This window comes from Mobula birostris, chromosome 5, assembly GCF_030028105.1.
Source record: "Mobula birostris isolate sMobBir1 chromosome 5, sMobBir1.hap1, whole genome shotgun sequence".
NCBI classification, from domain to species: Eukaryota; Metazoa; Chordata; class Chondrichthyes; order Myliobatiformes; family Myliobatidae; genus Mobula; species Mobula birostris.
In genome coordinates this window covers 174,342,215-174,485,736 of record NC_092374.1, presented here as the reverse complement: position 1 = coordinate 174,485,736, position 143,522 = coordinate 174,342,215, and the positions used below count along the sequence as shown (strand labels likewise).

At 51.8% G+C, this 143,522-nt stretch overlaps 3 protein-coding genes across 3 annotated transcripts; all 3 read left to right on the top strand.

Annotated features, from left to right (window-relative positions):
* The first annotated feature begins 13,196 nt into the window (after positions 1-13,196).
* LOC140198058 (proteasome subunit beta type-9-like) lies at positions 13,197-22,598 on the top strand. Its single transcript, XM_072258919.1, has 6 exons — positions 13,197-13,510; positions 16,769-16,836; positions 18,697-18,828; positions 20,766-20,895; positions 21,633-21,774; positions 22,132-22,598. The coding sequence occupies exons 1-6, from the start codon at positions 13,457-13,459 to the stop codon at positions 22,257-22,259; spliced, it is 654 nt and encodes a 217-aa protein (XP_072115020.1). The 5' UTR covers positions 13,197-13,456; the 3' UTR covers positions 22,260-22,598.
* A 25,702-nt stretch (positions 22,599-48,300) lies between these two features.
* LOC140198057 (nitric oxide synthase 1-like) lies at positions 48,301-127,488 on the top strand. Its single transcript, XM_072258917.1, has 26 exons — positions 48,301-48,543; positions 53,657-53,744; positions 55,162-55,304; positions 55,603-55,765; positions 56,306-56,397; positions 64,597-64,738; positions 66,547-66,686; positions 71,035-71,209; positions 73,949-74,050; positions 80,058-80,252; positions 81,035-81,114; positions 83,853-83,997; positions 85,458-85,562; positions 86,691-86,749; positions 90,302-90,412; positions 90,963-91,137; positions 91,445-91,583; positions 92,086-92,164; positions 111,089-111,279; positions 111,785-111,954; positions 113,396-113,606; positions 116,887-116,974; positions 119,893-120,014; positions 120,454-120,602; positions 125,378-125,572; positions 126,409-127,488. Exons 1-26 carry the CDS (start codon positions 48,386-48,388, stop codon positions 126,532-126,534), a joined length of 3,543 nt encoding a protein of 1,180 aa, XP_072115018.1. The 5' UTR covers positions 48,301-48,385; the 3' UTR covers positions 126,535-127,488.
* On the top strand, positions 95,441-109,453 carry LOC140197465 (uncharacterized). Its single transcript, XM_072257424.1, has 4 exons — positions 95,441-96,354; positions 96,636-96,645; positions 98,505-98,916; positions 109,427-109,453. Exons 1-4 carry the CDS (start codon positions 95,484-95,486, stop codon positions 109,451-109,453), a joined length of 1,320 nt encoding a protein of 439 aa, XP_072113525.1. The 5' UTR covers positions 95,441-95,483.
* Positions 127,489-143,522: the final 16,034 nt, after the last annotated feature.

Genomic DNA, 143,522 nt, shown 5'->3' with positions numbered 1-143,522 from the left:
GTGTCTTCTTCCAATCAACTTTGGCCAGCTCCTCTCTCATGCCTTTGCATTTCCCTTTACTCCACTTCATCTGAATTTAGCTTCTCCCTCTCAAACCATTCCCGCACCAGCAGGAACAGGAAGAGCTTCTTCCCGGAGGCTGTGACTCTGCTGAACCTCACATCACAGCGCAAAGCAGTATTGCACCCATATTGTACTGTCTCAGTACTTTTATATTTGTGTGCTGTAGCACTTTTTATTTGCAGTTATTTTGTAAACAACACTATTCTTTGCATTTCTGGCTAGTTGCTAAATGCATTTCATTGGCTTTGTATCTGTACTCAGCACAATGACAATAAAGTTGAATCTAATCTAAAAATTGCAGGGTGAATTCTGTCATATTATGATCACAGCCTTCTGAGAGTTCCTTTATCTTAAGCTTTATAATTGAATTTGGTTCATTACACAGCACCCAATTCAGGATTGTCTTTCCCATGGTGAGGTCAACCACAAGATTGTCACAATAGGGTGCTGGGAACGGACCCAATTGCGAGACACAGACACTGAAGTACAAGGAACAGGACTTCACTGGAGAAGGGACGTGACAGGATACAGGCAAGGACATGACATGGCTTCAGGAAAGAATGTGGCTGGGGTCTAGAGGCCTGAGCATGGAGACAAGACAAGACGAGGCTCAGATTCCGAGCCCGAGACTGGACAAGGACCCAGAACCTGGGTCTTGCTTCAGGCTCGGACACCAGAACCAGGCAAGGACATGACATGGCTTGACACTTGGGGTCTTGGGTCTGGAGCTTGGCCTGCGATCCTCGGGACTTTGGGTCTTGGCTCGGGATCCTCCGGGCTCGGCGTCTTGCGACCGGAGCTTGGCTCGGGATCCTCCGGGCTCGGCGTCTTGCGACCGGAGCTTGGCTCGGGATCCTCCGGGCTCGGCGTCTTGCGACCGGAGCTTGGCTCGGGATCCTCCGGGCTCGGCGTCTTGCGACCGGAGCTTGGCTCGGGATCCTCCGGGCTCGGCGTCTTGCGACCGGAGCTTGGCTCGGGATCCTCCGGGCTCGGCGTCTTGCGACCGGAGCTTGGCTCGGGATCCTCCGGGCTCGGCGTCTTGCGACCGGAGCTTGGCTCGGGATCCTCCGGGCTCGGCGTCTTGGGACCGGAGCTTGGCTCGGGATCCTCCGGGCTCGGCGTCTTGGGACCGGAGCTTGGCTCGGGATCCTCCGGGCTCGGCGTCTTGGGACCGGAGCTTGGCTTGGGATCTTTGTCTTGAAATGCAGAGACTGATAACTCAGAGACTGCAGCTGAGAGACAGACTGGGAACTGAACATTAACATAGAGCCAGGACTTATCCTTCAACAAGCCAGGACTCAACTTCATCTCTACACCAAGGTGGGACAGGTCTCTCCATCAGGTAACAGCAGAATGGCCAGACTTACCCAACAGAGGCAATTACAAGACAAGGCAGTTCCCCCCACAATGTAACTGCAAAATGGCCTGGATTACCCCACAGAGGCAAGGACAAGAAGAGACAAACACCAAAGAACAACAGACAGTTCCATCTCTGCTCCAGGGAAGCTCCAAGTCTCAGTTCAGCCAGCAACCTCAGCTGGCCCAAGAAACAGCCAAATCCATACCACAAAGAACACTCCAACAAGTGGCTACAAGGCTCCATGAAGCAGTGGTCCTCCAACCAGGCCTGGAGATCACAAATGGTTTCACTAGCCTTCCATCAGCAGGTTGCTCCAAGGGAGACTGACAAGACAAACCAGCAGCCCATACTCAATCCCAAGGCTACTTATATTGCAAGCCCAAAGATGGGAATCAGGTGCCTATGATTAACTTAAATGAGGGACAGCTGTAAGACCCGGAGTCTTGGAGTCCACGGACTGGACCGTGAACTGGAATGCAGACTTCACGGACCGGACCATGACAAAGATGCTCTAAAAAGCCATCTTGTAGTCATTCTATAAATTCCCGCTCTTGGGGTCTAGCACCAATTTATTTTCCCAATTTATCTACATATTGAAAACCGCCATTACTATTGTAACATTGCACTTTTTTACATGCCTTTTCTATATCCCATTGTAATTTGTATCCGGCATCCTGGTTACTGTTTGGAAATCTGTGTATAAGTCCCAACAGAGTCTTTTGAGCCTTGCTATTTCTTAACTCTACCCACAAAGTCTTTCTCAGGATTTGATCTCATTTTTTACCAACAGAACCACCCAACCCTCTCTGCCTACCTGCCTGTCCCATGTGTATCCTTGAATGTAAAGCTGCCAACTATGATCTCTCTTCAGCCACAACTCAGTGATGCCCACAACAGTGTGCATTCAAATATAACATATTCAGTCCTGTATTCATTACCCTTTTTGATTTTGCCCACATGTTATGCTTCAACTCATCCCACTGTCTGCAATTTTGCCCTATCATCTGCCTGTCCTGCCTCACAGTCTCACCACACATTGCATCTACTTGTATATCAACTGACCCATCCTCAGTCCTATCACTCCGAATCCCAACCCTTACCAAATTAGTTTAAACCCTCCCCAACAGCTTATCTTGACTCAGCAGCAAATTAGAGTAAATAAATCCCCAGGGCCTGACAAGGTGTTCCCCCAGACCCTGTGGGAGGCTAGTGCAAAAGTTGCTGGGCCCCTAGCAGAGATATTTAAATGATTGTTAGCAACAGGAGAGGTAGCGGAGGATTGGATGATAGCCAATGTTGTTCCACTGTTTAAGAAAGGCTGTTAAAATAAACCAGGAAATTATAGATGAGCTTGCTATCAGTAAGTGTAAAGGTATTCTAAGGGACTGGATATATGAGTATTTGGATAGATTTGCTAGGTATGCCTGCAGATTTGCTGAGTATGTCTGGCGAAAAAAGAATTTCAGGGTTGTACGTGGTGACATATATATACTCTGATAGTAACATTTGCATTGAACTTTGGACTTTGAACATGGACTGATTAGGGGTAGTCAGCATGGCTTCATGTTTGGCAGGTCATGTCTAACCAATCTGATAGAGTTGATGAAGGCAGTGGTGTCTACATCAGCTTTAGCAAGGCATTTGGCAAGGTCCCCCTTGGGTGGTTGGTCAAAAAGGTTCAGTTGCTCGACATTCAAGATGAGGTAGTAAATTAGATTACACATTGGCTTTGTGAGAGAAGCCAAAGAGTGGTAGAAGATGACTGCGAGAGATTTAGAGGAAATTGGATTAGACGTTGATTTTGTGGGAGAAGCCAGACAGTGGTATTAGATGGTAGCCCCTCTGACTGGAGGCCTGTGACTTTTGGAGTGCCGCAGGGATCAGTGCTGGGTCCATTGTTTGTCATCTATATCAATGATCTGGTTGATAATGTGGTTAACTGGATCAACAAATTTGCAGAGTAAAGTAGAACAAAAGGATCTGGAAATACAGGTCCATAATTCATTGAAAATGGTGTCACAGGCACATAGTTAGGGTTGTAAAGAAAGCTTTTGGTACATTGGCCATAAGTTAAGGTATTGAGCACAGGAGATGGGATATTATGTTGAAGTTGTCTAAGACATTGGTGAGGCCTAATTTGGAGTATTGTGTGCAGTTGTGGTCACCTACTACAGGACAGATATCAATAAGGAAGAAAGAGTACAGAGAAAACTTATGTCTTATACAATTTCAACATAACATCCCAAATCCTGTATCAGAATGTTGATCTATGACCCTATCTACCTGTGACGCCACTTTCAAGGAATTATGGATCTGTATTCTGGGATTCCCTCTGTTCTAACACACTCCTCAGTGTCCTACTGCTCACCAAGTAAGACCTACCCTGGTTTGTTCTCCCAAAGTGCAACATCTCACAACTGTCTACATTAAGTTCCACCTGCCACTTTTCAGCTCAGTTTTCCAGCTGGTCCAGATCCCACTGCAAGCCATGATAGTCTTCCTCACTGTCCACACCTAATCTTGGTGTCATCCACAAATTTGCTGATCTAGTTTACAACATTATCATCCAGATCATTGATACAGATGACAAACAACAATGGATGCAGCACCAACAAGTGAAAATCTGCAGCTGCTGGAAATCCGAGCAACACACACAAGATGCTGGAGGAACTCAGCAGGCCCGGCAGCACCTATGGAAAAAAGAGTACCGTCGAAATTTCGGGCTGAGACCTTTCATCTTTTTTCCATAGATGCTGCCTGGCTTGTTGAGTTCTTCCAGCATCTGGTGTGTGTCGCATGGACACAGCACCATTTTCTGTGGCACCCCACTAGGGATCACTGCTCTTCTCACTGCTATCGTCAGGAAGAAGGTACAGGAGCCTCGGGATCCACACCACCAGGTTCAGAAACGGTTACTACCCAACAAACATCAGGCTCTTGTACCAGAGGGGATAACTATACTCAACTTCACTCACCCTATGACTGAACTGTTCCCACAACCTACAACCTGTGGACTTACTTTCAAGGACTCTTCATATCATGTTCTTAATTATTGCTTGCTTGTATACTATTATTTATTATTTCTTTTTTTCTTTCTTCTGTTGTCTTGTACATGGGTTATTTGTCTGACTTTCTGGGTGTGGTCTTTCATCAATTCTATTGTCTTGTATTGATTGTGACTGCCTGCAAGAAAATGAATCTCAGGGTTGTATATGGTGACATATATGCACTTTGATATTAAATCCACTTTGAAATTTGAGGATCTAGAGTTTAGTGATGGGTTTGCTTGGAATTATAGCACAGTGGATTCAGTTTAATCAGGCCATCGGATAATTCAGGGCAGCTACTTCAAAAGTTCAAAGCTCAAAGCAAACTTATTATTAAAGTACGTTTATGTCACCATATACAACCCTGAGATTCATTTTCTTGCAGGCATACTCAATAAGTCCAATAACTGTAAAAGAATCAATGAAAGACTGCACCAACAGGGCCGCCAACCAGTGTGCAAAAGACAACAATCTGTGCAAATACAGAAAGAAAGAAAAATAATAAATAAATAAACAAGCAATAAATGTCAAGAACATGAGATGAAGACCCCTTGAAAGTGAGTCCATAGGTTGTGTGAACAGTTCATTGATGGGGCAAGTGAAGTTGAGTGAAGTTATCCCCTCTGGTTCATGAGCTGAGGGGTAACAACTGTTTCTGAACCTGGTGATGTGGATCCTGAGGCTCCTGTACCACCTTCCTGATGGCAGCCATGAGAAGGGAGAATGGCCTGGAAGGCGGGGGTCCCTGATGATGAATGCTGCTTTCCTGCGACAACACTCTGTGTAGATATGCTCATGACAGACTGGGCCGTAACCACTACCTCTTGTGGGATTTTCCATTCAAGAGCATTGTTGTTTCCACAGTGAGCTGTGATGTAGCCAGTCAATGTACATTCCATCACACACCTATAGAAGTTTTTCAAAGATTTAGATGTCATGCCAAATCTTTGCAAGCTCCTAAACATTTCATTTGGGACAACTCTCAAAGAACAAACTGAAATTGAGAAAATAGCCAGAATTCAATATACAACACACATCAAAGTTGCTGGTGAACGCAGCAGGCCAGGCAGCATCTCTAGGAAGAGGTACAGTTGACGTTTCGGGCCGAGACCCTTCGTCAGGACTAACTGAAAGAAGAGCTAGTAAGAGATTTGAAAGTGGTGGGGGGGGGGATCCGAAGATTCAATGTGTTTATTTAGGACACAATGTCACTTACTTGGGGCAGGAGACTGTTTCCAAACAGTCTCACTAATCTCAGTCGTGTAGTCGTTAGACACTACACTGTGCTTACAGCGATCAGTTTTTAAATAGTTTCAGTTGCATATGTTTGTGTTCAAAAAGCAGTGATTTTTGTCACTGATAGCTGGCAAAAAATAAGCAGTAGGAGAATTTGGAACCGTTTTGCTCACTGCAGCTTCAAGCATTCAGGCTTGGTAATGCCAGAAAAGGCTGGGAGTGAAAATGAAATGATTGCACTACTGCAACAAGTTAGGAATTACAAAAGTATGGACAATCATCTTGAATATTCAATGAAAGTGAAGATTTAGAGAATGCAATGGTCTAAAGCATTGAATGAAGACAATCCATTATCTGCACTAGATAGATAGATAAATAAATAAATAGATACTTTATTGATCCCAAAGGAAATTACAATGTCACAGTAGCATTACAAGTGCACACATATGCAAATATTTGAAGGGAAATAAGAAAGAATTTTAAAAAGTTATTTAAAAAAAAGATGTACAAGATTTACAAGTCAAAGGTTACAAGATTATCCAGATTTCCAAGTTCACACTGATCAGTTGGCACTGCAAGAATTACCATAATATTATACAGTAATGGTGCACATTCACACTGTCCAGATAAGAAGTGATGGTAGTATTGCACATAATTGCGCAGGGTGTCCGCAATAGCGGGGTGTAGTAAACATAGATAAACAGAGCTCTGGTAAAAAGAAGATAACAACTTCCCTGGCTATAGGTTGACTCATTATAGAGCCTAATGGCCGAGGGTAAGAATGACGTCATATCATGCTCTTTGGAGCGGCAGTTGTCTCAGTCTATGACTGAAAGTGCCCCTCTGTTCAGCCAGGCTGGCATACGGAGGGTGAGAAACATTGTCCAGAATTACCGGGATTTTCTGGGGGTCCTTTGTTGTATCTCAGTCTCCGGTGTGTCCAGTCTGACTCCTATAACAGAGCCAGCCTCTCTAATCATTTTACTGAGCCTATTGACATCATCCGTGTTGATGCCATTACCCTAGCACACCATCACATACAAGATACTGGTGACAACAGGCTGCTGGAACGTGTGAAGGAGAGGCCTGCATACTCCAAAGGACCTCAGTCTCCTCAGGAAGTAGAGGCGGCTCTGGCCCTTCCTGTACACAGACTCACTAGGTGCTGTGCTGATTGTGTTCATTTACAGTCTTGCCTTGTCTTGTCTTGTCCATACTGCACAGTCAAGAGACCATGGCCGATAAATTCCTCCACTGATAACTATTAGGAACTAGTACACAGATTGATAGTACTGTAGAGTTATTGGTAGTGTTCTAATTTGTTCTGTTTTGCATTTAAATGTACAAATTGATACTCAGTTAAATGATAGCTTCTCTTTTTTTTTTGCCTTTTGACTAACTCCATGGAATGTCGGCTAATCGGACAGCTGTTTAATAGGGCCAAGATGTACTGGTCCCCACGTGTCCCAATTAAATGGAACCTACCATATTGCAGTCAGTGAACAATAGTCTGATGTTGATGCTTTCTCTGTCCAGGTGTTCCAGGGATGAGTGCAGGGCTGGGGATGTGACATCTGCCAAAGACCCTTTTCGGCATGCAGCAATTACAGTGGGTCTAGTTTGTCTGGGAGGCTGGAGTTAATAAGCGCCATGAATAGCCTCTTGAAGCACTTCAGGATGGTGGAAAGCAGAGCCATGTCATTAATTACATTACTTATTATTTCTTAGATACAGGACTGTTAGTGGTCAGTCAGAGTCTGTTTCCCGGGGTGGAAGGTCAAACATTAGAGGGCACAGGTTTAAAGTGAGAGAGGCAAAGTTTAAAGGAGATGTGTGGGCCAGTTGTTTTTCCACAGAAAGTGATGGATCCCTGAATGTGCTGCCAGAGAGGCAAATACGACAGAGGCATCGGACAGACTCGTAAACGGACAGGGAATGGAGGGACACGGAACGTGCAGGCAGGTGGAATTAGCTGGATCCCATTATGGAGGACACAGACTTGCTGGGCCGAAGTCTCTCCTGGGGCCATTCGGGTAATCAGCCGCTGAAAGTTGTTCCCCGTGCCTGGTTCTTGGTACTGTGCCCCCGTTTCTGGGTGGCACCTATAGGTGCTCTCCGCAGCAAACTGCAAATTCGGGATCTACCCGACAACAAGTGACGCTGAGCGCTGCCCTCGCTGATTGGCTGGAGGCAGCCGCTGTTTTTGGGGAACTATTGTCCAGTTTCAAAGCCTGGGGAACCCCCCCCTCCACCCCTTTCCGAGACTCGGGGTGTCACCCTGCCGTACTTTTTGAGGGATTTTCTGTTCAAGGTCATTGTTGTTTCCACAGCTGGTTGTGACGCCGCCAGTCAATATACCTTCCACCACACGTGTAGAAGTTTTGTCACAGTTTTCCATGTCATACCGAAACTTCGCAAACTCTTAAACCTTTCATTTGGAACAACTCTTAAAGAACAGAATTAAATTGAGAAAATAACCAGAATTCATTATGTTTATTTAGAACAGAATGCCATTTAACTGGGGCACGAGACTGTTTCCGAATCTTTTCCAACTAGTCTCAGTCGTGTGCACTGCGTGGGCGTTAGGACATTACACTATGCTTAGCACTATCAGTTTTTAAATAGCGTCAGTTGTACACAGTACCTATAAAAAGTATTCACTGCCTTGGAAGTTATCATGTTTTATTGTTTTAAAACATTGAATCACAGTGGATTTAATTTGGCTTTTTGACACTGGTTAACAGAAAAAAATATTCTTTCCTGTCAAAGCGAAAACAGATCCCTACAAAGTGATCTAAATTAATTACAAATATAAAACACAAAATAATTGATTACATAAATATTCACCCCTTTCAAGTCAGTATTTTTTAGATGTACCTTTGTCATCAATTACAGCCTTGAGTCTGTGTGGATAGGTCTCTATCAGCTTTGCATATCTGGAGACTGCAATTTTTCCCCATTCTTCTTTACAAAACTGCTCAAACTCTGTCAGATTGCATGGGGATCGTGAGTGACAGCCCTTTTCAAGTCCAACCACAAATGTTCAATTGGATTGAGGTCTGGACTCTGACTTGACTGCTCCAGGACATTAACTTTGTTGCGTTTAAGCCAATCCTGTGTAGCTTTGGCTTTTTGCTTGGGGTCATTGTCTTGCTGGAAAACGGATCGTCTCCCAATCGCAGTTCTCTTGCAGACTGCATCAGGGTTTCCTCCAGGATTTCCCTGTATTTTGCTGCATTCATTTTACCCTCTACCTTCACAAGCCTTCCAGGACCTGCTGCAGTGAAGCATCCCCACAGCATGATACAGCCACCACCAAGTTTCGCGGTAGGGATGGTGTGTTTTTGATGATGTGTGGTGTTTAGCTTACGCCAAATATACCTTTTAGTCTGATGGCCAAAAAGCTCAATTTTGGTTTTCATTGGACAATAGAACCTTCTTCCAGCTGACTTCAGAGTCTCCCACATGCCTTCTGGCCACCTCTAGCCAAGATTTCAAGTAAGTTTTTTCAACAATGGCTTTCTCTTTGCCACTCTCCCATAAAACTGTGACTGGTGAAGTACCCAGGCAACAGTTGTCTGCACATTCTCTCCCATCTCAGTCACTGAAGCTTGTAACTCCTCCAGGGGTGTCATAGGTCTCTTGGTGGCCTCCCTCACTAGTCCCCTTCTTGTACAGTCACTCAGCTTTTAAGGATGGCCTGCTCTAGGCAGATTTACAGCAGTGCCATATTCTTCCCATTTCTTGATGATTGCCTTAGTTGTACTCCGAGGAATATTCAGTGACTTGAACATTTCCTTGTATCCATCTCCTGACTTGTGCTTTACAATAACCTTTTTCACAGAGCTGCTTGGAGTGTTCTTTTGACTTCATGGTGTAGTTTTTGCCAGGATACTGACTCACCAGCAGTTGGACCTTCCAGATATATTTTTACTACAATCAATTGAAACACCTTGACTGCACATAAGTGATCTCCATTTCATTAATTATGTGATTTCTAAAACCGATTGGCTGCACCAGCGATGTGTCATTATATGAATACTTATGCAATCAATTATTTTGTGTTTTATACTTGTAATTAATTTAGATCACTTTGTAGAAACCTGTTTTCATCTTGACACAAAAGAATCTCTCTGTTGATCAGTGTCAAAAAAATTCAAAATTAAATCCTCGTGATTCAATCTTGTAAAACAATAAAACATGAAAACTTCCAGGGAGGGGGGAATGGATACTTCTTATAGGCACCGTATGTTTAAATAGCAGTGATTTTTGTCACTGACAGTTGGCAAGAAATAAGCAGTAGGAGAATTCAGAACTGTTTTGTTCACTGCAGTTTCAAACATTCAGAATGGAGGTGCCAGAAAAGGCCAAGGATGCAAATTAAAAGAAATTAAGAATTACAAAAGTATGGACAATCATATTGAAAGTTCAATAAAAATGAAGATTTAGAGAATGTAATGGTCTAAAGCATTGAATGAACACACTCCATTATCTGCACTAGATAGATAGATAAGATGCTTTATTGATCACAAAGGAAATTACAATGTCATAGTTGCATTACGAGTGCGCATATATGCAAATATTAGAAGAGAAGTAGCAAAGAATAAAAAAGTTATTTTGAGAATAAAGTGTACAAGATTTACAAGTGAAAGATTACAAGATTATCCAGATTTCCAAGTTCACACTGATCAGCTGGTAGTTCAAGAATTACCATAATATTATACAGTAATGGGTGCACATTCACACTGTCCAGATAGGAAGTGATGGTAGTATTCCACAGGGTGTTCGCAATAGCAGGATGTGGTAAACAGAACTTAAACAGAGGTTAATAACAGTCTAACAGGAGGAGTCTTTCTTCACTTCCCCAGCTACAGGTTGACTCATTATAGATCCTCATGGTCGAGGGTAAGAATGACCTCATGTAACACTCTTTGGAGCAGCGCAGTTGTCTTTGTCTATTACTGAAAGTGCTCCTCTGTTCAGCCAAGGTGGCATGCAGAGGGTGAGAAACATTGTCCAGCATTGTCAGGATTTTCCATAGGGTCCTTTGTGCTACCACAGCCTTAAGTGTGTCCAGTTTGACTCCTATAACAAAGCCAGCCTGTCTAATCCATTTATTCAGCCTGTTGGCCTCACCAGTGTTGATGCCATTAACCCAGCACACCACCGCATACAAGATTGTACTGGTGACAACAGGCTGCTGGAACATTTGAAGGAGAGGCCTTCATACTCCAAAGGACCTCTGTCTCCTCAGGAATTAGAGGAAGCTCTGGCCCTTCTTGTACACAGACTCACTTGGTGCTGCACTAATTTTGTTCATTTACAGCAATGGAATATAGAACATAGAAATCTACAGCACATTACGGGCTCTTTGGCCCACAATGTTGTGCTGACCATGTAACCTACTCTAGAGACTGCCTAGAATTTCCCTACCACATAGCCCTCTAGTTTTCTAAGCTCCATATATCTATCTAAGAGGCTCTTAAAAGACCCTATTGTATCCGCTTCCACCACTGCCACCGGCAGAACATTTCACGCACTCATCACTCTCTGAGTGAAAAACTCACCCCTGATATCCCTTCTGTACCTGCTTCCAAGTACCTTAAAACTATACCCCCTCATGTTAGCTATTTCAGCCCTGGGAGAAAGCCTCTGGCTATCCACACGTTCAATGCCTTTCATCATCTTACACACCTCTGTCAGGTCACCTCTCATCCTCCATCGCTCCAAGGAGAAAAGGACAGGTACACTTAACCTATTCTCATAAGGTACACCCTCCAATCCAGGCAACATCCTTGTAAATCTCCTCTGCACCCTTTCTATAATCTCCACATCCTTCGTGTAGTGAGGTGACCAGAACTGAGCACAGTACTCCAAGTGGGGTCTAACTAAGGTCTTGTATAGCTGTAACATTACCTCACAGCTCTTGAACTCAGTCCCCAGGTTGATAAAGGCCAACACACCATACACCTTCTTAACAACACTGTCAACCTGCGCAGCAGCTTTGAGTGTCCTATGGACATGGACCTCAAGATCTCTCAGATCCTCCACACTGCCAGGAGTCTTACCATTTGTATTATATTCTGTCTTCAAATTGGACCTACCAAAATAAACCACTTCACTTATCTGGGTTGAAGTCCATCTGCCACTTCTCAGCCCAATTTTGCATCCTGTCGATGTCCCACTGTAACCTCTGACAGCCACAACACTATCCACAACACCTCCAACCTTTGCGTCATCAGTAAACTTACTAACCCACCCTTCTACTTCTTCATCCAGGTCATTTATAAAAATCACAAAGGAGAGAGGTCCCAGAACAGATTCCTGCAGAACACCACTGGTTACCGACCTCCAAGCAGAATACGAACCAATACTAGTCAAAAGACCATGGCCGATAAATTCCTCCATTGATAACTATTAGGCACTAGTACACAGATTGATAGTACTGTAGAGTTATTGGTAGTGTCCTAATTTGTTCTGTTTTGCATTTAAATTCACAAATTGATATTCAGTTAAATGGTAGTTTGTCTTTTAACTATTTCCATGAAATGTTGGCTAATCGGACAGCTGTTTGATTGGGCCAAGATGTACTGGTCCCCACGTGTCCCAATTAACTGGAACCTACTGTATTGCAGGCAGAGTAGCAGTGAGTGAACAATAGTCTGACGTTGATGCTTTCTCTGTCCAGGTGCTCCAGGGATGAGTGCAGGGCTGGGGATGTGACATCTGCCGAAGACCCTTTTCGGCATGCAGCAATTACAGTGGGTCGAGTTTCTCTGGGAGGCTGGAGTTAATGAATGCTTTGACATGGCTCTTGAAGCACTTCAAGATGGTGAATGGCAGAGGCACTAGCTGTAGTCTTCATTACATTACTTGTTATTTCTCAGATACAGGGATGCTAGTGGTCTTCTTAAAACAGTCCGGGGGCCTCAGATTGAAGTAGGGAGAGGTTAGAAATATCTGCAAATGTGCAGGTAAGGGGGTGGTGAGGTGAAGGAAATGAATCAGTAAGGAGGTGGCGAGTGGAGCGACAGAGAGGTGAGGGAAGGAGAGGGGTCAGACAATCAGAGTCTGTTTCCCGGGGTGAAAGGTCAAACAGGACACAGGTTTAAAGTGCGAGAGACAAAGTTTAAAGGAGATATGTGGGCCGGTTGTTTTTCCACAGAAAGTGATGGGTCCCAGCAAGGCAAGTAGGACAGAGGCACCGGACAGACTCGTGAACAGGCAGGGAATGGAGGGATACGGAACGTGCAGGCAGGTGGAATTAGATGGATCCCATTATGGAGAACACAGACATGCTGGGCCGAAGTCTCTCCAGGGGTCAATCGGGTAATCGGCCGCTGATAATTGTACCCCGTGCCCGGTCCCTGGCGCCACCTACAGGTGCTCCTCGTTTTGGGTGGCACCTGTAGGTGCTCTCCGCAGCAAAGTGCAGATTCGGGATCTACCCGACAACAAGTGACGCTGGGCGCTGCCCTCGCTGATTGGCTGGAAGCAGCCGCAGTTTTGGGGGACTCTTGTCCAGTTTCAAAGCCTGGGAACCCCCCAACCCCTTTCCGAGACTCGGGGTGTCATCCTGCTATCCTGCTGTGGATCGGGATCAGGGTGGGGGTGTGAGGGGCGGTGTTCTGCACCCTCCTGTCCCGTTCCGACTGTACTTTCTGTTTCACTTCTGTGCCGGACACTGCCCCAGACGGCGGACGGGAAGAAGTAGACGGCGGACGGGAGAGAGTAGACGGCGGACAGCGAGATGCAGACGACATCGGGACTCACCGGCGGTTCTACCGTGCCAGTTACCACCGGGGTAGGTGTTAGGGAGCCCCAGTGCCGCGCAGAGATCGGCGATACTGGGCGGGACCCGGTGGAGTGGGGCTGTGCTGGGGACCGGGGGGTGTATGTGAGACCTAGAGGGGTTGAAACCACGGGGGAAGCGATGTTGGGGTCGCTACCAGCGGCAGGGTCCGGCACCGAGCCGGCGGGGCGAGGTCTGCCTCCTGTTCTCGGGAGGAAAACGGGCGGTGGAAGTTCACTGTGCAATTCCCTGCTGCTGAGGGAAGGATTCCCATATGCTGGCGGCGGTGACCTGCGGCACTGCTGCCGTCCCCCAGCGCCGGGGTCCCGATTCCATCCTGAGTTCGGACGCTGTCCGTCTGAAGTTTGCGCGCTCTCCCGGTGATGCGTGGATCTCACCCGGAGCTCCGGTTTCCTCCCACGTCCCAAAGACGTGCGGAATCAATCGCTGAAAATCGCCCCGTGTTGGGTTGAGGGGTGATATCTCGGGACTTGATGGGAGGAGAAGAAAGAAAAATCGCGCGGATTTGGAAGGCCAAGTTGCCTGCCCGAGGCGGTGTGGCGGGAATGCAGTCTGCTCACATCTAGACCCAACATCTTCCCCGATTCGCTCCCCACGATCCCTAGCCCACATCAGCTCGATTCCCCCAAGTCTACCCGAATGCCGCATTTACCCCCACATCTCGGTGAGACCACAGTGTGGACAGGTCACTCTGTAGTAAGTGTCCATGGTCTGGGTGAGACCACAGTGAGGACAGGTCACTCTGTAGTAAGTCCAGGGTCTGGGTGAGACCACAGTGAGGACAGGTCACTCTGTAGTAAGTCCAGGGTCAGGGTGACACCACAGTGTGGACAGGTCACTCTGTAGTAAGTCCAGGGTCTGGGTGAGACCACAGTGATGACAGGTTACTCTGTAGTAAGTAGGGTCTCTGTGAGACCACAGTGTGGACAGTTTGTGATGGTTATCTGGGACTGATGTCCTAGACACCGGGGTAGTGCAGTGAAGATTCACCACATGGGTTCACTGAATGGCTTTGCTTTTTGAGGAGTGACTGTGCCCAGATATTGGGAAAAGGAGTGGTGACCTAAATGAAAACTTCCAAAATTCCAGTGTGGACAGGTATACCTGGGAGTAAGTTCCCCTTTCCCCAGTTAGAGGAGTCTGGGTTGTCTCAGAATGAGCCAAACATAACACTGAGTTAAATCGTAAACACAAATGATTCTGCAAAATGCTGGAAATCCAGAGCAATATCCACAAAAGCTGGAAGAACTCAGCAGGTCAGACAGCATGTGTGCAAGTGAATAAATTGTTGACATCTCGAGCTGAGACCTTTCATCAGGACTGAATGAAGGGTTTCAGCCCGAAACGTCGACTGTTTTTTCCTCCCCATAGATGCTGCCTGACCTGCTGAGTTCCTCCGGCATTTTGTGTGTGTTATATTCCTCACCTCACCCTCCACATCCTTCAACACCCTCCTCCCCATCCCAGCTCACACTCTCTATTGTTCATCACCTCTGCTTCCCTCCACCTGCCCCTCCCCTCGCCCACCTCCGCTTCCCTCCCACCCTCATCTCACCCTCACCCTCTCCTCGCCTTCCCCCTCACCTTTCCACATGCATTCCTCCCACACCACTCCTTCCCCCTTGGCTTTCACCTCCTCCTCCCAAACTTTCCTGCCCCCATCCCTCACTTCTCCCCACTCCTCACCACACCCTCCCCATCCATTACCATCACTTACATTTCTCACCCCCAACCGATTTCTCCAATCTTCACCATCACCTTTGCCTCTTCTCTATCCCCCTCATCCCCATTCCCATGTCCCCTTTTTCCCTTCCACTTCTCCCTCTCCCCTAAACCATACCCTCCACTATTCCCTCTCAAACTCCTCTGTCTCTCCCTACACCCTCCCCATTTACTACCGCACCCACCATTGACTCTCTCCACCCCTCAGCTCACTCACTGCCACCCATCAGCTCTCCCCCAACCTTCATCTCCCCCCTACTCCACTACTCTCCCCCATCCCTCGGCTCTACCTCATCCCTCACCTCTCTTTCCCCAACCCACCTCTTCCTATCCACTCCGCCACTCTGTAATCTCCCCGCTAGCTTCACCTACCCCACACCCCTCCCTCAATCCCTCAGTCTCGTCTCTCCCTCCCTTGCCCCTCCCTCTCCATCTCCTCCCCCATCACCTCTCCCTGACCCATCGACTCTCCCTCTCCCTTGGTGCTCCCTTCTCCCTCATCTCTCCTTTCTACCCCATTGTCTCTCCTTCCCCTCACCTCTGTTTTACCCCCTGACCCTCCTTCCACCCCCTCACCCTTGCCTCTCCCCACCTCCGGGTGAGGGGTCCTGGGGTATGCATTGAGGGTGTGGTGGTGTGGGTTCTTGGGGGCTGCACTCAGAGGAGCAGGTGAGGGGCTTTGGGGTGAGGGGTGAAGAGGCTCCAGTCATCACCCCATGGCAATGGGTCTGGGGAGGTCTAGACACTGGGGTCGATGGGAAGCTTGGGGTAGTGTGGGTGTGGGAATTGGGTTGGCACGGGGGCAGGGGGAGTGTGGTGTTTGATCACAGTGAGGGAGGGAGATGGGGTGTGTGATCAGGTTCAGTTTACTAATTGGAGATCCGGGTGACCGTCTGCTGCGGAGTGACCATTGGGTGTGGAGCAGGGGCAGGGTGTTCGGGTGATGGGATGGGGCTTGGGTCCAGTCTGTAATTAAAGTCTAACACCAGTCTCCCCAGACCTTCACCCCCCCCACCCTAGTCCACACATTTCCCGGGTCGGGTGGGGGGGGGGTAACCCCTGGAGGAGTGAGCAGTGGGATCAGCCTGTGCCCATCTCCGAGCCCTGGACATTGGGTTTGGACTATTGGGAATACCAATCCCACTTCTTGCCCAGTATCCCACGTCATGGATCCTCCCCCCATGTGAAACAACCACCTCCCCTTGCCTCACAGGCCTGTTCCCCCCCCCCTCAACCAACAACTCCCTTGTTAACCACCCCCCACACCCCTCCCGGTCTGAGGAGGATGTGTCATCTGAAATCCCACACCCCCCAGTACAAGAAGGAGTGGGGATTACCCTGGGATGGGGGTGGGGAACTGGGCCGTGGGCAGGGAGCTCTGTGTGGGTGGGGGTCTGGGTGGCGAGGGAGGTGAGGGTTTGTGGTGAAGGTGGAGGGGATGGGCAGGCCAGTGGTGGGAGGTGGGCCGTGGATGGAGAGATGAGCGTGTGTGTCTGATGTGTGTGTCTCTCTCTCTCTCTGCTGTAGACCACAATAATGGCGGTGGAGTTCAGTGGAGGAATTGTGATCGCCTCGGACTCCCGGGTCTCGGCGGGGTAGGTTGGTCCTGACCGTCAACCTGTGACCACACTGTCTCGTGTCTGACACCGTGCCAGAGGCACTGCCCCCTCCCCGCATGACACCGTGCCCTCACCGTCGGGCTGGTCACTCGCTCAGGAACTTGGACACCACAGCACTGATCGCCCCCAGGGTGTGGTAATCACCCACATTGTCTGGTCTGGAGACCTCCCTCCCCCCTCATACTGGGGGGCAGTGTGCAGTTGCTGCCCTGATTTTGGAGCTACAACCCGATGTGTTGTTCCACGGTTGCACCGCTGACACCAGCTCCTAATGACGAGGTTGGACAGTACAGAAACATGTCGGCCCACCATGTTGCTGCTAACCATTGCTCCCGATTGTATCAGTCCGGTTTTCCAGCAGGTGGCCCCCAGCTCTCTCTGCCTTGGCGGTCTGAGTGCTGGTCCAGATATGGCGAATCCTGCCTCTCCCTAGATTTTACAATTCTGGGCCGGCTGGGTGGGATCTGAACCCCTGTCCCTGAGTGGCTGCTGAACCAGTAACTCCTGTGTGACGTGGGGAACAGCAAGACCCCAGGGACACCAGCGAGATGAACAGGCAGTCACCCGTGCCAGGTGCTGGAGGAGCCCCCAAGGGGGTGGGGGGTGTTCAAGCCTGAGTCCTGAGTCAGTAGCCCTCTGTGTGCCGCTGCCTGGGGTCCAGGCCTGCTGACTTGGAGGGGTCCCCACCAGCAGCAACGAGCACCAATCAGAGCTGCAGCTCTGAGGGAGTGCAAGGAGAGGGTCCTTGGCCAACTCAGGGAGAGGGTGTGTGTCAGTGAGGCGGGGAGGAAGTGAGGTGGGTCAACAGGGTATAGTACAGAGTGTGGGGAGAGGGTTCTGGGCAGTGTATTGTTGAAGGGATAGTGTATGCAGGGTGGAGTGTGGGAGTGGGAGGGGTCAGTTGGATGGGGTGTGGGAAGGGTCAGTAGGATGGGGTGAGGGAGGGGGAGGGGTCAGTTGGATGGGGTGAGGGAGTGGGAGGGGTCAGTTGGTTGGGGTGTCAGAGTGGGAGGGGTCAGTTGGTTGGGGTGTCAGAGTGGGAGGGGTCAGTTGGATGGGGTGTCGGAGTAGGAGGGGATCAGTAGGATGGGGTGAGGGAGTGGGAGGGGTCAGTTGGATGGGGTGTGGGAAGGGTCAGTAGGATGGGGTGAGGGAGGGGGAGGGGTCAGTAGGATGGGGTGAGGGAGTGGGAGGGGTCAGTTGGTTGGGGTGTCAGAGTGGGAGGGGTCAGTAGGATGGGGTGAGAGAGTGGGAGGGGTCAGTAGGATGGGGTGTGGGAGTGGAAGGGGTCAGTAGGATGGGGTGTGGGAGTAGGAGGGGTCAGTAGGATGGGGTGAGGGAGTGGGAGGGGTCAGTAGGATGGGATGTGGGAGTGGGAGGGGTCAGTAGGATGGGGTGAGGGAGTGGAAGGGGTCAGTAGGATGGGGTGTGGGAGTGGGAGGGGTCAGTAGGATGGGGTGAGGGAGTGGGAGGGGTCAGTACGATGGGGTGAGGGAGTGGAAGGGGTCAGTAGGGTGGGAGTGGGAGGGGTCAGTAGGATGGGGTGTGGGAGTGGGAGGGGTCAGTAGGATGGGATGAGGGAGTGACCGGGTTCCGGCAGTGTGTTGGTGAGGGGGTCAGCACGATGAAGTGTGAGGTCAGCAGGGTGAGATGCGGAAGTGGGAGTGTGTCGGGGAGGGGATGGTTCGGCAGGGTGGGGTTTGGAAATGGGAGTGTATCAGGGAGGATTATGTCACCGGGTGGGGCTTGGGAATGGGAGTGTATCCGGGAGGATTATGCCACAGGGTGGGGTATGGGATTGGGACTGTGTCACTGATGGTGTTCCCCTGCCCCCAGGGTGGTGGTGGGTAATCGTGTGATGGACAAGTTGTTGCCCTTGCACGAGCGTATCTGCTGCGCTGTGTCCGGCTCCTTAGCCGATGTCCAGGCCATCGCTGACCTCGCTTCCTACCAGCTGGAGCTGCACAGGTACCTGGTCCAACTGCTTAGAATGTGGGGGGGGGGGTGGATGGCTGGGTGGGGGGAGTCCATGTGGAGACAGTGCTGTCCAAGCAGGAACAGCAGGCTGGGAGGGCGTCCAGTCTGGGAGGAAGGTTTTCTCTCTGGGGTTGGAGGCACAGGGATGGCCCAGCCTGGGATGGGGATATGTCTGATATGCGATGGAGGGTGGGTCCTTTGACTATGGTGGGGGTCACTGCCCTGCCTGTTGACATGAGCTGTCCATCTCCTGTATACTGTATCTCCTGTTCACAGCCCACACTGTGCTCACAACGTACAGTGGGAACCGCTCCACCAGCCCGTTAATGCTACCAGAGCTTCCCTTTGATCTCTCCCCACTCCACTGTCCAGTATCTTCTACCCTGCGTTCCCGAACCTGTCACAAACTTCTGTGTTCTGGTCCTGTTGGCCCACCAACTACTAACACCCTGTCCCAAACCGGCAGGTCTCGATCCAAGCTCCCTCAGTCAACACACTCGTGTGCCTGAGCACCTTCTCATACTGAAGGACCTCTTCCCCCAACGCCGGGTCTGGGTGTACCACAGGGTCCCAGCTCCATCGATATCTCTGGGGGGTTTTCCATCTCCTGCCCTAACCACGCACTGCGCCCCTGTCCATCGATAATCACGCTGACGCTGCCTCCTGCTCTTGAAGAGTATTGTCACCATCTGTCCATCCTGGTCGCACACTCACACCCCCCTCCACCTCTGATCCTTCCCCTCCCCACCTCCGACACAGTAGTGTAGTGGTTAGCACAATGGCTTACAGCCCCAGCAACCCGTGTTCAATTCCTGCCCCTGCCTGTTAGGACTTTTCCCTGAGACTACCTGAGTTTCCAGACGTACCAGTTGCTGGGTTAATTGGTCATTGTAAATGGTCTGCGATTAGGCTGGGATTAAATTGGGGTAGTGAGGTTGCTGGGGCGGTATGGCTCGAAGGGCTGGAAGGGTCTATCCACACTGTATCGCTAAATAAATAATACATCATCCCCCACATCACTTCCACCCACATCTACAACCACAACTCTCCTTCACCCACCACTGCCACCTCACTCTCACCCCCTCCCACTCCACCCTGCCCTGCTCCAGTGGAGGTCACCGCCAACTGGGGAAAGTGTCAACTTGAGGCTCCCTACCTCGGCCGGGGCTCCAGCCACTGCGATGTGGCCGCCTGCAGCCTTCAGCCTTGCACCGTGGTCCAGCTGCAGAAACTCTGCGCCATTCCACGGGGCCTGGAGTGCAGCCCGTGAGCTGGTGAGCACTGGTGCTGTGTGCATACAATGTTACTGAGGATCTGCAGATGCCGGCTGGGCTTTGGAGGTCAGTGTCAATCCCCTGACTGCCTCCTTGTTGGGTTTCTATGAGTGTAGATCAATCAGCAGGAAGCCCAATCTCAACCCAGGGCAACAGGTTGAGACGCTCCCTAGGGGCTCCAGAGACGCAAGCTCAACCCCGACCTCCGTCTCATCCTCCATGTGGCTACCTGGGTTTCCCCAGGTGTTCCAAAGCCTCAAAGGGGTGCGGGTGGGTGGGGTAATTGGCCACTGTGCATTGTTCCCAGTGGTGTGGAATTCAGACGACTGTGGAAGTCTAGTCATTGGGTATATTTAAAGTGAAGGTTGAAAGTTCCTGATTAGTATGGGTCTAAATGGTTATGGCAGGAATGCAGGGCATTAGGGTTGAAAGGGATAACAAATCAGCCGTGACCGATGGTGCAGCAGACTAGATGGGCCAAATGGCCTAATTCTGCTCCTATGTCATATTGTCTTATGGGATGTGGGTGGTATTGGGGCTGTGGGGAGGGTAAGGTAGCATTGGTGGAAAGGTCTGGTTGGTGGCTGTCATGGAGTGGGTGGGCCAAAGGGCTTGTTTCCCATCTGACTGATGAGATTGCCCTCCCTACCCCAGTCTGGAGCTGCAGGAGGAGCCCCGGGTCCGAGCCGCTGCCTCCATGGTCAGGAACATCTGCTACAAGTACAAGGAAGAACTGCTGGCACACCTCATCGTGGCAGGGTGGGACCACAGTCACCAGGGCCAGGTAATCCCAGCCGCTGGGTGCAGTCCGTCCCCCATACCCTGCCTGGGGTCCATCCCCAGGACCTCTTGCCTGGGTAAACATGGTTTATCCCCACATAACCCCACCCACATAAATGCACTCTGACATCAGTACCCTCCCACGTAAATGCATTCTGTTCCCAGCTACACCCACCTGTGTAAAGCAGTCTGTTGTGGGGTAACGCAAACCCTGTTAACGCCATCCATCCCTGGCTAAGCCTGCCTGTGTAAACGCGACCTGTCTGTGGATATCCCCACCTACCTAATGCAGTCCATGACGATGCAGTGCCCACCCATGTAAGTGGTCTGTACAGGGTACACTGCCTGCATAAACATAAGCTTGCCCGTGTAAATGCAACTTGTCTATGGATATCTCCACCCATTTAAACACAGTCCATGACGATGCAGTCCCCACCCAAGTAATGGTCTGTCCGTTCCTCGGTACCTCGCTCATGAAAGTGCAGAATTCCACATGGTCTGTCTCTGGGTGTAGCCTTGTCCTGTGTATCCCCAATCCCTCCTGCTGATGCCTCCCCCCCAATCCTGTTGTGGGGATGCAGTTTTCGGTGTCTCCTTCCCCCGGGACGTGAGACGTAGTTGATCGTGTTGGTGCCGGACTCCAGGTGCTGGAGTTGCAGGGAGCAGTGCCGTGTCACCTTGGTTTGCGGGGAAGGGGGTCTGTTGTGGTCTGGTGTGCTGATCCTGCTCTCTGGCCCCCAGGTGTACGTCACACTGGGCGGGATGCTGGTCAGGCAGCCCTGCGCAATCGGGGGCTCTGGGAGCACCTACATCTATGGATACGTGGACGCCAATTACAGAGCTGGCATGAGCAGGGACGAGTGCAAACAGTTCGTAACTAATGGTGGGTGTACATTGGTGTGGTGGGTGTCTCCCATCCACTCCCCCATTATCTCCTCCTCCCTCCCCCATTCTCTCCTCCTCCCTCTCTCCTTCCCTCTTTCTCTCCCTATCTCCTCTCACTCCTCCTGTCCTTGTCTGCAAGGTCTGACCTCACTGGTGATTGTACTTTCTCCCTCCGTCTCTCTCGGTCTCTCTATCTCACACTACTCCCTCCCTCTCCATCGTCTGACCTCACTAACGGTGGTCTTTCTACCTCTCCCTCCCCCTGGGTTATGTTGGGGTAGGGTGTTGGTAGGCGTGTGTACTGCCCAGAGATCTCACTAACAGTAGTTTCTCTCTCTCGCTCTCTCTAATACAGCCATTGCTTTGGCCATTAGCCGGGATGGCGTGAGTGGAGGGGTGATTTTCCTCACCACCATTATGGAGAAGGGAACCGAACACCAGGTCATACTGCCCAACGAGATGCCTCGCTTCTACGATGAGTGACGCCCTGTGGTCGCCTGACGCCTGACCTGTAGCCTCCGTGTTCCAGAGCCTTGTTACCGGAAACCTGTGGCTGTTTGGGGCAGAGACGTGGCTGGGAAACGACGGGTGGAGCAGGTCTCAGTGGGTGGGGGGAAGTCACGGTTATAACCCACACCCACCCTCAGTAACATGGTCCCTGCTCACACACGCCGGGGAAACCACGCTGACCCAGTGCCAGCCCGTGTCACCCAGTGACAGCTCCCGAAGCCGCTGCAGAGCCTGGAGGCCGAGGTACAGGGTACGGACAGTGACTGGCTGTATGCTACTTTAATCAATAATAAACGATTCCTCAGTGCTGAACCTGTAACAGCCTGAACCTTGGGGAAAACAATCTGAAATGGGAGGTTGTACGACCCAGCAGTTTCAGTTTTTATTCAATCTGTGCAGATTGAGTCAGAGAGGAACACCAACACAGAACAGAAGAGCATGGGAACTGGCCCTTTGGCCCATCATCTTGTGCCTGACCAATTAGTCCAATGACTGAAACGCTTGAGCATATAGACATTAAGAAAGAGGATGTGCTGGAGCTTTTGAAGAGCATTAAGTTAGATAAGTCACCGGGACCGAATGAGATATACCCCAGGCTGCTGTGGGAAGCAAGGGAGAAGATTGATGAGCCTCTGGCAATGGTCTTTGCATCATGAATAGGGACGGGAGACGTACTGGAGGATTTGAAGGATTGCAAATGTTGTTCCCTTGCTCAAGAAAGGGAGTAGAGATGATCCAGGAAATTATGGACTTGTGAGTCTGACTTCAGTGGTGGGCAAATTGTTGGAGAAGATCCTGAGAGGCAGGATTTATGAGCATTTGGAGAGACATAATCTGATTCGGGATAATCAACATGGCTTTGTCAAGGGCAGGTCATGCCTTATGAGCCTGATTGAATTCCTTGAGGATGTAACAAAACACACTGATGAAGGTAGAATAGTGGATGTAGTTTATATGGATTTCAGTAAGGCACTTGATAAGGTTCCCCATGCAAGGCTCCTTCAGAAAGTAAGGAGGCATGGGATCGAAGGAGACCTTGCTTTGTGGATCCAGAACTGGCTTGCCCACACAAGGTAAAAAGTGGTTGTAGAGGGATCATATTCTGCATGGAGGTCGGTGACCAGTGGTGTGCCTCAGGGATCTGTTCTGGGACCCCTCGTCTTTGTGATTTTTATAAATGACTTGGATGAGGAAGTGGAGGGATGGGTTAATAAATTTGCTGATGATACAAAGGTTGGGGGTGTTGTGGATAGTGTGGAGGGTTGTCAGAGGTTACAGCAGGACATTGATAGGATGCAGAACTGGGCTGAGAAGTGGCAGATGGAGTTTAACCCAGATAAATGTGAGGTGGTTCATTTTGGTGGGTGAAATCTGAAGACAGAATGTAATATTAATGGTAAGACTCTTGGCAGTGTGGAGGATCAGAGGGATCTTGGAGTCCATGACCGTAGGACACTCAAAGCTGCTCCGCAGGTTGACTCTGTGGTTAAGAAGGCAAACGGTGCATTGGCCTTCATCAACCGTGGGATTGAGTTTAAGAGCTGAGAGGGTAATGTTACAGCTGTATAGGACCCTGGTCAGACCCCACTTGGAGTACTGTGCTCAGTTCTGGTCATCTCACTACAGAAAGGATGTGGAAGCCATAAAAATGGTGCAGAGGAGATTTACAAGGATGTTGCCTGGATTGGGGAGCATGCCTAATGAGAATAGGTTGAGTGAACTTGACTTTTTCTCTTTGGAGCGACGGAGGATGAGAGGTGACCTGATAGATGTGTACAAGATCGTGCGGATAGCCAGAGGCTTTTTTCCCAAGGCAGAAATGGCTAGCATGAGGGGGCATAGTTTTAAGGAGCTTGGCAGTAGGTACCGAGGGGATGTGAGGGGTAAGTTTTTCACATAGAGAGATGGGTGCATGGAATGCACTGCCAGCGATGGTGGTGGAAGCGGATACAATAGGGTCTTTTAAGAGCCTCTTAGATCCGTATGTGGATCTCAGAAAACAGAGGGCTCTGCGGCTGGGAAATTGTCGGTAGTCTCTGGAGTAGGTTACATGGTCGGGACAATATTGTGGGCCGAAGGGCCTGTAATGTGCTGTAGATTTCTATGTTCCACATTTCCAAATGCCTGTCTAACAGCCTCTTGACCAGTTCTGTCACATCTGGTTCCCGACAGACCCGCAGCATTCCACCCACCCACCCACCGCTCTCTGTCTGCCTGCCCGCCCCTTTAAACATTTTCCTACACACGGTAAACCCATGTCGACTAGTGTTAACACGTCCATTCTGGGGAACAGACTCTGACTTTCTAGCTCTCTGTTTATGGTCACATCCACAGATGAAATTTAAAACTTGGTTGCAGGAACATCACCGGACGGAGTATCAGATAAACAGCGTTCACATGTAAATACAATCACTGGTGCGTGAAGGGAGCGTGCTGACAATGATAGAGACCGAACACAGAATGATATGGTCCTAACATAAACATAAGAAATATCTGCAGATGCTGGGAATATTGAGCAAACGCATGCAAAATCCTAGAGGAACTTGGCAGGTCAGGAGCTGAATAAACTGTCGACGTTTCGGGACGAGACCCCTCGTCAGATTATTTTTGCTGAACTGTCTTGGTGATCAGGGTTTGGCCCCAATGTTTGATGGAAAGTAGATGCTCCTGAAGAGACGTGATAGCAGTGTCAATCCGTATCGACAATTATAAAGAGAGCCCCCGGGTCTGGTGGGTCTCCAGGAGTAAAGCCCACGTACAGTGGTAGGTGGTGTGTCTGGTAGAGTGCCCCCAGGCCCGTCGCCCCCTCACCCAGCTCACAGACATCGGTCCCGGTAACACACCGCCACAGGAAACTTTCTCTTTTTTTTGTATCAAAACTATCAAAGTTTAGTTACAATACACATACACAAGACAATCAATATTTTCAAGACAGTAGCCATACTCCCGTCACTATATGGTTACTGCAGTCTACAAAACAGTCTAGACCGCGGGGGGACCGCCGCTCACGGAAATCCCCCAACGTGCCCGCCGCAACCGCGTGTTCACTCTCCAAGGACAGCCCGGCACGGACGTATCCTCGGAAAACGGACAGGCTGTCGGCCCGGGCAGCGCCTTCCACCTTCCGCCACCTAGACCCGTGTATGGCCATCTCGGCCAGGCCCAGGACCAAGCCCACCAGGAGAACCCCCTCACGCCCGGCCGCCTAAACGCGGGACTAAAGTTCAGCCAGAAGCTCAGCAGCAGCTCCCCCCACCCGCGAGAAACTGAAAGAGCGGCTGCGACTCTCGCACTCCGTGTCAGCATGGTACACTGAGTCCGCCCGCCCGCAGAACGGACGGCTCAGGACTCTGTTTTACGGGATTGCCCGATGCAACACCTCCCGCCAGGCCCCCAGTGTACAGGGGAAACACCCTGCGTAAAGAGAAATCCACCGGGGACCTCCCCCGCTGCCGGATGGTAAAGGCGAGTCCGGTCGGCAGACGAAGGCAAGGAAGTGAAAGGTGTGCAGGAGCAGCCCGGACAGGAAGCGCCTCGGAGCGTCACGGAACAGCGGGAAACCCCCCGAGACGGCCCACGTTGTGCGGGACCCTCTCCCTGTGGTCTCCCGAGGCCTGAGTCCGACGTGCACATCGGGTGATGGTGCAGCCGGAAGCCCTCCAGCACCCCGCTCCCTCCCGACACCCACCACACTGGGAACGGGACCAGTTCCCCCTCTCCACCCCGCAGGCAGAGCACCGATTCCCCAGCGGCGCGGGGGCGCCTTTCCCGGATTCGGCCAGTCCCCATACCCTCCACAGTTGCTGGCAGAAGCGGGGTGGATCCCTCAGAGCGGCGCGGCTGACGCCCCCTCGTCAGTCAGACCATTGCCTTTAGCAAGCAGCAGATGGAGCCAGCAGGCCGCTGTACCCGTACACCTCAGCCCGGGGGGGAACAGAGTTCAGTTCTGTGACAACCAGACAAAGCGAGTGAACGGGCCGCACTTGGGCGTGTTTGTGCATGGATCACAGAAGGCTGGTTTGTAGCTGCAGCAGGCTATGAGGAAGGCAGATGGAAATATCGCAATCACAGTCTCTCCCCACCAGCCCTTTCTCTCTCCGTCCCCCTCTCACCCCCTTCACTTTCTCTCTCCCCCCACACCCCTGTCCCCACTACACTCTTCCCTCCCATGCCTCTATCCCTCTCCCCTACCCCTCTTCCCATCCTCTCTCCCCTCACTTTCTTCTCCTCCCCTCCCCCTCTCTCATCCCCTCTCCCACACCCTATCTCTCCCCTCCTCATCCCCTCTCCTGCTACCACGCTCCCTCCCCATACCCATCTCTCATACACTCCTCTCTCTCCCCATCTCCAAATCCCTTCCCCCAGTCCTCTCCCCCTTCTCAATCACAATCTCTCCCCTCTCCCTACCTTCTCCCCTCTCTCTCCCCCCTCCCCATTCCCCCTCCTTCCCCACTCCCTCTCTCCTCCTCTATCCCTCTCCCCTTCCCCTCCCTTTCTCTCTCCACAGTCACCCTCTCTCCTCCTCTATCCCTCTCCCCCACTTTCTCCGTCTCCTCTCTCTCCCCCTCTCACCCCTCCCCCACACCTTCTCTTTCTCTCCTTTCCCCTCTCCCTCCGCACGCCCCTTCTCTCCCCTCCCCTCTCATCCCCTCCCCCTCTGTCTAATGCTACCACACTCTCTCCCCATCCTCATCTCTCACACCTTCTCCTCTAACTCCTCCCTCTCCCCTCCCCTCCCCTTATCTCTCCCCACACCACGCCCTGTACCCCTCCCCTTCTCACCTCCCGCCGTCTCCCTCCTCTCCCTCTCACCTTTCTTCCCCCTTCCCCAGTTTCCCCCTCACCCCCTCCCTCTCATTCCCCCTCCACCCTCCCTCACACTTTCCCCCATCCCTCTCCCACTCTCTTCTCCCCTTCACCCCCTTTCTCTCCTACCGCTCTCTCCCCACTCTTCCCTCCCTCGCTCACCTCCCTCCCCTACCCTTCTGTCTCTACCCTCACTCCCCTCTCCCCTCCCCCACTAGATTCCCCCATCTCTTCCCTTCCCTCTCGCTCTCCTCTCCCCCATCTCTCCCCTAACACTGTCTCTGCCCACCCTTTTCCTCATCCCTCCCCCTCACTTACTCTCTCTCTCCCTCGCCCCCTCTCCCCCTCCCCTTCTCTCCCTCTCCTCCCCCTCTCTTAACTCTCCCCACCACACCCACTACCCACTCCCCTTCTCTCTGCTCACCCTTTCCCTCCTCCCCTCACCTCCCTGTCTCCCCCTCTCGTTCCTCCCCACTCTCCCTCCCACGTTCCCCCATCCCTCTCTCCCTTCACCCATTTTCTCTCCTACCACTGTCTCTCCCCACTCTTTCTCCTCTCTCTGCCCCTCCCCTCTCACCTCCCTTCTCTTCCCTTCCCCACTGGATCCCGCCATCTCTCCCTTCCCTCTCTCACTGTTCTCACCCCCCCTTCTCCTGTATCTCCCCCACCACGGTCTCTGCCCACTCTCTCCCCCCTTTCTTACCCCATCCCCGTCCTCTCTACCCTCCCTCTCCCACAGCTTCCCTTCCCCTCTCCTCTTCCTTCCCCCTCTCACTCTCACTCCCTCTCCCACTCTATCCCTTCCCCAGTCCCCTTCTCTCTCCCCTTCCCCCTCCTCCTCCCCTCCCTTCCCCGCTCACCCCTCCCCTCTCTCTCCACACCCCCTCTCAGTTCTCCCTCCCCATCTCTCCCCTCATGTCACTCTTCCCTTTCCACCTCTCCTCTCATCCTCCCTTCGCCCTCCGGCTCTCCCTCTTCGTCTCTCACTCCTTTCTCCCCCCCACACTCCCCATCTTCCCCTTCTCCCCTATATCTCCCCACACCATCCCACTCCCTCTCCCCTCTCTCCACGCTCCGCTCTTGCACTCTCTTTCTCTGCCTCTCTCCCTCCACCATAGTCTGACCTCCATAACAGGGGTCTCTCCCTCTCCCTCTAACTGGCTTGTGAGGGGGTAAGTGTTATGGATCAGGGTCCCGCTGGGGGCGGGTATTACCCAGTGATCCGTGATATTCTGAGTCTGTTGGTCCCTTTCCCCCTCCCATTCCCCTCTGTCCCCTCCTCCCCCCCTCTACCCCCCCCCATGTCTCTCCCTCGCTCTCTCTCTCTGATACAGCCATTGCTTTGGCCATTAGCCGGGAAGGCTCCAGTGGGGGCTGGGGGGGGGGTGATCTACCTCACCACCATTACGGAGAAGGGCACCGAACACCAGGTCATACTGCCCAACGAGATGCCTCGCTTCTACGACGAGTGACGCCCTGTGGTCGCCTGACGCCTGACCTGTAGCCCCCGTGTTCCAGAGCCTTGTTACCGGAAACCTGTGGCTGTTTGGGGCAGAGACGTGGCTGGGAAACGACGGGTGGAGCAGGTCTCAGTGGGTGGGGGGAGATCACGGTTATAACCCACACCCACCCTCAGTAACACGGTCCCTGCTCACACACGCCAGGGGAACCACGCTGACCCAGTGCCAGCCCGTGTCACCCAGTGACAGCTCCCGGAGCCGCTGCAGAGCCTGGACCGGAAACCCGAGGTACAGGGTACGGACAGTGACTGGCTGTATGCTACTTTAATCAATAATAAACCTGGGATGGCAGGACTTTCATATGATGAAAGACTGGATGAACTGGGCTTGTACTCGTTGGAATTTAGAAGATTGAGGGGGGATCTGATTGAAATGTATAAAATCCTAAAGGGATTGGACAGGCTAGATGCAGGAAGATTGTTCCCGATGTTGGGGAAGTCCAGAACAAGGGGTCACAGTTTGAAGATAAAGGGGATGCCTTTTAGGACCGAGATTAGGAAAAACTTCTTCACACAGAGAGTGGTGAATCTGTGGAATTCTCTGCCACAGGAAACAGTTGAGGCCAGTTCATTGGCTATATTTAAGAGGGAGTTAGATATGGCCCTTGTGGCTACGGGGGTCAGGGGGTACGGAGGGAAGGCTGGTACAGGGTTCTGAGTTGGATGATCAGCCATGATCATACTGAATGGCGGTGCAGGCTCGAAGGGCCGAATGGCCTACTGCTGCACCTATTTTCTATGCTTCTATGTTTAAACGATTCCTCAGTGCTGAACCTGTAACAGCCTGAACCTTGGGGAAAAAGATCGGAAATGGGAGGTTGTACGACCCAGCAGTTTCAGTTTTTATTCAATCTGTGCAGATTGAGTCAGAGAGAGGAACACCAACACAGAACAGTAGAGCGTGGGAACAGGCCCTTCCGCCCATCATGTTGTGCCTGACCAATTAGTCCAATGACTGAAACGCTTGAGCATACAGACATTAAGAAAGAGGATGTGTTGGAGCTTTTCAAAAGCAATAAGTTAGATAAGTCACTGGGACCGAATGAGATATACCCCAGGCTGCTGTGGGAAGCGAGGGAGAAGATTGATGACAAGAGGAATTCTGCAGATGCTGGAAATTCAAGCAACACACTTTATCAAAGTTGCTGGTGAACGCAGCAGGCCAGGCAGCATCTCTAGGAAGAGGTACAGTCATCGTTTCAGGCCTAGACCCTTCGTCAGGACTAACTCCTAGAGATGCTGCCTGGCCTGCTGCGTTCACCAGCAACTTTGATAAAGTGAGAAGATTGATGAGCTTCTTGCAATGGTCTTTGCATCATGAATAGGGACGGGAGACGTACTGGAAGATTTGAAGGATTGCAAATGTTGTTTCCCTTGCTCAAGAAAGGGAGTAGAGATAATCCAGGAAATTATAGACAAGTGAGTCTGACTTCAGTGGTGGGCAATTTGTTGGAGAAGATCCTTAGAGGCAGGATTTATGAGCATTTGGAGAGACATAATCTGATTAGGGATAATCAACATGGCTTTGTTAAGGGCAGGTTGTGCCCCATGAGCCTGATTGAATTCCTTGAGGATGTAACAAAACACATTGATGAAGGTAGAACAGTGGATTATATGGATTTCAGTAAGGCATTTGATAAGGTTTCCCATACAAGGCTTATTGAGAAAGTAAGGAGGCATGGGATCCAAGGGGACATTGCTTTGTGGATCCAGAACTGGCTTGCCCACAGAAGGCAAAGAGTGGCTGCAGATGGTTCATATTCTGCATGGAGGCTGGTGACCAGTGGTGTGCCTCAGGGATCTGTTCTGGGACCCCTTGTCTTTGTGACTTTTATAAATGACCCGGATGAGGAAGTGGAGGGATGGGTTAGTAAATTTGCTGATGACACAAAGGTTGGGGGTATTGTGGATGGTGCGAAGGGCTGTCGGAGTTTATAGCGGGGCATTGATAGGATGCAAAACTGGGCTGAGAAGTGGCAGATGGAGTTCAACCCAGATAAACATAGAAACAGAAAATAGGTGCAGAAGTAGGCCATTCGGCCCTTCGAGCCTCCACTGCTATTCAGTATGATCATGGCTGATCATCCAACATAGAACCCTGTACCTGCCTTCTCTCCATACCCCCTGATCCCTTTAGCCACAAGGGCCAAACCCAAACCCCCCAAACCCACTGACACACCCGGAGTCACCCTGTACATCCCAAACCCACTGACACACCCGGAGTCACCGTGTACACCCCCAAACCCACTGACACACCCGGAGTCACCCTGTACATCCCCACACCCACTGACACACTGGGGTCACTCTGTACACCCCACACCCACTGACACACCCAGAGTCACCTTGTGCACCCCAAACCCACTGACACACCCGGGGTCGCCCTGTACACCCCAAAACTCACTGACACACCTAGGGTCATCCTGTACATCCCCACACCCACTGACACACCCGGAGTCACCCTGTACATCCCAAACCCACTGACACACCCGGGGTCACCCTGTACACCCCGACACCCACTGACACACTGGGGTCACTCTGTACACCCCACACCCACTGACACACCCAGAGTCACCTTGTGCACCCCAAACCCATTCACACAGCTGAGGCAAACCTCACCGGCCCTGGGGAAGAACTCACTCGTGTGAAAGTTGGAACAAAAGCCCACCCACCCCCAGATTGTGAAGATTCAAGATTTTTAGATGTCATTTCCCGCACATTAATATAAAAGGGAAGGAAAGGATTCTTACTCCCGCCATTCACGGTGATTACAGCTGATCTGTGTTCCTGTAACCCAGGGATCTGTGACCTGAGATAACAGTTCCAAAACCGGGGAGATGTTAACCCACATATCCAGTCAAAGTTGAGTTTATGGTCACTTACAGGAGGACATGTATCCACAGATGAAATTTAAAACTTGGCTGCAGCAATATCACCGGACGGAGTATCAGATAAACAGCATTCACATGTAAATACAATCACGGGTGCGTGAAGGGAGCGTGCTGACAATGATAGAGACCGAATACAGAATGATATGGTTCTAACATAAACACAAGAAATATCTGCAGATGCTGGAAATATTGAGCAAACGCACGCAAAATCCTGTTTACCACACCCTGCTATTGCGAACACCCTGTGCAATACTACGCAAACACGAGGAAATCTGCAGATGCTGGAATTTCAAGCAACACATCAAAGTTGCTGGTGAACGCAGCAGGCCAGGCAGCATCTCTAGGAAGAGGTACAGTCGATGTTTCAGACCTAGACCCTTCGTCAGGACTAACTGAAAGAAGAGTTAGTAAGAGATTTGAAAGTGGGAGGGGGAGATCCAAAATGATAGGAGAAGACAGGAGGGGAAGGGATGGAGCCAAGAGCTGGACAGGTGATAGGCAAAAGGAATACGAGAGGATCATGGGACAGGAGGCCTAGGGAGAAAGAAAAGGGGGAGGGGGTAAGCCCGGAGGATGGGCAAGGCGTATAGTCAGAGGGACAGAGGGAGAAAAAGGAGAGCCAGAAAAAGAATGTGTGTATATAAATAAATAACGGATGGGGTACGAGGGGGAGGTGGGGCATTAGCGGAAGTTAGAGAAGTCGATGTTCATGCCATCAGGTTGGAGGCTACCCAGACAGAATATAAGGTGTTGTTCCTCCAACCTGAGTGTGACTTCGTCTTTACAGTAGAGGAGGCCGTGGATAGACATGTCAGAATGGGAATGGGACGTGGAATTAAAATGGGAGATCCTGCTTTCTCTGGCGGCTGCCGGGTCTGGTGGGTCTGCAGGAGTAAAGCCCACATATAGTGGTAGGTGGTGTGTCTGGTAGAGTGCCCCAGGACCGTCGCCCCCTCACCCAGCTCACACTGTTCACCCGATGACATCGGTCCCGGTAACACAGCGGTCCCCAACCACCGGGCCGCGAGGAAACGCTATGATTTGGTGATAGGAGTCAGCTGCACCTTTCCTCATTCCCTGTCACCCCCACTGTTGAGCTTCAACGCACGCGAGGTCATGACCCGCGCGTCATCTCCTCGAGCCTGCAAATAACGGTGGGCTGAAAAGTATGTTTGACATAACATCTCTGCCGGCATTCTGGATCAAAGTCAAGGCTAAATATCCTGAGATAGCCACGAAAACACTGAAAACGTTGCTTCCATTTCCAACATATCTCGGCAATGAATGCAACGAAAACTAAATTGCAGAATAGACCGGACATAAGGAACCCCCTTCGAGTATCGCTGTCTCCCATCACCCCTTGATAGGACCGTCTTGTTGCAGGAAAACAAGCCCAGGGCTCCCACTGATTCAGCGATATTGGTGTGTTGCAATGATTTTATATGTTCATATGGGGAAAATATGTGCTGTGTGTTTAATATCCAAACGTTACTTAAAATGTTATGATGCTATTGACTTATAAGTGACTTACATAACCATGTAACAATTACAGCACGGAAACAGGCGATCTCTGCCCTTCTAGTCCGTGCCGAACGCTACTCTCAGCTAGTCCCACCGCCCTGCACTCAGGCCATAACCCGCCATTCCTTTCCCGTCCATATACCTATCCAAATTTTCTTTTAAATGATAATATCGAACCTGCCTCCACCACTTCTACTGGAGTTCGTTCGATACTTACTTCGAGCTCCCCTGTCCTCACCTGAAAATTGACTTATCACTATATTCATGCGAGGAAAATATGCGCTGTGTGTTTAATATTAAATTCGTTAGATAAATCCTTTTAGACACGAAATTGAGTGTATTAGCCGCTTACCACCTATATTCCGGTCGTGATTAACACCCACCCCCCGAACAGAATCTCCAAAAACGATTTGTAGAAATAAGCAGCACGTATACGCAGGCTTCATGGTCATTGTAGTCCTTCATCGGGGTATACACAACGTATTTGACTGCTACTCTTGTCCGTTGGCAACTTTACCCCCCCCCCCCATCCCCGGAGTCGGCCGGTCCGCAAGAATATTGTCAATATTAAACCGGTCCGCAGTGCAAAAAAGATTGGGGACCCGTGCGGTAACACACGCCACAGGAAACCTTCTCCTCAGTTCTCCGGGCGGCGCCGACACCCTCCACAGCAATCAGACCATTGCCTTCAGCAACCAGCAGATGGCGCCAGCAGGCCGCTGTGCACACCGCCGCCCGGGAGGGGAACGGAGAGCACGGTAATGTCCATGACAACCAGTCAGAGGCAGTGAGAGGGCAGGAGGCTGGGGCATACTATCACAATCTCTCCCCCTCTCTCCCTCTCCCTACCACCCCCCTTCTCCCTCCCCTCCTCCTCCCCCTCTTCCTCCCCTTCTCTCCCTCTCTCTCCCATTCCCCTCCCCCTCTCCCCCTCTCCTTCTCTCTCCCCCCTCTCCCCCCCTCCCCCTCTCCCCCTCTCCCCCTCTCCACTCCCCCTCTCCTCTCCCCCTCTCCTCTCCCCCTCTCCTCACCCCCTCTCCTCTCCCCCTCTCCTCTCCCCCCTCTCCCCTCTCCCCTCTCCCCTCCCCCTCACCCCTCTCCCCCTCTCCTCTCCCCCTCTCCCCTCTCCCCTCTCCCCTCCCCCTCTCCCCTCACCCTCTCCCCTCTCCCCTCCCCTCTCCCCCTCTCCTCTCCCCCTCTCCCCTCTCCCCACTCCCCTCTCCCCCTCTCCCCCTCTCCCCCTCTCCCCCACTCCCCCTCTCCCCCTCTCCTCTCCCCTCTCCTCTCCCCCTCTCCTCTCCCCCTCTCCTCTCCCCCTCTCCTCTCCTCCTCTCCTCTCCCCCTCTCCTCTCCCCCTCTTCCCCTCTCCTCACCCCCCTCTTCCCCCTTCTCTCCCCTCTCCTTCTCTCTCCTCCCCCTCCCCCTCTCCTCTCCCCTCTCCTCTCCCCTCTCCTCTCCCCCTCTCCCTCCCCCTCTCCCCTCCCCCTCTCCCCTCCCCCTCTCCCCTCCCCCTCTCCCCTCCCCCTCTCCCCCTCTCCCCCTCTCCCCCTCTCCCCCTCTCCCCCTCTCCCCCTCTCCCCCTCCTCTCCCCCTCTTCCCCCCTTCTCTCCTTCTCTCTCCCCCTCCTCCCCCCTCCCCCTCTCCTTCTCCTTCTCCTTCTCCTTCTCCTTCTCCCCTCTCCCCCTCTCCTTCTCCTTCTCCCCCCTCTCCCCCTCTCCCCTCCTCCCCCTTCTCTCTCCCCTCCTCCCCCCTTCTCTCTCCCCTCCTCCCCCTTCTCTCTCCCCTCCTCCCCCTCCTCCCCCCTTCTCTCTCTCCCCCTCCCCCTCCTCCCCCTTCTCTCTCTCCCCTCTCCCCTCTCCCCTCTCCCCTCCCCCTCTCCCCTCTCCCCCTCTCCTCTCCCCCTCTCCCCTCTCCCCTCTCCCCTCCCCCTCTCCCCTCTCCCTCTCCCCTCCCTCTCCCCTCCCCTCTCCCCCTCTCCTCTCCCCCTCTCCCCTCTCCCCTCTCCCCTCTCCCCCTCTCCCCCTCTCCCCCTCTCCCCCTCTCCCCCTCTCCTCTCCCCCTCTCCTCTCCCCCTCTCCTCTCCCCCTCTCCTCTCCTCCTCTCCTCTCCCCCTCTCCTCTCCCCCTCTTCCCCTCTCCTCTCCCCCTCTTCCCCCTTCTCTCCCCTCTCCTTCTCTCTCCTCCCCCTCCCCCTCTCCTCTCCCCCTCCTCTCCCCTCTCCCCCTCTCCTCTCCCCCCCTCTCCCCTCCCCCTCTCCCCTCCCCCTCTCCCCTCCCCCTCTCCCTCCCCCTCTCCCCTCCCCCTCTCCCCTCCCCCTCTCCCCTCCCCCTCTCCCCCTCTCCCCCTCTCCCCCTCTCCCCCTCTCCCCCTCTCCCCCTCTCCCCCTCTCCCCCCTCCTCTCCCCCTCTTCCCCCCTTCTCTCCTTCTCTCTCCCCCTCCTCCCCCTCCCCCTCCCCCTCTCCTTCTCCTTCTCCTTCTCCTTCTCCTTCTCCCCTCTCCCCCTCTCCTTCTCCTTCTCCCCCCTCTCCCCCTCTCCCCTCCTCCCCCTTCTCTCTCCCCTCCTCCCCCCTTCTCTCTCCCCTCCTCCCCCTTCTCTCTCCCCTCCTCCCCCTCCTCCCCCCTTCTCTCTCTCCCCCTCCCCCTCCTCCCCCCTTCTCTCTCTCCCCCCTCCCCCTCCTCCCCCCTTCTCTCTCCCCCTTCTCTCTCCCCCTCCCCCCTCTCCCATCCTCCTCCCCCTCTCCCCTCCCTCTCCCCCTCCTCCTCTCCCTCTCTCTCCCGTCCCCCCTCCCTCTCTCTCCCGTCCCCCCCTCCCTCTCTCTCCCGTCCCCCCCTCCCTCTCTCTCCCGTCCCCCCCTCCCTCTCTCTCCCGTCCCCCTCTCCCCCTCGCACACTTGAGCCTGTGCGCACACACACACAGACACCAAGACACACTAATGTTGGGATACAAGCATACCAAGATGTACAGATACATAGTAAAGGACTTGCTGCACTTTCCCCCTGTCATTCCTCGGTGACTATAGATAACCCCCTCCCCATCCCCACCTCCCATTATTGAACTCCATCCGCATCCCTGCTGAGCGCAGGCGGTGGGGAGGTCTAATTTGACCAAGGAATGGGTTGTGGAAGATAGGGAGATCAGTGTGGAGTGTGTTAATATGCTAGGGCATATCGAAATAAAGAAAGAGGTAGTTTTGAGTGTCTCAAAGGTGGTTAAGCCCCTAGGTGCTGATGGGACTGCAGGTTACTGAGAGAGGCCTTGACTATATCCTCTCTGGCCACTGGCAGTGTCGAGGGCACTGGTAAGTAGCAAATATTGTTCCATTATTCAAGAAGGAAGAAAGGAATAATTATGGACACAATAGGCCGGTGGGTAGGAAGTCACTGGAGAAGATTTGGAGGGATAGGATTTATGAACAATTGGAAAATCATGGTCTAACTGGGGGTGGTCAGCATGGCTTTGTGCAGGGCAAGTCATGTCTTAGTAACTTGAGTGAGCTTTTGAGGAGCTGATTGATGAAGGTAGAGCAGTGGGTGTTGTCTCCATGGATTTTAGGAAGGTGAGAAGGTCACCCATGGGAGGCTCATTCAGAAGATTGTCGCCTTGGACTCATGGTGACTTGGCCATTTTGACTCTGAGCTGACTTGCCCATAAATACAGAGGATAGTGGTTGATGCAACTTATTCTGGCTGGAAGTCTGTGACTAGTGCCTAAATATATGTATTTAAAATTATAATATAATATAAAATCATGAGAGGCAGATAGAACAAGCAGCAGGAATCCTTTACCCAGTGTCAAAATCTTTAATGCCAAAGATATGCATTTAAGTTGAGAGAGTGTAAATATCTTACACAGATTGGTGGGTGTCTGGGATACGCTGCCAGAGGTGGTGCTGGAGGTAAACATAAAGGTATTTAAGGGGCTTTGAGGTCGGCATTTCAATGGAGGGTACGGACATGGCGTGGCAAGTAGGAATTGCGTGTCATTAATGGTTTTGACATAGAATAGTGACCAAAGGCCCAGTTCCATGTTCTGCGTTCCACATTGTATGTTCTATGTCCCCACCCTGGCCACGGAGCTGATTTCCTGTGTGGTCCCTTACCAATGCCAGGTCTCTGCTCACAGCTCTCTTCATGTGTTGATAAGAGTGCGTTTAGATTCCCATTCTGTTTTCCTGCCAGACTTTTCCCCCCACTTTCTCTGTCCCTCTTTCATTCCCCTTTTTAGTTCCTCTCTGAGCATTTTGCAATTAACGTCATTTTATTAATGATTTGCCCACACGTCTCTCATCTACTTAACCCTTCCCTTTGGTTAGCTAGAGAGTTCTGGCATTAGTTTCCCTTCCTCCTCCATGTAACGTACCCAGGCTGAAGAGCACTCTCATTGTTCAGTACAGATTTCTGTGCCAAACTTTGTTTCCAGTTCACCCAGGCGAGATCTTCCTCATCCACAGGAAGATAAGACATGGGCTCAGAATTAGGTCATCTGGTGCATCGAGTCTGATCCGCTATTCAATCATGGCCGATCCTTTTTTTCTAACTCCTCCTCAACCTCAGTTCCCGGCCTTCTCCCTGCAACCTTTGATGAAATGTCCAATCAAGAAACTATCAATCTCTGCCTTAAATACACCCAACAACCTGGCCTCCACAGCTGCATGTAACAACAAATTCCACAAATTCACCACCCTTTGGCTAAAGAAATTTCTCCGCATCTCTGTTTTGAAAGGACACCCCTCTATCCTGAGGCTGTGCCCTCTTGTCCTGGACTCTCCCACCATGGGAAACATCCTTTCCACATCTACTCTGTCTAGGCCAGGGTTAGGCAACCTACCGGATCTGGCCTGCAAAGATACTTTGACCGGCCTGTGAGCAAATATTGAGATACTATGCTACCCGGCCCGCGAGCGATTTTTCCTTATTCCGAGTGTTTCATGCGACCACACTGATGGACGTGCATGGCATCTTGTTACACTGGCCCCAGGTTCCGTTTTGTTCCAAACCAAGCACTGGTATATACGAATGACGGGAAGGCAGACTACCTTATTAATATGTATTAGATACTCTCCGTGCACGCCCAGGTTTTCAGATGGGATCGTTCAAATCTGTAAACAGAAACAGTGTCATTGTGTTTTAACAAGAAATCCACGCTAAATATCCAGATATTTACATGTGCTACGATACTTGTTGAATAACTCGTGTTTCGAAATAAAATCGAAGAAAAAAATTCCAATGGCAATGAATGCAAAATGCAGGAAGGTAGACACTGAGTGCCAAAATTTCCAAGACACTTGGACACTAGATTACTTCTTCATCGAGCAAGCTGGGAAACCAGTTTGTCTCATTTGCCTAGAAAATGTTGCTTACTTGATTACTAATTGGCATCCTTGGTTAATTCATGCGTTATTCATTAATTTGAGGCAAGACATAACCAGATGTATTTAAATGGATAATTCCCATATTTCAGGTTTTTTATGGCATTTATCTGACCCATCATCCGCTCATTAATACTCGATCCGGCCCACAGAGGTAAAAAGGTTGCCGACCCCTGCTCTAGGCCTTTCAACATTGGAAAGGTTTCAATGAGGCCCCTCTTCATCTTCTGAATTCCAGTGAGTACAGACCCCAGAGCTATGAAGTGTTCCTCATATGATAACCCTTTCATTCCTGGAATCATCCTCGTGAACCTCCTCTGGACTCTTTCCAATGCCAGCACATGTTTTCTAAGATGAGGGGCCCAAAACTGTTCACAATACCCAAGGTGAGGTCTCACCAGAGCCTTATAAAGCCTCAGCATCACATCCTTGTTCTTGTATTCTAGACCTTCTGAAATGAACGCTAACATGGCATTTGCCTTCCTCACCGCTGACTCGACCTGCAAGTTAACCTGTAGGGTGTTCTGCACAAGGACTCTCACGTCCCTTTGCATGTCAGATTTTTGTTTTTTCTCCCCGTTTAGAAAATAGTCTGCAAATTTATTCCTACTACCAAAGTGCATGACCATGCACTTTCCAACATTGTATTTCATTTGCCACTTTCTTGTCCATTCTCCCCATGTGTCTAAGTCCTTCTGAAGCCTACTTATTTCCTCAACACTACTTGCCCCTCCACCAATCTTCATATCATCTGCAAAATTGGCAGCAAGGCCATCTATTCTGTCATCTAAATCATTGAAATACAGCATAAAAAGAAGCGGTCCCAACACCGACCCCTGCAGAACATCACTAGTCACTGGCAGCCAACCTGAAAAGGATCCTTTATCCCCATTCACTGCCTCCTACCAATCAGCCAATGTTCTAACCATGTTAGTAACTTTCCTGTAATACCATTGGGCTCTTAACTTGGTAAGCAGCCTTATGTGTGGTACCTTGTCAAAGTCCAAATATACAACATCCACTGCATCCCCTTTATCTATCCTACGTGCAATCTCCTCAAAGAATTCCAACAGGATCATCAGGCAGGATTCTCCCTGAAGGAAACCATGCTGACTTTGTACTATCTTGTCCTGTGTCACCAATTACTCCATCACCTCATCCTTAACAGTTGGCTCTAACATCTTCCCAACCATTGTCTCAGAATACTCTTGTTCTTCATGGTTCCAGGATGCCCTCTCCACTCTCCTTATTCCATCCACCTTCCCTCCCTCTTCTCATCCCTTTCTCCTCTTTCCTGAACAATTACATCATTCTCCCTCTCTCTTCCCCACTCTATGCCTCTTTTTCTGTCTGCCTGTCCCTCTCTCCCCGCCTCTTTCTCTATGCCTCATTGCCTGTGTCTCTCATCTCTCTCACCCCATCTTGCTCCCTCTCCCTGTCTCTCTTCCTCTACCCCCACTTCTCTCTCTATCTTCCCCCACCCCCCTCTCCCCCTCCCCCCCAGTGCTGGCCTTCTGCTACTCCCTTAACGGCGTACCGATCCAGATGTGATAGTAAGGGCGCTGAGTGTTTTTGGGCATGATGGAAGGCTATCACAGCTTGCAGTGGGATGAACTAAAAGGATGATCTGAAAGATGGCAGGTGGATTTTAACGCAGACAAGTGTGAGGTGTTGCACTTGGGGATGACAGACCGGGGCAGGTCTTACACAGAGAATAGTAGGGCACTGAGGAGTTTAGTAGGGCAGATGGAGAACTCTTTTGAAAGTGGCATCACAGGGAGACAGGTGCCGTAAAGTGCTTTTGGCAAGTTGGACTTCATAAGTCAGAGTGTTGAGTGTAGGAGTTGTGATGTTATGTAGAAGTTGTGTAAGACGTTGGAAGGGCCAAATCTGGAGAACTGGGTGTAGCTCAGGTCACCTACCTACAGGAAGGATAGCAATAAGATTGAAAGGGTGAGAAAATTTGCAGGGATATGGCTGGGGCTTGAGGACCTGAGTTATAGGGAATGGTGGAATATGTTACGACTTTGTATGCTGGAGCATAAGACAATGAGGGGAGGCTTGACAGAATTTTCCAAATTAATCTTATTCCACTGAGGCTGAGTGGGTCTTGAACTTGAGGTCATAGGTTAAGGGTGAAAGGTGAAGTGGTGTATGCGGATTGCAAGATTTAAGAGAAGTTTGTGTAAGTACGTGGATGGGAGCAGTCTAAAGGGTTGTGGTTTAAGTGCAGGTCGATGGAACCAGGCAGAAGATTAGATTGGCATGGACTAGATGGGCTGAAGGGCCAGTTTCTATGTTGTTGGGCTCTATGAATCTGGTGTTGTTGAGTGAGCACACTAGTTAGCTAATAAACACAAGATGGAGTTAATCCTGGTCATCTTCAATCTCAAACACCCACTGTGCTCTCAGTCCCACTCTCTCACTCCGTCCCTCTCTCCCTCCCACTCTCTCACTCCGTCCCTCTCTCCCTCCCACTCTCTCACTCTGTCCCTCTCTCCCTCCCACTCTCACTCCATCTCTCTCTCCGTCCAACCCTCCCTCTCTCCCTCCCACTCTCTCACTCTGTCCCTCTCTCCCTCCCACTCTCTCACTCCATCCCTCTCTCCATCCCACTCTCTCACACTCTCTCTCCCTCCCACACTCTCACTGTCCCTCTCTCCCTCCCACTCTCTCACTCTGTCCCTCTCTCCCTCCCACTCTCTCACTCTGTCTCTCTCTCTCCCTCCCACTCTCTCACTCCGTCTCTCTCCCTCCCACTCTCTCACTCCGTCTCTCTCTCCCTCCCACTCTCTCACTCCGTCTCTCTCCCTCCCACTCTCTCACTCTGTCCCTCTCTCCCTCTCACTCTGTCTCTCACTCCATCTCTCTCTCCATCTGTCCCTCCCTCTCTCCTTCCCACTCTCTCACTCCGTCCCTCACTCCCTCCCCCTCTCTCCCTCCCACTCCGTCCCTCCGTCCGTCCCTCCCTCTCTCCCTCCCACTCTCTCACTCCGTCTCTCTCTCCCTCCCACTCTCTCACACTGTCCCTCTTTCCCTCCCACTCTGTCTCTCACTCCATCTCTCTCTCCATCTGTCCCTCCCTCTCTCCCTCCCACTCTCTCACTCCGTCCCTCACTCCCTCCCCCTCTCTCCCTCCGTCTCTCTCCCTCCCACTCCGTCCCTCCCTCTCTCCCTTCCACTCTCTCACTCCATCTCTCTCTCCTTCCCACTCTCTCACTCCGTCCCTCACTCCCTCCCCCTCTCTCCCTCCCACTCCGTCCCTCCGTCCGTCCCTCCCTCTCTCCCTCCCACTCTCTCACTCCGTCTCTCTCTCCCTCCCACTCTCTCACACTGTCCCTCTTTCCCTCCCACTCTGTCTCTCACTCCATCTCTCTCTCCATCCGTCCCTCCCTCTCTCCCTCCCACTGTCTCACTCCGTCCCTCACTCCCTCCCCCTCTCTCCCTCCGTCTCTCTCCCTCCCACTCCGTCCCTCCGTCCGTCCCTCCCTCTCTCCCTCCCACTCTCTCACTCCATCTCTCTCTCCATCCCACACTCTCACTCCGTCTCTCTCTCCATTCCACTCTCTCACACTGTCTCTCTCCCTCCCCCTCTCTCACTCCATCTCTCTCACTCCATCCCTCTCTCCATCCCACTCTCTCACCCCATCCATCTCTCCCTCCCACTCTCTCACTCCGTCTCTCTCTCCCTCCCACTCTGACACTCCATTCCTCTCTCCATCCCACTCTCTCACTCCATCTCTCTCTCTCCCTCCCACTCTCTCACTCCATCTCTCTCTCCCTCCCACTGTCACTCCATTCCTCTCTCCGTCCCACTCTCTCACTCTGTCTCTCTCTCTCCCTCCCACTCTCTCACTCTGTCTCTCACTCCATTTCTCTCTCCGTCCGTCCCTCCCTCTCTCCCTCCCACTTTCTCACTCCGTCTCTCTCTCCATCCCACACTTTCACTCTGTCTCTCTCTCCATTCCACTCTCTCACTCTCTCTCCCTCCCCTCTCTCCATCCCCCCTCTCACTCCGTCTCTCTCTCTCTCCCACTCTCTCACTCCATCCCTCTCTCCATTCCACTCTCTCACCCCGTCCATCTCTCCCTCCCACTCTCTCACTCTGTCTATCTCTCCCACTCTCTCACTGTCTATTTCTCCCACTCTCTTACTCTGTCTCTCTCTCTCTCCCACTCTCTCACTCTGTCTCTCTCTCACCCTGCCCTCTCCTTTCCTCTCATGCATTCCCTCCTCTTTGCTGTCTTCCCTTCGCTGTTCCCCCTTGGTTTCCCTCTCCCCCTTGCCTTCATTCTCTCCGTCACTCTTTCATTCCTCTGTTCTCTTTAAGGTCGGTCACAGAGTGGCCCTCTTCCTACACTCATTCTCTCACCCCTCCCTTTCCTTACTCTCCTTCCCCCTCACTACTTCTCTTTTGCTTCCTCTTTCCCTCATTCTCTCACCACTTCCCTCAGTCTCTCCCTCCCTAACTCCCTCATTCCTGCATCCTCTCATTGTCCCCATCTATCCCAGCCTCATCTCTCTCACACCCTCCCTCCCACTTTTTCACTCTCCCCGTCTCTTTTGTCTCACTTCACACTCTCCCATTCTCAATCTCCCTCTCTTGCACCCTGTCCTCACCCTTGCTGCCTTCCCGGTTAACTGGTCGTGGTGTCAGTCCCCACCTCGTGTCAGAGGGAGGGCCTGTGGTGTCGGCATTGCCAGAGTTGCTCAACTGTGACCGACCTTAACTCGTCTCCCACTCTGTGACCAACCCTTATCTCGTCTCCCACTCTGTGACCGACCTTAACTGGTCTCCCACTCTGTGACCGAACCTTATCTCGTATCCCACTCTGTGACCGACCTTAACTGGTCTCCCACTCTGTGACCGAACCTTATCTCGTATCCCACTCTGTGACCGACCTTAACTGGTCTCCCACTCTGTGACCGAACCTTCACTCGTCTCCCACTCTGTGACCGACCTTAACTGGTCTCCCACTCTGTGACCGAACCTTCACTCGTCTCCCATTCTGTGACCGACCTTAACTCGTCTCCCACTCTGTGACCGACCTTAACTCGTCTCCCACTCTGTGACTGAACTTTGCTCCTCCCCCTCATTCTGTGCCCTTTCTCCCTCTCCCCCTCTCCCTCCCCTTCTCTCCCACCCCTCACCCCTCTCTCTTCCCCTCCCCCTCTCTCCCTCCCCCTCTCTCCCTCCCCCTCTCTCCCTCCCCCTCTCTCCCTCCCTCTCTCCCCCTTCTCCCTCTCTCTCCTTTCCCCCTTTCTCCCACCCCTCACCCCTCTCTCCCCCCTCCATCCCCTCCCCCCCTCTCTCCCCTGCTTCCTCTGCCTCTCTCCCACCCAGTAACTTTCTCTCACTGCCAGAAATTATCAGAATTGCCACATTCTGGAGAAAGCTGGTAGTTGAGTCCTTCCTTGTTTCTGTGACTGTGAATGCAGCCGTTGTAAGCAGCGCCCTGCCCTGCTCTTTGCACAATGATCCACAGTGTCTGAGAACTTCCTGTCTCACCTTGGCCCTGGAATCTGGAGCAACACACAATCTGCGGGACGTGCTCAGCTCGTCGAACAGCATCTGTGGTTTGGGGGTGGGGGGAGAGCGAGAGGGACAATTTTACTCCTCTATTGTGGGAGACTATTTGCCCGACACCTGCCCCCTAGGCCTGAGTCAACGTAGTAGTAGTAGTGGGAGACCGGAAGGGCAGGGTCTGCTGACCCTGGAGCAGAGCAGGCCGTGGGGGCAGGTTTGCTGGGGGTGTCGCGCCCCTCCCAATCCACAGCCTAGAGCCGATAGACCATCCCCATCCGCACCCTCACGCCCCTCACCTCCACACACCTTTACGACCATGCCCTGGCTCCCAACATCCACCTGTCTCAGTGGATCAGATCACATCTGGGAGCATTGAGGGGGTTGGTGGGGGGATGAATAGCCCTCTAACAAGTCACCACTTGTCCTCCTTTGCTCCAAAGAGAAACGCCCTAATCTGTTCGACGTAGCCTCACGTTCGCTAGTTTGCATTCTGGCAAGTCACCTCCAGACCCTGCCTTCCTTCCAGTCCTGAGGAAGGGACCCAACCCGAAACATTGTCTCTTCATTACTCCCACAGACACTGTCCGAAGCAGAGTTCCTCCAGCACATTATGCAGCCGCACCCTCCCTGGTTAACCCCGCACGTTGATAGAGTTACAGAGCACTTCAGTACAAAACCAGGCCCTTCAGCCCATCACTGATCCTATCCCTGAAACCACCTCTTCCATGTTCTGTCCATGGTAAATCCATTCTGTCAGCACCTCGCCCATCCCTTGTGGATCTACAGACAGAGGATGGCCACACTGATCAGTAACAGGACTGTTCTCCCACTGTGTATCTTATTCTCCCTCCGTATGTACTTGCGAATCTCTTAGGATTCATCCTTACCTTATCTGACAAAGTAACTCTGCTCTCATGATTGGATCTTCATTCCCCCACCCCCCACCCCACCGTGCATCTGTGATTGAGAATGTGTTTTTATGTTTGCGTGAGTGTGCGTGTCTGTGTCTGTATGTGTGGTGTGAATATGCAGTGCCTATAAAAGTATTCACCTTCCCCACCACCCTTGGAAGTTTTCATGTTTTATTATTTTACAGCATTGAATCACAGTGGATTTAAATTGTCTTTTTTGACACTGACCAACAGAAAAAGTCACTCTCGTGTCATGGTGGAAACAGATCTTGACAAAATTATCAAAATTAATTACAAAAATAAAACACAAAATAATTGACAGCATAACTATTCACCCCCTTTAATATGGTACAACAAATCATCACTGGTGCAGCCAGTTTTACAAGTCACATAATTAGTTAAATGGAGATCCCCTGTGTGCATTCAAGGTGTTTCAATTGAATGTAGTAAAATACACCTGTATCTGGAAGGTCAACTCTAGTGAGTGAGCAACCTGGCAAAAACTACACCATGAAGATAAAAGAACACTCTAAGCAACTCTGTGAAAAAGTTATTGAAAAGCACAAGTCAGGAGATGGATACAAGAAAATTTCCAAGTCACTGAATATCCTTTGGAGTACAGTTAAGGCAATCATCAAGAAATGGAAAGAATATGCCCCAGCTGTAAATTTGCCTAGTGCAGGCCATTCTCAACATCTGAATGACTGTGCAAGAATGGGACTAGTGAGGGAGGCCATCAAGAGACCAATGACAACTCTGGAGGAATTACAAGCTTCAGTGGCTGAGGCGGGAGAGACCGTGCATATGACTGTTGCCCGGGTGCTTCACCGGTCACAGCTTTATGGGAGAGTGGCAAAGGGAAAGCCACTGTTGAAAAAAACTCACATGAAATCTCAGCTAGAGTTTGCCAGAAGGCATGTGGGAGACTCTGAAGTCGGCTGGAAGAAGGTTCTCTGGTCTGATTAAACCAAAATTGAGCTTTTGGACCATCAGACTAAACATTCACTTTCTAGATCTTTCTGTCTCTATCTCTGGAGACAGCTTATCTACTGATGTCTACTATAAGCCTACGGACTCTCACAGCTACCTGGACTATTCCTCTTCTCACCCTGTCTCTTGCAAAAATGCTATCCCTTCTCGCAATTCCTCCGTCTCCGCCGCATCTGCTCTCAGGACGAGGCTTTTCATTCCAGGATGAAGATGTCCTCCTTTTTTAAAGAAAGAGGCTTCCTTTCCTCCACTATCAACTCTGCTCTCAAACGCATCTCTCCCATTTCATGCACATCTGCTCTCACCCCATCCTCCCACCACCCGAGTAGGAATAGGGTACCCCTGGTCCTCACTTACCACCCCACCAGCCTCTGGGTCCAACATATTATTCTCCGTAACTTCCACCACCTCCAACGGGATCCCACCACTAAGCACATCTTTCCCTCCCCCCCCCCCCGCTTTCCGCAGGGATCGCTCCCTACGCGACTCCCTTGTCCATTTGTCCCTCCCATCCCTCCCACCGATGTCCCTCCCAGCACTTATCCGTGTAAGCGGAACAAGTGCTACACATGCCCTTGCACTTCCTCCCTCACTACCATTCAGGGCCCCAGACAGTCTTTCCAGGTGAGGCGACACTTCACCTGTGAGTCGGCTGGGGTGATTATACTGCGTCCGGTGCTCCCGATGTGGCCTTTTATATATTGGCGAGACCCGACGCAGACTGGGAGACCATTTCGTTGAACACCTACGCTCTGTCCGCCAGAGAAAGCAGGATCTCCCAGTTGCCACACATTTTAATTCCACATCCCATTCCCATTCTGATATGTCTATCCACGGCCTCCTCCACTGTAAAGATGAAGCCACACTCAGATTGGAGGAACAACACCTTATATTCCGTCTGGGTAGCCTCCAACCTGATGGCATAAACATTGACTTCTCTAACTTCCGTTAATGCCCCACCTCCCCCTCGTACCCCATCCGTCTCTCTCTCTCTCCTTTCTCTCCCTCTGTCCCTCTCACTATACCCCTTGCCCATCCTCTGGGCTTCCCCCCCTCCCCCTTTCTTTCTCCCTGGGCCTCCTGTCCAATGATCCTCTCATATCCCTTTTGCCAATCACCTGTCCAGCTCTTGGCTCCATCCCTCCCCCTCCTGTCTTCTCCTATCATTTCGGATATCCCCCTCCCCCTCCCACTTTCAAATCTCTTACTAGCTCTTCTTTCAGTTAGTCCTGAGGAAAGGTCTCGGCCCAAAACGTCGACTGTATCTCTTCCTAGAGATGCTGCCTGGCCTGCTGCGTTCACCAGCAACTTTTATGTGTGTTGCTTGAAATTCCAGCATCTGCAGATTTCCTCGTGTTTGCAAGACTAAGCACTATGTTTGGTGCAAGCTAAACACTGCACATCATCAAAAACACACCATCCCTACCGTGAAGCATGGTGGTGGCTGCACCATGCTGTGGGATGCTTCACTGCAGCAGGCCCTGGAAGGCTTGTGAAGGTAGAGGGTAAAATGAATGCAGCAAAATACAGAGAAATCCTGGAGGAAAACCTGATGCAGTCTGCAAGAGAACTGTGACTTGGGAGAAGATTTGTTTTCCATCAATATAATGACCCCAAGAACCAAGACAAAGCTACACAGGAATGGCTTAAAAACAACAAAGTTGATGTCCTGGAATGGCCAAGTCAGAGTCCAGACCTCAATCCAATTGAGAATTTGTGGCTGCACTAAAAGGGCTGTTCACTCATGATCACCGTGCAATCTGACAGAGCTTGAGCAGTTTTGTAAAGAAAATAGGGAAAAATCGCCCTGTCCAGATATGCAAAGCTGATAGAGACCTATCCACATAGACTCAAGGCTGTAATTGCTGACAAAGGTACAACTACTAAATACTGACTTGAAAGGGGTGAATATTTATGCAATCAATTATTTCGTGTTTTATATTTGTAATTAATTTAGATCACTTTGTAGAGATCTATTTACACTTTGACAAAAAGAGAGTCTTTTTCCTGTTGGATCAGTGTCAAAAAAAGACAAATTAAGTCCACTGTGATTTTATGCTGTAAAACAATAAAACATAAAATCTTCTGGGGGGCGGGGTGAATACTTTTTATATGCACTGCCTGAGTGTGTCTGTGTGTGTGAGAGAGAGAATGTGAATGTGTGAGTGTGAATATATGTGTGACAGAGGAACTGTGTGAGGGTTTGTGTGAGAGTATGAATTTGTGAGTGTGTATGTGTGTCTGATCATACACCCCTGCAATCGCTCCACCCTCCTCCACCATACCAGCCCTCATTCCCTGAAAGAGGAAACTATTGATGAGCCCTGCTACTCTTTAGCAATCATTTGTTTCCCTGCAGGACCATCTTACCAGGAATTGAGCAACTTGTCTCAGCCATTGGCCGAGCACAGAGCCTATCGGAGGGCTGGCAGCCAACCAGACGGCTGGGAGTGTGGGGCGGGAGCGTGTCAGCCTACAATAGTGCTGGGGCTGGGCAGCTCACTCAGAGTGGCACCAGGACAGGTAGCTGGAGTTGTCCCAGGGCAGAGAACAGGACTGGTCCCAGGACATGGAAGCAGAGCAGAACAAGGACGGTAAACCAGATCTGTCCCAGGACAGCGAAGCAGACCGGGCTTGTGCAGTGGTTGGAGATCAGCAAACCAAGCTGATGGACAACAGTGAGGCACCGACAACAGGATTAGGCGAGAGCGGGACCTCTGGGCACAGGTCAGGGTCAAAGACGCCGAACAAAGTGCAGCAGTCACGGTTTGGCGGGGAGGGAGTATTGGCTGTCGGTCGGAGGGTTGTGGTGTAGAGGAAGAGGGAGGGGTACTAAGGGAGCCTCAAACGGTGGGACGGGAACTACTGAGGGAGCACCACAACGTGGGAGGGGCAGTACTGAAGGAGGGTCACTGTGAGAGGGTGGAAGGTTTTGCATAGGGTGATACTGTGCAACAGGTTTTAAGTTGTCCCACGACATGTCATCGTCCAGTTGTCCATTTTGTGGCCATGCGGAGTCAGTGTGAGGGGTTGCAGCCCCTGTCTGAATATCTGACGAAGCTGCTCCTCAAATTCTGGGTGCATTTCAGCCCCACTCTCCTGATGCAAGGGCAGTCAGTGCAGAGTGGGGTGGGTGACGGGTTACTGGGGATCTACTGGTGGGTGTGCTCTTGGTCCTGGCCAAATGGGTACATGAGTGTGTTTGTGAGAGAGAGAGAGACTGAGTTTGAATATGTGTGAGAGAGGCACTGAAAAAGCATGTGAATGTGAACATGTATGTGAGAGAGGAACCGTGTGCAAATTTGTGTGTGAGAGTGTATATGTGTGAGACAGAGGAAAAATGTGTGCGACTATGAATGTGTGTGAGAGAGAAACTGTGAATGTGTGTGTGAGAGGAACAGAGAATGTGTGAGTATGTATATGTGTGTGAGAGAGGAACGGAGAATGTGTGTGAGTGTGGGAGAGGAACAGAGAACGTGTGAGTGTGTATGTGTGTGAGAGAAACTGAGAATGTGTGTTTATGAATATGTGTGTATGCGTGTGGGTGTGTGTGTGTGTGTGTGTGTGTGTGTGTGTGTGTGTCTGTCTCTGTCTCTGTGTATGTGTCAGTACTGGGACCAGTCCGGTTCTCTGTACTGGAACCACTCTGGGTCTCTTAACTGAGACCACTCCGGTTCTCCGTACTGGGACCAGTCCGGGTCTCCGTTCTGGGACCAGTCCGGGTCTCCGTGCTGGGACCAGTCCGGTTCTCCGTGCTGGGACCAGTCCGGTTCTCCGTGCTGGGACCACCCCTGTTCTCCGTACTGGGACAACTCCAGCTCCCTGTCCTGGTGCCACTCTGAGTGAGCTGCCCATCGCCAGCACTATTGTAGGCTGATACACTCTTGCCCCACACTCCCGGCCATCTGGTTTGCTGCCAGCCCTGAGTGGTTCTGTGCTCAGCCAAAGGCTGATACAAGTTGCTCAATTCCTGATAACATGGTCCTGCAGGGAAACAAATGATTGCTAAAGAGTAGCAGTGTTCATTGACAGTTTCTTCTTTCAGGGAATGAGAGCTGGTATGGTGGAGGAGGGTGGGGGGGGGGTCAGGTACTGATATGGAGGGGGCAGGTGCAGAACAGGTGGAGACTAGAGCAGCTGAGATCAGATTGCTGAGCTGGAGCAGGTCCAAGAATGACAGGATTGAGGTTTCATAAAACTGTCCTAGAAATGACAGGGAGACAGATAGCTTGGAACAGGGAGGGTAGTGAGGGCAGGTTGTGAATGATCAGACATGAATGTACACACACACATACACATTCATACTCACACACATATGCTCACACTCACACATTCTTAGTTTCACATACTCACACAGTTCCTCACTCACACACGTATACGCACTGATACATTCTCTGTTCCTCTCACACACACGTTCACAGTTTCTCTCACACGCATATTCACACTCACACACACAAGTTCACTCAGCACCCCCCCGTCACACATGCTTGCACTCACACACATACAGTATTCACACTTGCACACATTTTCAGTTCCTCTCTCACACGCATATTCACACTCACACAGAGAACCGGAGTGGGTCAAAGTGCAGCAGTCAGGGTTTGGAGGGGAGGGAGTATTGGCTGTCGGTCAGAGGGTTGTGGTGTAGAGGAAGAGGGAGGGGTACTAAGGGAGCCTCTAACGGTGGGACGGGAACTACTGAGGGAGCACCGCAACGTGGGAGGGGCAGTACTGAAGGATGGTCACTGTGGGAGGGTGGAAGGTTTTGCATAGGGTGACACGGGTCCAGGCAGTGGGAAGAGCAAGCTGCCTGTCTGCCCCCTTTTGGGGTCATGTTCAAAGGAGCATGTGGTCACTATGGCTACAAAGTGGGATTTCCTGGAGTGATTGTCTACCCCCCCAGTGAATTGAGTATTATATAGATGGTAGTAACCATGTTTTAGTATGGAATTGTTTACGGTCTTGTAAATCCTTTATGTTTGGATTTTGGGTATTTTTTGTGTGAATATACTTCTGTAGTTTTATAGACAATAGGTGCAGCAGTAGGCCATTCGGCCCTTTGAGCCAGCACCGCCATTCACTGTGATCATGGCTGATCATCCACAATCAGTATCCAGTTCCTGCCTTATCCCCATAACCTTTGATTCCACTATCTTTAAGAGCTCTATCCATCTCTTTCTTGGATATATCCAGAGACTTGGCCTCCACTCCCTTCTTGGCAGAGCATTCCATATATCCACCACTCTCTGGGTGAAAAAGTTTTTTCTCAACTCCGTTCTAAATGGCCTACCCCTTATTCTTAAACTGTGGCCTCTGGTTCTGGACTCACCCATCAGCGGGAACATGCTTCCTGTCTCCAGTGTGTCCAATCCCTTAATAATCTTATACGTTTCAATCAGATCCCCACTCATCCATCTACAAACCCCATTTCCAGAAAAGTAGGGATATTTTCCAAAATGCAAGAAAAACAAAAATCTGTGATATGTTAATTCACGTGAACCTTTATTTAACTGACCAAAGTACAAAGAAAAGATTTTCAATGGTTTTACTGACCAACTTAATTGTATTTTGTAAATATACACAAATTTAGAATTTGATGGCTGCAACACACTCAACAAAAGTTGGAACAGAGTTAAAATAAGATTGAAAAGTGCACAGAATATTCAAGTAACACCGGTTTGGAAGACTCCACATTAAGCAGGCTAATTGGTAGCAGGTGAGGTATCATGACTGGGTATAAAAGTAGCGTCCATCAAAGGCTCAGTCCTTGCAAGCAAGGATGGGTCGTGGCTCACCCCTTTGTGCCAAAATTCGTGAGAGAATTGTTAGTCAGTTCAAAAGGAACATTTCTCAACGCAAGATTGCAGAGAATTTAGGTCTTTCAACATCTACAGTACATAATAATGTGAAAAGATTCAGAGAATTCAGAGACATCTCAGTGCGTAAAGGGCAAGGTCGGAAACCACTGTTGAATGCGCGTGATCTTCGAGCCCTCAGGCGGCACTGCCTAAGAAACCGTCATGCTACTGTGACAATTATAGCCACCTGGGCTCGGGAGTACTTCGGAAAACCATTGTCACTCAACACAGTCCGTCGCTGCATCCAGAAATGCAACTTGAAACTGTATTACGCAAGGAGGAAGCCATACATCAACTCTATGCAGAAACACCGGCGAGTTCTCTGGGCCCGAGCTCATCTCAGATGGACCGAAAGACTGTGGAACCATGTGCTGTGGTCAGATGAGTCCACATTTCAGCTAGTTTTCGGAAAAAACGGGCGTCGAGTTCTCCGTGCCAAAGATGAAAATGACCATCCAGATTGTTATCAGTGAAAGGTGCAAAAGCCAGCATCTGTGATGGTATGGGGGTGCATCAGTGCCCACGGCATGGGTGAGTTGCATGTATGTGAAGGTACCACTGACTCTGAGGCGTATATTAGGATTTTAGAGAGAAATATTTTGCCATCAAGGCGATGTCTCTTCCCAGGACGTCCATGCTTATTTCAGCAGGACAGTGCCAGACCACATTCTGCACGGGCTACAACAGCGTGGCTTTGTAGACAGAGTGCGTGTGCTTGACTGGCCTGCTGTCAGTCCAGATCTATCTCCTATCGAAAATGTATGGTGCATCATGAAGAGGAGAATCAGACAATGGAGACCACGGACTGTTGAGCAGCTGAAGTCTTATATCAAGCAAGAATGGACAAAATTTCCAATTGCAAATCGACTACAATTAGTATCCTCAGTTCCAAAACGATTAAAAAGTGTTATTAAAAGGAAAGGTGATGTAACACAATGGTAAACATGCCTCTGTCCCAACTTTTGTTCAGTGTGTTGCAGCCATCAAATTCTAAATTTGTGTATGTTTACAAAATACAATTAAGTTGGTCAGTAAAACTATTGAAAATCTTTTGTTTGTACTTTTGTCAGTTAAATAAAGGTTCACGTGAATTAACATATCACAGATTTTTGTTTTTATTGCACTTTGGAAAATATCCCAACTTTTCTGGAAATAGGGTTTGTAGGTTCCAGTGTTTTGTAAAAATAGGGGAGCATCAGACTGGGGGAGGCAGGGCAGACTTGTTTCTTTTAAATTCTCTAAATCTATGGGAAGCATCAGTGACTTAGGCCCAGAACAAGAACCCAGACAGATCCCAGATGGAGATCCTAGGCAGAGATGGCGGTCGGACCCAGGCATGACTTCCCGGACCGAGTGCCTAGACTGAGATCGCAGATGGATCCCAGAGGGTGTAGACTGATCCCAGCTGGAGGTCCTAGACTGAGACACCAGGAGATCACTACACTGAAATCCCAGAATGAGACCCGAGACAGAGACGCCAGACCGACGTCCTGTGGTCAGGTCTGTCCTAACCAGACGGAGATGCCAGGCAGAAATGCAGAGGCACTCAGTCAACGACAATGACTTGGCATGTCACCAGCCACATGGCCCCTCACGCCCCCAACCCCCCCCCACACACACAGGTACCCCAACATCCCCACTGTCAGGTGGGTGCTGACCCTTTCACCCCAATCCCCCCTCGGTCCATTCCCCCTACCCCCCCCAGAATGGGACCTGCCCACTCAGCGTGATCGGAAGGCTGTGTGAGGGGAGGCAGGGATCTCCGACCCAGGTGCTTATCCTCGGGGCATTACTGCCGTATCCCTCCACACCTCCTGTCTTATCCTGGGCTTCCTCCCCATGGCGATTCTGGATCCTGGAACCTAAAGGTGGGAGGGTGCCTCTCCATCACTGCCCACCCTGGGAACCACTTTAGCCTCTCCTCCCCCTCAGGCAGCCCCTCCTTGATGGATCAGCCCCTGACGTGTCGTGTCTCCCCGCAGCCAGTCAAAGACCCTCCGCCCGGTGCGACTGAAGAACTGGGACAGTGGCAGCCTGAACTACGACACCCTCCACCTGCAGGCCCTCCAGGTGTGGGGATGGGAACGGGGGCTGGTGGGAATTGGGGAGAGAGGGTCGGAGAATAGGAGGCTGGGATGGGGGAGGTGGAGAGGGAGCTGGAGAGTAGCGGGGTGGGGGGAAGGAATGGATGGGGAGGTGGCAGATGGGTGTGAGGGGTGAGCTTTGAGGGCGGGAATGGGGGGCAGTGGGTTGTTATCATCCTGCTCTGGTCTCATCTTCCCAGTCTCCCCTCCCCGCTTCAACCACCTCCCCTCCCCTTTCTCTCCCATCCCACCCTCTCCCATCCCTCCTTTCTCCCACCCCTCTCTCTCCCAACCCTCCCCTCCTCTCCCCCTCATCTCCCCCTCTCCCTCTCCCTCCCCTCTCCCCCTCCCTCCCTCCCTCTCCCCCTCCCCTCCTCCCTCTCCCCCTCCCCTCCCTCCTCTCCCCTCCCCTCCCTCTCCCTCCCCATCTCTCTCCCCTCCCCTCTCCCTCTCTCCCCTCCCCTCTCCTCCTCTCCCCTCTCCCTCTCTCCCCTCCCCTCTCCTCCTCTCCCCTCTCCTCTCCTCCCCTCCCCTCTCCCTCTCCTCCCCCTCCCTCTCCTCCCCCTCCCCCCCTCCTCCCCCTCCCCCTCCCCCTCCCCCTCCCCCTCTCCCTCCCCCTCCCCCTCCCCCTCCCCTCCCCTTCTCCCTCTCCCTCCCCTCCCCTTCTCCCTCTCCCTCCCCTCCCCTCCCCTCCCCTCTCCCTCTCCTCCCCTCTCCCTCTCCTCCCCTCCCCATCTCCCCCTCTCCCCCCTCCCCTTCCCCCTCTCCTCCCCCTCTCCCCTTCCCCCTCTCCTCCCCCTCTCCCTCTCCCCTCTCCCCCTCTCCCCCTCTCCCCCTCTCCCCCTCCCCCTCTCCCCCTCTCCCCCTCTCCCCCTCCCCTCTCCCTCTCCCCCTCCCCCTCCCCTCTCCCTCTCCCCCTCCCCCTCCCCCCTCCCTCTCCCCCTCCCCCTCCCCCTCCCCCTCCCCCTCTCCCCATCCCCCTCCCCCTCTCCCCCTCCCTCTCCCTCTCTCCCCCTCCCCCTCTCCCCCTCCCTCTCCCCCTCCCCCTCTCCCCCTCCCCCTCCCCTCCCCTCCTCTCTCCCTCTCCCTCTCCCTCCCCTCCTCTCTACCACCCCTCTGAAGCACCTTCATAACTCCAAAAGACTGAGGTTGGGTAAAATACTGAAAAGCTTTTATTTGCTGTACAATACGACCTCCACGGTGAGTGTCTGCCCCCGGACTGAGGGGGAGGGGCAAGGCGAAACACTTTTATACAGGAATCTGTGAGAGGAGCCACAGGGGCAGTCAGCAGAGGGACGTGTCCAGGCAGTTAACCCAGTTACAACATATATATGGTTTACCATACCCTCCTCTCTCCCCCGTTTCCCCCGCTCTGTGGTCTGACCTGCTACTTGTGACTACAGACATGTCCGTGTTCGAACGTCCGGTGCCTGGGCTCCCTTGTCTTTCCAAGCACCGCCACCCCCGTGCTGGGCAACGGGCACCAGCAGCAGCTCCATCGCCGAGCCGCGGACCTCCTGCTCAGCTACTACACCAGCATCAACAGGTGGGCCGGAGAAGCGGGGGGAGAGGGGACATGGCTGGCCATGGGGGGTGTGGGGGTGTGAGGTGCTGAGGATGTTGAGAGGTGTGGGTTGTGGGAAGTGTAGGATGGCGAAGGTGTGCGGGGGAACAGGAGGGGAGGGTGGAGTAGGAGGTGAGGAGGAATGGGGTGTGCGCAGTCGTGTGGGCGGTCAGGGGAGAGGAAGGTGTGTGGTAAGTGAGGAGGGTCAGTGTGGGGGGTCTCATTGACAGGGAGGGCTGCACATACCCGTGGGTGTTCTCCTCTGACCACTGTTGTCCAGGGCTGGGTCCCCTGCCCACCAGCAGCGGTGGGCCGAGGTGGAGAAGGAGATCGAGCAGACGGGCACCTATCAGCTCACCTCCACGGAGCTCACCTTCGGGGCCAAGCAGGCCTGGCGTAATGCCGTCCGCTGCGTGGGGCGCATCCAGTGGACGCGGCTGCAGGTCAGTGTGCCCGCCCTCCTTCACCCTGAACGCCGGCCTCCTCCGTCCCACCACCGAATGGCGCCCTACTCCCAAACACCGAATCCCCATTCCTCCTCACTGACCATAGCACCCCCTCAGTACCATTCCCCAAACAAAACCTCTCCTCCATCTCCTCTCCTTCATCACGCTCCCTTCAGTTCCTCTGTTATCTCCTCCCTCCGCACCCTCCTCCCACACCCCTCACAGCCCACCCACCCTCATCAGTCACACTGGCCCCTTTCCTCATCACTCCCACCTCCTGCTCAACTCCCCTTCCCCCCACACTCTCTCTAGCCCCTCACCCTTCCCTCCTGCCACAGTCTCTGCATCCTCCCCCATCCCAGTTGTTAACCTTCCCTTCTGTGCTCTCACATCTCACACCCTCACACCTCGTTTTCTCCCCCCACCCACCCTCTCTCACACACACACACACACACATGCCCACACACACACACACACACACACACCCGCGCACCCACCCCTCATGCTCTCCCTTCACGGTCTTCCCCCTCCCAACAGCTCTTTGACGCCCGTGACTGCAGTTCGGTGCAGGAAATGTTCAACTCCATTTGTAACCACATCAGATACTCGACCAACAAGGGCAATATCAGGTAAGTTCCTTTCCTCGCTTTGCAAATCCTCGCATCCCCGAGCATTTAAGTTGCCCTACCAGACTCCGGCGCAACCAGTCAGGACGCTTTCCACTGCACTTCCATCGATGTTTATTAGAGTGGTCGGTGACAAACCGAACCTCCTAAGAAAGTCGAGACGCCAGCATGTTTTCCTTGTGTTTGCATCCTTATGCTGGGCCCAGCACAGGTAATCCAATATGTTGCCAACAGGAATTTAAAGTTGCTGACTCTCTCCACGGTTGGTCACCCAGTGTAGACTGATACATGGTCACCCTCCTTCCCCGTTCTGAAATCAACAATCAGCTCTTTGGTGTTGCTGACAATCAGCGAGTGGTTGCCGTCCTGGAACCACTGAACCAGGTATCCTGTATGTTGACTCATCGGTGCCTGTAATTTGTCCAACAACAGTAGAGTCCTTGGCGAATTTGAAGATGGCATTGAAGCTGTGACAAGTGTGTATAGAGCAGGGGTAGGTAACCTACGGCCCACGAGCCAGATCCGGCCCGCGAGCGATTTTTCCTTATTCTGAGTGTTTCACGCGACCACACTGATGGACGTGCATGGCATCTTGTTACACTGGCCCCAGGTTCCATTTTGTTCCAAACCAAGCACTGGTATATACGAATGACGGGAAGGCAGACTACTCTATTAATATGTATTAGATACTCTCCATGCAAGCACAGGTTTTCAGATGGGATCGTTCAAATCTGTAAACAGAAACAGCGTCACTGTGTTTTAACAAGAAATCCACGCTAAATATCCAGATATTTACATGTGCTACGATACTTGTTGAATAACTCGTGTTTCGAAATGAAATCAAAGAAAAAAATTCCAATGGCAATGAATACAAAACGCAGGAGGGTAGACACTGAGTGCTGAAATTTCCAAGACACTTGGACACTAGATTACTTCTTCATCGAGCAAGCTGGGAAACCAGTTTGTCTCATTTGCCTAGAAAATGAGACAAAGGTCCAAGAATTGAGAAAAGGGTTTTCATTTCGTTTTGCTGATTTTCGCTTGCATGCAAATGAGTTCAAGCTGTTTGCTACTCCATTTGACGTGGAAGTGGATCAGAAATTTTTCAAATGGAATTGATTGAGATGTGGTGTGACGACATATTGAGATTGAAATTTCATTCTGAAGATGTGTCAGTGCTTGACTTCCATAGGAAATATATTCATCCAAGTGGGAAGTATCCTAACTTAGTGGACCATGCAAAAAAGATGGCATCATTGTTTGGCAGCACTTAGCTGTGTGAGCAATTATTTTCAAAAATGAAGCACACCAAGAACCATTTGAGAACAAGATTGACTGATGCCCATCTGGATAATGTCTTGCTCTTGGCATCAACAAGTCTGACACCCAATATTGAGAAGCTTTCAAACAACAAACAGCATCAAGTTTCACATTGATTTATTGACTGTTTGCATTAAAATTTTCTTTTTTATTATACTTAATTTACCACCATTCAATGCATCATGTTCATACGTTTTATGTTTAAAGATTATTTGTGACCTTTTAGTAGATTCAAAAGATGCCTTGATTGAAATAAATTGCAACTAAATTGAATTCTTTGATTACTAATTGGCATCCTTGGTTAAGCACAAATGATTTTCTAGCATGTGTTATTCATTAATTTGAGGCAGAACATAACTAGATGTATTTAAATGGATAATTCCCATATTTCAAGTTTTTTATGGCATTTATCTGGCCCACCGTCCGCTCATTACAGAGGTAAAAAGGTTGCTGACCCCTGGTATAGAGAGTAGAGCAGGGGGCTGAGAATGCAGCCTTAAGGTGCGTGTATGTTGATGGTCAGTGAGGAAGGATGTTGTTACCAATCTTCTCTCAGATCTGCTGATATGGAACTCGAGAATCGAGCTGCAGTGTGAGAAACAGACAAGAGAAAATCTGCAGAAGCTGGAAATCCGAGCAACACACACAAAATGTTAGAGGAACTCAGCTGGCCAGGCAGCATGTATGGAAAAGAGTACAGTCGACGTTTTGGGCCAAAACCCTTCGGCAGGACTGGAGAAGAAAGCTGAGGAATAGATTTAAAAGACATGGATAGACATATCAGAATGGGAATGGGAAGTGGAATTGAAATGGGTCCACTGGGAGATTCCACTTCTTATGGTGAACGAAGTGTAGGTGCTCGGTGAAGCAATCTGCAATTTATGTTGGGTCTCACCGATATACAGGAGGCCACACCGGGAGCACCGGATACAGTTTATGACCCCAGCAGACTCACAGGTGAAGTGTCGCTTCAACTGGAAGGACTGCTTAGGGCCCTGCTTAGTGAGGGAGGAGGTGTAGGGACAGGTGTAGCACTTGTTCCGCTTGCAAGGATAAGTGCCAGGAGGGAGATCAGTGGGAAGAGATGGAGGGACAAATGGACAAGGGAGTTGCATAGGGAGCGATCCCTGTGGGAAGCAGAAAGTGCGGGGAGGTAAAGATGTGTTTGGTGGTAGGATACCGTTGGAGGTGGCAGAAGTTTTGGAGAATTATGTGCTGGACGTGGAGGCTGGTGGGGTGGTAGCTGAAGACAAGGGGATCCCTATCCCTGGTAGGGTGGCAGGAGGATGGGGTAAGAGCAGACACGCATGAAATGGAAGAGATGCGGTTGAGGGCAGCGTTGATGGAGGGCCCCTTCCCTTTCATCTATCACCTTGTGTTTCCCTCTACCCTCCCCATACCTTTAAAATCTACACCTCAGCATTTTCTCTCCAGTCCTGCCGAAGGATTTCAGCCTGAAACGTCAACTATTTATTTCCATAGACGCCGCCTGGCCTGCTGAGTTCCTCCAGCATTTTGTGTGTGTTGCAGAGGGAGATACAGAGGTTCATGTCTTGCAGCTTGATGGTGAGTTTGGATGGGGAGACAGAGTTGAACGCTAAGCCGCAGTCAATGAACAGCAGTTCCTGTTGACCAGGAGATCGCGAAGAGCATGAAGAGCCAGAGGAGTTGCATCTGTTGTTGGCCTGTTGTGGTCAGCATATTGGAGTGGGTCCAGGTCATCTCTGAGGCAGCAGGTGTTCATACCATAACCAACACCTCAGTGCACTTCCAGGTCACTGCGCTCTTCGTGGCCACTGGTACAACGTGTGGCTTTGTGAAGCAGGTGGAAACCTCAGACTACTGACGCAATACGTTGAATGTGCCCATAAGAACTCCAGCTGGCTGGTCCACACAAGTCTTCAGTACTTAGCCAGGTACACTGTCTGGGCCAGACGCCTTTTGTGGATTCACCCCCCGGATGGATACTTGGAAGTTGGACTTGTACGGGTGTGCCATAGTTCTTCCTATCGAAGTGTGTATGAAAAACATTGAGCTTATCCAGAAGAAATGGTTGTTTCCACTTATGCTGACCAACCTTGCCCAGTGGGAAGTCACATTGTGCAGCCCTGCCACAATTGTTGAGCATCAGTCTCTGATTCCAGTTTAGTCGCAATTGTCTCTTCATGCTTGCAGTGGCTTTCCGGATGTCATACCTGGGCCTATGAGACCATTAGACCATAAGATATAGGAGCAGAATCAGGCCATTTGGCCCATCAAGTCTGCTCTGCCATTTTATCATGGCTGATCCAAATTTCCTCTCAGCCCCAGTATCCTCACTTCTCCCCGTATCTCTTCATGCCCTGACTGATCAAGAATATATCAACCTCTATCAACAGGACAAGATAGGACAAAGTCAGCATGGTATCCTTCAGGGAAAATCCTGCCTGACAAACCTGTTGGAATTCTTCAAGGAGATTGCATGTAGGATAGATAAAGGGGATGCAGTGGATGTTGTATATTTGTACTTTCAGAAGGCCTTTGACAAGGTGCCACACATGAGGCTGCTTACCAAGTTAAGAGCCCATAGTATTACAGGAAAGTTACTAACGTGGTTAGAGCATTAGCTGATTGAAAGAAGGCAGTGAGTGGGAATAAAAAGAAACTTGTCCGGTTGTCTGCCAGTGACTAGTGGTGTTCCGCAGGGGTTGGTGCTGGGACCACTTCTTGTTATGTTGTATATCAGTGATTTAGATGATGTTTATAAATTCGTGGAGGGGCGGGTAGTGTTGAAAAAACAGGTAGGATGCAGAAGGACTTAGACAGACTCGGAGAATGGGCAAGAAAGTGGCAAATGAAATATAATTTTGGAAAATTCATGGTCATGCACTTTAGTAGTAGAAATAAATGTACAGACTATTATCTTAATGGGGAGAAAATCCAGGAATCTGAGATACAGAGGGTCTTGTGAGTCCTTGTACAGAACACCCTAAAGGTTAACTTGTAGGTTGAGTTGGTGGTGAGGAAGATAATGCAATGTTAGCATTCATTTCAAGAGGTCTAGAATACAAGAGCAAAGATATGATAATGAGGCTTTATAAGGCACTGGTGAGGCCTCATCTTGAGTATTGTGAACTGTTTTGGGCCCCTCACCTTAGAAGAGATGTGTTGGCATTGGAGAGGGTCCAGAGGAAGTTCACAAGGATGATTCTGGGAATGAAAGGGTTATCATATGAGGAACGGTTGATGGCTCCTGGTCTGTACTCGCTGGAATTTAGAAGATTGGGGGGGGGGGTCTCATTGAAACCTTTTGAATGTTGAAAGGCCTAGACAGGGTAGATATAGAAAGGATGTTTCCCATGGTGGGAGAGTCTAGGACAAGAGGGCACAGTCTCAGGACAGAGGGGTGCCCTTTCAAAACAGAGATGCGGAGAAATCTCTTTAGCCAGAGGGTGGTAAATTTTTTGGAATTTATTGCCATATGCAGCTGTGGAGGCCAGGTCATTGGGTGTACTTAAAGCAGAGATTGATAGGTTCTTGACTGGGCACAACAAAGGTTATGGGGAGAAGGCCGGGAACTGGGGTTGGTGGGGAGAGAAAAAAAGGATCACCCATGATTGAATGGTGGAGCAAACTCGATGGGCCAGATGGCCTAATTCTGCTCCTATGTCTTATAGTCTTATGGTCTAACTCATCAGGTCAGGCAGCACCTAAGGAAATGAATAAGCAGTTGATGTTTTGGGCTGAGACCCTTCATCAGGACTGGAAAGGAAGGGGAGAAGTCAGAGTACGAAGGTGGGGGAGGGAGGAAAGAAGTACAAGGTAGCAGGTGATAGGTGAAATCGGAGGAGGGGTGGTTGAAGTAAGGAGCTGGGAAGTTGATTGTTGAATGAGATAAAGGGCTGGAGGAGAGGGAATCTGATGGGAGAGGATTGAAAACCATGGAAGAAAGGGAAGGGGAGGAGCACCAGAGGGAGGTGATGGGTAGGTATGGAGATAGGTGAGAGAGGGGAATGGGGAATGATGATGGGGGGGTGGTGGAGGCAGTTGTAGGAAGTTCGAGAAATTGATGTTCATGCCATCAGGTTGAAGGCTACCCAGATGGAATATAAGGTGTTGCTCCTCCAACCCAAGGGTGGCCTCATTGCAGCAGTAGATGTTGGAATGGGAAGTGGAATTGAGGTTTATTATTACTGACTTATGTTATGAAATTTACAGGCAGGAGTATAGTGCAAGACAAAAATACTGAAAGTATTTTTTACATTACTCTAAGTATTTATTGATAAATTGCGCAGAAGTGGAATAGTGAGACTGAGTTCATGGACCATTCAGAAATCTGATGGCAAAGGTGAAGAAGCTGTTCCTAAAACATTGAGTGTGGGTCTTCAGGCTCCTGGATCTCCTCTCTGGTGGTAGTAATGAGGAGGGCATTTTCTGGATGGCAAGTGTCCTTAATAATGGATGCTGCCTTTTGAAGAAGTTCTCAATAGTGGGGAGGATTGTGCCTGCTGTCTGAGTACACTGAATTCAGTTATGTCTGCTGATGAATTCTTAATTGTGGTCCAGTCCACTGACTTTCTCTTCATGATTTTTATAAATGACCTCGATGAAGAAGTGGAGGGATGGGTTAGTAAGTTTGCTGATGACACAAAGGTTGGGGGTGTTGTGGATAGTGTGAAGGGCTGTCAGAGGTTAAAGCAGGACATCGATAGGATGCAAATACTAGGCTGAGAAGTGGCAGTTGGAGTTCAATCCAGATAAGTGTGAAGTGGTTCATTTTGGCAGGTCAAATATGATGGCAGAATATTGTATTAATGGCAGTGTGGAGGATCAGAGAGATCTTATGGTCCAAGTCCATAGGACACTCAAAGTTGCTGAGTAGGTTGACTGTGTGGTTAAGAAGGCAAACGATGTATTGGCCTTCATCAACCGTGGGACTGAGTTCAAGAGCCGAGAGGTAATGTTGCAGCTATATAGGACTCTGGTCAGACCCCACTTGTACTGTGCTCAGTTCTGGTCACCTCACTACAGGAAGGATGTGGAAACTATAGAAAGGGTGCAGAGGAGATTTACAAGGATGTTGCCTGGATTGGGGAGCATGCCTTATGAGAATAGGTTGAGTGAACTCGGCCTTTTCTCCTTGGAGCGACGGAAGATGAGAGGTGACCTGATAGAGGTGTATAAGATGATGAGAGGCATTGATTGTGTGGATAGTCAGAGGCTTTTTCCCACAGCTGAAATGGCTAGCATGAGAGGGCAGAGTTTTAAGGTGTTTGGAAGTTGGTACAGAGGAGATGTCAGGGGTAAATTGTTTACACAGAGAGTGGTGAGTTCGTGGAATGGGGTGGTGGAGGCGGAAATGATATGATCTTTTAAGGGACTCCTGGATAGGTACATGGAGCTTAGAAAAGTAGAGGGCTATGGGTAAGCCTAGGTAGTTCTAAGGTAAGGACATGTTCGGCAGAGCTTTGTGGGCCGAAGGGCCTGTATTGTTCTGTAGGTTTTCTATGTTTCTGTGACTTGAATTCCCTCCTCTGCTTCTCCTGTCCAGCTCTGTGTCACTATCTACACTAGTGCTGTGCTCCTCAGTCTCGGTGGGCAGAGAGAGGGAGCAAAGCCACGCAGCCGGATTTAATACGATGCGGGTGTTACTGATGCTGTATGGGATGCTCTGGTGTTGCAGGAGATGTGTTGATAGTTGGGCTGAGACTTCTCCAAGTTGCCTGATCAAAGTCTCCTGCCTTGATACGTTAAGCATCAGGGTACGCCTCTTTGTTCCGGTCAATGGCAGCGCACAGGTGCCCCAGTGCCAGCTTGCTGCCTGTCTGGGGTGTGCTGCAGACTGCGGTCATGGTAACAGTGGGGAACTACTCGCAGGAGGCAGAGCAGTCAGCACTTCAGTGCCAGATGGTCTGGGTGAGGTGGAGAGGGCAGGTACAGGACTGGGGCAAGCCCACCGTGTCCATATGCCACAACGAGATATCATAAACTGGAAGCTGCCACTTTTTCCCTATTCAGGAGACCATTGGAAGCAACTTCTCCCCTGGGCTGTGAGATTGCCGAATTCCCTGCCACTACCCTGTTCTCATCATGTTTGAAGCTCCAATAGCGTTATGCTGCTTACTTTTTGACTTGGGTTGTAATTGCATCTTATTACTTGTCAATTCCTTTGTGTTAGTATTATTTTTTGTGTTGTGTTACATGAACTGTTGTGCACCTTGGTCCGGAGGAACATTGTTTCGTTTGGTAGTTGAATGACTATAGACATGAACTTGACTTGACCTGATGGGGTGAATTGTAAACCCCTCAGGCTGGAGCGCTGTGTTAGTTGGTGGTGATGGACGTGGCCTTCTTGAGGAAACACCTTTTGAAGATGTCTTTGCTGGTGGGAAGGATCTTGCCCGTGAAGACGCTGGCTGTCTAAACCCTCTGCAGTTTCTGTCAATCTTGCACGTACCCTGTCTTGAGGAGAATGAGGGAGCTTCGAGTGTTTCCCTGTATAGTCCTGACATGGGGAGGGAGTGAGGAAGCCCCCTCAGTTTTAGCCTGTGTACCCAACCTTGGTGAGGGACTGAGGGACCTCCCTTTTTTGTTACTTTGTCTATCCAGTCCTGCAGAAGGGGAGTGACTGAACTCCCCATGTTATTCTGTGTACCCCAGTCCCAGGGATTGAGGTAGTTTCCCGTGTATTACCCTATATGCCCCAGTCCCACAGAGTGAGGTAGATTCCCGTGTATTACCCTATATACCCCAATCCCAGGGACGGAGGCAGCTCCTGTGAGTTACCCTATATACCCTAGTGGAGGGAGTTCTCCTTGTTACTCAGTGTACCCCAGTCCGAGGGAGCGAGGGAGTTCTGCCACCCACACTCTGTCCCTACCCTTACTGTCTGCTGTGTTCCAGGTCTACCATCACCGTCTTCCCTCAGAGGGCAGAGGGGAGGGGAGATTTCCGAATCTGGAACAGCCAGTTCATCCGGTATGCGGGCTTCCCACAGGAGGACGGCACTGTGCTGGGCGATGGGGCCAACGTGGAGCTCACTGAGGTAGGAGGAGGAGGGGGAGGGGGAGGGGGGAAGGGTGGCTTCCAGAATCTGGGTGGCAGGTTGGGGAGATCCACAAGCTCTCCAGGGATCCAACCTGGGTCTGTGGGTGGCTGAAGGACAGAATCGGGGTGTGAAGCAGTGTAGCGTACGGGTGGGGTATGTGCAGCATACGGCTGGGGTATGTGCAGCGTACAGGTGGGGTATGTGCAGCGTACGAGTGGGGTATGTGCAGCGTACGAGTGGGGTATGTTACAGGGGAGTCTGGGCTGCAGTGAAGGGGTGGGGGTGGTGATGTGGGAGTGCGGAGGGTGTTTGTGGATGTGGGTCAGGGTCTGTAGCATTGTCAATTGGGTAGGGGTGTCTGTGTGGGCTAGGGATTTGTGGGTGGGGATGGGGGTGGGTGTGGGTGCGGTGTGGGGGTGGGTTGGGGGTGTGTAAGTGTAGGAAACGAGTGTGATTGTGTGGGTGGGGTCAGGGATGTGTACCTGAGACTTGGATGGTGTGTGGAGCAGGTGTGGGTATGTGGGGCAGGTGTATGTGTGTGGGGGAGAGGTGTGTGTGTGGGGGAGAGGTGTGTGTGTGGGGAGAGATGTGTGTGTGGGGAGAGGTGTGTGTGCGGGGGGAGAGGTGTGTGTGTGTGGGGAGAGGTGTGTGGGGGAGAGGTGTGTGTGTGTGGGGGAGGAGGTGTGTGTGTGGGGGGGAGAGTTGTGTGTGTGGGGAGAGATGTGTGTGTGGGGAGAGGTGTGTGCGGGGGGAGAGGTGTGTGTGTGGGGAGAGGTGTATGTGTGTGTGGGGAGAGGTGTATGTGTGTGTGTGGGGGGAGAGGTGTATGTGTGTGTGTGGGGGGAGAGCTGTGTGTGTGGGGGAGAGGTGTGTGTGGGGGGAGAGAGGTGTGTGTGTGGGGGAGAGGTGTATTTGTGGGGGGAAGTGCATTTGTGTGTGTGTGTGTGTGTGAAAGAGATAACATGTCCTTGTTACCTCACATTGCCTTTTGTCGCTCCCAGAGAATGTGTTGTAGGGGCTGGAGAGAGACATGAATTTGGGGTATGGAATGGGGTATGACGCTGAGATATGTTAATATGGAGTGTCAGAGTGTGATGAGGGGTAATTTGAGGTGAGGTTTGAAGCACTGGGGCGTAGTAGTGAGGAGTTGATGTTAAGTGATACCGATGTGCGTTGAGAGTGAGGATCGGTGGGTTTATGAAGGGATGAGTTGGGAGTGAAGATCGTTGTGTTAATGAGAGTGTGAGTCGGAGTGAGAATCAGTGGATTAATGAGTGTGTGGTGTTGGGAATGAAGATCGGAGTGTTAATGAAGGGATGAGTTGGGAGTGCCGATCGGTGTGTTAATCAGAATGTGAGTTGGGAGTGAAGATCGGTGAGTTGGGAGTGAAGATTGGTGTGTTAATGAAGGGATGAGTTGGGAGTGAAGATCGGTGTGTTAATGAATGTGAGTTGGGAGTGAGGAGCGGTGAGTTGGGAGTGAAGATCGGTGTGTTAATGAAGGGATGAGTTGAGAATGAGGATCGCTGGGTTGGGAGTGAAGATCGGTGTGTTAATGAAGGGATGAGTTGGGAGTGAAGATCGGTGGGTTAATGAAGTGGTGAGTTGGGAGCCACCATTCCCACTCTCTCCCCTTTCGCCTACCCACAGGACATGCTGTGTGATGAAGGCGGTTGAAGGGAGGGCTTGGAGATAGGGTGAGATGGGAGTTGGGGAGTGTTGGGTAAGGTGGTGTGTGAAGGTATGAGCTGGCAATGTACGCTGATGTGGTGCCTGTCAACATTCCCATTCCCTCCCCACCCACAGCTCTGCCTGCGTCTGGGCTGGAACCCGGTCCGCAGTCGGTTCACGGTGCTGCCCCTGCTGCTCCAGGCCAATGGAGAAGACCCTGAGCTCTTCGAGATCCCCCCGGAGCTGATCCTCGAAGTCCCCATTCAGCACCCACAGTGAGTCACAGAATTCAGCGTGGAAACTGGCCCCTGGCCCAGTCCCTCATACACCCATCCTCGGTGTGAAAAGCTGTCCCCCAGCTCCTTTTAAATCTCACTCCCCATACCCCCATCCTGTGTGTGAAAACCAGTCCCCTAGGTCCCTTTAAATCTCATTCCCCATTCCCCCATCCTGTGTGAAAACCTGTCCCCCAGCCCCCTTTAAATCTCATTCCCCATACCCCCATCCTGTGTATGAAAACCTGACCCCAGGTCCCTTTAAATCTCATTCCCCATTCCCCCATCCTGTGTATGAAAACCTGACCCCAGGTCCCTTTAAATCTCATTCCCCATTCCCCCCATCCTGTGTGTGAAAACCTGTCCCCCAGGTCCCTTTAAATCTCATTCCCCATTCCCCCATCCTGTGTGTGAAAACCCCAGGTTCCTTTAAATCTCATTCCCAATACCCCCATCCTGTGTGTGAAAACCTGTCCCTTTAAATCTCATTCCGCATACCCCCCATCCTGTGTGTGAAAACCTGACCCCAGGTCCCTTTAAATCTCATTCCCCATTCCCCCATCCTGTGTGAAAACCTGTCCCCCAGCCCCCTTTAAATCTCATTCCCCATACCCCTCATCCTGTGTGTGAAAACCTGTCCCCCAGCTCCCTTTAAATCTCATTCCCCATACCCCCCATCCTGTGTATGAAAATCTGTCCCCTAGCTCCCTTTAAATCTCATTCCCCATTCCCCCATCCTGTGTATGAAAACCTGACCCCAGGTCCCTTTAAATCTCATTCCCCATACCCCTCATCCTGTGTGTGAAAACCTGTCCCCCAGCTCCCTTTAAATCTCATTCCCCATACCCCCCATCCTGTGTGTGAAAATCTGTCCCCTAGCTCCCTTTAAATCTCATTCCCCATACCCCTATCCTCTGTGTGAAAATCCCAGGTCCCTTTAAATCTCATTCCCCGTACCCCTCATCCTGTGTGTGAAAACCTGTCCCCCAGGTCCCTTTAAATCTCATTCTCCGTACCCCCATCCTAGGTGTGAAAAGCTGTCCCCCAGGTGCCTTTAAATCTCTGCCCTCCCACCTAAAGTCTCTGCTGTCTTGTTTGGGACTCCCCTATCCTGGGAAGACAACTGTGACCACTCACCCTGTCAAATCAAGTCAAGTCAAGTTAAGTCACTTTTTATTGTCATTTCGACCATCAATGCTGGTACAATACAGAGTAAACACGAGACAACGTTTTTTAGGACCATGGTGCTACATGAAATAATACAAAAACTGCACTGAACTATGTAAAACAACACAAAAACCTACACTAGACTACAGATCTACCCAGGACTGCATAAAGAACACAGAACAGTGCAGGCATTACAATAAATAATGAACAAGACAATGTCTTTGCTCCTGATAATTTCATACACTCTATAAAGTCACCCCTTATACCAGAGTGTCCCATTTCTCCTTGTAACTCAGCCCTCTTGCCCCGCAACTTCCTAATAAATATTTAGTTTAATCCCATCTCCCTTTTGCTGAGTTACCAGAACTGCAACTAGGCGTGGTTTCTGCAAAGCTTTGAACAATTATAGCCTGTTGTGACAACTCCTGTGCTCACTTTCCTGTGTGATGATGGTAACCCTGCCAATCGCCTTCCTCACCAGCCTGCCTACCCAGGTCAACTCTTTGTTCCCCCAGTTTACCTTCCCCAAACGCATCACTTTGAACACACGAGTTAAATTCCATTTGCCAATCTCTGGCCCATCTCACCCAAAGAGCTGATATCAATCCCTTTGTCATTTTACATCAGATACGGTGGAGGGTTTCATCTCAAAATGCCAACTGTATATTTCCGTCTACAGATTTTGCTGAGTTCCTCCAGTGATTAGTTTTGGTAAATTTACACAACCTTCTTCACTGTCCATCCACAAATATCCCCCCCAGAAATATCCCCATCCCCCACAGAAACATACCCCCAGAAATGTCTCCCCGAAATGTCTCTCCCGAAACATCTCTCCACCCCCCCAGGAATGTCCTCCCCACTGAAACATCTCCCCAGAAACATCTCAGTCCCAGTCTGACTGTCCTGTGAGGGATGCTGGTCCTGTTCTGACTGTCCTGTGGGTAGTGTCGGTACCAGCGTCCCGGTCTGACTGCCCCATGAGGGATGTTGGTCCCAGTGTCCGGTCTGACTGTCCCGTGAGGGGTGTTGGTCCCAGTGTCCGGTCTGACTGTCCCATGAGGGGTGTTGGTCCCAGTGTCCGGTCTGACTGTCCCGTGAGGGGTGTTGGCCCCAGTGTCCGGTCTAACTGTCCCGTGAGGGGTGCTGTCCCGGTGTCCCAATCTAACTGTCCCCTGGGTAGTGCTGGTCCCGGTCTGACTGTCCTGTGAGGGGTGCTGGTCACGGTGTCCCAGTCTGACTGTCCCGTGAGGGGTGTTGGTCCCAGTGTCCCGGTCTAACTGTCCCGTGAGGGGTGTTGGTCCCAGTGTCTGGTCTGACTGCCCCATGCGGGGTGTTGGTCCCAGTGTCCGGTCTGACTGCCCCATGAAGGGTGTTGGTCCCAGTGTCCGGTCTGACTGTCCCGTGAGGGGTGTTGGGCCCTGTGTCCGGTCTGACTGCCCCATGAGGGGTGTTGGTCCCAGTGTCCGGTCTGACTGTCCCGTGAGGGGTGTTGGTCCCAGTGTCCGGTCTAACTGTCCCGTGAGGGGTGTTGGTCCCAGTGTCCGGTCTGACTATCCCGTGAGGGGTGCTGTCCCGGTGTCCCAATCTAACTGTCCCCTGGGTAGTGCTGGTCCTGGTCTGACTGTCCTGTGAGGGGTGCTGTCCCAGTGCCCGGTCTGACTGTCCCGTGAGGGATGTTGGTCCCAGTGTCCTGGTCTAACTGTCCCGTGAGGGGTGTTGGTCCCAGTGTCCCGGTCTAACTGTCCCGTGAGGGGTGTTGGTCCCAGTGTTCGGTCTGACTGTCCCGTGAGGGGTGTTGGGCCCTGTGTCCGGTCTGACTGTCCCGTGAGGGGTGTTGGTCCCAGTGTCCCAGTCTGACTGTCCCGTGAGGGATGTTGGTTCCAGTGTCCGGTCTGACTGTCCTGTGAGGGGTGTTGGCCCCAGTGTTCGGTCTGACTGTCCCGTGAGGGGTGTTGGTCCCAGTGTCCCGGTCTAACTGTCCCGTGAGGGGTGTTGGTCCCAGTGTCTGGTCTGACTGCCCCATGAGGGGTGTTGGTCCCAGTGTCCGGTCTGACTGCCCCATGAGGGGTGTTGGTCCCAGTGTCCGGTCTGACTGTCCCGTGAGGGGTGTTGGTCCCAGTGTCCGGTCTGACTGTCCCGTGAGGGGTGTTGGGCCCTGTGTCCGGTCTGACTGCCCCATGAGGGGTGTTGGTCCCAGTGTCCGGTCTGACTGTCCCGTGAGGGGTGTTGGTCCCAGTGTCCGGTCTAACTGGCCCGTGAGGGGTGTTGGTCCCAGTGTCCCGGTCTAACTGTCCCATGAGGGGTGTTGGTCCCAGTGTCCCGGTCTAACTGTCCCGTGAGGGGTGTTGGACCCAGTGTCCGGTCTGACTGTCCCGTGAGGGGTGCTGTCCCGGTGTCCCAATCTAACTATCCCCTGGGTAGTGCTGGTCCCGGTCTGACTGTCCTGTGAGGGGTGCTGTCCCAGTGCCTGGTCTAACTGTCCCGTGAGGAGTGTTGGTCCCAGTGTCCTGGTCTAACTGTCCCGTGAGGGGTGTTGGTCCCAGTGTTCGGTCTGACTGTCCCGTGAGGGGTGTTGGGCCCTGTGTCCGGTCTGACTGTCCCGTGAGGGGTGTTGGTCCCAGTGTCCCAGTCTGACTGTCCCGTGAGGGGTGTTGGTCCCAGTGTCCGGTCTGACGGTCCTGTGAGGGGTGTTGGCCCCAGTGTCCGGTCTGACTGTCCCGTGAGGGGTGTTGGTCCCAGTGTCCGGTCTGACTGTCCCATGAGGGGTGTTGGTCCCAGTGTCCGGTCTGACTGTCCCGTGAGGGGTGTTGGCCCCAGTGTCCGGTCTGACTGACCCGTGAGGGGTGCTGTCCCGGTGTCCCAATCTAACTGTCCCCTGGGTAGTGCTGGTCCCGGTCTGACTGTCCTGTGAGGGGTGCTGTCCCAGTGTCCCAGTCTGACTGTCCCGTGAGGGGTGTTGGTCCCAGTGTCCGGTCTGACTGTCCCGTGAGGGGTGTTGGTCCCAGTGTCCGGTCTGACTGTCCCGTGAGGGGTGTTGGTCCCAGTGTCCCGGTCTGACTGCCCCGTGGGTAGTGCTGGTCCCGGTCTGACTGTCCCGTGAGGGGTGCTGGTCCCGGTCTGACTGTCCCGTGAGTGGTGCTGGTCCTGGTGTCCTGGTCTGACCGTCCCGTGCCGTCCCCAGGTGTGAGCAGTTCTCGTTGCTGGGCCTCCGGTGGTACGGCCTGCCTGCTGTGGCCAACATGATGCTGGAGGTGGGGGGGCTGGAGTTCCCGGCCGCCCCCTTCAATGGCTGGTACACTGCTCCCGAGATCAGCGCCCGCAACTTCTGCGACTCCTCCCGCTACGGTCTGCTGAAGGTAAGGACGGTGGCCCAGGATCTGGGGATATTCTGTCTGTACCGGGAATACGCTACCTGTACCGGGGCTGCAGGAGAACACTGCCTGTATTGAGAATCAGGAGACAAACTACCTACTCTCCTCTCTCTTCCCCTTCTCTCAGTTGTAGTCACCTCATCCCACCAACAGGGTAAAACAAACATCATTGGTCCCAAATCCCAGATTCCCTCCCATCCTTCAAACCTCTCTCCCCTCTTTCCCCAAGTTCCCTCCACCCTCTTTTCCCACCTTCCCTCCACCCTCTTTCCCCACCTTCCCTCCACCCTCTTTCCCCACCTTCCCTCCAACTTCTTTCCCCACCCTCCCTCCACCCTCTTTCCCCACCCTCCCTCCACCCTCTTTCCCCACCCTCCCTCCAACCTCTTTCACCACCTTCCCTCCACCCTCTTTCACCACCCTTCCTCCACCCTCTTTCCCCACCTTCCCTCCACCCTCCCTCCACCCTCTTTCCCCACCTTCCCTCCACCCTCTTTCACCACCTTCCCTCCACTTTCACCACCCTCCCTCCACCCTCTTTCCCCATCTTCCCTCCACCCTCCCTCCACCCTCTTTCCCCACCTTCCCTCCTCCCTCTTTTCCCACCTTCCCACCACCCTCTTTCACCACCTTCCCTCCACCCTCTTTCCCTACCTTCCTTCCACCCTCTTTCACAACCTTCCCTCCACCCTCTTTCCCCACCCTCCCTCCACCCTCTTTCCCCACCTTCCCTCTTCCCTCTTTCCCCACCTTCCCTCCACCGTCTTTCCCCACCTTCCCTCCAACCTCTTTCCCCACCCTCCCTCCACCCTCTTTTCCCACCCTCCCTGCACCCTCTTTTCCCACCTTCCCTCCCTTCTTTCACCACCCTTCCTCCACCCTCTTTCCCCACCTTCCCTCCACCCTCCCTCCACCCTCTTTCCCCACCTTCCCTCCACCCTCTTTCACCACCTTCCCTCTACCCTCTTTCCCTACCTTCCTTCCACCCTCTTTCACCACCTTCTCTCCACCCTCTTTCCCTACCTTCCTTCCACCCTCTTTCACAACCTTCCCTCCACCCTCTTTCCCCACCCTCCCTCCACCCTCTTTCCCCACCTTCCCTCTTCCCTCTTTCCCCACCTTCCCTCCACCCTCTTTCCCCACCCTCCCTCCACCCTCTTTCCCCACCTTCCCTCCTCCCTTTTTTCCCGCCTTCCCTCCACCCTCTTTCACCACCTTCTCTCCACCCTCTTTCCCTACCTTCCTTCCACCCTCTTTCACAACCTTCCCTCCACCCTCTTTCCCCACCCTCCCTCCACCCTCTTTCCCCACCTTCCCTCCACCCTCTTTCCCCACCTTCCCTCCAACCTCTTTCCCCACCCTCCCTCCACCCTCTTTTCCCACCCTCCCTGCACCCTCTTTTCCCACCTTCCCTCCCTTCTTTCCCCACCCTCCCTCCACCCTCTTTCCCCACCTAACCTCCCCTCTTTCACCACCTTCCTTCCACCCTCTTTCACAACCTTCCCTCCACTTTCACCACCCTCCCTCCACCCTCTTTCCCCATCTTCCCTCCACCCTCCCTCCACCCTCTTTCCCCACCTTCCCTCCTCCCTCTTTTCCCACCTTCCCACCTCCCTCTTTTCCCACCTTCCCACCACCCTCTTTCACCACCCTTCCCTCCACCCTCTTTCCCTACCTTCCACCCTCTTTCACAACCTTCCCTCCACCCTCTTTCCCCACCCTCCCTCCACCCTCTTTCCCCACCTTCCCTCTTCCCTCTTTCCCCACCTTCCCTCCACCCTCTTTCCCCACCTTCCCTCCAACCTCTTTCCCCACCCTCCCTCCACCCTCTTTTCCCACCCTCCCTGCACCCTCTTTTCCCACCTTCCCTCCCTTCTTTCACCACTCTTCCTCCACCCTCTTTCCCCACCTTCCCTCCACCCTCCCTCCACCCTCTTTCCCCACCTTCCCTCCACCCTCTTTCACCACCTTCCCTCTACCCTCTTTCCCTACCTTCCTTCCACCCTCTTTCACAACCTTCCCTCCACCCTCTTTCACCACCCTCCCTCCACCCTCTTTCCCCATCTTCCCTCCACCCTCCCTCCACCCTCTTTCCCCACCTTCCCTCCACCCTCTTTCACCACCTTCCCTCTACCCTCTTTCCCTACCTTCCTTCCACCCTCTTTCCCCACCTTCCCTCTTCCCTCTTTCCCCACCTTCCCTCCACCCTCTTTCCCCACCTTCCCTCCAACCTCTTTCCCCACCCTCCCTCCACCCTCTTTTCCCACCCTCCCTGCACCCTCTTTTCCCACCTTCCCTCCCTTCTTTCCCCACCCTCCCTCCACCCTCTTTCCCCACCTAACCTCCCCTCTTTCACCACCTTCCCTCCACCCTCTTTCCCCACCTTCTCTCCACCCTCTTTCTCCACCCTCTGTCCACCCTCTTTCACCTCCCTCCCTCCCCTCTTTCCCCATCCTCCCTCCACCCTCTTTCACCTCCCTCCCTCCCCTCTTTCACCACTCTCCCTCCACCCTCCTTCCCCCACTCCTTTCCCCACTCTCTTCAGTCTCCCTGGCCTCTCCCTCTCCCCTTCTCTTCCCTTCCTCTCTTCTCTCTCCGCTGCCTTTCTTCCCTCTCCCCTCTCCACCCCCTTCCTACCCCTTCTCTCTCGCACACATACCCCACTCTTCCACTCTCCCCACAGCAACAACACCTGATACCAACGTTTCTACCCTCTCTTGACAGGAGATTGCGGCCGTGCTGGGACTGGATACCAGGAGCACTCTCTTCCTTTGGAAGGATAAAGCTGCCATCGAAGCCACAGTGGCCGTTCTCTACAGCTTCCAGGTTGTGGGGAAGGGGCCTGACCTGGGGTGGGAGGGGGGAACTGGCTGCCAAGGGAAGGATGACTCTTGTTGGTGGAGTGGCCCAGTGAGGGGACTGACTCTGGGGATGGGTGTATCTCCCTGGGTTCCCTGACTCTGTGACCGGGTGAATGTGCAGGCAACACCTGTAACTCAGATACTGTCCCCACCCACACCGGGTGATGCCCGGACCCGCGGGAGGGATGGCACTGAGCCTGGGGCTTATCGCTCCACCCACCTCCCACCCCCAGACTATGCTGGGGCAGGGACTCGGTCAGCGGAGTAAGGGTGCTGGGGGGTTGGTGAATGGGACGTCAAATGATGGAGGGGCTGGGATAGGGATGTCAGAGCCTGAGGGAGAGAGAGTGCGGAGGAGTTGAGGAGATGACTGGTGGGGTTGATGGCAGAGCAGAGGTGGCTGAAGTTTCTGGGAATAGTTCACAAGGCGCAGGATAGATATGTCCCACAGAAGAAGGTTCTCAAATGGCAGTGGTCGGCAACTGTGGCTGACAAAGGAAGTTAAGGACTGCATAAAAGCCAAGGAAAGGGCATATAAGGTAGCAAGAGTGAGTGGGAAGTTGGATGATTGGGAAGCTTTTAAAATCCAATAGAAGGCAACTGAAAAATTGATAAAAAAGGGAAAAGATGCAATATCAGGGCAAACTAACCAATAATATAAAGCCTGATACTAAAAGTTTTTTCAGTTATATAAAGGGTAAAAAGGAGGTGAGACCACTGGAAAATTACGCTGCTGAGGGAGTAATGGGGACAAAGAAATGGCAGATGAATTTAATGGGTACTTTACATCAGTCTTCACTGCAGAAGACACCAGCAGTGTGCCAGACGTCTGTGAGTGTCAGGGAGCAGGAAGACATTGCTATTACAAAGGGAAAAGTGCTAGGCAAGTTCAAAGGTCTTAAGGTGGATAAATCACCTGGGCTAGATGGACTACATCCCAGAGTCCTGAGAGAGGTTGCTGAAGAGATAACAGATACATTGGTCATGATCTTCCAAGAATCACTTGATTCTGGCATGGTCCTGGAGGACTGGCAAATTGCAAATGTCACTTCACTCATTAAGAAGGGAGGAAGGCAAAAGAAAGGAAACTATAGGCCAGTTAGCCTAACCTCAGTGATAAGGAAAGTGTTGGAGTCTATTATTAAGGATGAGGAAACTAATGATAAAATAAGTCAAAGTCAGCATTATTTCTGTAAAGCGAAATCTTGCCTAAAAAGATCTGTTAGAATTCTTCGAGGAAGTAACAAGCAGGGTGGACAAAGGAGAGGCAGTGGATGTCATTTATTTGGATTTTCAGAAGGCGTTTGATAAGATGCCACACATGAGGCTGCTTAACAAGATAAAGCCCCATGGCATTACAGGAAAGATACTGGCATGGATAGAGGAATGGCTGAAGGCAGGAGACAGCAAGCAGGAGTAAAAGGGTCGTTCTCTGGTTGGCTGCCAGTGACCAGCGTTCCTCAGGGGTCGGTATTGGGTCCGCTAATTTTCACATTGTGTGTCAGTGATTTCGATAATGGAATTGATAGCCTTGCGGCGAAGTTTGCAGATGATAGGAAGAGAGGTGGAAGGATAGGTAGTGCTGAGGAAGCAAGGTGATTGCAGCAGGACTTAGACAAAGAATGGGCAAAAAAGTGGCAGATGGAATGCAGTGCTGGGAAATGTTTGACAATGCATTTTGGTAAAAGGAACACTAGTGCGGACTATTATCTAAATGGGGAGAAGGTTCAAACATCAGAGGTGCAGAGGGACTTAGGAGTCCTTGTGCAAGACTCCCAGAAGGTTAATTTACAGGTTGAGTCTGTGGTAAAGAAGGCAAATGCAATGTTGGCACTTATTGAACTATTTATGGTTCTATTACTATTTATTATTTATGGAGCAACTGTAATGAAAACCAATTTCCCCCGGGATCAATAAAGGATGACTATGACTATTTCAAGGGGAATAGAATATAAAAGCAAGGAGATAATGCTGAGGCTTTATAAGACACTAGTCAGGCCTCACGTAGAGTATTGTCAACAGTTTTGGGCCCAATATCTCAGAAAGGGTGTGTTGTCATTGGAGAGTCCAGAGGAGGTTCATGAGGATGGTTCCAGGAATGAAGGAGTTAACATATGAGGAGCGTTTGGCAGCTTTGAGCCTGTACTCATTGGAATTTGGAAGAATGCGTGGGGATCTCATTGAAACCTTCCGAATGTTGAAAGGACTAGACAGGGTGGATGTGGGGAGGATATTTCCGATGGTGGGGGTATCCAGAACTAGAGGGCACAGCCTCAAAATTAAGGGGCGGCCCTTTAGAATAGAGGTAAGCAAGAATTTTTTTAGCCAGAGAGTAGTAAATCTGTGGAATGCGCTGCCACGGACTGCAGTGGAGGCCATGTCTGTGCGTATATTGAAGGCGGAAGTTGATTGTTTTCTGATCGGTCAGGGCATCAAAGAATTTGGCGAGAAGGCAGGTGTATGGGGTTGAGTGGGATCCAGGATCAGCCATGATGAAATGGTGGAACAGACTCGATGGGCTGAATGGCCTAATTCTGCTCCTGTATCTTATGTTATTATGGACTGGGAGCCACTGAAATCAACACTGAGTAATGGAGCAGGGGGAGATAATGTGTGGATGATTGCGGGGGGTAGTGAGTTCAGAATGTGGGGGGGGGGATGTGGAGGGGGATAGGAAAGATTTCAACAAGCAAACCTTCCCACAGGAAGTGTGGGGCTGCCCCAGTGCAGGAGGGCAGGTGTGCCTGGACAGGTGTCCTCAGTGAGTGGGTGTCAGGGTAAAAAGGGCTTGGCACTGACTCAGGTGACCACCCAGAGATCCCCCACCTCCACTTTGTCCCTTCTCCCTACCTTAATAGGAAACTTACACTCTTGTCCTCGAGCTGTAATGTGTTCCTTGTACAAACTTGTTCTGCTCTGTAATATGGTCGGCACTTTAACAACCTGCATTGTGATAGAGTGCACTGTAAACAGGTATATGGACAAATTTAAGGTGGGGGGTTATATGGGAGGCAGGATTTAAGGGTCGGCACAACATTGTGGACCGAAGGGCCTGTACTGTGCTGCACTGTTCTATGTTCTATGTATATAGAGGGACCAACTAGAGGGGATGCAATATTGGATCTCCTGTTAGGAAACAAATTAGGGCAAGTGACAGAAGTCTGTGTAGGGGAGCACTTTAGTTCCAGTGACCATAACACCATTAGTTTCAATTTGATCATGGACAAGGATAGATCTGGTCCTAGGGTTGAGGTTCTGATCTGGAAGAAGGCCAAATTTGAAGAAATGAGAAAGGATCTAAAAAGCATGGATTGGGACAGGTTGTTCTCTGGCAAAGATGTGATTGGTAGGTGGGAAGCCTTCAAAGGGGAAATTTTGAGAGTGCAGAGTTTGTATGTTCCTGTCAGGATTAAAGGCAAATTGAATAGGAATAAGGAACCTTGGTTCTCAAGGGATATTGCAACTCTGATAAAGAAGAAGAGGGAGTTGTATGAAATGTATAGGAAACAGGGGGTAAATCAGGTGCTTGAGGAGTATAAGAAGTGCAAGAAAATACTTAAGAAAGAAATCAGGAGGGCTAAAAGAAGACATGAGGTTGCCTTGGCAGTCAAAGTGAAGGATAATCCAAAGAGCTTTTACAAGTATATTAAGAGCAAAAGGATTGTAAGGGATAAAATTGGTCCTCTTGAAGATCAGAGTGGTCGGCTTTGTGCGGAACCAAAGGAAATGGGGGAGATCTTAAATAGGTTTTTTGCGTCTGCATTTACTAAGGAAGCTGGCATGAAATCTATGGAATTGAGGGAATCAGGTAGTGAGACCATGGAAACTGTACAGATTGAAAAGGAGGAGGTGCTTGCTGTCTTGAGGAAAATTAAAGTGGATAAATCCCCGGGACCTGACAGAGTGTTCCCTCGGACCTTGAAGGAGACTAGCGTTGAAATTGCGGGGGCCCTGGCAGAAATATTTAAAATGTCGCTGTCTACGGGTAAAGTGCCGGAGGATTGGAGAGTGGCTCTTGTTGTTCCGTTGTTTAAAAAATGATCGAAAAGTAATCCAGGAAATTATAGGCCGGTGAGTTTAACGTCAGTAGTAGGTAAGTTATTGGAGGGAGTATTAAGAGACAGAATCTACAAGCATTTGGATAGACGGGCTTATTAGGGAGAGTCAACATGGCTTTGTGCGTGGTAGGTCATGTTTGACCAATCTGTTGGAGTTTTTCGAGGAGATTACCAGGAAAGTGGATGAAGGGAAGGCAGTGGATATTGTCTACATGGACTTCAGTAAGGCCTTTGACAAGGTCCCGCATGGGAGGTTAGTTAGGAAAATTCAGTCGCTAGGTATACATGGAGAGGTGGCAAATTGGATTAGACATTGGCTCGATGGAAGAAGCCAGAGAGTGGTGGTAGAGAATTGCTTCTCTGAGTGGAGGCCTGTGACTAGTGGTGTGCCACAGGGATCAGTGCTGGGTCCATTGTTATTTGTCATCTATATCAATGATCTGGATGATAATGTGGTAAATTGGATCAGCAAGTTTGCTGATGGTACAAAGATTGGAGGTGTAGGAGACAGTGAGGAAGGTTTTCAGAGCCTGCAGAGGGACTTGGACCAGCTGGAAAAATGGGCTGAAAAATGGCAGATGGAGTTTAATACAGACAAGTGTGAGGTATTGCACGTTGGAAGGACAAACCAACGTAGAACATACAGGGTTAATGGTAAGGCACTGAGGAGTGCAGTGGAACAGAGGGATCTGGGAATACAGATACAAAATTCCCTAAAAGTGTCGTCACAGGTAGATAGGGTCGTAAAGAGAGCTTTTGGTACATTGGCCTTTATTAATCAAAGTATTGAGTATAAGAGCTGGAATGTTATGATGAGGTTGTATAAGGCATTGGTGAGGCCGAATCTGGAGTATTGTGTTCAGTTTTGGTCACCAATTTACAGGAAGGATATAAATAAGGTTGAAAGAGCGCAGAGAAAGTTTACAAGGATGTTGCCAGGATTTGAGAAACTCAGTTACAGAGAAAGGTTGAATAGGTTAGGACTTTATTCCCTGGAGCATAGAAGGATGAGGGGAGATTTGATAGAGGTATATAAAATTATGATGGGTATAGATAGAGTGAATGCAAGCAGGCTTTTTCCACTGAGGCAAGGGGAGAAAAAAACCAGAGGACACGGTTAAGGGTGGGGGGGGAAAAGTTTAAAGGGAACATTAGGGAGGGCTTCTTCACACAGAGAGTGGTGGGAGTATAGATTGAGCTGCCCGACGAGGTGGTAAATGCAGGTTCTTTTTTAACATTTAAGAATAAATTGGACAGATACATGGATGGGAGGTGTATGGAGGGATATGGTCCATGTGCAGGTCGGTGGGACTGGGCAGAGAGTGGTTCGGCACAGCCAGGAGGGGCCGGGGGGCCTGTTTCTGTGCTATAGTTTCTATGGTTCTATGGTTCTATGGTAACATGGCATACACTGTAGTGGATTGCCCTGTAATGGATTTCAGACTTATAAATCTCACTGTAGTGGTGTGCACGGTAATGGACTGTACTATAATGGGCTGCATTGTAACAGACTGCATTGTAACCGACTGCACTATAATGTACTGTATTGTAACAGACTGCACTGTAATGGACTGCACTATAATGGGCTGCATTGTAACAGACTGCACTGTAATAGACTGCACTATAATGGGCTACATTGTAACAGACTGTACTGTAATGTACTACATTGTAACAGACTGTACTGTAATAGACTGCACTATATTGGGCTACATTGTAACAGACTGTACTGTAATGTACTGCATTGTAACAGACTGCACTGTAATGGACTGCACTATAATGGGCTACATCGTAACAGACTATACTGTAATGTACTACATTGTAACAGACTACTGTAATCGACTGCATTGTAACAGACTGCACTGTATTGTGGTCAGCCATGTAACGGTGATAAGTTTTGTACTCTCCCATACACAGCGGGCGAAAGTGACGATCGTCGATCATCACACCATCACCGAGTCCTTCATGAAGCACCTGGAGAGCGAGCAGCGGCTGCGTGGGGGGTGTCCCACTGACTGGGTCTGGGTTGTCCCGCCCATATCTGGCAGCCTGACCCCCGTATTTCACCAGGAATTCCTCAATTATAACCTGTCACCTTCCTTCTCCTACCAGGTAACCCTTCTCCATTCATCCAAACCTTCCCCCCCCCCGCCCGCTGTTCCCTCCCTCCACCTTTCCCAGAACTCCCTCACCCCAGAAAACCTTCTCCCCATACCTCTCCCAAAACCACCCCGACCCTTCCCTGACCTCCATTGTGCCCCCCCCCACCCCGAACTCCCATACCCTTCTGACCCCTGATCCAGTGCAGTTCAGTGAGCACAGGTTGCAGTCATGTGTCAGAGGTATGCTGGGGATGGGTCTGGGTGCCAGGTGAGTGCAGGACTGGCTGAGAGGACTGTGCGAGTCAGGGACAGAGATGGTCTCTCTTGCCTGGTCACTCTGCTCTGTCAGCCAGAACACCCACCCACCAGTCTGTGAGCACCTCCCCACTGGTCTGTATCCAGTCCACCCACTCCCACCCCCACCCACTCTGTCTTGGACCTGGAGACAACACTGGCAGGTGCCCCGGACACTGGTGACTACTAGTTGCACCTTGGACAATGGTGACCATTGGTGCACACCCTGGACACTGGCAACCACTGGCAGTTGCCCCAGACCCTGGTGACCATCGGCACATGCCCTAAGTCTAGACCCTTGTGGACACAGACACGTCCTCTGGACACCGGTGGCCACTGGCATGCATCCTGGGGTACTGGCTGCCACTGAAACACTGACAACCACTGGCACACACTCTGGACATTGGCAAACACGGGTGCACACTCCGGGCATTGGCCACCACTGGCACGTTCTCCCCGAGCACTGGGTGATGGGCTGGTGTTTCTCTGGTGTTGCAGACGGATGCCTGGCGGACACACAAGTGGAGCAACGGGATTTCTGTCAAACGCAAGACCATCGGATTCAAGGAGCTGGCAAAGTAAGTACATTGGTGAGTGGGGAGGAAGGCGTGGGGTACCTGGGCAGGGGTAGTGAGCAGGTGTTCTGGGGCACTGTAGAGGTCGGCACAAACAGGGTCCGGGACAAACCACCTTGATGCTGGGGACCAACCATCTCCCACTGATGTTGGGAGAATTACCCTACCTCCCAGTGGACCGGAACCCCACTGACCACCATCACACGAGGACGGCAGGGGCTGGAGATCCTGTGGAGAGCGTCTCCACTCCCCACGTTCCAGGGCAGTGCCCGTGTCTGCACCGGTCCAAAGTGTAGTGGGTCGGGGAAGGTGCCTCCAACATCTCTTCAGTAGCTTCCACACCATTTGGAGCAAATCGGCTCCCTGACCACCCGCACCCCCTAAACGCTCCCTCCCTCCACCACTAGCATACATTGAGTACAGTGGGCATTGTCCCCAGACTGCACTGCAGTTACCTGCCCAAGAGACAACGCCAGAACCTCCCAACCCTTCCTGCTGTCCCACCAAGAAGGATGAGAGCAGCAGGGGAACCCAACCTTTGGATTCCCCTCTGCTTCACTCACCACCCTGACTTGGATATGCTTCACTGCCCAACATACTGTGGAATCATTGTATCTGTTCGGTGAGACATCTCGGCCAGGTTATAAGGGAGAAGATGCTGGGAAAGCTGAAAGATCTGAAGATGGATAAGCCACCTGGACCGGGGTTCAAAAGAGGTAGATGAAGAGATCGTTGAGGCATTAGTATTGATCTTCCATGAGTCACTAGATTCTGGAATGGTTCCTGAAAATCACAAATGTAACAGCACTCTTTACGAAGGAAGAGAGTCAAAAGAAAGAAAATTATAGGCCAGTTTGCCTGACTTCAGTGGTGGGCAAGATGTTAGAGTCCCTTATTAAGGATGAAGTTTTAGATACTTGGAGGCACATGGCAATGTAGGTCGAATGGTTTCTTAGGCAGAGATCTTGCCTGAGCAAATGTGTTGGAAGTCTTTGAGGAAATCACTGGCAGGATAGACAAAGGAGAGTCAGTGGCTTTTCAGAAGACCTTTCACAAAACGTTGCAGATGAGACTCTTAAGCAAGATAGGAGCCAATAATATTAGAGGAAATATACCAGAGTGGACAGAAGGTTGGCTGACTGGCAGGAGGCAAGCAGTGGGAATAAAAAGGGCCTTTTCTGAATGGTTGCCGGTGACTAGTGGTGTTCCGCAGGGGTCATGTTTGAGTTGCTACTTTTCACTTTAGATATCAGCAGTCTGGATGATGGAATTGATGGCTTTGCAGATGATAGATTGAGAGGCAGGTAATGTTGTGGAAGCAGAAGGACTTGGTCTGGATTAGGAGAATGATCAAAGTGACAGTTTAAGTTTATTGTGTAAACACACCTATGCTTACGTATACAGATAAACGGAGCACTGGTCCTCTGGAGCGAAGGTGCAGAACGCAGCAGATATAGTCACCCAGCAGATATAGACACACACAGCAGATATAGTCACCCAGCAGATATAGTCACCCAGCAGAGATAGACACACACAGCAGATATAGTCACACACAGCAGACATAGTCAAGATGCAGTATATACAGTCACGATAAAGCAGAGAACAGTCACAACATACCATTAACACCCTCTGAGTGGCATGCTCTGCGGACTGACGGTGTATGGAAGGTTATCCTGGAGCCATGTTTCTGTAAGAATAACCACATAACAGTTCCTCATCTTGCGCTGGGTCACTTGCAGCTGATGGTAATCCAGTTAGTTCTCCAGAGATGTAGCAGAGTGGTGTTGGGAACTGTGTGGTTGTGCACTTTTGGTAGAGGTTATAAAGGTGTAGGTTATTTTCTAAATAGGGAGTTAATTCCAAAATTGGAGGTGCAAATGGACTTGGGAGTCCGAGTGTAGGATACCCTAAATTTTAAATTATTGGTTGAGTCGATAGTGAGGAAGGCAAATGCAATGTTAACATTCCTTTCAAGAGAACTAGAATATAAAAGCAAGGATGCAATGCTGAGGCTCTGGTCAGACCACATTTGGAGTATTGTGAACAGTCCCGAGCTGCATGTATAATCTAGGATGTGTTGGCATCGGACAGTCTGGAGGTTGTTGAGGAGAATGATCCCGGAAATGACAGGGTTAATGTGTGAAGAGCATTTGATGGCTCTGGGACTGTACTCACTGGAGTTCAGAAGAGTGAGTGTGGGGAAGGGTGATCTTATTGAAACCTATTGGATATTGAAAGGCCTAAATAGAGTGGATGTGGAGAGGATGCTTCCAATAGTGGGGAAGGCTAGGACCAGGGGGCAGAGCCTCAGAATTGAAGGACATCTATTTAGAACAGAGATGGGGAGGAATTTATTAAGCCAGAGGCCGGTGAATCTTGGAATTCATTGCCACAGATGGCTCTGGTGGCCAAGTCATTGGATATATTTAAAGCGGAGGTTGATAGTTTCTTGATCAGTAAGGACGTCACAGGTTATGGTGTGAAGGCAGGAGAGTGGTTGAGAGGGAGAATAAATCATCCATGGTCGAATGGCGGAGCAGACGTGATGGCTGAATAGCCTAATGGCTTATGGTCATGGTGGTTCCAGACTGCTGATGGATGGTGGCCCTGGTGCTGCTGGTCCTTCTGGGTCCTGCTGGTGTTGAACACTCCCTGCTGGTGTTGAACGCTCCCTGCTGGTGTTGAACGCTCCCTGCTGGTGTTGAACGCTCTCTGCTCTCTGCTCCTTTCTCCACCTTCAGAGCGGTGGAGTTCTCTACCAAGCTGATGGCCCAGGCCCTAGCTCGGCGAGTGAAGGTGACCATTCTGTACGCCACCGAGACCGGGAAATCTGAGACCCTGGCCAGGAAACTCTGTGACATCTTTTGCAAGGTCTTCAATCCAAAGGTGAGGGTCAGTGGGCAGGGAACAGCCCTGTGTAGGTACAGGTTGGGACCCAGTGCATGTTGCGTGTGAGTACAGGGCAGGACTGTGGATGGGATGTGAGTGGGTATAAAGTGGGACTGTGTACAGGTTGTGTGTTGGTACAGGGTGGGACTGTGTACGGGTTGTGTGTTGGTACAGGGTGGGACTTTGTTCGGGTTCTGTGTGGGTACAGGGTGGGACTGTGTACGTGTTGTGTGTGGGTACAGGGAAATACTGTGTACGGATTGTGCATTGGTATAGGGTGGGATTGTGCACAGGTTGTGTGTGGGTACAGAGTCAGACTGTACGGGTTGTGCATGGGTACAGGATGGGACTGTGTACGGGTTGTGCATGGGTACAGGATGGGACTGTGTACAGGTTGTGCATGGGTACGGGATGGGACTGTGTACGGGTTGTGCATGGGTACGGGATGGGACTGGGTACGGGATGGGACTGTGTACGGGTTGTGCATGGGTACAGGATGGGACTGTGTACGGGTTGTGCATGGGTACGGGATGGGACTGTGTACGGGTTGTGCATGAGTACGGGATGGGACTGTGTACGGGTTGTGCGTGGGTACGGGATGGGACTGTGTACGGGTTGTGCGTGGGTACGGGATGGGACTGTGTACGGGTTGTGTGTTGGTACAGGGTGGGACTTTGTTCGGGTTATGTGTGGGTACAGGGTGGGACTGCGTACGTGTTGTGTGTGGGTACAGGGAAATACTGTGTACGGGTTGTGCATTGGTATAGGGTGGGATTGTGCACAGGTTGTGTGTGGGTACAGAGTCAGACTGTACAGGTTGTGCATGGGTACAGGATGGGACTGTGTACGGGTTGTGTGTGGGTACGGGATGGGACTGTGTACGGGTTGTGCGTGGGTGCAGGATGGGACTGTGTACGGGTTGTGCGTGGGTACGGGATGGGACTGTGTACGGGTTGTGCGTGGGTACGGGATGGGACTGTGTACGGGTTGTGCGTGGGTACGGGATGGGACTGCGTATGGGTTGTGCGTGGGTACGGGATGGGACTGCGTATGGGTTGTGCGTGAGTACAGGATGGGACTGTGTACGCAATGTGTATAAGTGCAGGATTTTGGGCCAAGGGTTATGGTGAGGGCTTCACTTGTTACTCAGGGGTGTGAAGGTGCTGGGATGTCAGGATTGCAACCAGACATCCTTTATATGGCTTCTACTGACTTTGGGGCTAGAGGGATAATTTTTCAGAGGGAGAGGGAAGAGGATGGTGTGATGGAGAGAGACTGATGGAGGTGTGAGAGACAAGGAAGAGGTGTATATTGGGTTGTAAGCTGGTATTTAACTCTCTACCCCTCTCCCCATTCCTCCCTGCCTGTCTCACCCACGTCTGTCTCAACGCCCCCCCCCCGCCTGTCCCAAACTCCCCACCTCTCACACTGTGCCCTGCCTGTCTCACCCCTCACAGTTACTGCGGATGGACGAGTACGATATTGTCAACCTGGAACACGAATCCTTGGTGCTGGTGGTGGCGAGCACATTTGGGAATGGAGACCCACCAGAGAATGGAGAGGTACAGAGAACATCCGAACCCCATAACGGGGTGGGGAATCGATCCCATAACAGATAATCAGCCGTACACACGATCCCTGTACACCAATCCATTGGCTGGGTGGATGGTCACACACTGGGAACGAGGTGATCACACCTCTGCTTAAACTGCCTCATGTAGTGGGACAAACTGAACTGGGAATGGAGAGGCTAACACCCCCAATCCATGGGTGGGACATCAGACTGTTGCATCAGATGGGTACAGACACACACCCTCTGCCTCCCCAATCCATCCGTCTGTGATAAGGTCACCCTCTGCCTCCCTGGTCCACCGGGCTGTGATAGGGTCACCCTCTGCCTCCCTGGTACATCGGGTTGTGATAAGGTCACCCTCTGCCTCCCTGGTACATCGGGCTGTGGTAGGGTCACCCTCTGCCTCCCTGGTCCACCGGGCTGTGGTAGGGTCACCCTCTGCCTCCCTGGTACATCGGGCTGTGATAAGGTCACCCTCTGCCTCCCTGGTACATCGGGCTGTGGTAGGGTCACCCTCTGCCTCCCTGGTACATCGGGCTGTGGTAGGGTCACCCTCTGCCTCCCTGGTACACCGGGCTGTGATAGGGTCACCCTCTGCCTCCCTGGTACATCGGGCTGTGATAGGGTCACCCTCTGCCTCCCTGGTCCACCGGGCTGTGATAGGGTCACCCTCTGCCTCCCTGGTACATCGGGCTGTGGTAGGGTCACCCTCTGCCTCCCTGGTACATCGGGCTGTGGTAGGGTCACCCTCTGCCTCCCTGGTCCACCGGGCTGTGGTAGGGTCACCCTCTGCCTCCCTGGTCCACCGGGCTGTGGTAGGGTCACCCTCTGCCTCCCTGGTACATCGGGCTGTGATAGGGTCACCCTCTGCCTCCCTGGTCCACCGGGCTGTGGTAGGGTCACCCTCTGCCTCCCTGGTCCACCGGGCTGTGGTAGGGTCACCCTCTGCCTCCCTGGTACATCGGGCTGTGATAGGGTCACCCTCTGCCTCCCTGGTCCACCGGGCTGTGGTAGGGTCACACACTGGCCTTACGTGTCCACAGCAGGAGTGTGGTGGGTCTTGCCGTGGGACGGCTGCTGGAGCTGCCCATGAACTAACCCGCTGTTGGTTTTCCAGGCCTTTGCTGACCTTTTGATGAAAATGACTCACCCTGACTCCAGCCCGACAGAGTACAGGTCAGTTACCCCGGTGGTGTGTCTTGCCGACCACATCTTACTTCTTCAATCCAAAAGTCGAGAGGGCAGAGCTTTGGAACGGGTACATGGTTAATGGGGATTGGGTACACAGGGAGTGGGAAACGGGTACATGGTTAATGGGGATTGGGTACACGGGGAGTGGGAAACGGGTACACGGGGAGTGGGGAACGGGTACACGGGGGCTAGGGAATGGGTACACAGGGAGTGGGGAAACGGGTACACGGGGAGTAGGGAATGGGTACACGGGGGGTAGGGAATGGGTACACGGGGAGTGGGGAACGGGTACAGGGGAGTGGGGAAATGGGTACACGGGGGGTAGGGAATGGGTACACAGGGAGTGGGGAAACGGGTACACGGGGGGTAGGGAATGGGTACAGGGGAGTGGGGAAATGGGTACACGGGGAGTGGGGAACGGGTACAGGGGAGTGGGGAAATGGGTACACGGGGAGTGGGGTAACGGGTACACGGGTGATGGGAAATGGGTATATGGTGAATGGGAAATGGGTACACAGGGAATGGGGAACATGGGAGTGTGCTCTGACAGGATTGGGGATCAGAGGAGGTTTGGGTCCTGTACCTGGTGTCTGTGGTCTGACAGGATTGGGGATCAGAGGTGGTTTGGGTCCTGACCCTGGTGTCTGTGGTCTGACAGTGAAGGGGATCGGAGGAGGTTTGGGTCCTGTACCTGGTGTCTGTGGTCTGACAGTGAAGGGGATCAGAGCAGGGTTGGGTCCTGTACCTGGTGTCTGTGGTCTGACAATGATGGGGATCAGAGCAGGGTTGGGTCCTGTACCTGGTGTCTGTGGTCTGACAGTGGTGGGGATCGGAGGAGGTTTGGGTCCTGTACCTGGTGTCTGTGGTCTGACAGTGAAGGGGATCGGAGCAGGGTTGGGTGCTGTACCTGGTGTCTGTGGTCTGACAGTGATGGGGATCAGAGCAGGGTTGGGTCCTGTACCTGGTGTCTGTGGTCTGACAGTGGTGGGGATCGGAGCAGGGATGGGTCCTGTACCTGGTGTCTGTGGTCTGACAGTGGTGGGGATTGGAGGAGGTTTGGGTGCTGTACCTGGTGTCTGTGGTCTGACAGTGAAGGGGATCAGAGCAGGGATGGGTCCTGTACCTGGTGTCTGTGGTCTGACAGTGATGGGGATCAGAGCAGGGTTGGGTCCTGTACCTGGTGTCTGTGGTCTGACAGTGAAGGGGATCGGAGCAGGGTTGGGTCCTGTACCTGGTGTCTGTGGTCTGACAGTGGTGGGGATTGGAGCAGGGATGGGTCCTGTACCTGGTGTCTGTGGTCTGACAGTGGTGGGGATTGGAGGAGGTTTGGGTGCTGTACCTGGTGTCTGTGTTCTGACAGTGATGGGGATCGGAGCAGGGATGGGTCCTGTACCTGGTGTCTGTGGTCTGACAGTGGTGGGGATCGGAGGAGGTTTGGGTGCTGTACCTGGTGTCTGTGGTCTGACAGTGATGGGGATCGGAGCAGGGATGGGTCCTGTACCTGGTGTCTGTGGTCTGACAGTGATGGGGATCGGAGCAGGGATGGGTCCTGTACCTGGTGTCTGTGGTCTGACAGTGATGGGGATCAGAGCAGGGTTGGGTCCTGTACCTGGTGTCTGTGGTCTGACAGTGAAGGGGATCGGAGCAGGGTTGGGTCCTGTACCTGGTGTCTGTGGTCTGACAGTGGTGGGGATTGGAGCAGGGATGGGTCCTGTACCTGGTGTCTGTGGTCTGACAGTGGTGGGGATTGGAGGAGGTTTGGGTGCTGTACCTGGTGTCTGTGGTCTGACAGTGATGGGGATCGGAGCAGGGATGGGTCCTGTACCTGGTGTCTGTGGTCTGACAGTGAAGGGGATCGGAGGAGGTTTGGGTCCTGTACCTGGTGTCTGTGGTCTGACAGTGGTGGGGATCAGAGGAGGTTTGGGTGCTGTACCTGGTGTCTGTGGTCTGACAGTGAAGGGGATCGGAGGAGGTTTGGGTCCTGTACCTGGTGTCTGTGGTCTGACAGTGATGGGGATCGGAGGAGGTTTGGGTCCTGTACCTGGTGTCTGTGGTCTGACAGTGGTGGGGATCGGAGGAGGTTTGGGTGCTGTACCTGGTGTCTGTGGTCTGACAGTGATGGGGATCAGAGCAGGGTTGGGTCCTGTACCTGGTGTCTGTGGTCTGACAGTGAAGGGGATCGGAGCAGGGTTGGGTCCTGTACCTGGTGTCTGTGGTCTGACAGTGGTGGGGATTGGAGCAGGGATGGGTCCTGTACCTGGTGTCTGTGGTCTGACAGTGGTGGGGATCGGAGCAGGGATGGGTCCTGTACCTGGTGTCTGTGGTCTGACAGTGGTGGGGATCGGAGCAGGGATGGGTCCTGTACCTGGTGTCTGTGGTCTGACAGTGATGGGGATCGGAGCAGGGATGGGTCCTGACCCTGGTGTCTGTGGTCTGACAGTGATGGGGATCGGAGCAGGGATGGGTCCTGTACCTGGTGTCTGTGGTCTGACAGTGGTGGGGATCGGAGCAGGGATGGGTCCTGTACCTGGTGTCTGTGGTCTGACAGTGGTGGGGATCGGAGCAGGGATGGGTCCTGTACCTGGTGTCTGTGGTCTGACAGTGGTGGGGATTGGAGGAGGTTTGGGTGCTGTACCTGGTGTCTGTGGTCTGACAGTGAAGGGGATCGGAGCAGGTTTGGGTGCTGTACCTGGTGTCTGTGGTCTGACAGTGATGGGGATCGGAGCAGGGATGGGTCCTGTACCTGGTGTCTGTGGTCTGACAGTGGTGGGGATCGGAGCAGGGATGGGTCCTGTACCTGGTGTCTGTGGTCTGACAGTGATGGGGATCGGAGGAGGGATGGGTGCTGTACCTGGTGTCTGTGGTCTGACAGTGGTGGGGATCGGAGCAGGGTTGGGTCCTGTACCTGGTGTCTGTGGTCTGACAGTGGTGGGGATCGGAGCAGGGATGGGTGCTGTACCTGGTGTCTGTGGTCTGACAGTGGTGGGGATCGGAGCAGGGATGGGTGCTGTACCTGGTGTCTGTGGTCTGACAGTGGTGGGGATCGGAGCAGGGATGGGTGCTGTACCTGGTGTCTGTGGTCTGACAGTGGTGGGGATCGGAGGAGGTTTGGGTCCTGTACCTGGTGTCTGTGGTCTGACAGTGGTGGGGATCGGAGCAGGGATGGGTCCTGTACCTGGTGTCTGTGGTCTGACAGTGGTGGGGATCGGAGCAGGGATGGGTCCTGTACCTGGTGTCTGTGGTCTGACAGTGGTGGGGATCGGAGGAGGTTTGGGTCCTGTACCTGGTGTCTGTGGTCTGACAGTGGTGGGGATCGGAGCAGGGATGGGTGCTGTACCTGGTGTCTGTGGTCTGACAGTGATGGGGATCGGAGCAGGGATGGGTGCTGTACCTGGTGTCTGTGGTCTGACAGTGGTGGGGATCGGAGCAAGGATGGGTCTTGTACCTGGTGTCTGTGGTCTGACAGTGGTGGGGATCGGAGCAGGGATGGGTCCTGTACCTGGTGTCTGCTCTGACTGTGACGGATCTCTGTTTTAGGAGCTACAAAGCCCGGTTCAACAGTCTGTCCGACGATGAGTTTGAAGCGTTCAGTGAGATGAAGTTGGAGGAGACGAGTTTTAGGAGGTTGGGGCCGTTGGCGAGTGTGAGGTAGGTGGGGGAATACGTAGGTCACCATGGTAACACAAGCCAAAGGAGGAAATGTTCCTGGGGTATGGCACCCAGTCACTCACACCATTATTCCTGCCTCCCTCCCCCTCGGACCCTGACCATCTGCCTTTGCCCATCCCCTCTTCCCCTCACTCTGTTATCTGTCAGGCCCGTACCCTGACCCTCCTCCTCAACACACCGACCCCATCCCTGCGCTCTGAGCCCCTTCCATGAACTCCCCCATTCAGTGCACGGTCCCACCAACACCGCAAACCCCGTCTCTTCAAAGTGACCCTCTCTCCCCTCTCCATGACCCCTGCCCTCACTCTGTAACCCCCCCCCCCACCTTGACCTGTGATGTGACCCCTCCAGGACCACAGACCTCACTTCATGATTCCATTTCCGTGACAGCCAACCTGCCACTGTGACCCAAACTCACCCCCTCCTCCTTGACCCTCATCCGCTCTCCATGGTCCGCGGTCACTTTGTGAACCCCTCCTCTGTGACCTCTGCCCTCTGTCCTCACTCTGTGACCCCTCTCTGCCTGCAGATTCGCCGTGTTTGGCCTGGGCTCCCGGGCCTATCCTCACTTCTGTGCCTTTGCCCGTGCGGTGGACACGAGACTGGAGGAGCTGGGAGCAGAGAGGTTGCTGACCCTGGGCGAAGGTGACGAGCTGTGTGGACAGGAGGACCAGTTCCGAGCCTGGTCTCGCAACACCTTCAAGGTGGGACGCTGTCCACGTTCTCACACTCTCACCCGCCGCCCGTACGACCTCCTCACAACTCACCCCCATCCCTTCTCTGCCCACCCCTCTGATCAATCTCCTGTCTCCACCCCTCTTCCCTGTTCCTCCCTCCCTCTGGTTTCTGTCTCACCTTGCCCTCTTCTCTCTGCTTTTCTCCCTCTTTACTCTCTCCCTCCATCTCTCCCTCCGTCTCTCCCTTCTCAGTCTGCTTTCTCCCTCTCCTTACTCTTCCTGCCTCCCTTACTGCTCCTTGTGACAGTGAACCTGTGTGCCGTGCCCTTCCCAGGCTGCCTGCGAGGTGTTCTGTATCGAGGACTCAGCTGAGACAGAGGAGGACGGAGACTCCTCCTTTGAGAGTTCTGCCGTCTGGAGACCAGACCACTGCCGACTCTCGATGGTAGCACAGGGGCCGGACCTGGTGACAGGTGATGTGTCTGCAGCAGAGGGGTTGTGCTCAGCAGTATGTGCATGTGAGAGAGAAAGAGAGAAAGCTTGAGTGCTGTGTGTGTGTGTGTGTGTGTGTGTGTGTGTGTGTGTGTGTGCGTGTGCGCGTGTGTGTGTGTGCGCGCGCGTGTGTACAGTTGTGAGATTTTCAGCGATGTCTGAGAGATTGTATATGATACTGTGTGTGTGTGTGTGTGTGCATGTGTACAGTTGTGAGATTTTGAGCAACGTGTGAGAGATTGTGATACAGTGTGTACGTGTGTGTGTGTGTGTGTGTGTGTGTGTGTATGCACTGTATGTGTGATACAGCAAGTCAGTACCTCAGTCCCCCTCCCCACACCTCCCCGTCAGCCCCCTGACCCTCTCCATGTTTCACCCCCTCCCCACCTTCTCACCCCTGCTTTCGTCACTCCCTTCCTCACTTACCCTTCACTTGCCCCCCCCCACCCCCACCCCCGCTGACCTGTGCTCTGTGTTGTCCAGCCCTCAGTCAGCTGCACAGGAGGAGCACCTTCCAGATGAGCCTGTTGTCACGGCAGAACCTACAGCACGAGAGCTCGGGGTAGGTGGGCCCACAGTCCACAGGGTAGGGCTGGGAGGGACTGAGGGAGGAAGGGAGGGGCTGAGCTGTACTGGGAGGGACTGAGGGAGAAAGGGAGGGGCTGAGCTGGTACTGGGATGGGCATGACAGAGGGGCTGAGTGCTAGTGAATGGGTAACAGGCCAGGGTCCTGACGTCTGACTACAGAAATTCTCCACCCCCTCTCCCTGCCAGTCCTGACCAGATTGCTGGTAAAGTGACCACACAAGTAAATGGGGGGGGGGAGGGATTTGGGGGTCAATGTGCCTGATCTACTTTTGTTTGTTTTTGTGGGGAGGTGGGATTTAGGGGTAGATGATCGTGCTGCTTTTCTCTTCGCTCTTGGTTTCGTTGCTACCTGGAGAAGAATAATTCCGGAGTTGTATACTCTGACAATAAATGAACCTTCGAACCGTGAGAATGATAAGGAAAGATGCATGCTTGATCGGTCGGGGCAGTGGATGTCAGAGTAACAAAGTTGCATGGCGGCCACGTCAGACCACATTTGGAGTATTGTGTGCACCACTGTAGGAGGTTTCGGAGAGGGCGCAGAAGAGGTTTACCAGTATGCTGCCTGGATTAGAAAGTGTGTGCTGTAAGGAGTGGTGGGACAAATTTGGGTGTTCTCTCTGCAGAGACGGATGCTGAGGGGAGACCTGATGGAGATTTGCAACATTATGAGAGGCATAGACAGGGTAAATAGTAAGCCTTTTTTTCCCCAGAGGTGGGAGGGACTCGGTTCAAAGGAGATGTGTGGGGCAAGTGTTTCATACAAGTTCCTGGAATCTGGTGAAGACAAATTGCTGGAGGAGTTTAACGACTTTGAGAGACCGATGGATGTGCAGGGAATGAAGGGATATGGATCATGAACCAGCCAAAAGGGTGTAGTTTAATTTGGCATCATGTTCAATGCAGACAGGAGGAGCTGAAGGACCGTTCTGTGTCCTGTGTTCCTGAGGAGTCTCCAGTTCCAACTGTTCCCCTTTCCCTGGGTTTATCGGCAACACGGTAGCATGGTCACCCCGGCGCCTACCCCCCCCCCCCCCCCATGGACAGAAGCTCCCCTTGCCCAGTCCTCGGGGTCTGCAGACCTCTCCAGCTTGCTGCCGGATCCTGTCTCAGCATGGCCCTGCACCAGGCCCCTCACTCAGGTCTGGAGATCTTTCGCCATGACGTGCACTGGTTCCTTATCGTCATCCGTACCGAGATACAGTGAAAAGTTTGTCTTGCATACTGTTTATACCGATCAATTCATCCCGCCGCGAACCGAACTAGAACAAGGTAAAACAATAAAGATGCCGAATAGAGTGTAAAAGCTACTGAAGCAGTACAGGTAAACAACGAGGCAGATTTTGAGGTCAGATGTCAATCTTTTTGTCGAAGAGGCCCATTCAAGGGTCCAATGACAGCAGCTTTGAAACTGTCCTGGAACCTGGCGGCATGTGCTTTCAGGATTTCGTATCTTCTGCCGAATGGCAGAGGGGTGCAGAGAGAATGGCCGGGGTGGATGGGGCCTGTGATTATGTTGGCAGCGTTACTGAGGCAGCATGAAGTATAGGCAGTCTATAGAGAGGAGGTGACTTCCTGTGACGTGTTGGACTGTGTCCACATGCAGAGCAGTTGTCTCAAGCCGTTCTGCATCCAGACGCAATGCTTTCTATTGGTGCATTTATAAAGATGGGTAAGGGTGGACGGGACCTGCCAAATTTCTTTAGCTTCCTGAAGAAGTCAATGTGTTGGTGAGCTGTCCTGGCCGTGGTGTCAATGTGGCTGGACCTGGGCGGGTTACTGGTGGTGTTGATGCCCAGGAAATGGAAGCCCTCAACTCTCTCAACCTCAACGTTATTGAGGTAACCTGGGGCATGTGTAGCAGAGCTCTTCCCAAAGTCGATCACCAGCTCTTTTGTTTTTGGTGACAGTGGGTGTTGTCGGGTTTTTGTGGATGGCAGAGCCTGGCCACTGCGGGGAACCATGCAGTCACCTGTTTCTGCTGTCCCATCCCATCCACTTCCTCTCCCTGGGTCAGTTTTCCCCCGATGTCATGTGGGGATCCCAGACTCCAGCCTGGGGCCCCTGCCCTGTCACAGACACTCTCCAGAACATCCTGCAAATGGCCCCTTCCCCAGGATCTCTCTCCCTGCCCCCGGCACATAACTCTTCGACAACGTTTTAGCGCTCTGGTTGGCGCAACGCTTTATAGTACCGGTGACCCGGGTTCATTTCCCTCTGCTACCTGCAAGGAGATTTTACGCTCTTCCCGTGATCGCGTGGGTTTTCTCCAGGTGGCAGGTCAATTGGTCATTGTAAATTGTCCCATAATTAGGCTCGGGTTAAATCGGGATTGCTAGGCGCTGGGGCTCGAAGGGCTGTGCTGCATTTCAATCAATAGAAGTATGTGAGGTCACACTGCCGTTCTACAGGACACTGGTGAGGCCCCACTCGGAATTTTGTGTTCAGTATCGGCCACCCTGCCAGGGGAAAGCTGTTATTCAAGTGGAAAGGGTGCCTCAGGAAGCTGGCAGAATTCCAGGGACTGAGTTTGGGGGAGAGGTGGGACAGCCTGGGTTTTCACTCCTTGGAGCACAGGAGACTGAGAGGTGATGTTGTAGAAGTGCATAAAATCATGAGGGCACAGATATGCTGAATCAACTCAGTCTTTTTCCCAGGGTTGGCGAATCAAAAACTATAGGATGTAGGTTTAAGATCAGAGGGGAAACATTTAATAGGACATTGAGGGGCGACTTGCTTGTCCGTAAATAGTGGTCTGTATCCAGAATGAGCTGCCAGAGGAAGGGTGATGGAACAGTACAGGACCTGGTCCTACAGCCCTACAATGCTGTATCAAACAAATTAGTAATCAAGCCCAAACTGCACGCAGGGCTGTCCAGCGTTCATTTAGACCTGCCACTGTGCAATGTTGCAGCATCAGATATCAAACTTTATACTCCATAACGTAACCCATGCAGACAAGCAGGTCGAACACCTCCTTAACCACTCTATCCTCCGGTGTTGTCACCGTCAGACTGAACACCTTCACCACTCTATCCTCCGGTGTTGTCATCGTCAGACTGAACACCTCCTTCACCACATTATCCTCCCGTGTTGTCACTGTCAGACTGAACATCTCCTTCACCACTCTATCATCCAGTGTTGTCACCGTCAGACTGAACATCTCCTTCAACACTCTATCCTCCGGTGTTGTCACTGTCAGACTGAACACCTTCACCACTCTATCCTCCGGTGTTGTCACCGTCAGACCCAACACCTTCACCACTCTATCCTCCGGTGTTGTCAGTGTCAGAATGAACACCTTCACCACTCTATCCTCCGGTATTGTCACTGCCAGACTGAACACCTCCTTCACCACTCTATCCTCCGGTGTTGTCAGTGTCAGACTGAACATCTCCTTCAGCACTCTATCCTCCGGTGTTGTCAGTGTCAGACTGAACACCTCCTACACCACTCTATCCTCCGGTGTTGTCAGTGTCAGACTGAACACCTCCTTCAGCACTCTATCCTCTGGTGTTGTCACCATCAAACTGAACATCTTCACCACTTTATCCTCCGGTGTTGTCACCGTCACACTGAACATCTCCATCACCACTCTGTCCTCCGGTGTTGTCAGTGTCAGACTGAACACCTTCACCACTCTATCCTCCGGTATTGTCACTGCCAGACTGAACACCTCCTTCACCACTCTATCCTCCGGTGTTGTCAGTGTCAGACTGAACATCTCCTTCAGCACTCTATCCTCCGGTGTTGTCAGTGTCAGACTGAACACCTCCTACACCACTCTATCCTCCGGTGTTGTCAGTGTCAGACTGAACACCTCCTTCAGCACTCTATCCTCTGGTGTTGTCACCATCAAACTGAACATCTTCACCACTTTATCCTCCGGTGTTGTCACCGTCAGACTGAACACCTTCACCACTCTATCCTCTGGTGTTGTCTCCATCAAACTGAACACCTCCTTCATCACTCTATCCTCCGGTGCTGTCAGTGTCAGATTGAACACCTTCACCACTCTATCCTCTGGTGTTGTCATCGTCAGACTGAACACCTTCACCACTCTATCCTCCGGCGTTGTCAGTGTCAGACTGAACATCTCCTTCACCACTCTATCCTCCGGTGTTGTCACCGTCAGACTGAACATCTTCACCACTCTATCCTCCGGTGTTGTCACATCAGGCTGAACATCTTCACCACTCTATCCTCCGGTGTTGTCACCGTCAGACTGAACATCTCCTTCACCACTCTATCCTCCGGTGTTGTCACCGTCAGACTGAACACCTTCACCACTCTATCGTCCGGTGTTGTCACGTCAGGCTGAACATCTCCTTCACCACTCTATCCTCTGGTGTTGTCATCATCAGACTGAACATCTCCTTCACCACTCTATCCTCCGGTGTTGTCAGTGTCAGACTGAACATCTCCTTCACCACTCCATCCTCCAGTGTTGTCACTGTCAGACTGAACACCTTCACCACTCTATCCTCCGGTGTTGTCAGAGTCAGACTGAACATCTCCATCACCACTCTGTCCTCCGGTGTTGTCACTGTCAGACTGAACACCTTCACCACTCTATCGTCCGGTGTTGTCACCGTTAGGCTGAACACCTCCTTCACCACTCTATCCTCCGGTGTTGTCACCGTCAGACTGAACACCTTCACCACTCTATCCTCTGGTTTTCTCACCGTCAGATTGAACGCCTTCACCACCCTATACACCGGTGTTGTCAGTGTCAGACTGAACACCTTCACCACTCTATCCTCCGGTGTTGTCACCGTCAGGCTGAACACCTCCTTCACCACTCTATCCTCCGGTGTTGTCGCCGTCAGACTGAAAATCTCCTTCACCACTCTATCCTCTGGTGTTGTCACCGTCAGACTGAACATCTCCTTCACCACTCTATCCTCCGGTGTTGTCACCGTCAGGCTGAACACCTCCTTCACCACTCTATCCTCCGGTGTTGTCGCTGTCAGACTGAACACCTTCACCACTCTATCCTCTGGTGTTCTCACCGTCAGACTGAACACCTCCTTCACCACTCTATCCTCCGGTGTTCGTACCGTCAGTCTTAACACCTTCACCACTCTATCCTCTGGTGTTGTCACCGTCAGACTGAACACCTTCACCACACTATCCTCCGGTGTTGTCACCGTCAGACTGAACACCTTCACCACTCTATTTTCCGGTATTGTCATCGTCAGACTGAACATCTACTTCACCACTCTATCCTCCGGTGTTGTCATCGTCAGACTGAACACCTCCTTCACCACTCTATCCTCCGGTGTTGTCACCGTCAGACTGAACACCTTCACCACTCTATCCTCCGGTGTTGTCACCGTCAGACTGAACACCTTCACCACTCTATCCTCCGGTGTTGTCACCGTCAGAATGAACACCTTCACCACTCTATCCTCTGGTGTTGTCACCGTCAGACTGAACACCTTCACCACTCTACCCTCCGGTGTTGTTACCGTCAGACTGAACATCTCCATCACCACTCTATTCTCCGGTGTTGTCACCGTCAGAATGAACATCTCCATCACCACTCTATCCTCCGATGTTGTCACCGTCAGACTGAGCACTTTCACCACTCTATCCTCCGGTGTTGTCACTGTCAGACTGAACACCTCCTTCACCACTCTATCCTCCGGTGTTGTCACTGTCAGACTGAACATCTCCTTCACCACTCTATCCTCCGGTGTTGTCACTTTCAGACTGAACACCTTCACCACTCTATCGTTCGGTGTTGTCACTGTCAGTCTGAACACTTTCACCACTCTATCCTCCGGTGTTGTCAGTGTGAGACTGAACATCTCCTTCACCACTCTATCCTCCGGTGTTGTCATCGTCAGGCTGAACATCTCCTTCACCACTCTATCGTACGGTGTTGTCACCATCAGACTGAACACCTTCACCACTCTATCCTCCGGTGTTGTCAGAGTCAGACTGAACATCTCCATCACCACTCTATCCTCCGGTGTTGGTACCGTCAGTCTTAACACCTTCAGCACTCTATCCTCTGGTGTTGTCACCGTCAGACTGAACACCTTCACCACTCTATCCTCCGGTGTTGTCACCGTCAGACTGAACACCTTCACCACTCTATCGTCCGGTGTTGTCACCGTCAGGCTGAACACCTCCTTCACCACTCTATCCTCCGGTGTTGTCACCGTCAGACTGAACACCTTCACCACTCTATCGTCCGGTGTTGTCACCGTCAGGCTGAACACCTCCTTCACCACTCTATCCTCCGGTGTTGTCACCGTCAGACTGAACACCTTCACCACTCTATCCTCCGGTTTTCTCACCGTCAGACTGAACGCCTTCACCACCCTATACTCCGGTGTTGTCAGTGTCAGACTGAACACCTCCTTCACCACTCTATCGTCCGGTGTTGTCGCTGTCAGTCTGAACACCTTAACCACTCTATCCTCCGGTGTTGTCAGTGTCAGACTGAACATCTCCATCACCACTCTATCCTCCGGTGTTGGTGCCGTCAGTCTTAACACCTTCAGCACTCTATCCTCCGGTGTTGTCACCGTCAGACTGAACACCTTCACCACTCTATCGTCCGGTGTTGTCACCGTCAGGCTGAACACCTCCTTCACCACTCTATCCTCCGGCGTTGTCATCATCAGACTGAACATCTCCTTCACCACTCTATCCTCCGGTGTTGTCACCGTCAGACTGAACACCTTCACCACTCTATCGTCCGGTGTTGTCGCTGTCAGACTGAACACCTTCACCACTCTATCCTCCGGTGTTGTCAGTGTCAGACTGAACACCTTCACCACTCTATTGTCCGGAGTTGTCATCGTCAGACTGAACACCTTCACCACTGTATCCTCCGGTGTTCACATCATCAGACTGAACACCTTCACCACTCTATCCTCCGGTGTTGTCAGTGTCAGACTGAACACCTTCACCACTCTATCCTCTGGTGTTCACATCGTCAGACTGAACACCTTCACCACTCTATCCTCCAGTGTTGTCACCGTCAGACTGAACATCTCCTTCACCACTCTATCCTCCGGTGTTGTCATCGTCAGACAGAACATCTCCTTCACTACTCTATCCTCCGGTGTTGTCAGTGTCAAACTGAACACCTTCACCACTCTATCCTCCGGTGTTCACATCGTCAGACTGAACACCTTCACCACTCTATCCTCCGGTGTTGTCACCGTCAGGCTGAACACCTCCTTCACCACTCTATCCTCCGGTGTTGTCGCCGTCAGACTGAAAATCTCCTTCACCACTCTATCCTCTGGTGTTGTCACCGTCAGACTGAACATCTCCTTCACCACTCTATCCTCCGGTGTTGTCACCGTCAGTCTTAACACCTTCACCACTCTATCCTCCGGTGTTGTCACCGTCAGGCTGAACACCTCCTTCACCACTCTATCCTCCGGTGTTGTCGCTGTCAGACTGAACACCTTCACCACTCTATCCTCTGGTGTTCTCACCGTCAGACTGAACACCTCCTTCACCACTCTATCCTCCGGTGTTCGTACCGTCAGTCTTAACACCTTCACCACTCTATCCTCTGGTGTTGTCACCGTCAGACTGAACACCTTCACCACACTATCCTCCGGTGTTGTCACCGTCAGACTGAACACCTTCACCACTCTATTTTCCGGTATTGTCATCGTCAGACTGAACATCTACTTCACCACTCTATCCTCCGGTGTTGTCATCGTCAGACTGAACACCTCCTTCACCACTCTATCCTCCGGTGTTGTCACCGTCAGACTGAACACCTTCACCACTCTATCCTCCGGTGTTGTCACCGACAGACTGAACACCTTCACCACTCTATCCTCCGGTGTTGTCACCGTCAGAATGAACACCTTCACCACTCTATCCTCTGGTGTTGTCACCGTCAGACTGAACACCTTCACCACTCTACCCTCCGGTGTTGTTACCGTCAGACTGAACATCTCCATCACCACTCTATTCTCCGGTGTTGTCACCGTCAGAATGAACATCTCCATCACCACTCTATCCTCCGATGTTGTCACCGTCAGACTGAGCACTTTCACCACTCTATCCTCCGGTGTTGTCACTGTCAGACTGAACACCTCCTTCACCACTCTATCCTCCGGTGTTGTCACTGTCAGACTGAACATCTCCTTCACCACTCTATCCTCCGGTGTTGTCACTTTCAGACTGAACACCTTCACCACTCTATCGTTCGGTGTTGTCACTGTCAGTCTGAACACTTTCACCACTCTATCCTCCGGTGTTGTCAGTGTGAGACTGAACATCTCCTTCACCACTCTATCCTCCGGTGTTGTCATCGTCAGGCTGAACATCTCCTTCACCACTCTATCGTACGGTGTTGTCACCATCAGACTGAACACCTTCACCACTCTATCCTCCGGTGTTGTCACCGTCAGGCTGAACACCTCCTTCACCACTCTATCCTCCGGTGTTGTCGCTGTCAGACTGAACACCTTCACCACTCTATCCTCTGGTGTTCTCACCGTCAGACTGAACACCTCCTTCACCACTCTATCCTCCGGTGTTCGTACCGTCAGTCTTAACACCTTCACCACTCTATCCTCTGGTGTTGTCACCGTCAGACTGAACACCTTCACCACACTATCCTCCGGTGTTGTCACCGTCAGACTGAACACCTTCACCACTCTATTTTCCGGTATTGTCATCGTCAGACTGAACATCTACTTCACCACTCTATCCTCCGGTGTTGTCATCGTCAGACTGAACACCTCCTTCACCACTCTATCCTCCGGTGTTGTCACCGTCAGACTGAACACCTTCACCACTCTATCCTCCGGTGTTGTCACCGTCAGAATGAACACCTTCACCACTCTATCCTCTGGTGTTGTCACCGTCAGACTGAACACCTTCACCACTCTACCCTCCGGTGTTGTTACCGTCAGACTGAACATCTCCATCACCACTCTATTCTCCGGTGTTGTCACCGTCAGAATGAACATCTCCATCACCACTCTATCCTCCGATGTTGTCACCGTCAGACTGAGCACTTTCACCACTCTATCCTCCGGTGTTGTCACTGTCAGACTGAACACCTCCTTCACCACTCTATCCTCCGGTGTTGTCACTGTCAGACTGAACATCTCCTTCACCACTCTATCCTCCGGTGTTGTCACTTTCAGACTGAACACCTTCACCACTCTATCGTTCGGTGTTGTCACTGTCAGTCTGAACACTTTCACCACTCTATCCTCCGGTGTTGTCAGTGTGAGACTGAACATCTCCTTCACCACTCTATCCTCCGGTGTTGTCATCGTCAGGCTGAACATCTCCTTCACCACTCTATCGTACGGTGTTGTCACCATCAGACTGAACACCTTCACCACTCTATCCTCCGGTGTTGTCAGAGTCAGACTGAACATCTCCATCACCACTCTATCCTCCGGTGTTGGTACCGTCAGTCTTAACACCTTCAGCACTCTATCCTCTGGTGTTGTCACCGTCAGACTGAACACCTTCACCACTCTATCCTCCGGTGTTGTCACCGTCAGACTGAACACCTTCACCACTCTATCGTCCGGTGTTGTCACCGTCAGGCTGAACACCTCCTTCACCACTCTATCCTCCGGTGTTGTCACCGTCAGACTGAACACCTTCACCACTCTATCCTCCGGTTTTCTCACCGTCAGACTGAACGCCTTCACCACCCTATACTCCGGTGTTGTCAGTGTCAGACTGAACACCTCCTTCACCACTCTATCGTCCGGTGTTGTCGCTGTCAGTCTGAACACCTTAACCACTCTATCCTCCGGTGTTGTCAGTGTCAGACTGAACATCTCCATCACCACTCTATCCTCCGGTGTTGGTGCCGTCAGTCTTAACACCTTCAGCACTCTATCCTCCGGTGTTGTCACCGTCAGACTGAACACCTTCACCACTCTATCGTCCGGTGTTGTCACCGTCAGGCTGAACACCTCCTTCACCACTCTATCCTCCGGCGTTGTCATCATCAGACTGAACATCTCCTTCACCACTCTATCCTCCGGTGTTGTCACCGTCAGACTGAACTTCTCCTTCACCACCCTATCCTCCTGTGTTGTCACCGTCAGGTTGAACACCTTCACCACTCTATCCTCTGGTGTTGTCTCCATCAGACTGACCACCTCCTTCACCACTCTATCCTCCTGTGTTGTCACCGTCAGGTTGAACACCTTCACCACTCTATCCTCTGGTGTTGTCTCCATCAGACTGACCACCTCCTTCACCACTCTATCCTCTGGTGTAGTCACCGTCAGACTGAACAGCTCCTTCACCACTCTATCCTCCGGTGTTGTCACCGTCAGACTGAACACCTTCACCAATCTATCCTCCGGTGTTGTCACCGTCAGACTGAACACCTTCACCACTCTATCCTCCGGTGTTGTCACCGTCAGACTGAACACCTTCACCACTTTATCCTCCGGTGTTGTCAGTGTCAGACTGAACACCTTCACCACTCTATTGTCCGGAGTTGTCATCGTTAGACTGAACACCTTCACCACTGTATCCTCCGGTGTTGTCAGTGTCAGACTGAACACCTTCACCACTCTATCCTCCGGTGTTCACATCATCAGACTGAACACCTTCACCACTCTATCCTCCGGTGTTGTCAGTGTCAGACTGAACACCTTCACCACTCTATCCTCTGGTGTTCACATCGTCAGACTGAACACCTTCACCACTCTATCCTCCAGTGTTGTCACCGTCACACTGAACATCTCCTTCACCACTCTATCCTCCGGTGTTGTCATCGTCAGACAGAACATCTCCTTCACTACTCTATCCTCCGGTGTTGTCAGTGTCAAACTGAACACCTTCACCACTCTATCCTCCGGTGTTCACATCGTCAGACTGAACACCTTCACCACTCTATCCTCTGGTGTTGTCACCGTCAGACTGAACACCTTCACCACTCTATCCTCCGGTGTTCACATCGTCAGACTGAACACCTTCACCACTCTATCCTCTGGTGTTGTCACCGTCAGACTGAACACCTTCACCACTCTATCCTCCGGTGTTCACATCGTCAGACTGAACACCTTCACCACTCTATCCTCCGGTGTTGTCACTGTCAGACTGAACATCTCCTTTACCACTCTATCCTCTGGTGTTGTCAGCGCCAGACTGAACACCTTCACCACTCTATCCTCCGGTGTTGTCACCGTCAGACTGAACATCTCCGTCACCACTCTATCCTCCAGTGTTGTCAGTGTCAGACTGAACACCTTCACCACTCTATCCTCCCGTGTTGTCACCATCATACTGAACACCTTCACCACTGTATCCTCTGGTGTTGTCACCGTCAGACTGAACATCTCCTTCACCACTCTATCCTCTGGTGTTGTCACCATCAGACTGAACACCTTCACCACTCTATCCTCCGGTGTTGTCATCGTCAGCCTGAACGTCTTCACCACTCTATCCTCCGGTGTTGTCACTGTCAGACTGAACACCTTCACCACTCTATCCTCCGGTGTTGTCACCGTCAGACTGAACACCTTCACCACTATATCTTCTGGTGTTGTCATCATCAGACTGAACATCTCCTTCACCACTCTTTCCTCCAGTGTTGTCACTGTCAGACTGAACACCTTCACCACTCTATCGTCCGGTGTTGTCACTGTCAGACTGAACACCTTCACCTCTCTATCCTCCGGTTTTCTCACCATCAGACTGAACATCTCCTTCACCACCCTATACTCCGGTGTTGTCGGTGTCAGACTGAACACCTTCACCACTGTATCCTCTGGTGTTGTCACCGTCAGACTGAACATCTTCACCATTCTATCCTCCGGTGTTCACATCGTCAGACTGAACACCTTCACCACTCTATCCTCCGGTGTTGTCACTGTCAGACTGAACACCTTCACCACTCTATCCTCTGGTGTTCTCATCGTCAGACTGAACATCTCCTTCACCACTCTATCCTCTGGTGTTGTCACCATCAGACTGAACACCTTCACCACTCTATCCTCCGGTGTTGTCATCGTCAGCCTGAACGTCTTCACCACTCTATCCTCCGGTGTTGTCACTGTCAGACTGAACACCTTCACCACTCTATCCTCCGGTGTTGTCACCGTCAGACTGAACACCTTCACCACTATATCCTCTGGTGTTGTCATCATCAGACTGAACATCTCCTTCACCACTGTTTCCTCCAGTGTTGTCACTGTCAGACTGAACACCTTCACCACTCTATCGTCCGGTGTTGTCACTGTCAGACTGAACACCTTCACCTCTCTATCCTCCGGTTTTCTCACCATCAGACTGAACATTTCCTTCACCACCCTATACTCCGGTGTTGTCGGTGTCAGACTGAACACCTTCACCACTGTATCCTCTGGTGTTGTCACCGTCAGACTGAACATCTTCACCATTCTATCCTCCGGTGTTCACATCGTCAGACTGAACACCTTCACCACTCTATCCTCCGGTGTTGTCACTGTCAGACTGAACACTTTCATCACTCTATCCTCTGGTGTTCTCATCGTCAGACTGAACATCTCCTTCACCACTCTATCCTCTGGTGTTGTCACCGTCAGACTGAACACCTTCACCACTCTATCCTCCAGTGTTGTCACTGTCAGACTGAACACCTTCACCACTCTATCCTCCGGTGTAGTCAGTGTCAGACTGAACAACTCCTTCACCACTCTATCCTCCGATGTTGTCACCGTCAGACTGAACACCTCCTTCACCACTCTATCCTCCGGTGTCGTCACCGTCAGACTGAACATCTCCTTCACCACTCTATCCTCCGGTTTTCTCACCGTCAGACTGAACAACTCCTTCACCACTCTATCCTCCGGTGTTGTCACCGTCAGACTGAACACATTCACCACTCTATCCTCCGGTGCTGTCACTGTCAGACTGAACACCTCCTTCACCACTCTATCCTCCGGTGTTGTCACTGTCAGACTGAACACCTTCACCACTCTATCCTCCGGTGTTGTCACCGTCAGACTGAACACCTTCACCACTATATCTTCTGGTGTTGTCATCATCAGACTGAACATCTCCTTCACCACTCTTTCCTCCAGTGTTGTCACTGTCAGACTGAACACCTTCACCACTCTATCGTCCGGTGTTGTCACTGTCAGACTGAACACCTTCACCTCTCTATCCTCCGGTTTTCTCACCATCAGACTGAACATCTCCTTCACCACCCTATACTCCGGTGTTGTCGGTGTCAGACTGAACACCTTCACCACTGTATCCTCTGGTGTTGTCACCGTCAGACTGAACATCTTCACCATTCTATCCTCCGGTGTTCACATCGTCAGACTGAACACCTTCACCACTCTATCCTCCGGTGTTGTCACTGTCAGACTGAACACCTTCACCACTCTATCCTCTGGTGTTCTCATCGTCAGACTGAACATCTCCTTCACCACTCTATCCTCTGGTGTTGTCACCATCAGACTGAACACCTTCACCACTCTATCCTCCGGTGTTGTCATCGTCAGCCTGAACGTCTTCACCACTCTATCCTCCGGTGTTGTCACTGTCAGACTGAACACCTTCACCACTCTATCCTCCGGTGTTGTCACCGTCAGACTGAACACCTTCACCACTATATCCTCTGGTGTTGTCATCATCAGACTGAACATCTCCTTCACCACTGTTTCCTCCAGTGTTGTCACTGTCAGACTGAACACCTTCACCACTCTATCGTCCGGTGTTGTCACTGTCAGACTGAACACCTTCACCTCTCTATCCTCCGGTTTTCTCACCATCAGACTGAACATTTCCTTCACCACCCTATACTCCGGTGTTGTCGGTGTCAGACTGAACACCTTCACCACTGTATCCTCTGGTGTTGTCACCGTCAGACTGAACATCTTCACCATTCTATCCTCCGGTGTTCACATCGTCAGACTGAACACCTTCACCACTCTATCCTCTGGTGTTCTCATCGTCAGACTGAACATCTCCTTCACCACTCTATCCTCTGGTGTTGTCACCGTCAGACTGAACACCTTCACCACTCTATCCTCCAGTGTTGTCACTGTCAGACTGAACACCTTCACCACTCTATCCTCCGGTGTAGTCAGTGTCAGACTGAACAACTCCTTCACCACTCTATCCTCCGATGTTGTCACCGTCAGACTGAACACCTCCTTCACCACTCTATCCTCCGGTTTTCTCACCGTCAGACTGAACAACTCCTTCACCACTCTATCCTCCGGTGTTGTCACCGTCAGACTGAACACATTCACCACTCTATCCTCCGGTGCTGTCACTGTCAGACTGAACACCTCCTTCACCACTCTATCCTCCGGTGTTGTCACCGTCAGACTGAACATCTTCACCACTCTATCCTCCGGTGTTGTCACCGTCAGACTGAACACCTTAAGCACTCTATTCTCCGGTGTTGTCAGTGTGAGACTGAACATCTCCTGCACCACTCTATCTTCTGGTGTTGTCACTGTGAGACTGAACATCTTCACCACTCTATCCTCTGGTGTTGTCACCGTCAGACTGAACACCTTCACCACTCTATCCTCCGATGTTGTCACCGTCAGACTGAGCACATTCACCACTCTATCCTCCAGTGTTGTCACTGTCAGACTGAACACCTTCACCACTCTATCCTCCGGTGTAGTCAGTGTCAGACTGAACAACTCCTTCACCACTCTATCCTCCGATGTTGTCACCGTCAGACTGAACACCTCCTTCACCACTCTATCCTCCGGTGTCGTCACCGTCAGACTGAACATCTCCTTCACCACTCTATCCTCCGGTTTTCTCACCGTCAGACTGAACAACTCCTTCACCACTCTATCCTCCGGTGTTGTCACCGTCAGACTGAACACATTCACCACTCTATCCTCCGGTACTGTCACTGTCAGACTGAACACCTCCTTCACCACTCTATCCTCCGGTGTTGTCACCGTCAGACTGAACATCTTCACCACTCTATCCTCCGGTGTTGTCACCGTCAGACTGAACACCTTAAGCACTCTATTCTCCGGTGTTGTCAGTGTGAGACTGAACATCTCCTGCACCACTCTATCTTCTGGTGTTGTCACTGTGAGACTGAACATCTTCACCACTCTATCCTCTGGTGTTGTCAGTGTCAGACTGAACATCTCAATCACCACTCTATCCTCCGATGTTGTCACAGTCATACTGAAGACCTCCTTCACCACTCTATCCTCCGGTGTTGTCATCATCAGACTGAACATCTCCTTCACCACTCTATCCTCCGGTGTTGTCACTGTCAGACTGAACATATTCACCACTCTATCCTCCGGTGTTGTCACCGTCAGACTGAAGACCTTCACCACTCTATCCTCTGGTATTCTCACCGTCAGACTGAACGCCTTCACCACTCTATCTCCCGTGTTGTCACTGTCAGACTGAACACCTTCAGCACTCTATCCTCCGGTGTTGTCATCGTCAGCCTGAACGTCTTCACCACTCTATCCTCCGGTGTTGTCAGTGTCAGACTGAACACCTCCTTCACCACTCTATCCTCCGGTGTTGTCACAGTCAGACTGAACACCTTCACCTCTCTATCGTCCGGTGTTGTCACTGTCAGACTGAACACCTTCACCACTCTATCCTCCGGTTTTGTCACCGTCAGACTGAACACCTTCACCACTCTATCCTCCGGTGTTGTCATCGTCAGCCTGAGCGTCTTCACCACTCTATCCTCCGGTGTTGTCAGTGTCAGACTGAACACCTCCTTCACCACTCTAACCTCCGGTGCTGTCACTGTCAGACTGAACACCTCCTTCACCACTCTATCCTCCGGTGTTGTCAGCGTCAGACTGAACACCTTCACCACTCTATCCTCTGGTGTTGTCAGCGCCAGACTGATCAGCTCCTTTCACCAGTCTATCCTCCGATATTGTCACAGTCAGACTGAACACCTTCACCACTCTATCCTCTGGTGTTGTCACCGTCAGACTGAACACTTTCACCACTCTATCCTCCGGTGTTGTCACCGTCAGAGTAAACACCTCCTTCACCACTCTATCCTCCGGTGTTGTCACTGTCAGACTGAACACCTTCACCACTCTATCCTCCCGAGTTGTCACCGTCAGACTGAACACATTCACCACTCTATCCTCTGGTGTTGTCAGTGTCAGACTGAACATCTCCATCACCACTCTATCCTCTGGTGTTGTCACCGTCAGATTGAACACCTTCACCACTCTATCCTCCGGTGTTGTCACCGTCAGACTGAACATCTTCACCACTCTATCCTCTGGTGTTGTCAGTGTCAGACTGAACATCTGCATCACCACTCTATCCTCCGATGTTGTCACAGTCATACTGAAGACCTCCTTCACCACTCTATCCTCCGGTGTTGTCATCATCAGACTGAACATCTCCTTCACCACTCTATCCTCCGGTGTTGTCACTGTCAGACTGAACATATTCACCACTCTATCCTCCGGTGTTGTCACCGTCAGACTGAAGACCTTCACCACTCTATCCTCTGGTATTCTCACTGTCAGACTGAACGCCTTCACCACTCTATCTCCCGTGTTGTCACTGTCAGACTGAACACCTTCAGCACTCTATCCTCCGGTGTTGTCATCGTCAGCCTGAACGTCTTCACCACTCTATCCTCCGGTGTTGTCAGTGTCAGACTGAACACCTCCTTCACCACTCTATCCTCCGGTGTTGTCACCGTCAGACTTAACACCTTCAGCACTCTATCCTCCGGTGTTGTCATCGTCAGCCTGAGCGTCTTCACCACTCTATCCTCCGGTGTTGTCAGTGTCAGACTGAACACCTCCTTCACCACTCTAACCTCTGGTGCTGTCACTGTCAGACTGAACACCTCCTTCACCACTCTATCCTCCGGTGTTGTCATCGTCAGCCTGAACGTCTTCACCACTCTATCCTCCGGTGTTGTCAGTGTCAGACTGAACACCTTCACCACTCTATCCTCCGGTGTTGTCAGCGTCAGACTGAACACCTTCACCACTCTATCCTCCGGTGTTGTCACTGTCAGACTGAACATCTCCTTCACCACTACCCTCTGCTTGTCCCTGCTGCTCTGTCAGTCCCAGACCTCTGTGAGCAACGTCCTTCCACACCATGCAAGTGATGCCTAATGTTGTCATGGGCTCCACACCCGAATTGACAATGGTCCCTCTCTCCCCCCCCAACCCTGAGACACCGCAGCAGATGTTGTGATGGTGTGTTACTGCATTCCCCTGTGTCTCCACGCTGGGCATCGATCTGGGACATGCCGGTATGCTGATTCTCTGCACCGCAGACTCTTCACACCCCCGACCCGATATAAAATTCAGAATCAGGGAGTGCTGGAGTGGGGCTGATCCTGCCCTGGGTGTGTCTGGACTGCTGACCACGAGACAGGTGGGGGGGCCGGATCAGGGAGTGCTGGAGTGGGGCCGATCCTGCCCCGGGTGTGTCTGGACCACTGACCACGAGACAGGTGGGTGGCCGGATCAGGGAGTGCTGGAGTGGGGCTGATCCTGCCCCGGGTGTGTCTGGACCGCTGACCACGAGACAGGTGGGGGGCCGGATCAGGGAGTGCTGGAGTGGGGCCAATCCTGCCCCGGGTGTGTCTGGACTGCTGACCACGAGACAGGTGGGGGGCCGGATCAGGGAGTGCTGGAGTGGGGCTGATCCTGCCCTGGGTGTGTCTGGACTGCTGACCACGAGACAGGTGGGTGGCCGGATCAGGGAGTGCTGGAGTGGGGCTGATCCTGCCCTGGGTGTGTCTGGACTGCTGACCACGAGACAGGTGGGTGGCCGGATCAGGGAGTGCTGGAGTGGGGCTGATCCTGCCCCGGGTGTGTCTGGACTGCTGACCACGAGACAGGTGGGTGGCCGGATCAGGGAGTGCTGGAGTGGGGCTGATCCTGCCCTGGGTGTGTCTGGACTGCTGACCACGAGACAGGTGGGGGCCGGTTCAGGGAGTGCTGGACTGGGGCCAATCCTGCCCCGGGTGTGTCTGGACTGCTGACCACGAGACAGGTGGGGGGCCGGATCAGGGAGTGCTGGACTGGGGCCGATCCTGCCCCGGGTGTGTCTGGACCACTGACCACGAGACAGGTGGGGGGGCCGGATCAGAGAGTGCTGGAGTGGGGCTGATCCTGCCCCGGGTGTGTCAGGACCACTGACCACGAGACAGGTGGGGGGGCCGGATCAGGGAGTGCTGGAGTGGGGCCGATCCTGCCCCGGGTGTGCTGGGACCACTGACCACGAGACAGGTGGGGGGCTGGATCAGGGAGTGCTGGAGTGGGGCTGATCCTGCCCCGGGTGTGTCAGGACCACTGACCACGAGACAGGTGGGGGACGGATCAGGAAGTGCTGAAGTGGGGCTGATCCTGCCCCGGGTGTGTCTGGACCACTGACCACGAGACAGGTGGGGGACGGATCAGGGAGTGCTGAAGTGGGGCTGATCCTGCCCCGGGTGTGTCTGGACCACTGACCACGAGACAGGTGGGGGGGCTGGATCAGGGAGTGCTGGAGTGGGGCCGATCCTGCCCCGGGTGTGTCTGGACCACTGACCACGAGTCAGGTGGGGGCCGGATAAGTGAGTGCTGGAGTGGGGCCAATCCTGCCCCGGGTGTGTCTGGACTGCTGACCACGAGACAGGTGGGGGGCCGGATCAGGGAGTGCTGAAGTGGGGCTGATCCTGCCCCGGGTGTGTCTGGACCACTGACCACGAGTCAGGTGGGGGACGGATCAGGAAGTGCTGAAGTGGGGCTGATCCTGCCCCGGGTGTGCTGGGACCACTGACCACGAGACAAGTGGGGGTCGGATCACCAGCATGGCATGGGGTTGGGGGCCAGGCAGGGCAGCCCGTGGGGAATGGACGCATGATGGATGGCTGGGGGTGATGAGCACTGGGGGGGTACTGAGTCGCTGTGTCTGTTGTCTACACCGACCCTCCCCCCCCCCACCCCAGGCGGTCAACCATCCTGGTGCGTCTGAGAGTGAGCGGCGTGGAACTGAGCTACCAGCCCGGGGACCACGTGGGCATCCACCCCGCCAACAGTGAGGCCGAGGTGGAGCGGCTGCTGGAACGACTGCAGGATCTGCCTCCCCACAACGACCTGGTCTGTCTGCAGAGGCTGCAACACAGGGCCCAAGGGCAAGGTGGGTACAGAGCTCGGACCCGTCCTGACCCCGGACTGGGACCCTGGGACCTCTCCTCATGGTTTTCTGAAGTTCCAGCGGGTCCTCTTTCCTGACGTCAGCATCTTCGAGCGTATTAGCCTGTTTGTCTGATCCATCAAGGCATTGCACACTGAAGTGTGGTAGCACTCAAAGTAAACGTGTCCTTGTTAAATCCTTGGCAGGAGAGTTAACTGCTTTTGTAAGAAGGGCTTTAAATACTCAGGAGGAGATTTAAATACCTACTGGGAGGGGCGGGGATAAATACCTATTGTGGAGGAGAGTTATATTGTTAACATGGATGGTGTTAAATACCCAGTGAAGAGAGAGTCAAATACCCAGTGAGGAAAGAGTGAAATACCCAGCGAGGAAAGAGTTAAATACCCAGTGAGGAGGAGGTTAAGTACCTGGTGACCATTGTGAAGTCCTGCAGTGGATGGTGGACTGACATCCCCCACCTCTCTCTCTCCCTCCCCCACCCCCACAGGAAATCAGCAGACCTGGGTACAAGACTCTCGCCTGCCCGCCTGTACCGTGACACAGGCCCTGACACACTTCCTGGACATCAACACCCCTCCCAGCCCGGACTTCCTGCAGCTCCTGGCACAGCTGGCTGAGGATCCCACAGACAGGCAGCAGCTGGAGACCTTGAGTCAGGTCAGAGGCAGGGTCACGGTAGGGTAAGGGTGAGGGGTCACTCTGCGGTACGATGGGCAATGGTTCACTCAGTTCGTGGGACAGTGTCTGACTGTACTCCCTCCGACATCTGACTGTACCCCCACCCGCCCCCATCTAGCTCCAACTGTATCTTGTCTGGCATCTGACTGCTGTTTCCAGTGTCTGACACCCAACCGCATCTTGGCTAGTGGCTAGCTGTTGTCTGACTGTACACCTACTGATGACTGAGACTAGCCCCGGTCGCTGTCTGATTGTACCCTTGGCTGCTGACTGGCTGTATCCCAGCCGGTGTCTGAATCCTTAGTGTGTGGCTGTAACCCCAGCTGGAATCTGACTGTGCTCCCAGTTGGTGTCTGACTGTTTCCCCCGACCGGTGTCTGACTGTAACCCTGGCTGGTGTCTGACTGTTTACCCTGGTGGTGCCTGACTATCAATTTCTGCTCTGTGTACCAAGCCAGTATTTGACTGTTTCTGCCAGAGCTGTCCAACTATTTCCCCCAACCAGTGTCTGTATGTTTCCCCGGCCGGTGTCCGACTGTTTACCCCACTGGTATGTGACTGCCACCCCTGGTCAGTATCTGACCATTTACCACGGCCAGTGTATGATTGTTTCCCCTGGTGGTATCGACTGTTTCTCCTGGCAGATGTCTGACTGTTTCCCACTGTGGTGACTGACTGATTCCACTGGCTGGTATCTGACTGTTTCCCCGGACATTATCTGACTGCTCCCGCCGGCTGGTGTCGGACTGTTTCCCCCGGCCGGTGTCGGGCTGCTTCCCCCGGCCGGTGTCGGACTGCTCCCCCCGGCCGGTGTCGGACCGCTCCCCCCGGCCGGTGTCGGACCGCTCCCCCCGGCCGGTGTCGGACCGCTCCCCCCGGCCGGTGTCGGACCGCTCCCCCCGGCCGGTGTCGGACCGCTCCCCCCGGCCGGTGTCGGACCGCTCCCCCCGGCCGGTGTCGGACCGTTTCCCCTAGGCCGGTGTCTGACCGCTCCCCCCGGCCGGTGTCTGACCGCTCCCCCCGGCCGGTGTCGGACCGCTCCCCCAGGCCGGTGTCTGACCGCTCCCCCCGGCCGGTGTCTGACCGCTCCCCCCGGCCGGTGTCTGACCGCTCCCCCCGGCCGGTGTCGGACCGCTCCCCCCGGCCGGTGTCGGACCGCTCCCCCCGGCCGGTGTCTGACCGCTCCCCCCGGCCGGTGTCTGACCGTTTCCCCCGGCCGGTGTCGGACCGCTCCCCCCGGCCGTTGTCTGACCGTTTCCCCTAGGCCGTTGTCTGACCGCTCCCCCCGGCCGGTGTCGGACCGCTCCCCCCGGCCGGTGTCGGACCGCTCCCCCCGGCCGGTGTCGGACCGCTCCCCCCGGCCGGGTTCTGACCGCTTCCCCCGGTAGTGCCTGACTGTTGCTTTCTGCTCTGCTTGCAGGGGACTCACCGGTACGAGGAGTGGAAGTGGGAGAACAACCCGACAGTGGCGGGTGTGCTGCAGGAGTTCCCCTCGGCCCGTCCACCTGCCAGCTTGCTGCTGAGCCAGCTGCCCCTGCTGCAGCCCCGCTACTACTCCATCAGCAGCTCACCTGACGCACACCCCGGTCAGATCCATGCCACAGTCGCCGTACTGGAGTACCGCACCAAGGGTAGGGTCCTGAGGCTGACCGCGCTCCGGGTGTGGGCCGTCCCGAGCCCATGGCTCCAGTGGGTGCTGTCTCACCCTGGGGCTCAGGATAATGGCTATTCAGGGACATCTCGGAATTGACATCAATCCTCTCCCAATCCAAGACCAGACCCCTCCCATTCCTAACCCCCTCCCCACCAACCCAAACCGACCTCCACCTTCCCCCCAACCTAAACACCAACTCAGTTACCCTCCGAACTTTGCTGACCTCTGGGTATCAATCCCAGGACTCGCAAATCACTGGTTTGACCTTTGGACCCAAGTTCCTATCCTGAGAAAAAGACTATGAACAGCTACATGTATACCTCCTATGAGCTTCTAATCTGCGTAAGGTCACTAAAGTAGAACAGAGGGATCTAGGAATAATGGTGCATAGTTCCCTGAAAGTGGAATCTCATGTGGATAGGGTGGTGAAGAAAGCTTTTGGTATGCTGGCCTTTATAAATCAGAGCATTGAGTATAGGAGTTGGGATGTAATGTTGAAATTGTGCAAGGTATTGGTGAGGCCAAATTTGGAGTATTGTGTACAGTTCTGGTCACCGAATTATAGGAAAGATGTCAACAAAATAGAGAGAGTACAGAGAAGATTTGCTAGAATGTTACCTGGGTTTCATCTCCTAAGTTACAGAGAAAGGTTGAACAAGTTGGGTCTTTATTCTTTGGAGTGTAGAAGGTTAAGGGGGACTTGATAGAGGTATTTAAAATTATGAGAGGGATAGACAGAGTTGACATGGATAGGCTTTTTCCATTGAGAGTGGGAGAGATTCAAACAAGAGGACATGAGTTGAGAGTTAAAGGGCAAAAGTTTAGGGGTAACATGAGGGGAAACGTCTTTACTCAGAGAGTGGTAGCTGTGTGGAACGAGCTTCCAGCAGAAGTGGTTGAGGCAGGTTCGATGTTGTCATTTAAAGTTAAATTGGATAGATATATGGACAGGAAAGGAATGGAGGGCTATGGGCTGAGTGCAGGCTGGTGGGACTAGGTGAGAGTAAGAGTTCAGCACGGACTAGAAGGGCCGAGATGGCCTGTTTCCGTGCTGTAATTGTTATATGGTTATATGGTTATCAGACTAGAATATGAAAGCAATGATGTAATGCTGAGGCTTCACCATGTGAGTCTCATGGCTTCAATCATTCCAGCACTCAATATCTTTCTGCTGCTATTGCTTTTTGGATCATTTTCGCTCCAAGGAAAACAGTCCGAGCAGTCCCAGTCGCTCCTAACTCAAGCTCTTCAGGCCTGGCCACATCCTCGTGAATCGTTTCTGCGCCCTTTCTAGTTTAATCATACCATTTCTATCACAGAGTGACCAGAACTACACACAATATTCCAGCAACTCCAGGTGTTGTCTTAGCAGTGTTTTGTGTTGCCTCATATACTGCGCTCCATGTCCTGAATAATGAAGGCAAGAATGCCAAAATCCTTCACCACAGTGTCTGCCTGTGGAGCCACTTTCAGAGGACAATGTACTGCTACCTCCAGGCCTGCCTATACTAAAGCACTCTGATCTACTACACAAGGCCCTGTCACTTACGTTACAAGTGTCTGCCCTGATTTAACTTCCCCAAATCTATGGTTTTGAGATAAATTCTGTCTTCCTTTCCCTGCTCACTTTCCCGGCTGACCTAGATCCTGGTGTAACTTTAGTCAACCATCATCACTGTCCTCCGCACCCCCAATTGTGGGGTATCATCCACATACATCCGAACCGTGCCACATACCTTCCCATCCAAATCATTAATATCGGTGACAGAAACAACAGGGGACCCTACAGCACACGACTGGTCACAGGTCTCCAATCTGAAAAACAGCCCTCTGATTTAAAAAAGGACCCAGTGCTTTCCTGGTGCATCTGATGAACAAACTCTTCTCGGCCTTCCAGCCAGGTACAGGTATCCATTTTCAACAGCACAAAGCTTTGTGCCGCACCAGTGGCTTTTGGGGACCGTCTGGTGAAGGAAGCCGTTGAAATAAAACTAGAGGAAAAGAATTTTATCAAAGATGAAGGTCTCGCTCTAAGTAAAAACCGGAATTCAATTGTAAATAAGGTGGGACGGCGGAAACCTGATTGGATGAAGATTAACCAATCATGAGGGATGGATGAGGGAGGTACTGTATCTAGGCATCATCCCTGATGAAGGTGGCAGAGTTTGTCATCGAAATATTGGTTAAAATCGATAACCCTCTGATTCCTACCACCAATTCAATTTTGCAACCAAATGGCTGGTTCACCTTGGATCCCATGGATTCTCACCTTCCGGACCACTCTGTCACACAAAGTCTTCTCAAAGACCAGGAGAATGACCTCTATTACCGTGGCCTCTCTAATCCTTCTGGTTATCTCTTTAAAAATTGAATTAAACTCATAAAGGACAATTTCTCACACACACAGCCACGCTACGTCAAATCAATTCTTGCCTTTCCAAATGTAGCTGGATTCTATTTCTAAGTAACTTTTCCATTACTGATGTTCGGCTCGGAGCCTTAGTTAGAACCAGAATCAGGTTTATTATCACTGGCATGTATCGTGAAATTTATTAACTTAGCAGCAGCAGTTCCATGCAATACATAATCTAGAAGGGGGGAAATAATAATAAATATATAAATTACAGTATATGTATATTGAATAGATTAAAAATTGTGCAAAACCAGAAATAATGTATATTTAAAAAGTGAGGTACTGTCCAAGGGTTCAATGTCCATTTCGGAATTGGATGGCCGAGGGGAAGAAGCTGTTCCTGAATCGCTGAGTGTGTGCCTTCAGGCTTCTGTATCTACTACCTGATGGTAACAGTGAGAAAAGGACATGCCCTGGGTACTGGGGGTCCTTAATAATGGACGCTGCCTTTCTGAGACACCGCTCCTTGAAGATGTCAACTTTGTAGGCTAGAAACCAAGATGGAGCTGCCTCCAGTCATCTGGTATCTACCTTATGGCCATCAAAACTCTCTACCTGAATGCCTGCTGTATCTCCCCTAGTTTCTCATAGAGGTTTAGGCCCCACTTTGTCAGCACCCTTGGAAGTTATCCACTTTAATCATTAGTTCCTCTTTTATAATGTCAGTATGTTTCCAGAGATCACCGTTCCCTTCTCAGAATTCCTTACCTTCTCCGCAAGATTTACAGATGAGAACAATTCACTTTGCACCTCAGCAATGTCCCGTCACTCCATGCATGTTTGACTTCACCGTAGAGCAAAGCACCAATTCTCCTGAGTTACCCTGTGGCTGTTTGTTTTCCAGGTGGGACTGGTCCGGTCCGACAGGGAGTTTGCTCCTCTTGGCTCAACCGCCTCAGCCCCGATGACTCCGTCTTCTGCTTCATCAGAAGGTACCCACCCACTGCCCGCACTGGCTGTCAACACCACCCACTGCCGGCACTGGCCATCAACACCACCCTCTGCTACACTAGCCCCCAACACCAACCATTGCCTACACTGGCCGTCAACACCACCCATTGCCCGCACTGGCTGCCAACTCTATCCACAGCCCACACTGGCCCCCAGCACCAACCAATGCCCACACTGGCTGTCAACACCACCCACGGCCGGCACTGGCTGCCAACTCTATCCACAGCCCACACTGGCTGTGAACACCACCCACTGCCCACACTGGCAGTCAACACCACCCACTGCCCGCACTAGCTGCCAACTCTATCCACAGCCCACACTGGCCCCCAGCACCAACCAATGCCCACACTGGCTGTCAACACCACCCACTGTCCACACCGGCCGTCAACACCATCCACTGCCCACACCGGCCGTCAACACCACCCACTGCCCGCACTGGCCGTCAACACCACCCACTGCCCGCACTGGCCGTCAACACCACCCACTGCCCGCACTGGCCGTCAACACCACCCACTGCCCGCACTGGCCGTCAACACCACCCACTGCCCGCACTGGCCGTCAACACCACCCACTGCCCGCACTGGCCGTCAACACCACCCACTGCCCGCACTGGCCGTCAACACCACCCACTGCCCGCACTGGCCGTCAACACCACCCACTGCCCGCACTGGCAGTCAACACCTTCCACTGCCCACACCGGCTGTCAACACCTTCCACTGCCCACACTGGCCGTCAACACCACCCACTGCCCACACTGGCAGTCAACACCACCCACTGCCCACACTGGCCGTGAACACCACCCACTGCCCACACTGGCCGTGAACACCACCCACTGCCCACACTGGCTGTCAACACCACCCACTGCCCACACTAGCTGCCAACACCACCCACTGCCCACACTGGCCGTCAACACCACCCACTGCCCACACTGGCCGTGAACACCACCCACTGCTCACACTGGCCGTCAACACCACCCACTGCCCACACTGGCCGTGAACATCACCCACTGCCCGCACTAGCTGCCAACACTATCCACAGCCCACACTGGCCGTCAACACCACCCACTGCCCACACTGGCCGTCAACACCACCCACTGCCCACACTGGCTGTCAACACCAACCACTGCCCACACCGGCTGTCAAAACCACCCACTGCCCACACTGGCAGTCAACACCACCCACTGCCCACACTGGCAGTCAACACCACCCACTGCCCACACTGGCTGTCAACACCAACCACTGCCCGCACTGGCTGCCAACTCTATCCACTGCCCACACCAGCTGTCAACACCATCCACTGCCCACACTGGCGGTGAACACCATCCACTGCCCACACTGCCCACACCAGCTGTCAACACCACCCACTGCCCACACTGGCCGTGAACACCACCCACTGCCCACACTGGCCGTCAACACCATCCACTGCCCACAAAGCTATCAGCACCATCCACTGCCCACACTAGCGGTCAAAACCAACCTCTGCTACACTGGACCCCAATGCCAACCATTGCCCACACTGGCTGTCAACACCACCCACTACCCACACAGGCCTCTAACACCATCCACTGCCCACATTGGCCGTCAACACAACCTATTTTCTACACTGGCTGTCAACGCCCCCCACTGCCCACTCACTAGGTGTGTACCACACACTAGCTCCTTAAAATGTGTGAACTGTGCTCTGACCCATGTACCACGTATGTAGCACATTCTGACCCATGTCTGTGTGTAACATGTGAGCTGTGCATAATGTGTGAGCTGTACCCTGACACATGTACCACGTATGTACTGCCTTCGTCATACACTGGGTGTGTACTGTGTCTCAGGTGTTCACATACCTCTGACCTATGTTCTAAGTGTGTACTCTACTTTGACTCATGAACCAGGTATGTAGAGTATTCTGACTGTGTTTTGAGTATGTACCATGTTCTGACCCATGTACTGAGTAAGTTCTGTGTTCTAACCCGTGTCCTGAGTGTACCGTGTTCTGACCCGTGTCCTGCATGTGTATTGTGTTCTGACCCGTGTCCTGAGTGTGTACCATGTTCTGACCCGTGTCCTGACCCGTGTACTGTGTTCTGACCCGTGTCCTGAGTGTGTACCATGTTCTGACCCGTGTCCTGAGTGTGTACCATGTTCTGACCTGTGTCCTGAGTGTGTACCGTGTTCTGACCCGTGTCCTGAGTGTGTACCGTGCTCTGACCCATGTCCTGAGTGTGTACCGTGTTCTCACCTGTGTCCTGTGTACTGTGTTCTCACCCATGTGCTGTGTTCTGACCCGTGTCCTGAGTGTGTACCCTGTTCTGACTCGTGTCCTGAGTGTGTACCCTGTTCTGACCGGTGTACTGAGTGTGTACCGTGTTCTGACCCGTGTGCTGTGTTCTGACCTGTGTCCTGCATGTGTATTGTGTTCTGACCCGTGTCCTGAGTGTGTACCGTGTTCTGACCCGTGTGCTGTGTTCTGACCGGTGTACTGAGTGTGTACTGTGTTCTGACCCGTGTGCTGTGTTCTGACCCGTGTCCTGAGTGTGTACCGTGTTCTGGCCTGCGTGCTGTGTTCTGACCTGTGTCCTGAGTGTGTGCCGTGTTCTGACCCGTGTGCTGTGTTCTGACCCGTGTCCTGAGTGTGTACCATGTTCTGACCCGTGTCCTGAGTGTGTACCGTGTTCTGACCCGTGTCCTGAGTGTGTACTGTGTTCTGGCCTGCGTGCTGTGTTCTGACCTGTGTCCTGAGTGTGTACCGTGTTCTGACCCGTGTCCTGAGTGTGTACCGTGTTCTGACCCGTGTGCTGTGTTCTGACCGGTGTACTGAGTGTGTACCGTGTTCTGGCCTGCGTGCTGTGTTCTGACCTGTGTCCTGAGTGTGTGCCGTGTTCTGACCCGTGTCTCTCTCCCACCAGGGCCCCACTGTTCCGCCTGCCCTCGGACCCATCGGTGCCATGCATTCTGGTGGGCCCTGGGACCGGCATTGCTCCCTTCCGCAGCTTCTGGCAGCAGCGGCTGTTCGAACTGGAGAATCGAGGTGAGTGAGGAATCACTGGGCTCTCCTTCCTAACCACCACGGAGAACGCCAGCTTATCTTTCCGTATCCCACATACTGTACTGCACCCTTCCCCCGGACAACCCTCAGATCCCTCTTCACTCTATCCTGACCAGCCCACCCACTCACTGCCCTCTGTTGAGGGCAGCTTGTCTTTCCCTCTCTCTCCTTCCTTCCCAAACACTGTCCCATTCCATCACCTCCACCACCCTCAGCTTGTTTTGACCCATCCTTCTTCCATTCCTCCCCTCATCCCCTCCCTCCATCATCCCACCTCTACAACCCCTCCCTCCAATGTTCTCCCTCATCACCCCATCCCTCTACCATCCCCCTTTCCTCATCACCCTTTCCCTCCACCATTCCCCCCTCCCCCCATCCTCCCCCTCACCCCGCTGAGTGACCTCTGCCCTATGCCCCACAGGAGGGGGTCCGTGTGCGATGACCCTGATCTTCGGCTGCAGGTACTCAGACAAGGACCACATTTACAAGGAGGAGATGATGCGGGCGAAGAAGCGGGGAGTCTTCAGGGAGATCTACGCGGCCTACTCCCGGGAGCAGGAGGGGAAGAAGGTGAACGGCTGGTGGGGTAGTGGGAGGGAGGGACGGGGGGTAGGGGAGCTGGAAGGCGTGTGTTTGTGGGGTAAGTGGATGGAGCTGGGGAAAGGGAGGGCAGTGTGAGGAGGTGGGGAGAGAAGTGTGGATCAAATGAAGCAACACAGACAAAATGCTGGAGGAACTCAGCCGGCCGGGCAGCTGAGTGGAACAGAATATCACCGACGTTTCAGGCCGAAACTCTGACTGTAATCTGTTCCATAGATGCTGCCCGGCCTGCTGGGTTCCTCCAGCGTTTTGTGTGTGTTGCTCGGATTTCCAGCCTCTGCAGATGAAAGGAGTCAGGGTGAAACCAGGGGGTGGGGGAGGGTGATGGAAGTGAGTCTAGAACATCAGGTTCCCAGAGAGAGGGAGCGCTCCCATTAAAAAAGCGGTCAGGAACCCAGACACAAAATGGACTCGACCCTCCCACCCCTTGTGACACCTGACCCTCTGACCCCAAGTGAGCTGGACCGGTGACTCCCAACATTCGGAGTCTGACCGGCTCCACGCAGACAGACCCAGGGTGCTGGGTCTGGGGTTACAGGCTACACGCAGACAGACCCAGGGTGCCGGGTCTGGGGTTACAGGCTCCATGCAGACAGACCCAAGGTGCTGGGTCTGGGGTTACAGGCTCCGTGCGGACTGACCCAGGGTGCCGGGTCTGGGGTTACAGGCTACACGCGGACAGACCCAGGGTGCCGGGTCTGGGGTTACAGGCTCCACGCGGACAGACCCTGGTGCCAGGTCTGGGGTTACAGGCTCCACGCGGACAGACCCTGGTGCCGGGTCTGGGGTTACAGGCTCCATGCGGACAGACCCAGGGTGCCGGGTCTGGGGTTACAGGCTCCACGCGGACAGACCCTGGTGCCGGGTCTGGGGTTACAGGCTCCATGCGGACAGACCCAGGGTGCCGGGTCTGGGGTTACAGGCTACACGCAGACAGACCCAGGGTGCCGGGTCTGGGGTTACAGGCTACACGCAGACAGACCCAGGGTGCCGGGTCTGGGGTTACAGGCTACACACGGACAGACCCAGGGTGCCGGGTCTGGGGTTACAGGCTACACGCAGACAGACCCAGGGTGCCGGGTCTGGGGTTACAGGCTACACGCAGACTGACCCAGGGTGCCGGGTCTGGGGTTACAGGCTACACGCAGACTGACCCAGGGTGCCGGGTCTGGGGTTACAGGCTACACGCAGACAGACCCTGGTGCCAGGTCTGGGGTTACAGGCTACACGCAGACAGACCCAGGGTGCCGGGTCTGGGGTTACAGGCTACACGCAGACAGACCCAGGGTGCCGGGTCTGGGGTTACAGGCTACACGCAGACAGACCCTGGTGCCAGGTCTGGGGTTACAGGTTACATGCAGACAGACCCAGGGTGCTGGGTCTGGGGTTACAGGCTACACGCAGACAGACCCTGGTGCCAGGTCTGGGGTTACAGGGTACACGCAGACAGACCCTGGTGCCAGGTCTGGGGTTACAGGCTCCGTGCGGACAGACCCAGGGTGCCGGGTCTGGGGTTACAGGCTCCATGCGGACAGACCCAGGGTGCCGGGTCTGGGGTTACAGGCTCCATGCAGACAGACCCAAGGTGCTGGGTCTGGGGTTACAGGCTCCGTGCGGACTGACCCAGGGTGCCGGGTCTGGGGTTACAGGCTACACGCGGACAGACCCAGGGTGCCGGGTCTGGGGTTACAGGCTCCACGCGGACAGACCCTGGTGCCGGGTCTGGGGTTACAGGCTCCATGCGGACAGACCCAGGGTGCCGGGTCTGGGGTTACAGGCTACACGCAGACAGACCCAGGGTGCCGGGTCTGGGGTTACAGGCTACACACGGACAGACCCAGGGTGCCGGGTCTGGGGTTACAGGCTACACGCAGACTGACCCAGGGTGCCGGGTCTGGGGTTACAGGCTACACGCAGACAGACCCAGGGTGCCGGGTCTGGGGTTACAGGCTACACGCAGACTGACCCAGGGTGCCGGGTCTGGGGTTACAGGCTACACGCAGACTGACCCAGGGTGCCGGGTCTGGGGTTACAGGCTACACGCAGACAGACCCTGGTGCCAGGTCTGGGGTTACAGGCTACACGCAGACAGACCCAGGGTGCCGGGTCTGGGGTTACAGGCTACACGCAGACAGACCCAGGGTGCCGGGTCTGGGGTTACAGGCTACACGCAGACAGACCCAGGGTGCCGGGTCTGGGGTTACAGGCTACACGCAGACAGACCCTGGTGCCAGGTCTGGGGTTACAGGCTACACGCAGACAGACCCAGGGTGCCGGGTCTGGGGTTACAGGCTACACGCAGACAGACCCAGGGTGCCGGGTCTGGGGTTACAGGCTCCGTGCGGATAGACCCAGGGTGCCGGGTCTGGGGTTACAGGCTCCGTGCGGACAGATCCAGGGTGCCGGGTCTGGGGTTACAGGCTCCGTGCGGACAGACCCAGGGTGCCGGGTCTGGGGTTACAGGCTCCGTGCGGACAGACCCAGGGTGCCGGGTCTGGGGTTACAGGCTCCGTGCGGACAGACCCAGGGTGCCGGGTCTGGGGTTACAGGCTCCGTGCGGATAGACCCAGGGTGCCGGGTCTGGGGTTACAGGCTCCGTGCGGACAGATCCAGGGTGCCGGGTCTGGGGTTACAGGCTCCGTGCAGATAGACCCAGGGTGCCGGGTCTGGGGTTACAGGCTCCGTGCAGATAGACCCAGGGTGCCGGGTCTGGGGTTACAGGCTCCGTGCGAACAGACCCAGGGTGCCGGGTCTGGGGTTACAGGCTCCGTGCGGATAGACCCAGGGTGCCGGGTCTGGGGTTACAGGCTCTGTGCGGACAGACCCAGGGTGCTGGGTTTGGGGTTGTGACTCTCCCCACTGTCGGCAATTTGGATGACAGAACTGGTGGCTCTCTGCTTCATGGCCAAATTTGCAGATGATAGAGAGAGAGGTGGAGGGACAGAGAGTCTGCAGAAGGACTTAGTCAGGTTGAAGGAATGGGCAAAGAAGAGGCAGATGGAACGCAGTGTTGGGAAGTGCATGGTCATGCACTTTGGCAGAAGGAATAAAGGTATGGACTATTTTCTAAATGGGGAGAAAAATCAAAAATCACTGTTGCAAGCAAAGGAACTGTGCAGGATTTCCTAAAGATTAACTTGCAGGTTGAGTTGGTGGTAAGGAAAGCAAATGCAATGTTAGCATTCACTTAAAGTGGACTAGAATATAAGAGCAAGGATGTGTCACAATAGGGGCACTGGGAGTGGACCCAGACGCAAGACACAAACACATCTTGTGAGGTCAACTTAAATAAAGTTTATTGCTCGTTACAAGGGCAGGAATAGTGTACTGGACAAGGACTCAGGTTCTGGGCTAGGCTGGGACTCAGGTTCTGGGCTTGGCTGGGACTCAGGTTCTGGGCTTGGCTGGGACTCAGGTTCTGGGCTAAGCTGGGACCAAGGGTCTGGTCTTGGACTCGGAATCACGGACCTCGGACCTTGGAGCCAGGACTTGATACTTGAAGCCTCCAGAGAGCCAGGAACTCTTCTTATTCACGGGACACACTCTGACACAGGACATAAAACACTGAGCCGGGAATCCTCCTTAGACACAGGACAGAGTCGGGACTCTTCTTGACACAGGGTCAGGACCCTACCAGGGTGCAGGGCCGGGACCCCTTTTAGACGCAGGACATGGATACGGAGACCACACAGCAATGGACAGTACTATAACTGGGCACAAGTACGCTCCAAGCAGCCGCGAGCTCGTGACTCACCCCGGTGGGTTAACTTTGATGGACCCGTACTGACAAGGGAAGGCAGCTTGCTGGCACTTACTTCAGGAGGAGACTAGGCTTGCTCCGGCCAGATAACACTGGTTCGCAATACCTTTGGTGAGTTTACTAACGCTCTCACGCCGAACGGCTGAGAGCCAGAGATTTATAAACTGCCGGTACAGCTGAGAGTAAATTGCCTCCAATCACCAAGCCCGAGGGACACGGGAAAACGGGAACCAAAGGGAAACAGGGAGTCAATGGTCCGGATCGTAACACAAACAAAATAAATTTAAAGGGACCCCGATCCGGACCATGACAGGATGTGGTGCTGAGGCTTTATAAGGCATTGGACTATTGTGCACAGTTTTAGGCCAGATGTGCTGGCTTTGGAGAGAGTCCAGAGGAGGTTCATGAGAATGATTTTGGGAACGAAAAGTTAACATCTGAGGAGCATTTGAAGACACTGGACCTGTACTCACTGCAGTCAGAAGAATGGGGGAGGATTTCAAACAAACCTATTGAAAATTGCACGGCCTAGATAGGTTGGATGTGGAGAGGATGTTTCCTTTAGTGGATGAACCTCGGACCACGGCCAGCCTCAGGATAGAGGGATAGCCATTCGGAACAGAGAAGAGCAGGAATTTCTTTAGGCAGAGGGTGTGCTGAATCTGTGGAATTAATTGCCACAGATTCCATCCCGACTGTTGTGCTGTCTGTGTGGAGTTTTCACGTTCTCTTTCTAACTCTGTGTGTTTTCCCCAGTGCTCCCGTTTCCTCCCACATCCCATGCATGTGTGGGGCTGACCACTGTGACTTGCTCCTTGTGTGTGAGTGAGGTGTGGTATCGGGGCAGGGGGAGTTGATGGGTATGCTGGGATCAGTGTAAATGGAAGTGTGATGGTCAGCACAGGGTCGATAGGCAGAAGGGTCTATTTCTGAGCCGTGCCCCTCTGTGACCCGGTTGGCGTTTGGTGTGTGCTTCCCTTGGCAGGTGTACGTGCAGGATATCATCCGAAACCAGCTGTCGGAGGAACTGTTCTGGGCTCTGGACTCCCAGAAGGGACATCTGTACATCTGCGGTGACGTGACCATGGCGCAGGACGTCTCCCAGACCGTCCAGGAGATTATCGCTGCACAGGGGAGCCTCAGCCTGACTGAGGCGGCTGCATACATCGCCAGACTGAAGGTGGGAACCGTGGCAAGTCCCGTAGACCTGTGCTCAAATCTCCAAAGCCCTGCAGACCCGCACGTTATATCTCCCGATCTGTTCCACCCTGCAGTGAGATGAACAGTATTGCGACGAGCTCTGGGTTGGATGGGGATGGTGTTGGGAGGGGTGGGTTGGTGGACAGCTTCAAAACCCCAAGCTGGTTACCCTGTTGTTGTCCATTGTTGTGCAGTGACAAGGGGAACAGGATTCCCTGTCGCCTCCTTGTCCCCACCTCCCTCTCTGTTCCCCTCTACCTGTGCCCTTCTCCCTGTATCCCCTCCCTGACCCTCTCCACCTGTCCCCTGACCACTTCCACTACTTCCGTCCCCCTCCCCTGACCCTTTCTCCTATCCCCTCCCCCACCACCCTCCCTAATTCCATCACCCTCCCGCTTCCCAGTCACCCTCTTACCCCCCTTCCCCTTCCTACCCCTCTCCCCTTTCCTACCCCTCTCCCCTTTCCTACCTCTCTCCCCTTTCCTACCTCTCTCCCCTTCCTACCCCTCTCCCCCTTCTTACCCCTCTCCCCCTTCTTACCCCTCTCCCCCTCTTCCCCTCTTACCCCTCTCCCCCTTCCTACCCCTCTCCCCCTTCCTACCCCTCTCTCCCTTCCTACCCCTCTCTCCCTTCCTACCACTCTCCCCCTTCCTACCCCTCTCCCCCTTCCTACCCCTCTCATCCCTTCCTACCCCTCTGCTCCCTCTTACTTCTCTGTCCTCCTCTTGTCAGCCGTTTTTTCCACTCCCCCATCTCTCCTCCCACTCCGCCATCGATTCTCCACACAGATCTTTAACCACTGATTCCTCTGCCTAGGACGAGAACCGTTACCACGAGGACATCTTCGGACTGACGCTGCGCACCCGCGAGGTCACCACCAAAGTCCGCTCCGCGTCCTTCACCTACTGGCAACAGTCCAAGGGGGGGTCTGAGTCCCAGTGAGTGTGGTCATGGGGAAGACCCCGGGCTCATCGTCACCTGTCAGCACGGTTCCATCACCAGAAGATCCATCAGTGCTTCCCCCGTTCATCATCTCGCTGCGTAGTCACGTCTCTTTACGTTGGGTGACTGCCGATCCTCTCCAGAGGACGAATCACAGAACATCAGGGCCTGGGTGTGGCGATCTCGGCCTCTCAATGTCTTCCCCAACTGTGAGCTTACACTCCCCCACCAACTGATGTCCTTCCCCAGTCCCTGAGTGTGAACTCACACTCTCCCACTGATCAGTCCCTTCCCCATTCCCTCAGTGTGAACTCACACTCCCCCACTGATCAGTCCTTTCCCCATTCCCTCAGTGTGAACTCACACTCCCCCACTGATCAGTCCCTTCCCCATTCCCTCAGTGTGAACTCACACTCCCCCACCGATCAGTCCCCTCCCCGGTCACTGAGTGTGAACTGATAGGAAACCCCTCCCGAGTTCCTGGATGTGTACTCACACTCCCCCATTGATCAATCATATTCCCGATCTCTGGATGCGATTCACACTACCCCACTGATTGATCCCCGTCCTCAGAGTGTGAACTCACACTGATCAGTGATTGCTCCCCTCCCCGGACTCTGGGTGTGAATTCAAACTCAATTCTGCTCGGTCCTCTGCCTGTTCCTTGGGTGTGAATTCACACTGCCCCACTGTGCTCGGTAAACTACACCGGGCCGGGCGTCGGTGCATGAGCTGCAGGGGAAGTTCAGCGCCGTGCTGTCCAGCTGCTCGGCTAGCATCCTGTAACACAATCTGCAACCATTTATCCACTGGGCAGCAGGATATCCCCCTGCATTCCGGCTAATGATTTAACGAAGACAATCCCGGCCCACTCTCTGTCTGAATGATGTATTTTCATAAAAAGCCTTTTAGTCATACTCGTGTTATCTACTGATTAAAGTTGTCTGAAAATCATGAGCGGACTTGGCTGCTATCTGACTGACCTCATTCAGTCTGAGTGTTCCTGTCAGGAGACGCATTGACAAACTGATGTCAGCTTGCCCAGGAATGCCAGATTCAACATTTCCTTGCAGGCAAACACCAAACATTGTGTCAGTACTGGCCGCGTACTCTGAGTGCTCTGATGAAATTCTAGTTCAATAGTTCCATTTAATATCAGAGAATATGCAACCTGAAATTCTTCACGCACATCCACGATAACAGAAGCGCGCCCGAAAGACTGAGTGACAGTAAAAACGTTAGAACCCCAAAGCCCCCTCCCCACGCAAAGCAGTAGCAAAGTAATGACTCTCCTCTCCCCCCCTTATTTCAGCAAAGAAAGCTCCAGCGCTCTCCACCCACCAAGTCCCCCGAGAAAGACCATGATCTGCAGTATAACAAACACTAATCGTTCACCCGAGATTTCGACATACCCCTCTCTCTCTCTCTCTCTCTCCCGAGAGAGAGAGGAATTTGCCGAATACAGAGCCCCCAGAAGCCAATCCACTCAGGTTGTCTCCGATGTTTTGTTTTCTTCCGCGCTATTTCAGTCGGCGGTACCAGCTTCGAATCGGCTCGTCCCCCAGGGCCGCGAAGCCTCAGAAACCCAAAGGTGAACAGCCGGTCATGTGCCCCTGGGAGCGGGAACCACCACCGTAAAGAACCGGAGTTGGAGTGTAACTCCAATTCAGGGTCTCCGACAGAACCCCATCCACTCTGAAAAGGGAATAGAGGGCCATGAAAGGTAGAAATTTCTCTGTTCCTGCAGGTGAGCTTGAAGGAGTTGCTGTCAAGCATCATTATAGTTCCTTTCCTCTCAACCAAAGAGAACGTGGTTGTGGGGAGGATGGGGTAACTGGCAGGCTGTGGGGCTGGGGACTGTCTGCTGGGAACAGTTCATCCAGTTGTAACATAATGTCCCACCTCTTGGATTCAGTGCCTTGGTCTGGGAAGACCAGTGTTTACCACATGCCTCCTTCCGCACCCTGTCCTCCAGTGTCACCAGGTTCACAGAGCTGTGGACCTGAACCCCAAGGTCCCTCTGAACATCAACACCAAGACTTACATTGACTTTCTCTATTCTGTCAGAATTTGTCCCCTCAGAGTGCTTACCTCATACTGAATTAAATTCCCTCTGCCAATGAAGATACAGGAGATTCAGCAAATGCTAGAAATCTGGAGCAGTACATACACAATGTTGGAGGAACTCAGCAGGTCAGGCAGCATCTGTGGAATTCTAATGAAGGGTCTTGACCCAAAACATCTATGGTCCATTCCCTTCCTGATTTGCTGAGTTCCTCCAGCATTTTGTATGTGTCACCACAGCTTCACCCAATCTTCCAGATGATCTGACTCCCTTGATCCTTAGACAACCTCTTTTATTGTCTGTACCTCCACTGATTATTGTGATGTCTGTAATCTTATGGTTGAATGCCTGATATTCATTGATAAATTTTGCAAACAATGAACATTGACCCTGTGCTACACCATTGTTACAGACTCCAGTCAGATAAACACCCATCCACTCCCACATCCTGCCTCCTACAACCAGACCAGTTTTACACTCACTCATCAAATATGACTCTGATCCCTTGTGCCTGAACCTCTGGTCCAGCTTACTCTGCAGGACCTTGTCAAAAGCTTTACCGAAGTCCATGTGAACCATATTTACCAATTTGCCTTCATCAATTTTCTCAGATAGCTCCACAAAAAACAGTAAGATCAGTGACTCCTGATCTCCCATTCACAAAGCCGGGCTGACCTTGCCTTTCCAAGTGAACATAAATCCTATCCCTCAGAGCCTTCTCCACCTCCTTGCCCACAACTGATGGAAGGCTTACCAACCTGTAATCTCCAGGCTTCTCCCTGCTGCCCATTTTAAATAAGGGGAAAACATTAGCCATCCTCCAGTCATCTGGTACCTCACCTCTCCATCAGATCCCAGCTATCTCCTTCCTTGCACCCTATATCACCTTGGATAGATCCCGTCCTGGACATAAAGGTACTGCAGATGCTAGAAATCTGGAGCAATACACTTGGTTGGGGAACACAGCAGGTCATGCAGCATCTATGAACAGGAATAAACAGTCGACGTTTTGGGCTGAGACCCTTCATCTGCCTTGCCCTGGGCATTTCTCCACCCTACTGTGCTCCAATGTTTCAGGCATTTCTTCTTTATCGATGCAGGCCTGCTCGAGAATATCAGCGTACCATCCTCCCCTCACTCTCTGTGCCCTTCTCCCTGACAATAACGGATGACAAGTAATGGTTAGGACCTCAGCCATAGATCCTGAGGACATGCACAGATCTCTCCTTCGATCCCTAAGGAGACCTCCTCTCTCCTCAGTTACCCTCTTGTTTCTGACATAATGCTTTAGGAGTCTCCTTAGCCCCACTGAACAAGATCATTTCGTTGCCATAGAGGAGACGAGTAAGAGCAAAGCTGAAAACCCGAACAAAAAGTCTGAACGCTGGAAGAACTCTGGGTCAGCTAGCCTCTGTGGAGGCAAAAGGCGTGGACTGATGCTTCAGTATGAGACCCTCCGTTGGGACTGTAAGGGAAGTGGAGAGGTTGCCAGTAAAGTTCACCACGTGGGGATGGGCTAGAGGGGGAAGGTGACAGGTGGAATGAGGTGGGGGATGGCAGATGTGGAATGGGAATGGCCATTTGGAGAGGAGGGGGATAGATTGCTGGGACTAGAAAGGGGGGTGGGTGACAGTCAGATGGGGAACGGAGATGGACAGATGAGGAATGAGGTTGGACAGGTGAGGTGGGAGGTGGCAAGTGGAAGGAGGGGGGTGTAAGTGGCGAGAGGGGCTTGACAGATGGGGAGGGGAGATATGCAGGTGGGGAGAGGATGGGCATGTGGGAAGGGGAATGAACAGATTGGGAGGAGGGATGGATTTCTGGGGAGATGTTGGGCAAGTGGGAAAGGGGTGATGGGAGAGATGAGTAAAGGCCTAAGAAATCTGTGTGTACAGTGAGTATGTGGGAGGGAAGCACTTGGGGGGGGGGGGGTGGAGGTTGTGGTGACTGCAACTGGAAAGGGCGGCCCAGGTGGAACATGAGGTCCATGTTCAGGCTCACATGGCAGTGGGAAGGACCAAGGACAGACAAGATGGTTTCACTTTGGTGGGGACGGATATTGGAGAGAGTGGTCCTGGCAGAAAGCTGATAGTGGGGGAGGGGAGTGGGGGGTGTTGAGAGGAGTTCCCATTGCAGCTGGGGGAAGTGATGGATGGGTGATGTGTGGAGACTGGTGTGGCAAACGGTGAGGATCAGGAGAACTTTACCTGTTCTGCTTGCAGAGGGGATGGGAATGGATGGGATGGAGAAGGAAATGAACCCAATCAATTACGTACAGAGGTGAAACCGCATTCCGAGAAGGAGAATGGAGACATGTCAGTAGTCCCAGAGACAAAAGGCTTTACTTCATCTTGAGAACCCTGAGACAGAGAAACTGAGAAAAAGTGCTGGTGTAGTCAGGATGGCAGGTCATTTCTCCATTCTCTCCACACTGACACACAGTTTGAACCATTCAAAGGAGGCACTGCAGCAACTGACCAAGACTCCTTGTACAGTGCCATCCAAACCCACCACCTGTACCAGCTGGAAGGGCCAGGGCAGCAAAAGCATGGGGAACCCCCGCTCTGGAAAGTGCCCTCCACACCCCCACTGTCCTGAATTAGAAACATATTGCCATTCCTTCATCCTCACTGGGTCAAAGGTCTGGAATTCCCACCTTAACAATTCCCTCACCTCAAGGATTGCAGCTGTTCAAGAGGCAACTCAACACAACCTTGTTGAGGGCAACCAGGGATGGGAATTCAACACTGGCTCAGCCTGGGAAGCCCCATCTCTTACATGAATGGAGAAACCTGTGAATATCAAGTGAATCTTTCAATACCGTATTCCTTCACCTGGCAGTTCCTTCTGTTACCTGATTGAAACCTTGATGTTCTGCATCATCCAGGGTTCCCTCAACTTGCCTTCTCTTCTTCTGACCATGACAGGGACGGGCTGACACCGCCCTATGGTGCAGTCAGGTGGCATGGCAAAAACACCAGACAACTATGTGATCGCGGAGAGTTGGAAGCCAAAGGGGAAAGGGAAGTGATTTCCCACACACAAAACCATGCTGGTTATCCCTAGTCCTTGCTCTTCAAATGCACAGCAATCCTGTCTCTCAGAATCCCCTGCAATATCTTTCCAGCTACTGGAATTTGGTTCACAGTCTGTAGTACCCCAGCTTGTCATTACAGCCCTTGTTTAATAACAGCCCAGTATGAGCCATCCTCCTATCTTGCAGCTCCTCTCCAAACGCTGAAGAAGGTACAAAACGTCTGTTAGAGCCTCAGCATTCTCCTCTCTTGCTTCCCACAACATCTTCAGATAGAACTGGTCAGGGCCCAACGTCATATCTATCCAATCTAATCTGCTTCAAGACCTCCAACACCTCATACTTCGTAATGCTGGTATGCTTTTTATTTGTCATGTATTGCATTGTACCACTGCTGCAAAGTTAGCAAATATTAAACCTGATTCTGATTCCACAATATCCTTGTTCTCTCCCCGAATCCTGAACCTTCTCTGATCCTCTTTGCAATAAATACCAATGATAAATGTTTAAATTAAAGTTCATTGTCATCCAGTTTAAGATAGCGCTACTGAAGGTGGGTGACAGCTTACTGGTGGTTTTCAAAGCAAGAAATTTGACTCTTTTAATAACACTTTCTATATGCAAAATTGTGGTAAACGATCACTGCAATGAAGATGCAAACGAAGGGGAGGCTGATCCAAGGGCTGATATGTGTGTGTGTGAGACGGAGTCAGCGGTGAGGTCGAGGCATATTCCAGGAGAAGTTGGAGAGAAGTGGATTGGAGAGGAGTTGAGTGAGTGGAGGGCCACACCGATTTGGAAATGTTGAGTAAGGGCTGGGAGTGATCCAGAGAGTATCACTGTGGTGGGGCTTGGGTCCAACAGAGGATGAGCTGGTGCTTGGACAATTTAAATGCCAGGACTTGTTGAGCCCAGTTTCTGTTCCCATCGATCCATGAGGTCTGAGGGAAGCTGCAGCCAGACACACTCCCTGCAGACACAATCACCAGAGACTCTGGACTGCTCACATCTCACCAGAGGGGTATACAACTCTGCTGACTGCCATTTCTACCTCTGCAGTTAGCACTGGGTTATAATAAAGAAAAGGGAACACCATACCTTGACCGACTGCACCTGGTCATCTGTCAGCCACCTCACTAAAGCTTCACCTGTCAAAGCATCTGCACATTGACCTCAAAACAGCCACTCTCAAAATGAGCACTGCACAATGGCCATTCCTCCTGGAACTTAATGTGCTTGACCCTGCTTGGTCTGCTGGTGGAGACAAATGCACAACAATACTATCGAAGGCATCACCTCCCTTACTACTTCACATGTTAGCTCCTAAAGTCTCACTGGATGAAACTCCCATACCCCCCACACCCTGGGAGATCCTCTTGAAGTACAACTGAAACGTCCCAGATCAGAAACAGACCCTTCTCTGACCACTCCATCCTCTTCATGCTCGTAGCATTCTGTACCTCAGAACCTTAAACCACCAGTCCTGACTCTCACTCAGATATCTGTCCATCCAAATATCTCATATATATTCTTCACCACATTATTGACCTGTGCTGCCACCTTCAGGAACCTTGTGCAGCAAGATCCCTTTGTTGCTCAATACACCTCTGGGTTACCCTGTCCTGCTGTCTGTCCCACCCTTACTGGACCTTCCCAGTATGAAGTATCAGTATTTATGAGGATTAAATCGCACCTGCCATCACTCTGTCCAATGTAGCTGTTCATTCGGGTAGCGTAGCCGTTAGCATAACACTACTGTCATGCCAATGACCTGAGTTTCAGTTCTACTGCTGTCTGTAAGGGGTCTGCACGTTCTCCCCGTGACTGTGTGTGTTTCCTCCAAGTGCCCCAGTTTCCTCCCACATTCCAAAGACATACAGGTTAGTTGTTAATTGTTCACGTGGGTGTAACTGGGGGGGTGTGAGCCCACTGGGTTGGAAGAGACTATTACCTTAATGTTTGTCTAAATATATGAATAACATCCTTCTGTAGTCAAAGGTTCTTCAGTGTCAAACAGCAGCAACTTTCCCGTCACAGTCACACCGTACTGAAACAGATCTCTAGGCTCACTGTCTCCAGACAGCCCTCTTGCCCAGGTCACTATCCATCTAATGAAGTATCTGTTTAACTATTTCTTAAACAACGGTTATATATGATGCCATCTCTGACAGTACAGTCCAGATGTCACTGACTCTCTGTGTAAACCCTCATCCCCTCTAATCCCCTTCAAAACTCCCTGTTCTCTCCTTAAACCTACTCAATCCCTCTTGTTTAATACCAGACCATGGAGAAAGATTCTGACCTTTGACCCCACCTGTGCAAGACATATCAATCAAGGTGAGTTTATAGTCATAGAAACATAGAAAACCTACAGCACAGTACAGGCCCTTTGGCCCATAAAGTTGTGCTGAACATGTCCCCACCTTAGAAATTACTAGGCTTAGCCATAGCCCTCTATTTTTCTAAGCTCCATGTACCTATCCAAAAGTCTCTTAAAAGACCCTATCGTATCCACCTCCACTACCATTGCCGGCAGCCCATTACACACACTCACCACTCTTTGCATAAAAAACTTACCCCTGACATCTCCTCTGTACCTACTCCCCAGCACCTTAAACCTGTGTCCTCCTGTGGCAACCATTTCAGCCCTGGAAAAAGGCCTCTGACTATCCACACGATCAATGCCTCTCATCATCTTATACACCTCTATCAGGTCACCTCTCATCCTCCATCGCTCCAAGGAGAAAAGGCCAAGTTCACTCAACCTGTTTTTATAAGGCCTGCTCCCCAATCCAGGCAACATTCTTGTAAATCTCCTCTGCACCTTTTGTATAGTTTCCACATCCCTCCTGTAGTGAGGCGACCAGAACTGAGCACAGTACTCCAAGTGGGGTCTGACCAGGGTCCTATATAGCTGCAATGTTACCTCTCGGCTCCTGAATTCAATTCCATGATTGATGAAGGCCAATACACTGTATGCCTTCTTAACCACAGAGTCAACCTGCGCAGCTGCTTTGAGCATCCTAGGGACTCGGACTCTAAGATCCCTCTGATCCTCCACACTGCCAAGAGCCTTACCATTAATACTATATTCTGCCATCATATTTGACCTACCAAAATAAACGACTTCACACTTACCTGGGTTGAACTCCATCTGCCACTTCTCAGCCCAGTTTTGCATCCTATCAATGTCCCACTGTAACCTCTGACAGCCCTCCACATTATCCACAACACCCCCAACCTCTGTGTCATCAGCAAACTTACTAACCCATCCCTCCACCTCCTCATCCAGGTCATTTATAAAAATCATGAAGAGTAGGGGTCCCAGAACAGATTCCTGAGGCACACCACTGGTCACCGACCTCCATGCAGACTATGACCCGTCTACAACCACTCTTTGCCTTCTGTGGGCAAGCCAGTTCTGGATCCACAAAGCAATGTCCCCTTGGATCCCATGCCTCCTTACCTTCTCAATAAGCCTTGCATGGGGTATCTTATCAAATGCCTTGCTGAAATCCATATACACTACATCTACTGCTCTTCCTTCATCAATGTGTTTAGTCACATCCTCAAAAAATTCAATCAGGCTTGTAAGGCACGACCTACCCTTGACAAAGCCATGCTGACTATCCCTAATCATATTATGTCTCCCCAAATGTTCATAAATCCTGCCTCTCAGGATCTTCTCCATCAACTTACCAACCACTGAAGTAAGACTCACTGGTCTATAGTTTCCTGGGCTATCTCTACTCCCTTTCTTGAATAAAGGAACAACATCGGTAACCCTCCATTCCTCCGGAGCCTCTCCCATCCCCATTGATGATGCAAAGATCATCGCCAGAGGCTCAGCAATCTCCTCCCTCGCCTCCCACAGTAGCCTGGGGTACATCTCGTCATGTGCACTCGTGTGATGAGGAACAGTTATAATGAAATACATACAGCAACATCACAGGTATGTAGGTTCAGACAGCAGGTGGAACATAAATTACACATAATTACATAGATACATTTCTCCAAGAGTACCACACCTTATCGTTGGGTTTGGAGGCTTGTGTACCTCAATGACCCAGAGAGCTACGTTGACTGGAGTTAGGGCTTTGTGGTTTGGCACTCGGTAGGGTCACCCATGACAAACAGGTCAAAGGATAGACGGCAGACTAAGAGTCTTCCACTGGTGCTTCAGCTCAGGGCTAACACCCTGACCGGTAAAACAAAATTGTTACAGAAACAGCAATGAAGAGTCGTTCTACATCTGAGTGAGACAGTATTGCAATGAAGAATTGTTCTACATCTGAGTGAGACGGTATTCCTGAGTCTCCACCCGGGACTTGCATGGCTGACAATAGTGAAAACTGAGAGGAAGATACTGACATGGCGAAGGAAGCCCTGAGCACCACCGGAGATGGAGGACCTTCATTGCTGCCCTCAATGCCAGTAGCCTAACAGGCAGGAAGTTTGGACAAAGTGGCTCTGCTAACCTATTCAAGCCAAAAGGAGCTCTTGGATTTCACTGAGTATGTTCTATTATTGCTTATCAATGGTATCACTAGACTTTTCCAGTTCACCGAAAAGTTAAAACTATAATGGCAAAAGCATTTTCATTTCAAGGTGCTGAGATCGAACATAGATTGTAAATACAGGAGAGATAGGTGAACAGGAATGAGAGCTTTGAATCTCTCAATATTATGGAAAGAAGAACAAGACATTGTGCTACAATAGTAAAGTCTAGATCTGTGAACATCACAGATGGCTAGGGACAGGAATAAACTGTTACTGTTTTTACAGCGATTAAATCAAAACAAAGGTGTTTTCCTGATAACTGTATATGTGGTCAGAAGCTTATTTTGAAATGTGACAATATTCAAACTAGTTCACCTCAGACGCTTGCCAAGGAGATAGATAGCGTCTGTGGTCATACAATTAAATTTGAGATGGGGGTGGGGTGGCAATAGATTCAGGTTAGTTTATTGTCAAATACACCAGGGTGCAAAGAAATTCCCTGCACTCATGAAACTCAGAGTAAACCTTATACATGGTAATTACAAAACCAATAAATAGTGACAAGCACAGATCAAGAAAACGGGACAACAATTGTAGTGCAACCTGACGTGGGACAAAAAGAAATGGTTGAAGTTACACTGGGAGGAATCATTGAACAAGAAGTTTCTGTTTATCTATTACTGAAAACCGGATAAGCAGTTGATGATTTAGGCCATGGACGGATAAAAAGAGGAAGGTGTGATGGAGTTTTATGCTTTCAGTGCACACTCAGAAATTGATGCTGTATGTCCAATTGATAAGCAACATAAAAGAAAGCATTTCATTAACTCTTTCAATATGCAAGAGCAGAAAAGACCACAAAGATTGTTGTTAGGACAAGAGGCCTGTGCAGTATTGGGAGCTTGGTCAGGCTAGTTTTTATTCCTTGGAATGTAAGAGAATGAGAGCTAACCTTAAAAAGTACTTAAAATGATGAGAGACATACATCACTCCATTCCACCTGCCCCACATAGAAAACAATGCTTCACACACCAGGATATTGCTCATCGATTTCAGCTTGCTGTTTAACACAACCAACCGTCTGCGTCTGGTGGGTAAACTATCTTCATCGGGATTCAACACCCCTCTCCATAACTGGATCTTGAACTTCTTGACAGTAGGACCCAGGTCAGTCCAAGTTGGCAGCAACATCTCGAGCTCCATCCCACTGAGAAGTGATGCACCACACCCCCGGGGTTGTGTACTCAGTCCGCTGCTGTTCGTGCTGCTGATTCACGTCTGCACTGCCAGATTTAGCTCAAACTGCATCATCATGTCTACTGATGGTACTGCTGTGGTTGGCCTCATCAGCAACAATGATGAGTCAGTATGCTGAGAGATGGTACAGAGGTTTGTCAAATGGTGCGAGAACAACAGCCTGAGTCTCAGTGTGGATAAGAGGAAAGAGATGATTGTGGACTTCAGGAAGGCTCAGGTCAACCACTCTCCATTGCACAGCAGTGGGTCCACCATGGAGACAGAAAAGAGCATAAAGTTTCCTGGTGTGCACACAACAGACGATCTAACCTGGACGACAACTACTTAAGAAGACACAGCAGCACCTACACTTTCTGAGGAGATTGAGGAGTGCAAGGCCTCCCGCCTCTATTCTAACTACTTTTTACAGGAGCACTGTCGGGAGTGTTTTGTCCAGTTGTATCATTGTGTGCTATGGAAGCTGAATGGCGTTAGACAGCAAGACCCAACAGAAGGCAGTAAAAGCTTCTGAGAGGGTCATCGAGATCCCCCTCCCTCGCATTTGTCGTATTTAATGGGAGCGTTGTAGTGAAGGGCCCAAAGCATTGTTGAGTATCCGTATCACCCATCCCACAATCTCTTTGACCCACTACCTTCAGGAAGGAGGTACGGAATCATCAGGACTGGACTGCCCGACTGGGTAACATCTTCTTCCCTCAGGTTGTGAGACTAATAAATATCCTGCCACCACTGAGGTCTTGTCACTAGAACAGTGAGCTGTTTACTGTACTGTCTACTGTTTACCTGTGCTGTGCTTCATTTTGAATTATATTTTATTTACTTATAGTATAATATCTTGGTTTATGTGTTGTGTGTGATATACGTCGTGTGGGTGCATCGTGGTCCAGAAGACTGTTGTTTTCTTTGGCTGTAAATGTGTACAGTCGGATGACAGTAATCTTGATCTTGATAAGTTGGATGGTAAGTCTTTTCTTCAGGGTAGCAGAGGCCAAAACTAGGGGGATCAAATTGGAATTAGAATTGCTTTATTATTGTCACCTGTACTGAGCTTGCCTTGCACACTGTTCACACTGATCAAATCCTTACACAGTGCATTGAGGTAGAACAAGGTAAAACAGTAACAGAATGCAGAATAAAGTGTAACAGTCACAGAGAAAGTACAGTGTCGGTAAATAAAAGTTGCAAGATCACAATGAGGTAGATAGTGACATCAGGAGTATATCTATCGTACTACACTTAAAAGGAAACTGCGAGGAATTTTTTCCCATGCGGAGGGTGGTGAATATATGGAATGAACTGCCAAAGGAAGTAGTTGAGGTAGATACAATAGTATCATTTAAGAAGAACTTGTATATGGGCCGAACACAGGATATTCAATCCAGCTGGCTGGACACAGTGGTCGACATGTACTTTTTAGGCGGGAGGGCCTGTGTCTATGCTGTACAGCTCAATAGCTCTAACAGTACGTCAGAGTGGCTTGCAATGCATGCATGATTTTGGAATTCTTAGATGGAGGGATGAGGCAGGAAAGGTACATTTTTGGATCTCAAGAACAAGATGGCATAGGTTTAAGATCAGAGGCGTGAGATTTAAAAATGACACGAGGTCAATTCCTTCATGTTTAAGGTGTTGCGTATTTGGAGTGAGAAGTAGTGGTAGAGGTGGGCCCATCAGGAACAGTTAAAAGCCATCGAGATGAGTACATGGATAGAAGAGGTGTGGGAGTCTGGGAGTCAAACAAAGGCAGGTGGGACGAGCTCACTAGACAACAAAGTGGAAGGGCTACTTCCACACTACAACCCAAGAATTGCACCCGCTTCTGACACCGGACATCAGGAAGGACATTGGGGGGGGGGGAAAACGCCCAGACAATTAATTACAAATGTTTCTAGATCTGGAGGAATTCTGCCTTAAGGTTAAAATTGAAAAGTGTAGTGATCTTGGAGAAAGAAAGCTGATGGGAGGCGTGCAAGATCGTGGTTTATTTCAATAAGGTGAGAAAAGAAAAGCTGTTCCCATCTGCACAGTAAGGCACAAGTTTAAAACTTGGACAAATAAGAGACAAGCTGGATGTGAGGAACAAGTCTTTTTGTGCATGATCATAACAAGTTACCGAATCCAACAAGTAGTTAAAGAGGCAAATGGCACGTGAGCCTTTACTGCAAATGGATTGGAGTTTAAGGACAGGGAGGGTTTGTTATAGTACGATAGTGTATTGGTGAGGCCACACCTGGAAACTGCACATAGTTTTGGTCCCATTATCTAAATAAAAGGATATAGTACCATTACAGGCAGTTGAAAAGCCTTAGACATAGGAGCAAAATTAGATTAGATTCAACTTTATTGTCATTGTCCCGAGTACAGATACAAAGCCAATGAAATGCAATTGGTATCTGACCAGAAATGCAAAGAATAGTGTTATTTACAAAATAATTGCGAATAAAAAGTAAGTGCTACAGCACACAAATATAAAAGTACTGAGACCATTTGGCCCTTCGAGTCTTCTCCACCATTCAATCATATCTGATGCTTTTTTCCCCTCCTCAGCTCCAGCCCCCGTCCTTCTCCCTGTAACATCTGGCACATTGCTAGCGAATGCCACAGTGAAGACTGATGCAAAGTACTCATTTATTTCATCTGCCATCTTCTTGTTCCCATTATTATTTCTCTGGCCTAATTCTCCAGCGGTTCTATATCCACTCTCATCACTCTTCCATTTTTTACATACTTGAAAAAGCTTTTGCTATTCACTTTGATATTGTTTACTAGCTTGCTTTCATATCTCATCTTTTCCTTCTTAATGATTCTTTTATTTGCTCTCTGTAGGTTTTTAAAAGGCTTCCCGATCCACTATCTTCCCACTAATTTTTGCTTTGCTATATGCCCTTGTTTTGCTTTTACATTAGGTTTGACTTCTCTTATCAGCCACGGTTGTACTATTTTGCCATTTGAGTATTTCTTGGTTTTTGGAATACATCTATCCTGCACCTTCCTCATTTTTCCCAGAAACTCACACCATTGCTGCTCTGCTGTCATCCTTGCCAGCATCTCTTTCCAAATTATTTTAGTCAACCTCACTCTCATACCACTGCATTTTCCCTTACTCCACTGAAATACTGCTACATCAGACTTTACTTTCTCTCTATCAAATTTCAAGTTCTCAAGGATTCTTTTACCTTAAGCTCCCTAGTTGCCTCGGGTTCAATACATAACGCCCAATCCAATATAACTGATCCCCTGGTAGGCTCAACAACAACGCAAACATGAGGAAATCTGCAGATGCTGGAAATTCAAGCAACGCACATCAAAGTTGCTGGTGAACGCAGCAGGCCAGGCGGCATCTCTAGGAAGAGGTACAGTTGACGCTTCGGGCCGAGACCCTTTGTCAGGACTAACTGAAAGAATAGTAGGAGATACCTTAAGAGACCTTTTACTATCTCTTCTTTCAGTTAGTCCTGACGAAGGGTTTCGGCCCGAAGCATCGACTGTACCTCTTCCTAGAGATGCTGCCTGGCCTGCTGCGTTCACCAGCGACTTTAATGTGCGAGGCTCAACAACAAACTGCTCTAAAAAACCATCTCTTTGGCATTCATCAAACTCACTCTCTTGAGATCCATTACCAGCCTGACTTTCCCAATCAACCTGCATGTTAAAATCTCCTATGGATGGCCTAATTCTGCTCCTACGTCTAATGACCTTAATGTGTAAAATGGTGTGATAAAAGTTGAGGATCTTAACTGTCCTAGTATTGATGGGGACTGCCTTCATTCAAGAGCTTACAGTGCCTTGAGTGAAATTTGTTAAATGCATCCAGAATGCTGTGGACTCGATCCGAGATGGCCTTGATGCTGGCACCTGGGAGGCAACCTACCAACCTGGTGTCCCATTCATGTCCTCAGAATCTCCTGTCTGTCCCCTGACTAGTGAGCTTCCTATCACAACCGCTCCCCTCTCCTCCAATTTCCCTTCTGCACCACGGAGCCATGCTCAGTGCCAGTAACCTGGTCTCCATGGCATTCCCCTGGGAGGTCATCCCCCATAACTGTAACCAAGGTGACATGCATGTTATTCAGTGGAATGGCCACAGGGGTGCTCTGTGCTAAGGAGCCATTTACCATCCCATTTCTTCTCCTGGCAGTCACCCAGCTACCTGCCTCCTGCAACTTAGGGGTGACTACTTCCCTGCAACCCCGATCAAACCCCTCACTCTCCCTTAAAGGCTGAAGGTCATCCAGCTGCTGCTCCAGATCCCTAACATGGTCTTGAAGGAGCTACAGCTGGATGCACTTCATGCAGGTGTGGTTACTCCCAGTGTAGCCTAACTGTATACAGTACTCCAGGTGTGGTCCCACTGTACACAGTACACCATGTGGTCTAACTGTACACACTATTCTAAATGTTGTCTAACTATATACAATGCTTCAAGTGTGGTCTAATTGTACACAGTATTCCAAGTGTGGTAACTGCACACAGAATTAGAATTAGAATTTATTTAAATCTTACATCCCTCACACAACGTGAGAGAGTAAAATTCTCTGCATTATGACTCAGTTGCAATGTACAGACATGTGGATTTATATGTCCTAATGGCTTGTAGAACGAAGCTGTCCCATAGCCTGTTGGTCCTGGCTTTAATGCTGTGGTACCATTTGCCAGACAGAAGCAGCTGAAGCAGTTTGTGGTTGGGGTGACTGCTGTCCCCGGTGATCTTCTCAGCCCTGTTTCTGCACCTGCTGCTGTAAATGTCCTCAGTGGAGGGAAGTTCACCTCCACAGATGTGCTGGGCTGTCCGTACCACTCTCTGCGGTGCCCGGCAATCAAGGTTGGTGCAGTTCCCGTACCAGGCAGTGATACAGCCAGTCATAATGCTCACAATGCTGCAAGGTCTTGAGGATTTGGGGGCCCATGCCGAACTTCTTCAGTCGCCCGAGATGGAAGAGACACTGTTGTGCTTTTTTTGCCGCAAAACCGGTGTGTACAGTCCAGGTGAGATCTTCAGTGATGTGTATACCGAGGAACTTGAAACTACTTAGTCTCTCAAATGCTGACCTGTTGATCAGGGTGAGCCTGTCTCCGTTCCTCTTGTAATCCACAATCAGCTCGTTTGTTTTTTGGACATTGAGGGAGGGGTTGTTATCCTGGCACCATTATGTCAGGGCGTCAGTCTCTCCTCTGTAGGTTGTCTCATTACCACTAGAAATAAGGTCAAGTAAAGTCATGTCATTTGAGAATTTGATCAGCAGGTTGGAGCTGTGTGTGGCAGCACAGCTGTGTCTGTAAAGGGAGTAGAAGAGGGGACTCAGAACACAACCCTGGGGGGCACCTGTGTTGAGGATCAGAGGTGAGGGAGCCCACCCTCACCACCTGTTGGCGATCTGATAGGAAGTCCAGGATCCAGCTGCACAAAGTGGGGTGCAGGCCGAGGTCTCTGAGCTTCCTGTCAAGTCTGGGGGGAATATGGTATTGAACGCTGAACTGTAGTCCAGGAACAGCATCCTAAGAGTATCCCAGGTGTGGTCTAAATGTACATAGTACTCCAAGTGTGGTTTAACTGTCGTCATCGTCGTGGATATCCCTCGAGGTCGAGGATGATGGTCTTCATCCTGTTGATCTATTTATAGGCTCTCAAGTGGCTTATGAGTCCAATCTTGGCTTTGAAAGTTCTTCCGCATTCAGGACAGGTAGTTCCAGATGACAGATCGGGCTTTGGTTGTCGCTGCCTCTCTTTCCACTTTCTTCTCTTTTCTTCTAATTCTGAACATCTGTTGGCTTCGAAAGTTGCTGTTCCTTCTCGGATGATGGCTTGCCAGAGTTTCCTGTCCTTGGCATTGGTTTCCCAATTGTTGATGTCGATGTTACATTTCTTCATGTTGGCTTTTAAGATGTCTTTGAATCTCTTCTGTTGTCCACCTCTTTTACGTTTGCCTTCTTTAAGCTGAGAGTAGAAGATTTGTTTCTGTAGACGTTCGTCTTTCATCCGAACAACATGACTGCTCCATCTTAGTTGATTCTTGATGATGTAGGCTTCAATGCTTGTTGTTTTTGCTTCACTTAGCACACTGACGTTGGTTCTTCTATCTTCCCAGCTGATATTTAAGATGTTTCGAAGACAGCGTTGATGGAACTTTTCAA

Bases quoted from the DNA above. Each gene is read 5' to 3' on its own strand.
- LOC140198058 (XM_072258919.1), top strand. From the start codon at position 13,457: ATGCAGACGACATCGGGACTCACCGGCGGTTCTACCGTGCCAGTTACC. The intron at 20,896-21,632 runs GTAATCCCAGCC...TCTGGCCCCCAG, and splicing joins ACCACAGTCACCAGGGCCAG to GTGTACGTCACACTGGGCGG. The intron at 21,775-22,131 runs GTGGGTGTACAT...TCTCTAATACAG, and splicing joins CAAACAGTTCGTAACTAATG to CCATTGCTTTGGCCATTAGC.
- LOC140198057 (XM_072258917.1), top strand. From the start codon at position 48,386: ATGGAAGCAGAGCAGAACAAGGACGGTAAACCAGATCTGTCCCAGGAC. The intron at 56,398-64,596 runs GTAAGTTCCTTT...GCTGTGTTCCAG, and splicing joins ACCAACAAGGGCAATATCAG to GTCTACCATCACCGTCTTCC. The intron at 85,563-86,690 runs GTACAGAGAACA...TTGGTTTTCCAG, and splicing joins ACCCACCAGAGAATGGAGAG to GCCTTTGCTGACCTTTTGAT.
- LOC140197465 (XM_072257424.1), top strand. From the start codon at position 95,484: ATGAACACCTTCACCACTCTATCCTCCGGTATTGTCACTGCCAGACTG. The intron at 98,917-109,426 runs GTCAGACTGAAC...TCTGCACCGCAG, and splicing joins TATCGTCCGGTGTTGTCGCT to ACTCTTCACACCCCCGACCC.